Source organism: Anolis carolinensis, chromosome 5, assembly GCF_035594765.1.
Source record: "Anolis carolinensis isolate JA03-04 chromosome 5, rAnoCar3.1.pri, whole genome shotgun sequence".
NCBI classification, from domain to species: Eukaryota; Metazoa; Chordata; class Lepidosauria; order Squamata; family Dactyloidae; genus Anolis; species Anolis carolinensis.
Genome location: NC_085845.1, coordinates 27,723,554 through 27,830,683, shown reverse-complemented (window position 1 = coordinate 27,830,683; position 107,130 = coordinate 27,723,554). Strand labels below are relative to the sequence as shown.

The following is a 107,130-nucleotide window of genomic DNA, read 5'->3' as shown; positions in this document are numbered from 1 at the left end:
CCTGTGGTTTGTAGTTTGTTGAGGCACTAGACTCCATGACTGGGAATTTCAAATGCTTCTCCATAAACTGTTAATGCCGGGATTCCATAGGATGAAAATATGGCAGTCAAAGTCCAATCATTGTGCTATAATGATGTAAATAGTGGGAGAGATAGTCGTTCAGATAGTCTGGACTCAAGACTTACACAACTTTTTAGGGCATGAACAGCATTTTGAATTGTGCTGGAAACAAACTGATGGCTAGAAAAATTATTTTAGCGTGGAAGTTGTATGTTCCTTTGCTAAAACAGCTTCACTTTGAGTCTCAAGCTAAAACCTAAAGTGGATTTACCATCCCAATAACCAAGGGGCCACCAGCCATCACTGGATCACTGACATGGAGTAAAATGATGTTCTAATGAAGTAATAAAAAACACTGTCCCCTCCTTTCTGCCTTTCCCTTTGTACTGGATTTCCCACATGCTCCCATGCAAGGCTTTTACTGACAATGTCATCCTGCCTCAGTCACAGAATTTTAACTCTCCCTTGTATTTTCTAAATTTTTCCACACTTTTTCTATTAAGAAAATTAAATGAGGAAGGAGAGACAACAAATCGATATTACCAGGAGCTAACCATCTAAATGTCTTCTATGGTTAGAGAAAGATAAGAAGTAGTAGAGTGGGCAGCATGAAAAGGTTACAAGCCAAAAATGCTGTTCTGTGAATTCTTGAGAAATGCTGTGGATATGACAGCACAATTACAGACAGTCCCCAAGTTACGAACAAGATAGCTTCTGTAGATTTGTTCTTAAGTTGAATTTATTTGTAAGTCAGAACTGGTACATTTTTAAGTGCAACTCTAGCCTAAAATATATATTTTGTAGCTTTGGATAGCATAGGGAAGGGTGAACATGAACACCCCTGTGGTGTTTGTTTTGCTGTCTGTTCAGGAGATTTTAACATAATTTCTGTCCCTGTGATAAGTGGATTTTGAAAAATGTGGCTTGTTGTGGGAACAATTGGTGAGAAAGCTTCAACTGAGACATCCTTTCCCCATGAAAACTCTTTCAGGAGTGAATTTTCTTTCCAAGGAGTAAATTTCTCTCACTTCCTGTTGTCTCATCCCCGTTCTTAACTATGAGTTGTTTTAAAAGTTGGATGCTTGTAACTCAGAAGTTTGCTCAGAAGTTGTCAGCATATATATATAGAGAGAAAATGAATTATGAAATTTTAAGAAACGTTCAGAATGCAAACCTCTTGAAACAGTAATTGGCTCTTTTGTATTCAATGCAGTGATCATTAGGCTTGTGCACTGATTTCGTTTCTCATATTTCTTCTGGTACCTTCAGTACTTTGGGAGCTCGTAATGATAAGGGCCCTCTTGGTATGAAAACCTGCCCAACATGAAAGCAAGTGGGAGCTGATCTTGCCTCCTCCTCCCCTATTCAGCATCACAGTTGAGTCTTTTTGGATTTCTTTTATTTTCCTAATTCTTTTTATTTAATGAGACTGACTGGGAGTTGGGGACCTGAGGGATGGTGGGTGACGTGCATGTGCGCATTTGGGGGCTTTCACCCTTTTAGCTTCTTTTTCTCCTTCCCTTCCTCTCCTTCAGGAAATACTTCTAAAAAAATTATTATTATTACTAGTAATCCCAGCAAACAAAAAGAGAAGCTTACCTCTCCTCTAGAGTAAAAAGTAGAAACAGCTTTAAGGAAGCAAAACCCCAAGCAGAAAGGAGATTGCAGACTTGCAGCCATTTGAGGGTAGTTCAGGGAGGACAGCTCAACTAAGCTCCAGCCCATCGCTCTTCCTTCCCTGGACCTCCTTAAAATGCCTTGGAAAGCTGCTGTGCTGGAAGATAAGAAAGTGTGCACACCTGCCTCTCCTCTAGAGTAGAATAGCTTTAAGAAGCAGTAAACTCGGTCTCCTCCTCTACAAACAGAAGAGAAAGGATCCAGAAACTTAAGAGTGGTAACGCTGATGCTTTTTAAAATCCAGGTCTTAATGAAGGATGTGGAATGAGAGCCTGTGGGAAGTCTGCCCCATAATGGGCAGGATAGGGTGCTTCCGTAACCCCATTGCTAACATCCAGGCTCCCTTGAAGGGAAGAAAGGAAAGGCTCCCAGGGAAAAGGGGAGCCTTGTAAATTCCCCATTGCTGCCAATGGACCGAAAATATCAGTTTTTTCATATACCGAATGAAAAATCCCATTGGGCAGTACACCCGTTTTTGGAAGGCACTGGAAAACAAATATGGGGAGTTTCTGGTATCCGACAAGCAGAAAAAGATAGCAATTCACCCAAAACGCACAAGCCTAGTGCTCATGGCCCCTGACAAGCTAAGCAAATCAATTAAGTGCTTCCCATAAAGACTACACAGTTTCTTGGTTGTAAGACTGTGACCATAAATACAATTCAGCTGACTTAGGTAATATGTGTTAAGTACAGAAATGCAAATCACTAGGTCAATGAGACTGATCAGGATTTTGGTGTGAATGTTATTTGTTAATATTTATTTATTTTGTTGAAATATTTCTATGCTGCCTCATATCAAAATATCTAAGAGTGGCCTACAAATATCATTAAAGTGGCAACTTTAAAGGTTTTTTAAAAATAAAATACCTAAGCTAAAAGCAGGTTAAGCATAATAATGAGCTAAAACAGACTTAAAAGGTTTAACAAGCTGTTTAAAATTATGTACATCAGGATTGGAGATGAGTGAATGAGGCCCAAAGGCCTTGATGAAAAGCCAAGTTTTCACTTGGCACCTAAATGAAATAAGTGTTGGTGCCAGTCAGGATTTTGCGTAGAGCATAATACTCCCATTTGTAACAACTCCACTGCTGCTGGTTGGTTCCTGGACATACTTCAACATGTTGTTTATGACCTATTAAGCTCTATGTGGCTCAGGTCCAGGCTATCTGATAGACCATGGGTATATTATGCCGTTTGGCAACACTTTAATTGCCATGGCACAATGCTATAGAATCTTGCAGTTTCTAGTTTTACAATGTCTTTAGCCTTCTTTGCCGAAGAATGCTGGTACCTTACCAAACTACAACTTCCATGAAGCCATAGCACTGACGTGTTATCAAACTGCACCCTGGATCTCCCATCCATGAACCCTCTCAAATGAGATCTTTTGGGGAAGCCTTTCCTTTAGTTCCATCACTCGCAGGTTCATCTCGTGGAAATAACAGGATGGGCCTTCTTGATGGAGGCTCCCAAGCGCTGAAACTCCCTTCTGGGGTAGGTTAAATTGGCACCTTCTTTATGATCCTTCCCTAGGCAAGTGTTCCAGTATGAGAATTGATGGGGTAATGGATTTAAGAATTTACAATGTTGTTGTTATTTGTTGTTTTCTGTTTTAGTGGCCATGCTTTTTATTGCTTTTGGTTCTGTGGACAGTTGAATTAAGTTTTAACTTTTGTATTAGGGATACTTTTGCAGTATCTGTTTTAACTTTTGCAAAGCTGCCTTAAGTCCCAGAGCTGGGAACAAAGTTAGATATAAACACCACATGCAACATACAACTTGCTGAAACTTTCATAATAGGATAGGTGCCATGGAGAGATTATTTAAAGTTGAAATTACAGTAGAGTCTCACTTATCCAACACTCACTTATCCAACGTTCTGGATTATCCAACGCATTTTGTAGTCAGTGTTTTCAATACATCGAGATATTTTGGTGCTAAATTCGTAAATACAGTAATTACTACATAGCATTACTGCGTATTAAACTACTTTTTCTGTCAAATTTGTTGTAAAACATGATGTTTGGGTGCTTAATTTGTAAAATCATAACCTAATTTGATGTTTAATAGGCTTTTCCTTAATGCCTCCTTATTAACCAACATATTCGCTTATCCAACATTCTGCTGGCCTGTTTATGTTGGATAAGTGAGACTCTACTGTAAATCCAAAAGCAGATTCACCATCCATCCCTCCACACATGGGAGCTGTTGTGACTGCGCCTTCGGGGATTATGGTTGATGGTGATGGAATTCGAAGAGGAAGAAAAAACCCTCGTGATGAGGGTTCACTGGAGGAGTTGCGCAGGAAGCGACTTAGAGGGCTATATGGGGGATCTTCTGAGGAAGATTCAGATGGGGAGATGGATGCTGAGGAACAGGTGGTGGCTGGGGAAGCGGGCACTGAATGGGCACAGCCACCGGAGATGTCTGGGGATTTGGGGCCTATGGATACTTCTGAACCTGGGGTTTCTGCAGGAGCTGATCCCAATTGGGATGCTTGGAGAAGGGAGGATGGTTCTTTAAGTGTTCATGGGGCTAAGTGTGGGCAGGATGATTGGGACTCCGACAAATTGCTAGGTACTCCAGATCCACAAGCTCTAGCTGTGTGGAGTTCAGACTCTGAGTAGATTTGGGACACCTGGTGTCTGGATGTGAGTGTTTGGTCACCCAGGAGGAAGGGGAATAAAATGGGAATGTTTGGCCACTGCACTTTGCGTGTGGCAAGGTGTTGCTGAGGCGCCATTGGGATCTCTGTGTTTCCATGAAGACTGGACTTGGACTATGATTTGAATCTGCTGATATCACCTAGCTTGGCTCTCGCTGTGTCTTATCGTGGACCTGTTTTGGATGACTGCACCCTCTTCGGACTTTGGATTGAATTTGACCTGGCTTCTGTCAACACCCTCTGACTGACGGCTACTCCCGGCTTCTGACTATTGGTTTGTCTTTCGGAATTTCTGCTGCCTCCTGACCTGACCTTGGATTCCTCTGACGACGGCTATTCATCATCCCTTTGAGGCTTTCGGCTTATCTGCACCGTGGAAGCAGCTTTATTGCTTTTCTAGTTTGTTTATTTTCCAGCAATTAACTCTATTTGTTTTCCAAAGCTGAATTGAAGCGTTATTTAGTTTTTTATTGAATGCCAGCATGGGCTCGTTTTTGAGTTATTATTGTCCAATCTACTCTCGAAACACTGAAAAGTGAAGTGTTTCAAGGATATTTCCTGTGTTTATGTTATTTTCTGGCTTATCTTCGGAATAAACTCTGTTTTGTATGTTAAGTGGCATCTGACCCTTGACAGGAGCCACTAGTTGACTCCATGCAGAGGGGTAGAAGAAATGTAGATAGAATTTAAATCTAGCTAATTATATCAGATAGTAAATTAAAATCTACTATTTTGTTGGAAGGGGAGGAAGTGCTGCAATAGATCAGTACTGCAACCCTCCCTATTTAAGAAATGAAGAAAAGGGAAGGGAGAACATCAGGAGGGGCTATAAGCTCTAATCTGTTCTGTTTATTGTTATTGAGTGTCTTCAAGTGATTTTACAACTTATAAATACCCTAAAATGAACCTATCACAGGATTTTCTTAGCAAAATTTGTTTCAAAGGGGTGTGTCTTTGCCTTCCTTTGAGGCTGAGATAGTGTAATTTCCCTACAGTCACCAGGGTTCAATTTCTCACTCGGCCCTGGAAAACCACTGGGTGACTTTGGGGAATTACCTACTCTCACTGCAGAAAATATCATGCTGGGGTTGCCTTAAAGGTGCCATATGTTTGAAACGACTTTAAGCTCACAACAACAAAATAAGATGGCCAACCGAATCAAGTGTTAAGTGGTGAAACAACACTTACGTAAATCAGATTTTTTTTCCTGCGTCTACTCTAGTTAGGGCTAAAATAAGAATCAGGGTGTTGCCTGCTGAGTCAACACTTACGTAACCTGCATTTATTTTGTGGGTCTACTTTAGTTGGGGCTAACAATAGGATTCATTGTGCCTTCAAGTCAATTCTGGCTAATGGCAACCCTTTCAGGTGGTTTTCTTGGCAAGATTTGTTCAAAGGAGGAGAAGGAATGTGTTGTCCAAGGCTTTCATGGCCAGAATCACTGGGTTGCTGTGAGTTTTCCAGGCTGTATGGCCATGTTTCAGAAGCATTATCTCCTGATGTTTCAGACACATCTATGGCAGGCATCCTGAGGTGGTGGTTGTTATAGTGTTCTCAGCTAATTTCCGTGTTCTCAGATAATATGCTGTGTGTGGGTTGGTTCATCAAGTGCTCTGCTATGGCTGGCTTCTCTAGTTGGCTACACAGAAGAGCCCTTGAAATCCACAAGCATGTGGACAATTTCAACAGAAATGATGAAACCATGAAAATGAACAAAATCTGGATATCAGTATTTAAAAACTGTAAAACCAGGACAGTAAATAAAGAACAACACTCAAAAAACAGGGAAATTTCAGACATAAAACAATCAGGACCAGTTAACACTTCCCAACAAAGGATTCCCCCAGGCAGGAATCAGCCCGGCCTTGAAGCTGTAAGACTTTTCAGTGCTAATCAAGGTGATTAATTGCCACATCCATACCTTCCTCCAACAGACAAGAGTTCTTTTTCCCACCCTGGACCTTCCACTGATATATAAACCTCCCTTGTCTAGATTACAAAATGCCTCACAACCTCTGAGAATGCCTGCCATAAATGTAGGTGAAACGCCAGGAGATAATGCTTCTGGAATATGGCCATACAGCCTAGAAGACTCACAGCAACCTAGAGGTGGAGGAAATTGGGCTTCCAGAGGTCACCAAGTAGGTTTCCATGACTGAATGGGGATTTGAATCCTGGTCTCCCAGGTCCCAGAACAACACTTAGACAAGCACAACAGATGGGAACGGATGTCTCTGGGAAGGAGCCTCTCCCCAACAAATGTACCGTATACATCAAGTCTGTCGTCGTTTGCCTTTCCTCTCCCAAGTCTTTCTCCTGGAAAAGATCACCTAAGAACAACCCAGCACCTAGAGAAAGCATGAAGAAATGGGAGATGGGAAAGAAGATTTCTTGCTTTCCCATCTGATAAAAGAAAGAGGGTCTTCTTGTTCAGCAGAGTCGGAGAGGACACCTTCGGATGCGATCTTCATTGAAAGCAGTGATTCCTAAACTCCAGGACTTCAGCTCCCAGAAGCCTCAGCTGTCTTGACCAGTGTCCAGGGATTCTGGGAGCTGAAGTCCGAAACACCTGGAGAAGCAGTTTGGGAAACGAATCCGAAATACTTGCTAGTCGCATAGGGAAAAGTTTGCAGCCTGTGTTCTTATTTATTTTCATGCGCTCCTTCCCTGGCTCCCCACCCGACAAGGTCAGCAGGGACTCATATCACAATCTAGAGATAATAACCCACAATTCTTATTGTGTGGCTTCACGTCGGCCACCCTTCGTGGAGTTTTCTTGTCCGGAGGTGGTTTGCGTTTGCCCCCTTCCAAAGGCTTTGCCTACAGTCACGCAGAGAGATACGAACCCTAGTCTTAGGGGGCATCTGCACTGTAGAATGAGCACAGTTTGACACCGCTTTAACTGCCATGGCCCATTGCTATAGAATCGTAGGAGTTGTAGTTTGGTGAAGCACAAGCATTATTTGGCAGAGGAGGCAAAAGACACTGTCAAACCAAAACACCCAGGAGCCCATACCATTGAGCCAGGGAAGTTCAAGGGATGCCAAACTGCATTAATTCTACAGTGTCGATCAGGCATGGGCAAACTTGGGCCTTCCAGATGTTTTGGATTTCAATTCCCACCATTCCTAACAGCCTCAGGCCCCTTCCTTTTCCCCCTCAAACGCTTAAGCGGCTGAGGGGGAAAAGGAAAGGGCCTGAGGCTGTTGGGAATGGTGGGAGTTGAAGTCCAAAACCCCTGGGAGGCCCAAGTTTCCCCATGCCTGGTGTAGATGCACTTTTCTTCGTTTCCTTTGAGCTCAACCGGTTTGCAAAACTTTCCCATCCAGAAGTCTGGAGCAGAGCGAGAAAGCCTCCTGCGCTTACAGAGAACTCGGGTATATTCAATCACTTTTATTTTATTTTTAAAGCCCCCAACTTCCCGGAATATCTCCTCTGCAAAGGCAAAACCCAGACGTTCCTAAAAGCTTCTGAAGACGGGGAAAGCCCATCTTAAAGGAGCAATTCCATGTGGGACGGAGGGTGCATCCATACTACAGTGTGATCCCACTTCAGGTGCTATGGCTCAATGCTATGGGAGTTATTGCTTGGTGATGCAACTTACAAAAGGAAAACTCCCTAGATTGAGCTGCTGTGAGTTTTCCGGGATGTATGGCAATGTTCGAGAAGCATTTTCTCCTGACGGTTCGCCTGCATCTATGCCAGGCATCCTCAGAGGTTGTGAGGTCTGTTGGAAACTACTCAAGTGGAGTTTATATATATGTGGAAAGTCCAGGGTGGGAGAAAGAACTCTTGTCTGTTTGAGGCAGGTGTGAATGTTTCAATTAGCCACCTTGATTAGCACTGAACACCCTTTCAGTTTCAGGGACTAGCTGTGCCTGGGGGAATCCTTTGTTGGAAGGTGTTAGCTGGCCCTGATCGTTTCCTGTCAGGAATTCTTCTGCCTGGGGGAATCCTTTGTTGGAAGCTGTTAGCTGGCCCTGATCGTTTCCTGTCAGGAATTCTTCTGCCTGGGGGAATCCTTTGTTGGAAAGTGTTAGCTGGCCCTGATCGTTTCCTGTTAGGAATTCTTCTGCCTGGGGGAATCCTTTGTTGGAAGGTGTTAGCTGGCCCTGATAGTTTCCTGTCAGGAATTCTTCTGGCTGGGGGAATCCTATGTTGCGAGGTGTTAGCTACCCTGATTGTTTTATGTCTGTAATTCCTTTGTTTTCTGAGTGTTGTTCTTTATTTATTGTCCTGATTTTAGAGTTTTTTTTGATACTTGTAGCCAGATTTTGTTCATTTTCTCGGTTTCCTCCTTTCTGTTGAAATTGTCCACATGCTGGTGGATATCAGTGGCTTCTCTGTGGAATCTGACATGGAGTTGGGCCCAAAACACCTGGAGGACCCAAGTTCGCCCATGCCTGTGTTAGAGATTCCCTGGTTGTATGGTAAGAACACTTTTCCTCCTGTTCAGTAGACTGTTGAGCATCGATTCGGGGCAGTTCAAGCGGCGTCAAACTGAGTTAATTCCACGGGGCAGAGGGGCGGTGGAGCGGTGGGGAGTGGGCGCTGGGGAATGAGTCAGCTTCCTTTCGCTGTCACTCGGGGGCGGAGGGAAAACGGACTCCGGCGGGTGGGGTGGGAAAGCTATATAAGCGCGTGGGGCTGAAAGCGGGAGAGGAGAGCCAGGCGGGCGGAGGAGGACGCGTTGCCGGTCGCTCCGTGGCATCGCTCCGTCTTCCTCCTCTCGCTCTCTCTGTCGCTCTCCTCGGGATGCCTTGGACCAGCTCCCTGGAGAAGCCGGGGGCGATCCGTGCCCCCTTTTAGAAGACAGAGAGGCAGACACACTGAGAGGGAAGTTTGCCCGGACAGCCAGCGCGCCCAAAGTTTCGCTGGGACTGGATCTGGTTTGAGTTTGGCAAGGAGAAGAAGGAGAAGAAGAAGAGGCGGAGGAGTGGGAAGGAGGCGGGGAGGGAGGGGAGGGTGGGGGAGAGCCGTCCCTTCTGCCTCCTGGAGCCCCGGCGGCGCTCCTCGGGTGGGCAGGCGCCTTCCTTCCTCGCCTCCTTGCTTCGCAGCCGGGGCTACCACTACTAGGCGAGACCACCGAGGACCAGGAGGCTTCCAGGCGGTGCTTTTGGGGCTCTCCAAGAAGCGCCTCCGGGCCGCCCGCCCACCCGCCTTGGGTCCCGGGGCCGCGGGGAGATGGGCGTGCGGGGCGGGAGCCGGGGGTCCTCCCCGCGCCCCCTCCTCTTCCTGGCCGCGCTGCTGGTGGCGGCGGAGAGCTCCCAGCCGGAGGGCGCCCAGGCCAACGCCATCAAGGCCACCCTCCTGGGCGAGGCGCCCACCCAGGCCACCAACAGGTCCACCCCCTTCCACCAGGGAGGAGCGCCCGGCAGCGGCAAGAAGAGCAAGCTTTTCGGCCCCGGGGGCAAAGGGCTCAAGCACTACCACCGGCAAGGGGAGGTAAGACCCAGGAGCCTTCTCTTCTTCCTTCCCCTTCCTTCCTTCCTTCCTTCCTTCCTTCCTTCCTTCCTTCCTTCCTTCCTTCCTTCCTTCCTTCCTTCCTTTCCTCTTCCACAGCAGCAGAGGAGCGCACACATCCTTCAGGAATGCTGAGAGTTTTCCCCGACCGTATGGCCATGTTCCATAAGCATTTTCTCCTGACGTTTCGCCTCAGAGGTTGTGCGGTATGTTGGAAACTAGGCAAGTGGGGTTTATATACTGTATCTGTGGAATCATAGTTGGAGGATACCTCATGGGCTATCCAGTCCAACCCCCTGTCAAGAAGCAGGAAATCACATTCAAATCACCCCAGACAGATGGCCATTCAGCCTCTACTTAAATATTCCAAAGAAGGAGCCTCCACTCAGGGCTTTAGCCAAGGGGGGGGGGGTAGGGGTTCAACCCCCCCCCCCCGGAAATTTTTCAGGTTTAAAAAAACCTGGTTTATTCATGAATTTTTACTGATTAACCAAATCCCCATGAGTGTCCACTGAAGTTTATCTGTCTTGAGTGTCCACTGAAGTTTATCGATGGAGCCTGATTTCTAAATTATTTTGCGTTTGGCCAAAAAAATTAGTTTCAACACCCACCCACCCCCCCAAACTTTCTTCTGGCGATGGTCCTGCCCCCACTGGATATATATTTGTATTTGGGCAATGCTGCATTTGGTGGTCCCTATGTAGACTTGTCCACTGCTAAGAACATCCAACAAATGCTATGTTGAGCAAAGAACGAGGGGGATCGTTGCACCTCTGCAGGAGTCTACCGTATACCATGCAGCCGTGGACAAGTCTATCTACGGACCACCAAATGCAGCATTGCTCAAGCACGAATCAAGGAACATGAAGGGCACTGGAGACTAACTCAACCAGAGAAGTCAGCCATAGCAGAGCACTTGGTGAACCAACCTGGACACAGCATATTATTTGAGGACACAGAAATGCTGGACCACTCTCACAACCACCATGTCAGACTACACGGAGAAGCCACTGAAATCCACAAGCATATAGACAATTTCAACAGAAAGGAGGAAACCATGAAGATGAACAAAACATAGCCACCAGGATTAAAAGATCTCTAAAATCGAGACAGTGAATAAAGAACAACTTTCAGAAAACAGAGGAACTCCAGACATGAAGCCATCAGGGCCATCAGGGCTTCCCCCAGGCAGGAACCAGCCAGACCTTGAAACTGAATGGCTATTCAATGCTAATCAAGGTAGCCAACTGAAACATTCTCACCTTCCTCAAAAAGACAAGAGTTCTTTCTCCCGCCCTTTCCCCCACAGATATATAAGCCCCACTTGCATAGTTTCCAACACAACCTCTGAGGATGCCTGAGATAGGTGCAGACAAAACGTCAGGAGAAAATGCTTCTGGAACATGGCCATACAACCAGAAAACTCACAGCAACCCAGTGATTCTGGCCATGAAAGCCTTCAACAACTCATCCTTCGGGAAACTAGGGTTGCCTCTACACTAAGGAAATGAATGCAGCTGGACATACATCACGTTAACTGCCATGTTGTACATTCAAGGTCTTTGCCAAAGAGTGCAGGTGCCTCACCAAACTACAGCTCCCAAGATTCTAACACAAGTGTTGTCAGACTGCACAAAGTCAACGATGTAAATGGGCTTCAAATGTAGTGGGTTTTGTTTTCCACTTGGGTTTGGATCAAAATCCATAGATACTTATTAAGTCTAATTCAATACAGTGGCATAGCAAAATAGTGTCCTTGATATAAAATGGCAAAATCATGTCTTGTGGAGTTTTGGGGGGGAGGGATATTTTTGGGGAAATATTATTTTCAAGTTGTGGATCATGGAATCTGTGAGTGGGGATTCTGTGTATATGGAGGGCTGGCAGCATGAATTTTGGAGGGAAGATTTAAGAATCATCTCTTGGGCTCAAGCGGAGTTCCATATTTTTGTCTTTTGGAAGCCTCTGGAAATAGAGGTTGTACCATCCCGGCATTTCCAACTGGCAAATGTGTTCAAGGGTAGTGTTGTGAGCTGATCAGCAAGTTACATACATATACTGAAAAAAGATGCTCAAGTTCTATACGGGAATAATATTTGCTGGCATTTTTACACCATGGTTGTAAATAAGTGCCAGTTGTCACATTGATAAGTAACCTTGTGCCTAGCGTTTGGAACACCTTGCTATTTGTCACACAGAATGTAGTGTGAAGGGAAGGTGTAAAAGTTCTGAAGGAAAGCGCAGTGTTGGCAGTAAATGAAAAATACCCCGGGGAGATCATAGCTAGGGTTTGGTTCCCATCAAGCCTATGATCTGAAGCAGGATTAACTGAAATCAGTGGGACCGATTATTAGAATTGAGGTCTAAATGTGTTTCAGATTAGTGGAACAGTTGCTTCTATCCCCGTTCTGAATTAAGAATGGCAATGGGTGACCCTAGCAACCAAATTCAGAGTACAAGTCCCCCTTCCTGCTTGTTTCAAATACATTTGTAGGGAACAACAAGGAGGAACTGCCTTTGCTCCTTCCTTTCAGTGACTTCCTTTTTGAATGTGTTGTTAACCAGGGATTGAGTGTCTGAACATATGTGTTTCCAGAGACTAGCTGTCTCTTCCCATCTTCAAAAGTCTGCAACTTGAAAGAAGCATCGGAGAACAAGGAAAAAACTTCTGAGAAGTTGGGCAAGGCAATCCTTACTGGTTTCTTGAAATACAGTATTTCTTAAATCTCTGGAATGACAACCTCTATCATCCCCATTGGTCATGAACATGACACAATGATTTGATTATTTTGCTGACCACCAAAGCTGTTCCTGGGAGAAAGACAAAAAGCAAAATACAATTGCATCTTCTGCATCCATTGGTCCAGAAGTAATTTTGGTTAGAAAAATGACGGGTAAACTTTTGCTCATTCAGCACAACAGGGTAAATAAGGGCTTTGCCTCTCCAATAATGCCTCTCAAATTTTATTTCAGTTCCCACATTTTTAGCACTGCTGAGAGTGAAACATTGAAAATTTTTCACGGTGAAAACTTGCATTTACTGTTTGCCTATCTTTGCTCCTTTTCTTTAAATGTCTCAACTGGATTTCCAAATTCTCAATGGATCCTTTAAGATATTACAGTGCTAGACATTTGGGGACTCCATAAAAATTTCATGGGAGAGCAATGCCCTCTCCTAGGTCCAGCTATACCCCTGACTACTTTTGTTGCAATTTACTTTCATCTTTCTGCCTCTCTTTTTTCCTTGTCTTAAGGAAACGAGACAGTCTGAAGATAAACCTCCTTTAACAGGTCTATTTTAGTTGTTCATCTTTTCCTGGCTCCTGTGTTGGGTGGCCATAACAGACCTAAGGACAGGGAAGGGTAACTGATGGAGGAGCTGATAAGTCCGTTGGGAACCTATCCGGTTTGCTTGTCAAGAATGTTTCCTTTTTCTCTTCTCCTCCCTTCTCTGGCTTCTCCAGATTTGATCTGGAAACAGCATTACTCTGGAGTAAGCAGAGATTTGGGTTATTTTCTTTCCATTCTGACTTAAAGTGTTGTGCCTTCCTGAAGGAGTAAAGGGTGAAGGAGACAGTTAGGCATTGTTTGTTCTAAAGATTACAGTATGGACAGAGAGGAAAACAAAGAGAAGATGAAACAAACTCCTGGATTGCCATACACACAGATACAGACTGGTGTGATTCAGCACTTTCATGTGAACAACAACTAGGTAGACAGTGGTGTTGCAAAAGGAAATAACAACATTCAGTCGTCACTGAAAGGCCCTTAGGTTCTCTTCCTCCAGATCCCAAAGAGACGTCTTTCAAAATGCACCAACCACTTGCAAAGCCATTCAGGCTGCTGATTAAGTGACTGGACCGTCAAAGAAAAATACAATAAAATAAAAGCAATTCATAATAATATCTATGTTATAATTTTGAAGCACACACATTCTTAGAACAATAACAAATGATATTTGGAAAGGTGAAACCTACCGGTCCATTGTTTGGCTTTTGAATCCTCTTCCCAGAAGGGTCTCTTTTTTATTCTTGGCACAGTAGTGGAGGCATATTTTGATATGGTACAATGAAATGCATGACATCACAAAATGGAAATTATATGGTGAGATCCTCAAGCAGAAAGGCTTTCAGAAGTCTTAGATCTGAAACTGAGGCTAAATGGAAATAGGAGACAATATTAATTTTCGCTGTGCCCGTGTTGCAATGGTAGTTGGGGGTGCAATAGGACTAATAAGTGTCAATGCTTTTATTCATTATGATTGGCACAAGATAGTATGGATGGTGGTGGTGGTGATGATGATGGGATTTAAACAAAATTTGAAACTACTCAATTTCAAGTCAATGAAACTGTTATCTTTGAGATACTTCAGTGATTCTGTTTCACTGTTGGACAGATAAGCAAAAACAGGTCAAGGAAAATACCTTAGTGGCTGATCCATGAGATATATTATTCTAATAATATGTATTATATTGATGGGGTCCCCACAGTATCTCCATCACACACAGTACAATTAAAGGGACAGTCTTCCTAATCTGTCCCTGACTGACTATCCCCTCTCTTGGTCTTGTTCTCCCACCTTCATGCCTTACACCATGCTGCCTCATGTGGTTGGAATGATGTGTCCTATGGGCAAATGACTTTGGAATACGCAAAGCTGTTATACTGTGTCAGTCTATCGGTGTCTGTTCCAGTATTGTCCTCTCTGTCTATCAGAAGGATGACAAGGTCCCAGTTAGAAGTCTTTTAAAGCACTACAACCTATGATCTTATTATTCAGTAGGATTTTTCCTGTCCTTCTTCATTACTTTTGTGAAGTTTGATCTGAACTGTAACTTACTGTCTTCACTTCTACTTAACATTCTGCTATTCAGTGCTCATAACTCATATTCATGGTTTCAGTTGCTCCCAGCTTGTCTTGTCTACTATAGATTGCAAAGTATCTGAATATGGAGGACATGAGGGCAGTCTAGGGATAATGGGTGCTGTAGTGGGCACCAGGCCAGGATAGGTTGGATTATGTGTTTTTTGTATACTGTGCCTATATAATTTGGATATTATATATCCAGTAGTGGTGGCAGTCATGATAGCCATTATAGTCAAAGTTATACTTTTTGATAAGTCAGAAATTTTGATGCCTTTAGTAAACATTTTTATTTCTTTAGGGAGGACTTAATTTATAGGTAGACATAATTTATAGATATAATTTATAGGCTGTGGGGATAATTTAGACTCCTCACCTCAGACTGATATATTCAAGATGTGTTGGACTACATTGCCCGTAATAATCATCTGACATTCATGCTAGTTATAGATTTTGGGAATTATTCTCCAACTCATCTGGATAACATCAGATTAGGAAAGATCAATTTAGCATACAATCTTAAATCATGCAGTACATAAAAGCTTTTGCTATTAATTTTTGATGTGTGCATTGACACTTAATGTTTTGAGTTATACAATTTTGAAATACATGAAGGCACGGAGGTTGAAAAAAAGAAAAATTATAATATGTAACATGGGAATAAACAGTGATATGGTACACATTTTTTTTCTGGTTAACATGCTATATATGATTTCCACCAGGTTCTTCACAACGATGGTGATTTTGATTGCCCATCTCTAGAATGCATTGTTTTGTGAATGGTTTACTTCAATGGCATTTTCATAGTTTTGGAGGTGTTGATCTGCTAGTTTTCGGAATAGTGGAGTGTTGAGTGCCCTCAAATCATTTCTGACTTATGGTGATTCTAAGATGGCCCAACAATTGTGGTTTATTTTAGCAACATTTATTCATAGGGGGTTTGCTGTTGTCATTCTCTTAGGCAGAGAGAGTAGTACTTGTTCAAAGTCACCAAGTAGGTTTTAATGGCTGACCGGGGAGTCAAAACCTGGTCTTCTGAATCCTAGTGCAAAGCTCAAGCTCCTACACAATGTTGGCTCTCAGTGATTATACATCCTGAATAATCCACACATAGCAAATTCATAATTGTATTGTAAACAAACTTTAATGGGATTAATAGTAATTGGTGTGTTCCAGTTATAAAGGTTTGTTCTGAGGAGTACATTTCTTGTTAAAATAGACCAGCTTCATTTTTTCTTTCTTTCTCCCTGTCTCACCACATCCTTATTTCTTTTATTCTTTGCTTTATAGTATTTTATTTTGTATAATTACAGCTTTCAACAGGAGAAACATTTTAAAATTAATTAAGTAAAAATAACAATAATAATAATAATAACTTTATTTTTATACCCCGCCCCATCTCCCCAAAGGGACTTGGGGCGGCTTACATGGGGCCTAGCCTGATAAAACAATCAAATATCAATGATACAACAATAAAACAATACCAATAAAACCTCAATTATCATTAAAACAATCAATAAAATCGACATAAAGCATACAATATTAAAACAGGAGACTAATTCATAAAACCCAAGGCATTTGTTGTTAAAATAGCAAGGAAAAAATTAGATCCCAAACAAAGTTTGCTTTTAGAAAGTTGCCAAAAGTGATGTGATTGTGTATGAATGGAGTATAGTTGGAATGATTCTGGTTTGTGCCTTAAAATACATCAAGTCTGCATGAAACATCAGTGTACAATGCACATTGAATTAATCTGATGAACTAATTTGCATTCCTAAGTCTTCATTAGTATATTTGGGTGTGTTCAGCAATATTTAGACTGCAATCTGCGACTGATAATTCACCTAAGGATGGGTCACAATTTACAGTGCATTCTATTATCTGTAACAGGTTGCGGTGCTGTTTCATGTATGTGTGTGGTCCATTTCACACCCTGTGCAGCCAGTTTCATATTGTGTATGATCTCGACAGGGAACTATAGCTGACTCCAACTCTCTGGCAAGTATATCTGTATGATCCAGGCATTTTTAGATAGTTCTTTAGCATATTTATAGATTACATTTTAGATTTACACTTTAAAACCTTAGGTGTATTTCTAAAATATAACATGCAATTCATCCTAATAGCAGCAGCAGCAGTAGCAACTCTTTTCTTTTTGGGAAAAGACCTGATTTGTTTGAAAAGACAACTAGCTGACCTAGAGTCTGGGCAAAAATCTTGCATTTTCCAATCTTTTTCCATTGTCCAGCCCTGTCATCCTAACGCTGACAGCCTTTTTCTTTACTTAAATAGTAAATTCACACTGCTGCACCTGTGAACTCGTTCACCTTTTAAATGCTGTTTGCAATTGTCTTTAGCAGCTGTAAAACTTGGCCACGCCACAGCTCTGTCTCAGTGTCATTCCTTTTTTTTCTGTGCACACAATGTGAAATATATTGGCTTACGTGTGCATTTGAGGATATATGCTAAAGAGAGCACATCTGTATATCTAGCTGTTGATCCTCTCCATTTGAGTTCTTTCTCTTTCTTTATAAAAGAAAATATTCCATAAATTTGGAATAAGGAAATGAATATCACCCATAAAAATGCCAAAATATTAAAGCCTGGAGAAAGCTAGCTTGATGTGTTGTTTAAGGCTTTCATGGCCGGAATCACTGGGTTGCTGTGAGTTTTCCGGGCTGTATGACCATGTTCTAGAAGCTTTTGGAACATGGCCATACAGCCCGGAAAACTCACAGCAAAAGTAGCTTGGTTTATAAAGAAATGTTGCTCTCCCGTATTTGCTGTACAAAAGCACACTCAATCACTAACTGGAAAATGTACTTGACAACTGGTCACAGGTCAGTATGCTCCATTACATTGTCAGCAGAGCAGTTTAAAGGATTTAGGACACTCTGTATGGCACACACAGATCTATCTTACATCAGAAAGGATATAGTTCAATGACTCTGGAATGGTTGTGTGGCTGTCACAAGATAGTTGTGTGGCTGTTTCCTTATCCTGCCCAATAGAGAACTGGTTCTGTATGCACAACTAGGTGTGCCTAATTCTGTACTAGACTGAGCCATGAGAGATGGCTGCTGTCTTAACTGAAGCTATTGCAGTCTAATTAGAGACACCGTAGCCATATCTCATAGGGTTACTATATTTATTTCGTCAGGTTCCTTACAGTGAGTCAAAACATATTATTGCATCAATCGAAAGTCGGAGCAAGCCTTGCCAGAGGCAGAGGTTTATGTACAGAGCTAAAATACATTTTAAAGGGCTAGGCTTTTAAAAGACTGTTCATTAAGCCTTCTTTATTATCTTATTTCTGAGATTCTCACTAGGTATACCTTCTAGTAGTTATGATGTCTTGCAAGTTAAATGTGCACTTAACCCCCTGCAAGGAGATAATTCATTTTCTGTGTATCTGTAAAGTTTAATTATTTGACTCTCAGATCATGAATTCTTGCCTTAATGGAAGGAAAGTCAGCTTCCAGCCTTAGCAATAAGGAGGGCATTCTTGGGGAAAGTGCCAATAGTTCCTTTAAAAAAATTATTATATGGCCTCATCTGCATACTTTGGTTGTCAGGTCTCAGGGCAGGGCCTACTAAGGAACTTCATTGATATTCCATTGCCCTGTTTTAGCTATTTGAAAATTGTTACTTTATAACTCTCTTGGTAGTCTTGGACTAAGATTCATATTTTAAGCTTAGGGTTGTTGCAAAGTTATAATGGCTATACCCATCTCTTCCAATGAGTGTCCCTCCCAACACTATGCTTGAAAAATGAGCAAAATATACATTTAATAAAAACTCCTTGGTGTTCTGGGGGAAGGGTAGAGTGGCTTCCCTCTACATATGTATCTTTTATCCTCATTTATGTAGGCCTGGGGTCTGAAAAAGCTTGCTTCCCATCTGAAGGGGTTGTTAGGTATGCAGAATTGATATAACTAGGCAAGAAATACATATTTTATTTCTTCATTCACTAATTTGTGAGGACTTCGTTCTAGTCTTTGGTAGTTTCAATGTCAGTGGAGAATTGAGTCTATTTTGGGATTTTATCCCAACTTTATCCAAGGTATCACACTTTAACCTCCAAACAGTTTCAGCACCTAAGATAGCTTCTTTAAGGTTTGGTCTAAAATAGACAACAAATGCATTGTGCTCTGAATTAAACAGCAAGTAGTAAAAATGATTGCATGAAAGCTGAGTAGATTTCTCTCTCTTTTATTTTGGCCCCTCAGTCGGTTACTCTGTACAGTATTAGAGAGAAATGTATTGAAGTGTTCAGCTTGCAGGCTAGAATCAGGAGATATAGGTCAGTGGGCAACAGTAAGTAAGAAGTTCAATGAGTACCTTATTTCATTGTCTCCATTTACAATTTGATGAATGCCAACCAAAACAAATATTTAGGTAGTAAGGCTCTCAGAAACCTGTGGTTTGACTTGTGACAATCACAAGCCATTCTTTTAACTCACGCCCTGCCATTTCAGCACTGGTGAGAGCTCTGTCTTCCAAAATACCAGAGGACAGGAGGCAAGTTTAGGAGCCTATAGGAAAGGATGTGTCAGAGGCACAGTTGTATCTTCTGTAAAACTCCAGTATCCGCTGCCTCACTCTGTTTAATGTTTTACCCCAAGGCAGGATCAACTGAGATGAAAGGGTCCATAAATATCACTTCCACTGCCTCTGCTTCTCTTACTATGCATACCCATTGGTGCAATAATATATTTTGAAGTGCTCTAACCCTTACAACTGGTGATCATTGCCTCTCATGCTCTGTTTGTTTTACATTATTGAAATCTCCTAGGGAGTAGAAACTTCTCCATGCCACTTATGTAACCATGTGAAACAACATACACACCAATGAGAAGTAGTAACAGCAGCAACAATACTTTTCCACAGCCAGAAGGAAGGAATAGGAGGATGAGTAGCACAATCATGGAAGTACTACATATTGTTAACCTTGGAGTGAAAGGTTATTTGATTTGCTGCCTGTCAAGACTAATATGCAACCCTTTGGTGATAACATTGTTCAGATGCCCTTCATCTTGAATGCTATAGTTGATATAGTTCCATTGGATGTAACTTCGGTGCCTTTCAATTTGTACAGCTTTAGGATATTGACAGTTTTCCTCGTATTGGTGAAAACCACTACAATGTGTGCTGGATCTTTGGTCTTCCTAGCTTAATATACAGGTTAGAGGGAGACTGGCTGAGTAGGTGAAGGAGTAGTCAGTGACTCTTTACAGCATAACAGAGTTCCAACTTACCTAAAGTTGTGAGGCCTTTGTTTCGTGAACCATCACTGATTCTCAGTATAATGAATAGTTATTTTCCTATATCCACATACAATTTTTGGACCAGTTATTAGAGTATGTAGTGGTCTCCTAACTCCAGGGACTTTCTGGATTGTTTAGATCCATTTCAATCTGGTTTCAGAACTAACAACCTTGTCACATTGATGAGGTCATGCAGGACAATTTGGCAACCTCTTTGGTGAATCGGCGGAGCAGCAGGGCAATCCTTGTTCCCTGTGCCCCACCTCGCCTGCAGCGACATTTCCCTATCACACGTGGAGAAGTATCACTGTGTAGCTTCCTCCCGTACTGGCCCCATTGTTCCTAATATGGGAACAATAGAATATGGGAATATGGGAAGCCCTAGTTGATCAACTAAGCCCTGCTGGAAGCCTGTGTGTATCATGTAATGGACGGCTTGGAGCTCCGTGGATCAGCAGGGGTGCAAGTGTCCTATGACACTTGCAGCCACCTCTGTGATAAAGTCCTATGAGACAGAGACAGCTTTGGTCACCTTGGCATAGACCTTGACAGGAGGAGTGCATCTATTGGTGTCTTTCAATACCATCAACCATTGTATCTTTCTGGGTCACCAGAACTAGCTAAGATACAGCCCATGAACATAACAATATGAGGGTAAGATAGGCTGAAAGTATGCATCTGGCCCAAGGTGAACCAGTGAGGATATTTGATGAGATACTTTGGAAACTTCAAGTCACAGCCCAGGTACCTTTAGTCCTTCATTGACTCCTATAGCATACCATTTCTCCAGGCAAGTGGGAACAGACTTGTGTCTGAGCCTTCCACACAGCCATATAACCCAGAATATCAAGGCAGATAATCCACAACATCTGCTTTGAACTGGGTTATTTGAGTCCACACTGCCATATAATCCAGTTTAATGTGGATTTTATACAGCTGTGTGATGTAGCGTACCTGGATTTCAGTAAGGCCTTCGACAAAGTCCCTCACAACCTTCTGGCAAACAAACTAGTAAAATGTGGGCTAGACAAAACTACGGTTAGGTAGATCTGTAATTGGCTAAGCGAACGAACCCAAAGGGTGCTCACCAATGCGTCATCTTCATCTTGGAAAGAAGTCACAAGTGGAGTGCTGCAGGGTTCTGTCCTGGGCCCGGTTCTGTTCAACATCTTTATTAACGACTTAGACGAAGGGTTAGAAGGCACGATCATCAAGTTTGCAGATGACACCAAACTGGGAGGGATAGCCAACATTCCAGAAGAAAGGAGCAGAATTCAAAACGATCTTGACAGACTAGAGAGATGGGCCGAAACTAACAAAATGAAGTTCAACAGGGACAAATGCAAGATACTTCACTTCGGCAGAAAAAATGGAAATCAAAGATACAGAATGGGGGACACCTGGCTAGACAGCAGTACATGTGAAAAAGATCTTGGAGTCCTTGTGGACAACAAGTTAAACATGAGCCAGCAATGTGATGCGGCTGCTAAGAAAGCCAACGGGATTTTGGCCTGCATCAATAGGGGAATAGCGTCTAGATCCAGGGAAGTCATGCTCCCCCTCTACTCTGCCTTGGTCAGACCACACCTGGAATACTGTGTCCAATTTTGGGCACCACAGTTGAAGGGAGATGTTGACAAGCTGGAGAGCGTCCAGAGGAGGGCAACTAAAATGATCAAAGGTCTGGAGAACAAGCCCTATGAGGAGCGGCTTAAAGAACTGGGCATGTTTAGCCTGCAGAAGAGAAGGCTGAGAGGAGACATGATAGCCATGTACAAATATGTGAGGGGAAGTCATAGGGAGGAGGGAGCAAGCTTGTTTTCTGCTGCCCTGCAGACTAGGACATGGAACAATGGCTTCAAACTACAGGAAAGGAGATTCCACCTGAACATCAGGAAGAACTTCCTCACTGTGAGAGCTGTTCGACAGTGGAACTCTCTCCCCCGGGCCGTGGTGGAGGCTCCTTCTTTGGAGGCTTTTAAACAGAGGCTGGATGGCCATCTGTCGGGGGTGCTTTGAATGCGATTTCCTGCTTCTTGGCAGGGGGTTGGACTGGATGGCCCATGAGGTCTCTTCCAACTCTACTATTCTATGATTCTATGATTCTAGGGGCCCCTGACATTCCCAAAATGCCATGGAAATTAACAGTTTCATTGGCAATACATAAAAACCAAACCAAATAAACCTGTGCCCTGTCTAGTCTTTAGACCACTTCAAGCTCCCGCATATGGTTGCGATATGCTGTGGCATAATACGTTCAAAGCAAAGAATGTGTTCAATTGGAATAATGAGGGCATATGGTGGTGAATTGGACACCAAAAACATTAATTATTGATTGATAGGAAATAGGGGGTGATAACTAGAGAGGAATAAAAGTTGACATTAAAAACCTTGGGAGGGGAACGAAATAGGGACAAAGGTCTTTGAGATGTTTGTTACACAATCTGTGACTTTTTATGTGTATCAACTTCTTGATTATTTTAAGTGTTTAAAATCATGTATTCACTCAGTCACTGAGTTCTATGAAAATTATATGGGTGGAGAATTTAAATCCAAACCAGAATGTTTCCATTTGGAAAGATCCTTCCAGTCATTTGCATACCAATTTTTCCTGAGCTGGAGGTTACCATTAAAATGGAAATTGTAACATCCCTCAAACAGTCACTAGATGGTGTTTCATACCAGTGGGCAAATAAAACTGCATGACAGGAAATAATTGACCACAGGATTTTGGGGCATAGCCATAACAGGGCTTTTCAAATACTAAACATGTAACCACAGTATCTTAAATAATTAGTGGTCCAGAGAATACCAACCCTTTAACCATGGGAACTAGGCAAAATTTAATGATGAAAGCCAGAAACAATTATAGTTTTAGATGGTGAGTGTGAACTGTTTGCTATTGCATTTTGCTTTATAAAATATAACTATTTATTATGAAACTTTCTTGTTTATTTTTGGCATCTGTATTGATTTTTCCTCCTGTTTCTCCTTGTTATAATGAGTCCCCCTTTGCTTATTAATATATTAACATGAAAGGGGTGAAAATACCATAATGTATTTTTTTAATCTCTACAATAATAAGTACCAGCCTTTACCCTACTTTAAGTACCAGAATCCTACTTGGCTAAGCCCACTAAGATGAGATGTTATGTGATTGGATGATCTTATAATTTGAACTAGGATGTTGTGGAATGACTGAAGGATTGGTGTGATTATACTTTCTCTTTTTTAAATGAAATTCCATTTTTAGGATGTGATAGGATGGTGGTAGGTTGGTGGTAAAACACAGCAACCTTCATGCGCTAATTTTATGAATTGTGATGGTTTCATGACAATTCCCGAACTCACATGATCACCATTCAAACCACTGAAGTAGGTAGACTCAGTCAGTGTGGCCCAGAGACCATAGAATGATTGGGATTCTTCTCTCCCTTGGGCAGGCAGATCACCACTCATCTAGTCTGGTAGAGAAATAAATTGGGGTTTGTGTTTTTTGCAAAAACATACAAGGTAGTGTTGTCGAACGCTTTCATGGCCGGGATCACAGGGTTGTTGTATGTCTTTCGGGCTGTGTGGCCATGTTCCAGAAGCATCCATACCTCACAACCTCTGAGGATGCCTGCCATAGATGTGGGCAAAACATCAGGAGAGAATGCTTCTGGAACATGGCCACACAGCCCGAAAGACATACAACAACCCCACATACAAGGTAGGTTTACTTACAGATACTAAAAGTTTCATAACACTTCATAGTGAAAAGCTTTGTAGCATGTGATCTTCAAAAATAGAGCAGAAGAACTTCAGATTACAAAATGAAGGACAAAAAAACAGATTAACTGATGTAGGTCAAAAAAGGACATGGCTGAGACCAACAAACAGGAAACATAAATACGCGTACATGCTATACTTAAACTCTTTAGAATCGTGTAAACTACCAAGTACTGAGGCAGGCTAAAATTATAAACTCTGCCATCAGAAAGTTGGAAAGGAAGGCATAGTATGGACCTTTAAAAAGAAACAATGGATCTATAGAATCAAAGACCCGCTAACATGTGCTTAGAACAAAGGAAGAACATTACATCCATCCCAGTGATGGAGTGGTTCTATCCCCATCCATGAACTGGCATGTGCTGAACAAACATTTGAAGACATAGTTCCTTTGACTTTGTTCTCTCCTCTCCTGCCTTATACTTCACTTCACTTCACTTTATTTCTTAATTAGTTGCTCTCTACCAGAGTGCTCCGAGCGACTTACAATTTAAAATATCATTCCACAATATAAAAACATTCAACCTAAAAACATTCAACAGTGACTATTTGGCAAATTAGATCTGATTTACTTAAATGCACAACCAAACAGCCAAGTCTTGAGCGCTTTTACAAAAGGTCACAACTCCGACATTGCTTTAACATATGGAGGCAATGAGTTCCACAGAACTGGAGCATAGGTCGAAAAGGCTCTATGCCTTGTAGCTTCCAGTTGTACCTCCCTAGGGCCCAGTACGTATAGGAGATTTACCTGGATTTATAGGATTGCTGCACACCATTAAGATATTATGAAACTTTATGTGTGTGGAGGTTATGTTCACCAGCCCTTCTGCTTCCATCAATTCCCTTTCTGCTCTTAATTGTGATAATCTGAGTACAGTTGTCTTTGGCCGAATGTGCTTTCAAAACTCACCATGAGTTGATTGGGTTTGGGTGTTAGCGAAGTTTGAACATTATAGTTTTGGAACACACCTCCTAAAATCTATTGCGTGTGCATGGGTGACACGCCTCCAGCCAACAGAATCAAGAAAGACTCAAACACAGGATTGGCATAACAAATGGCCACAACTTGTTTATTGATTACAGGACAAGGGTTGGCTAGCATGCATGGATCCTAGATCGGGCAGCTCACTGCTGACTGATACCGCTATTGACGCCACAGTGCGGACGGAACCAAACCAGGCCAATGTTACCGCTGCACCTCTGGTAACACTGGAAGCTCCCTCCTCCTACCAAGAGCGAGGGGTAAGCAAGCCAGATCCAGGGCCCATGCCACATGCCAACCTGGAGTTGTGACAAAGAACAGTTAACTGAAACCAAAAACATAACGTATATGGGTGGGTGGGAGGTGGAACCAATGTAGGCCTGTTGCTTGCACTGCCCCAGGGCAGCCTTAATTAGGCTGCCCAGGCCACACCTGAGCCTGGCCCTGGCCAATTGGGTGGCGAAGCCTAGCCTGCCACTAATTGGACAGCTGGCCAAGTGGTGGGAACCTTTCCCACTGCCTCCTGAAGAAGCCTCCTGAAGGTGCCATGTTGGGCCAGAGAGCACCCAGAACTGCAATGGCCCTTGCCCAGTAAGTCAGGCAAAGCATTTGGCTATGGGGCATTGCAAAAACAAAACAACTCCTCCAAATTCTGGGGGAAATGGCAAATATCATAGGCACATCCAGCCAGCCTTATCATTAGTTAGACAGTGACAATAAACTCAGATAGAAGATTATAGCCAATAAACTACATCCCTTTAGTGTACAGCAAGTGTCTGCTGGCAGAGTTATATTATGCAACCCTTTTAATGAATACTAACATAGTGCAATATAGGTGGATAAATGGTTAATGTGTGTGGGTGACCACCCACTGTGCAGTTGCAACAAAGGCAATGCAAGAAAGGCAACATATAGATAGATAGATAGATAGATAGAATATAGTATGACTTTTGTATTCCAGTATCTGTGATTTCACTTACCCATGTCCAAAACAAAGTTATCTCTAGGCATTTTCTAGGCCCTTCAGTGTGATTCTATAGTATGCATCCATCAGAAATTGATCACAGAGTTGTGCTGGAGAACCTAGAAATACTACGAAGGTATTCTTTCTGAGCATTTTGTAGGTTTTCCAGCATTATTCTGTAGTATGTTTCAGCCAGATCATAGAGTCACATTGGAGGACATAGAAATGCTAGAGTTCTCTGGTGCTCTCCACCAAAAGTTTGTTTATTTCAACTGGGATCTGCAGTTTCATATTTCCACAGTAAGTCCAGGCATGTATCTACTGCAGATATAGGGGCCATACTATATACTTGGTGTTCTTTAATATGCAACCACTTGTGCAACAGTTTCACATTCACAAATGTGCTTATGTTACAGTTCATCAGATATAATTATTGTGTATCATTAAAAAAAATTAAGCCCACATAGTATAACATTTGTCTGCATATATCAGTAACAGGAGACTAGTCAGTATGTGTGTTCCTGGGGCATTTGTGATAGCAACTCAGCTTTTGGGTGCCTTCACTGTTCTGGGATAGGAAATACTGCACAACTTCCACTAAGCCTGCTTGGCTATTTTGCTGCCTCTTGAGTGATGAAGGACAACATACCAACACCAAGTTTCAGCTAGTTTTTCTGTGTAGAATGGGGTTGGAGATGGCTAATGTCTCTCCAATCAGGGAGCAGATTTTTTTCAGATCGTCCATTTCAATGAATAGACAGTGAGGATATTACATGATATGCATAGTCCTATAAGCGCTTTCACTTATATGTTTTCTGAACATCTGCATAAGGATTTGATATTAAGTTATTTGTTTGAATGCCTTAAGTAAATTTACTAAAGGAATGACATGGGAGTGGTAGATGCTAAACTAACTAAATAGGATGCTAAACTCTTCCCTTCAGTTACAGCTGCAATGAACTCTGCTCCTGGAATCTGTTATTATCCCCTGGAGGGGAGTTTCAATGTATAAAATAGCTATGGTAACGTCAGTGACACTGTACTAAAAAGTCAGTATCTAGATCACAGTGAACCACTGTGACCTTCAAATTGTTCTTGGACTAGGAATGGAAAGGATATTTATCAATATTTAAATTAATGACAAAGTAAAGGATTTCCAATGCACCCATGCTTTCTGGATGTGTCAAGAATCTGAGTTTGATGGGATATTCAGATGTTAGGAGTTCACTCTGTAGAAAAGTAAGAGAAAAAAGAGTGAGCTGTGCAGGATTCTCTGTTCAGGAAGCTTGGGGAGGGGTACCAAAATCCTCACATTTTTTACAAGTTCCTAGCATGAATTATTTATTCTTCTTGGCAAAAATGAATAATTATGAAGATTTACTTTCTTGCTCTGGACCTTAATCTCCACAATCCCTCATCATTCGCTGTGTGGGCTAGGATTATTAGCAAATTTATATTCCTTTCAAATATAAAAATTGGTGTTTTCAGGTGTCATGAAAGCCAGCTGAAGAAAATCATAGGTGATAAGCTTTACAATTCAGGATTTATTCTGTGAGAAAATTCTCATGAAGTTAGGGATTATATCTCTAAGAGAAAATTGCATTTTTGTGCAGAAAGCAATGTTTCTGTACACAATAAAATATTTTCTGCTCAAAAAACAATTTTGTGCAGAGCCTAATTTCCGTGTGCACAAATGTTATTTTCTGTTTAAAAAATGCTCTGATTTTCTTTTACAGAACACGTTTTGGCAACTTTCTTGCAGCAAGGAAAAAATGATAAATGTATTCATTCTTGTCTGCAAGTAGGAAACTTATGAAGACTGACCTCCCCAAGAGATGTAAAGGACCAGTATAGCTGAATGTATGTATTCAAGAGTAGGATGAAATCTTTTGTGTGAATACTTTTCAGAAGCAGATTTGTTTTAGAATGAACAATGATTTTTTTCTAAAGAGTTGTACTTCTTTACAAATGGAGTGAATATTGAAATGATGATGCCATACATGTCTCTGTTTTATTGGAGCAGAAAGACACAATTCAAACCAGACGAAGGTCACTCAAAGGGATTTTGCCCCCATTTGGTATTCCATGTATCTGGCAAAGCATTACATGTCATGCAAGCATGGACTTTGGTTGCCATGTGGGCATCTTTACATGGATAACAAATGTCTCTACTTCATTATAGTGGAAAGGGGATTTTTTCCCCTCCTGCTTTTGCAGCCTAGTTCCCAACCGTGCCCTCTTGAATTTTTAGATTCAAGGATTAGTTTCTTCTGCTCTAATAGCAACATAGTGGGCAGATGATATATGTGCTAAAGTGGTCCGATATTGGTAGTCAAAGAAGGTGGTAGCCCAGCTGAAAGTTGAGAGCTGGACTTCATCCAAAGTTTGGGAAATGTACTTTTGTGGGCTATTTCCCATAAATCCCCAACCAGCATGGCTGTAACTTCAAGCTGATATCTGTTTGAAGCACAGATGGGCAATCTATGGCTGATAGGCCACAGACTATAGAAAGCATTGTTATTGCAGCATCAGGAACTAGCCTACCATGTCTATTTAATTACTTACCCTTTTGGCTAGTTACTATAAGTTTATATTGATCTTTTTGTTTACTGTTTTGATTTGGTTTGTTTCATTTCTGTTGTTTATTATGGTGTTGAATATTTGTCATCTTTTGTTGGAAATCGCCCAGAGTCCCCCCGGGGAGATAGGGTGGGTTATAAATAAAGTTTTATTATTATAAGTTGAGCATTACATTTCCTAAGGTGTGAAATGCAAGCTTGATTTACATGAAGATGCGGGTGATGCAGAGGTAACGCATAACCTAGTCATGACCTGCATATAAACTCATGATCCTCAACTGTATACTGAAGAAACACAGGTTCACGGGGATAAGATTATCTTTTGAATAAAAACATGTAGCAGAAAGAGAGACAATATGTGTCTTGGGGAAGAACTGTAACTGATATGTGAGACTGATATAGAGTTTTAAGTAAGTTAGGTAGGATGGCTCTCCAAGGAGACAAACAATCCTGAATGTACTGCAATATCAATTCATAAATACATCCACAAGTAAGCTGGCTGATTTCATTACATTGCTGTTGTAGGATAATATTATTAGTTATGTGTGAACATATGGAAGGAGGCCTTCAGGTGTATACATATCCCAGATGTCTTGCAACAAAAAAGCACCCTCCCAACACACACTTTTGGCACAAATATTTATTTAGTGTGTTGGAAGCTGTTCAGCCAGTCAATATGCAAATGCTAGGCTGTGTGATTTTGGTAACCAATTGGATCGCCCTCCAGGTTTTGCTCCACAGATAGATGACATAGAACAGTTTATTATCCACTTATGGACTGAACTCCCTTTCGTCTTACAGTTTTTGGGGAATGTGTGCCAATAAGACATAAAACAGTAGAGATCAGGATGTGGTCATGAAGGAGCTAGGGAGTCCATTTGCAACAAATGTTATTTAGAGAGAAATAGTTCAGTTAGTCTAGCAGTATTTGAGAAAGTCTTTTCTGGGTTATATTTAAGATACATGTTTATATGGGAAACTTTTTTTTTCCTGAAATGGCTTCTATTGTTATCCAGGAGGAGGAACAAAGCAAACCTGGCCACTGGCGTTCCTTTCTCCAATTCCCAGAGCAAAACGTCGTGATGCATTTTACCTCATGTGCATCTTGTTAATAGGCTAATGTGTTCACTGAAGTACAACAGCTGTCTGTCAAACATTAAGTTCAAAATTCATTGTATATTAAAATGTTCATTGGAAAGACTGCTTCTTAGCTTAGTAAAAACATTTCTGCCATTGTTTGAATTAACATAGCACTTCCAAAGAAGTCCTTGTAAAATTTGAGGCTTTTTTTTTTCTATTTCCAGGAACTTCCCTAACAAGGAAATGGCTATTTAAGCAGAAGAATCCTCTTGATATTATAATAATTTTTCTCCTTAGGGGATCCTCAACATAGCAGCTGTAACAAATTGAAAGTGAACTTTAGTCTTAGTTTTCAAAGAAGTTGTCTATAGCAGTCTCCTGCAGCATAAAAAGGAGAAAGGGAAGCGAGTAGAAAGGAAGGAAGGAAGGGCAATACCTTTTAAATATTATTTTATATGATCTTTCAAGGATATAAATTCACTTTATTGGATGCAGTACCAAGTGGTATTAAAGCCTCAGGTATAAAGCATTAAGTTATCACTTTGTGGGAGTGGGATAGACTATAATATGATCCAGAAAGATGCAAATCGTGTCACTTGTCCTAAATTTTCAAAGGACTGGGCAAATGATAAAGGTCGTTCAGATCATTACAGCCGTCAGTCTATGTCAGTAGTTCTCAACCAGTGGGTCCCCAGATGTTTTGGCCTACAACTCCCAGAAATCCCAGCCAGTTTACCAGCTAAGTTGCTGTGAGTCTTTTGGGCTGTATAGCCATGTTTCAGAAGTTTTCACTCCAGATGTTTCACTCACATCTGTGGCAGGCATCCTCAGAGGTTGTGAGGAAGAAATAGCAGGTGGAAGAGGGCAGCCATATGGGTATGGGAGATTCACAAGGGTCCTTCGGCATTATTTTCCTGAAAAGAAAACCACCTGTGGGAGAGCTCCCATCTCTCTTCTATCTCTACTTCATTTTCCTTCCCCAAAGTGTGGGGTGACATTAATCTTTTATGAACAAATGACAAAATGAATGCAATGTTCATGAATAGATTACAAAACATAAAAATAAATGCAGCCTTTTAAAACACAATTTTGCATGTGTGTGAAGTTCTAAATAGTCTGTAATGCTCCTTTCCCTTTCCTTTGATACATATCATTCTCATTATAACTCAGGAGTAACAAAGCTCAATAATCTAATCTCAGTTCCACCATATATGTCTTATGACTGTTTGCTTATAGTTTACAAATATACACTAAAGACCTTATTATCTTAACACTGGGATTCACCATGCATTGTGGCAAATCCATGGGGTCCTGGCGGGGGGCACGGAGAACCCATTGCCCCATTATCTGCATCACCTGACTTACCCTTGGCCCCATCCCATGAGGGAAGCATTCGCTGCCCGGGTTCCCCTCATTGTTGTTGCAAATTGTTGCCCCTTCCTCTCCCCTTTTGCCATGAAGCCCTGCCGGAAGTAGATGTACATTGTACACAGGGAGAGGAACCAGTGTACAACGGACAAATTAGCTCGTATGATGAGGTCATAACAGTGAGCATGCTTTCACAAGATCTCTAGATCATTGCAACTTTCCTTTCATTGTAAAACTACAACACTCAGCATTTGCTATAAACCAACTAATGTGTATGTTTCCTTTGGTGTTTCAACTATGCAATGAAATGAAACTCTTTCCCACTTAGTATAACTTGGTGCTGAATTATTCAAATGTCCTGAGTAATTTATATATAGAAACTACAGTCTTTTGGTCACATGATCTAGAGAATTGCTAAATTGAGGCCTTGAGCCATACAGTTTGATCTGAAAGGCAATTGCTGTGTAGGATGCATTTCATCTGCATGAAGTATCCTTTTCACTAACACCTCCTAATCCTTTATTCCTACATTGATCTAATGCTTTCTATATAAAACTGGACAGGGATGCAAGGATGTTACAAGCCAAGTTGCGGCTTTTCTTTTGCTTTAATGAATCCCTTCCTGGCTCTCCTAATGTTAAAAAGACAAACTGGTGCCTCATATGTTCTCCAGCTGGAAGAGCGGTGCCAATTCAGACAGGCAGCGCTCTGCGTCTGTTTTGATTTTAGCCTTCCAGAAGCTTTGGCACCGGGTTGTTCTCCAGAGAAGCATCTACGTGGTTTCCCGTTGACCAGCAATACAGTGCTAGTGGTAGAAGCAGTGTGTGCGGTGGAACTCCCTGATCTGAGATCAATCAAATCTTCTGAATATATAAGATGCTGATTTACAATGGCCAACTTTCTGGTTTTGATTTCCTCTCTTTTGCTGCATAGTATCTCTATGGCTCACTTTTCAGCAGTCAATATTTGATAGAGAGGGCAAAGGGCTAGCAATAAAAAGACAGAATTCTGGAATATCATTTCTATTGAAAACTACTGTAGAATCAGTCTGGTATAATAATAATATATAGATATTTGAATCTCACACACTTAGTGGTACAGGGGGTCCCAAAATTATCCCAGTGCTTCCTCCACAGATTGAAAACTGCTATTTTCAACATAATGACTCCCAAACACTGTGATTTGTAACTCTGATTTGTTACATGCAATGTTTTTACATCCTGCAGCTAAAACATACAAGATGATGTTTCCTTCATAATGGCAGGCAGCAGTCCAGCAAAGAGAAAGCTGGCCCTCACATGAGATGTCAAAAGATCCTGGAAATTCTACTTTGTGTTCTTAACCAAAGTCCATGGAGGGAAGGTATACTATATTGTGGCAGCAAGGCACATTTATCTGTAAAGAGAACGTGTTATACTTGCTTCCAAATGAAGGAATGTGCCAATTCTTCCTCCTTCTCTCTTTCACTCTTGTAACTATTGTTGTTCTTAGAGAGAGAGAGTGTGTTCATAATGACACCATAATTTTCTCAACTCCCAGTACCTGCTCAAATAACATACCACACTTGTTATCTCATCTCCATTCAGAGGCATATTTCCTCTAATGCTTTTGACTTACAAGTATACTGGTGAAGGAAGATATCTTCTGGCTTATGAGAATATATATATTCTAGCAGAATGATTTTACTGCTGTTCATTACAAAGCTTTGATATATTGCTATTGTGTGCCTTATAATCATTTCCCAACTTACAGCGACCCTAAGACAACCTGTCATGGGAATATATTGGCAAAGTTTGTTTAGTGAGGGCTTGTCTTTGCCTTCATTTGTGGCTGAGAGAGTACCTTGCTCAAATTCACCCAGTGGGATTCCATGACTGAGCAGGAATGTGTAGTCCAGTGCTCTACACCACATTGGATCTCTTGATTTATTGTATTCAAACAGAAATGGGAAGAACAAATGATGGCTGATGTGTCCTGTTAGAGACTTACAAAAGTAGAGTTACACCATCTTAAAACATTTTGTCACTGTGGAAGTCAACATTTTCTTCCAATCTTGAACAACAACCAGAATCCCTCTAGGACTTACCTGCATCCATTTAGCCAATGTGGTGTAGTGGTTTGTGTGTTGGACTATTACTTCCGAAACTAGGGTTCAGTTTCCCATTCGGCCATGTAAACCCATTAAATGACATCTCCCAGCCTCTCTCAGCCCCAGAGGAAGGCAAAAGCAAACAAATATTGCCATGAAAATCTCATGTTAGGGTTGCCATAAGTCAGAAGGTACTTGAACACATGATACCAACAATAGAAACTATGTCAACAGTTATGTTAGTGAGTGGAGGTCCTGGTGGAGGATATCATCAGGACCTCCATGGGCAGATGCTTCTCCAATATCCTTCTCTGCAATTCTTCACCAGCCAGGCAATGGTCATGAATACCCCATCTGGAGGAGATAAGAGAAGAAAGCTAATATAATTCCAAATCTGTTGAACTTTAAAATCCATCTATAGAAGCAGGATCTCAGCCTATTGGTTGACACTTGCTTTATCCCTTTTGCTCTTATATATATCACACAAGATGAATGTTGATGAATGGTTTATGTATTTTCAGTTCTAACATGTAAATCCTTGTTTGTGATTACTCATTTGTATGAGATTATTCAAGGGTTCAAAATGATATAATCAAAATATTCAAATATGTTTGGGAAAAAATGTTTTTTGAGTGCTGGGAAAGAAAATTCTTCTAGTTAGAATATTTGCAGTTTAGGATTTACTCTGCACAAAACTCATACAGTTGTTTTGTATAGAAAGAATCATTTTCTTTGCAGGAAACAACATTTTCTGCACATAAAATAATATTTTTGCATATAGATATCATTTCTTAATAGAAAATGCTGTTTTGTGCACAGATGTGAATTTTGCACAGAATAAACCCTAAAATGTAAATAGGCTTCAAAAATAGTATATTTTCAATGATATTAGTAAGTGCATCCCAAATTCATAGCCATTTTAAAATGCCTGATGCTAAGTAATGAAAATATTGCTCATCATCCTTTTGGTTAGTTGCAATTAGAGTAAACCTGATAGGTCAGTTGTTGACTCCTGAGTCATCACTTGTGTAAATTCAGTTGATTTAATGGTCTACTCTAGTTAAAATTAGCAATCGGATTTAGGCTCTTCAAAAAAAATGGTTATAAGTGAATCCAAACCCTTCATTTAAGCAAAACCAACACATGGCCCTCAAAACATTTTCTGTGGATCTCAATCTAACAGCTTTTCCAGCTTTTCCTTTGCTCAGCAAAAAGAACAGGTAATGTATTACTCCTGGAAGCTTGCAGGAATGGCTATTCAACTTTTTAATATATCAATAATACCATCTTCCATCATTTTTATTTTTGCTTTTCAGCAGTCTGATCAGACTTTTGAGATCCCAGGGCAGAAAACTGACATTCAGACACACCAATTGGCAGATCTGCTTGCTTTTGGCTTGAGAAATCCATCAATAACTATGTCAACAATCTCATAATCTAATGATTCAAAGTATCATTAAATGAAAAACAATAATAAATTGGAAACCTGCCAGCTATAAGACAGTGAATCGGATAAAAGAATTGATCCACCAAAAATTGATCCACCGAAGTTTAATTTAAAAGGGAAAACTCTGCTTAGTTCTAAAAGGATAGTAACAAAGGTGAATCCATGTGGACCTTTTGTTGGAGAGAGATCCACAGCCCATGCACATTTATATAGGTATAGAAATCTTCCATAACTCATGTACAAAATATCCAATTTAAAAACCTCAAAACAAAAATGGAAACTAAAGCTTTCTTATGACAGAGGTAACTATAATATGTCAACACGCATTTATATTACTAGACTTCATTGCTATTTTGAGATGCAGGAATGTAACTGTGTATAAGAAGTCAGGGAAGTGGAAGGAATCCAGGGGGAAAATCTCTCATTTGTCTTTTTCTATGTACACAAATTTTTGAAATGACTTTGCTCTTTGCATGCATATTGGCTGGAAAATCAGATCTTAAAGTAAAACTGATTGTCAGATGAATGTACATCTGAATAAACATTTGAGGTCCCTGGTTTCTTCTCCTTTCTTTTTTCTAAAGGTTATATATTTACCTTGGAAACATTTTGGTATGCACGCCAAGAAAACTGATTAGAATTGCAAGCACTTAGTCCTCTAGCAAATGCAGAGTATTGTTGCCTGTCTTCCTCTGGTGAAAAAACTAAGGGAAGTATTATGAAATTTAGCAATAGTGATCAAGATGTGCCCAGCTTAACATGGAATTAGATTCTCCTATTATCTCTATAGCTGCTGTAAAATTGTTTACATGTTAGTATACCATCCAACAAAATCTGAGATGCAGGCATAGAAAGTTTATTTGTGATCATTTATTTCTTGGAATCCCCCACCCTCAAAGAAACCAAGTTTCCCAATTCCCGGGAAACATAGTCAGGAAGAATAACACAAAACTCAGAAATCAATGCTAATCAAGGTGATCAGTTGCAACATTTACAATTGCTTCAAACAGACAAGAGTTCTTTCTCCCACCATGGACACAGATATATAAATTCCATTTGCTCAGTTTTCAACAAACCTCACAACTTCTGAGGATACTTGCCACAGATGTGGGTGAAATGTCAGGAGAAAATGCTTCTGGAACCTGTCTATTAAAAAGGTAAAGGTTTCCCCTGACGTTAAGTCCAGTCGTGACCGACTCTGGGGGTTGGTGCTCATCTCCATCTGTAAGCCGAAGAGCCGGCGTTGTCCATAGACACCTCCAAGGTCATGTGGCCGGCATGAGTGCATGGAGTGCCGTTACCTTCCTGCTGGAGCGGTACCTATTGATCTACTCACATTTGCATGTTTTCGAACTGCTAGGTTGGCAGGAGAACCTGGCTATACAGCCTGGAAAACTCACAGCAACTCAGAAATTATTTCTTTGTTTTTTTCATCTAGCATGATCAATGTACAATGCAGTTTGTACAGTTTTCACCTAGTATTCACACATCCCAAATTGTGTCATAAAACTATTTTGCACACAAATAAATGTGATCTTTTAAAGCACAAAATATTGTGCACACACCTTTGTGCACAATGCCCAGCTATTTTGCATAATACACTAGAGTCTCGCTTATCCAACCTTTGCTTATCCAACGTTCTGTATTATCCAACACAGTCTGCCTTTTGGTAGTCAGTGTTTTTGTAGTCAATGTTTTCAATACATTGCAATTTTTGGTGCTAAATTCATAAATACAGTACTTACTACATAACATTACTGTGTATTGAACTGCTTTTTCTGTCAATTTGTTGTAAAACATAATGTCTTGGTGCTTAATTTGTAAAATCATAACATAATTTGACGTTTAATAGGCTTTTCTTTAATCCTTCCTTATTATCCAACATTTTCACTTATCCAACGTTCTGCTGGCCCGTTTATGTTGGATAAGCAGGACTCTAATGTACCCCCTTCCAATTTGTGCAAAACCCACATTTCTTTCAATATAAACATTTTCCACATCAAAAACATGTGTGCTTCTGAAAATGTCCATAAAAAACATGACGTTTGCACCACCTCCGCTGTTTTTTTTTTGTTTTTTTTTTGCAAAACCCTAGTGTAATAGATTTTCAAACACTTCTGGGTGTCTGAATTTTAGGTAGAAACTGTGTAGGAATATTATTTTTCTTCCACAATGCACATAATGCAAGTACAACACAGTTTTATATTTAGACCTTTATTCAGAAATGAATTTGATGCGGTCATGGGATGGCGGGTATTTCCCCTGAAATTTCTAATGAAATTGCTGAATGCTGGGAGTGATATCCCCACTTGCCACTCAACATTTTTCCACTGCTGTTTTTCCATTGCTATGAGTAGCAAGAAATGAGGGTACTCAGTGACAGGCTTGCTGATGGTTGAGAAAATCTTTCATCTCTCTCAGTCCAAGTGGAAATGCTGCTGGGGTGGTATTTCAGTGCTGTGAACAGAAGCACTGAAACAGTGTTTTTTTCTTCTTCTATCACCTAGTTGTTCAGATGGGTAGTGTGGAAAAGGAGTGAATGGGGGAGCATGCTGGCAGTGTCAAGGGCATCATGTAGCCTTTGGGCCATGGGTTGAGCGCTTCAACAGATTACATATGTAGTGTTTGTTCATAGGTTTTTTTTTAGACCATAGAAAGGCTAGGGTATGTGGCCAAATAGTAGCATCCTTCTGCCACCATTCTTATTGCATGTAGGTGTTGCGAGAATGGGATCTGAGATGCTTCAATGGTGTGATGAAAATTCATTTATTTCTTTATGGTGTCAGAGTTTGGAGATTACATTCTGTGTATTACAAGGAAAATAAAAGAGGGGAGGTGTATGAAATAATTATTTAGTTTTCAGTAGAGATAAGAATGTCCAGAAACAAATGTGGAAAAATAGATGGTGAGCAACCCGCCACACATTTTTTTCCAAAGCCTTTTATCACTGGGAAAAATAGGGGGGAAAACCAATGGATTATAGAATACTTTTACAATCGAACACATAAACAAGGTGTGCACATTATGGTATTTCAAAAATGAATTCTAAAAACTGTAGTTGTCAGCATCCATACTATTTGGGAGTTGAGTTCTATAAAGTTAGATCTGCAAGCTCTTCCTGTTTGTCCAAATCTCTGCTTGAGGTTCCTTATGATTTGAACTAAATGATTTGAACTAAATGGAGGAGACAGGAAAATATTTAGTGAAGGGGGTGGGATGGGGGTGTTCCTGCCTTGAAGTCAAGAAGCTGGACCGAATGGACTGAGTTCCAGGAATAGTATTCCAGGTTTTTCCTTTGTGTTTCGCTTAAAACGTCTAGAGCAAGCAAGCATGCAGGAAGTTTAAGAATGCTAATAAAAAGTTACTATGGATTTGAAGTAGACCTTTGTCCACTTTGATGTTGAATCAGAAAGGTCTGGCTTCCTATGCCGGTTGGAAGCAATTCCCTCCCACAGCTGCAGTTTCCTGTTACAAGTTGTGATTTAATAAATATATTTAATAATCATATATACTGTGTATATATATAAATATATATATATCTTTATGCCCTTCTCATCCCAGCTGGAGTCACGATAAATGCATATGTTTATTTAAAAGAAAAAAGGAAAAAAATAAAAAAATATTCAGCATTCCCTCCAGAATCCTTCTCCCTCAGCCTCCCAGCTGCAGACTTGCAAACCTGTGGCATTTCTCTTCCCCATTTTTAATTACGGAAATACATTATTGATAAACCTACACTCTTCAAGCCTCTCTTTTTCTCTCTCCCAAGACAGTTGTGTTGCTTCCCTGCACTGCTTGTAAGTGCTTCTAAAAGGGGCTGATTCTGAGCCATTGTTGAAAAGATTTAAAATTCCTTAATAAGATGCCACAAGGGATGGATTTTGGAATGGACAGAAATTTAGAAACATAGCCCCCGGAGCAAGAGCAAAAATAATGGTGTTGCAAACTGTAACAATTGTGGCAAAAGCCACATCTTCAGTGTCCTTTGATGATCATAACTCATGGTTTCTATCAAGTGCATGAACACATCCCTCCTACATCGCTTTGAATAATGCTGAGCTTTGGCTTCTTCTCTGCCGTAATACAAAGAATGTGGGCATGCTGACTGCCCCCAGTATTTGTCTCTATGTGGGGAACGTTCTGCTATACTGTCTTGTGTTATGGATCTATCCCCTGCTGTATAAGCTAAAGGCAAACTTTTTGTAGATCAGAGCATAAAACATTACGTTTTTAAAATTACCATATATATTCAAGTATAAGCCAACCTGAATATAAGCCGAGGCACCTAATTTTACCACCAAAAAACTGGGAAAACATTGACTCCAGTATAAGCCGAGATACCAATAAAATTACATTAATTGAGGCATCAGTAGTTTAAATGTTTTTGAATCTTTACATCAAACTGTAATTTAAGATATGACTGTTCAACGCTGATTAAATCATTATTTTCATCTTCTTCAGTGTAAATGTGCTTATGTACCCTTTTAATAATAATAGAGTGAAATAATAAATGTAATAATAGTAATAATAAATGTAATAATAAATAGAGTGAAATAATAAATGTATTAATAATAATAAAAATAGAGTAAAATAAATTTTAAAGTAACAACAATAATAGAGTAAAATAATAAATGTAACAATACCAATAATAATAGAGAAAAATAATAAATATACCACATATACTTGAATATAAGCCGACCTGAATATAAGCCCACCAGGACCCTCACCCGAGTATAAGCCGAGGCTTTTTTCAGTCCTAAAAAAGGGCTGAAAAACTAGGCTTATACTCGAGTATATATAGTACCAAGTATTTTTCCTTACCTTATGAATACATTATGAGTAATTCGTTTGTTACTTATTGCATTAAGAAAGCCAATTTGTTGTCACCTCCTGGCAATTATTTCATAGAGTCATAGAATCATAGAGTTGGAAGAGACCTCATGGGCCATCCAGTCCAACCCCCTGTGAATAAGCAGGAAAATTCAAAGCACCCCTGACAGATGGCCGTCCAATCTCTGTTTAAAAACCTCCAAAGAAGGAGGCTCCATGACACTCCGGGGCAGAGAGTTCCACTGCTGAGCAACTCTCCCCCAATGTGACAAGGAATTAAAACATACTTATGCCCATTGGCTGCAATTGTTTCTTTCTTTCTGGAATCTTCCTCCTGACCAACAGCCAATGGTCCATTGGGCCAAGGATCATCACTTTGGGTCCTTCCACACAGTCATATAACTCAGAATATCAAGGCAGATAATCCACAATATCAGCCTTGAACTTGATTATCTGATTCCACTGCCATATAATCCAGTTCAATATGGATTTTATACAGCTGTTTAGAAGGGGCCCTTGAATAGCATTTATTCTAAGTGAGTTACCCTGGTATTGTAAAGGATTAAAAAAAAAACTGGGGACCATCCAGTGAAATCCACAAGAGAAAGAAAAGATGGACCTTAAGATGCTCTAAAGATGGTGGCTGGAATATAGCCTTGCAGTTACAGATTTATAACCTAGGATTGTGAGTCTATGGTTGGTTTGTGTTTACTGTGTATTCATAATTGTGGCTCTATTGAATTATATGAGTTATAGACCTCCAAGTTGACCTATCCTGAACAGCCCTACTCAGATCTTACAGATTTAGGGACACAGCTTCCTTGATTGCATCGATTCATCTGGAATGTGGGCTTCTTCTTTTCCTGCTATCTTCTATCTTACTAAGTATTATTGTGAGTCATGCCTTCTCAGGTTATGGTACGAATGACAACCTCAGTTTAGTGATCTTGTCTTCCAGAGAAAGTTCAGGCCTAATTTGCTGTAGGGCCCATTTATTTCTTTTTAGCATGGTGTCTACAGATCTCTTCTCCAGCACCTCATCTCAAATGAATTGAGTTATATGTAACAAGTTAATTTCAAGCTCTGTCAATATGTTTTTAATGAATGGGTGCTTAATAATTATTTTTGTGACCCATGGATATATTTTTATGCTGGGAAAAGCATATGAAAGATGTTTATGTATTTGAATTCAAGAACTTGCAGTAATAACACATTAAGAAACAAATATGAAATACTAATTAAAATGTAACCCTATTCAATTAAATGTTTTAAAACATAACAAATGTTCAAACTACTGCTGGCTTAAGACAAATTTCCAAAAACAGAACTAGATCTACAAAATAGCAGTTTTGGAACAAGTACTTCTGATTGCACCAGAAGACAGGTTTTAGATGCTACCACAGTGTAGTAGCAAAGTTGACCGTTGTTTAGTTATGTTTCCATTTTAACTGATATCAGAACTATCTGGATTTGGTGCCTTTGCAAACATATTACTAATGTTCTATATGTTTTAATCCAGTCTCATTTAAATATTAATATTAACACCAGAGTCAGCATGTGTCATGATTTGAGTCTAAGGTTCAATTCTTTTCTTGGCCATGGAAACCCAGTGGATGTTCTTGGGCAAGTCACACACAGACTTTGCTGCAGAAAACCCCATTATAGGTTCGCCTTAGGATTGGCATAAGTCTGAAACATCTTGATGGCACATAACAACAAGAAACAGCAGTACTATGTTTCATTTTTTCCTTCAATGAACTCAAACCTGTGGTCATGGCATCCCCACAGTCTTCTCACAAAAACCAGTGACATAGGTCAGTTTGAGAGAAAGTGAGTGGACCTAATTTTCCCAAGGCATTTCATGCTCAGTGGGAACTTGAATTTGGATTTCTTGAAGCTCTTTCCATCACAGTATTACACTACTTTGGTTCTTACACATTTTTAAACTAAAAAATATATCCACTTTTAAAATATTAATAGTTTTTAAACTGTATAAATGAAAAATGTTCACGTGTATGTTATTTTAGTGGGTGAACTGAAGAGATGTGTATAGACACATTTACACACATATTAATAATATATTAATAAAAACATATTAATAAAATGTTACAAATAATGGTATATATTTTACATGGGCCTGCTTATTGTATATACTCTTGGATAAGTCTAGAAGTTTTAGTTAAAAGTCAGCCTAAACAACCCAGGTTTACTTACGGTATATATGAGTCAATAAACTCACTGTATTTAATTCTTATGAAAATAGAAACCATCTCTGAGCAGAAACAAAGGCGAGAGTTTATTAATCCCAGGAGAACCTGGAAAAAGCACTGACCCTCTCTATTCTTTCCACTGTGGTGCCATTTTGGACCTTTGTGAATTCCTTTGTGGGGAAAATGGCGGTGGCAGTGACTGCTAGGAATGGGTGGCTAGTGTGGTTTCCTCCTCTCTGAGGAATGACCCCCTACTTATCCATGGCTCATATTGAAATCCATACTTTTGACCTGCAAATGTGCTCTTGACTTGTAGATGAGGTCAGCTGATACATGATTATATATTATAACTATGAACACTGTGATGTCTCCTGGCCTAATGTCCAAGCACTTTTACCAGGCAGCAGCTGCTCCAAAAATGGAGGTCTACTCAGCAGATATTTAGTGTGTGGAAGGATTCTGATTCTACTCTCCTCCCACCAGTCTGGAAGGCTTCAACCAAGACTTGTGACAGGAGACCTGTTTCTGTTTGTTGTTGCCTCATTCTTTGGCTTGAGAGACTATAAACATCATCTTGTTTGCTGTTTATTGGTCCCAAAGAAGTCACAAGCATGGTTGGTGGAGACGAGGGAGAGGGCCTTCTCGGTAGGGCCCCCCAGCTTTGGAATGCTTTCCCCAGGGAGATTAGGTAGACCCCCCACCCTATCCTCCTTCCAGAGAGAACTGAAGACTTGGATGTTTAGACAAGCCTTTGAGAATGTCCATCCCAATGGTCTGCAATTATGATACAGCACAACACTTTTATCCCATTCCCTTGTTCCTTAGCTACAACTTCCACAATCCTTTCCCTTTCTTCTTGTTTACAGTTGGCCATGTTTTGACAACAGATGACACTATAGGTTATTGATACTGTTCTGAGTTCAAATTGTTGTTTTATATACTATGGTTTTATTTTGTATTGTACTGTGTGTTTATTTTATGTGTTGTTTTAGACACCTTGTGCCATATGTAAGCCACCCCATGCCCCTTCGGGAAGATGGAGGCGGGGTATAAAAATAAAGTTGTTGTTGTTGTTATTATTATTATTATTATTATTATTATTATTATTATTATTATTATTATTATATTTTATGACACAGCAAACAAGATAGACATGCTGGATTTCGTGTTACAAAATCACAAGTTGAACACTTCCCAAGTGTCTAGGACTGTGTGATGTATTTTCGGATGATGAGCGCAGATCCCAGGCGGGTGGCCTTTTGCAATTGTTTTATTATTATTATTATTATTATTATTATTATTATTATTATTATTATTATTATTATTTGGTGCTCGTGAACAATTGTGGCAGTGAGTTTTAAAATTCTTTCCCCTCACTTGCACATTTTCCTAGAATCTGCTAGGGGGAGCTCATGCTGAACTACTCGGGAGAACACAGTCTGAGAAAGCAAACCAAAAGGTGACCATATTTCTAAAGAGATAAGGATTTTTGTTTCTAAACAAGTTGTTTGGATAAGAAGTGTTTTGAGGGTAGCAAAAAAATAAATATTAATGATCATTATGATGAGGATGGAGGCACTGTGTCTGTGTTATGATGGCAGATTTCCTGAGTGATCAAAAGGTTGGTTGATTTTATGACTCATTTTCCCAGGAACTCAAGACAATATAGGAACTAATGAATACAGTAGACCCTTGGTATCTACTGATGTTTGGCTCCAGAAGCTACCATGGATACCAAAATCCATGGATGCTGCGGTTCGGTTATATACAACAACATAGTAAAATGGTGCCTGTTATATAAAAGGCAAAATCCAAGTTTGCTTTTTTGTTTTAAAAAAATGTTTTTAGATTTGTGTATACAAATTTGTGGATATGCAGAGACGACTATATTCCATAATAAAAACAAATAGAAGCATATCGAATACAAAAATAATACATACAATCTGCATTAAAACCCAACTAATAAATCACAAACTGAATATCCTACATGGCAAGGGTTTGGACTGGATAGCCTGTGTGATAAGTAAGTGATAAGTAATGGACTCATATAAAACTTTCTAGAAGTTTTCCAGAAGAGAATTTTTAAAAGACAGAATACAGTTTGAGCAAAAGGTCTTTTTATTGCTCCCAAAGAAGTGACAATATATAGGCTTCATTTTGCTAGCATATTATTAAAATTCTACCATTTCCCCAAAATGGGATTCATATCCAGCATGATGGTGCCATAATTGAAAAGGTCATACTTTGATCTCTCACTGACCTAACTTCCTTTGGAGACATTATAGAATGGGGCGGAAGAGTGGAAGGCCAGTTGTCTAATCCACTGCAGGTATTTCTCTCTTTAATGTCTTCTGCTTCATCCTCTTTGGTTTTCTGGTTCTGGGTTTGTAAAGAAAAAAGAAGCCATTGGACTATAGTTGCATATGGCTAGGGTGCAAACAATTGCAGACTTGCCATGCAACAGTGATGGTGCATCTAATCATTTCATTGAAAACCCAAAGAACCATGTTTCATGGTTGGTTACATCTGGTAATTTCTGTTTATTGTATTTATCCTATCAGTGTTGCAGTTTAGAGATAGAAATTTCCTCCTCACTCCTCCTCTCCCTTCCTTATGGCACAGATAGGGGACATATTGGTGGTCCTGCATCTAAATAACAATTGTGCTCATGTAAATCTGCATTAAATTTATAAGAGAAGTTTTCAATCCAAAAGTAACTCACCCAATAGAAATCTCTGTGCAGATTTCTGCAGTATGTTAAATTGATGGCATGAGAAGTCTCCATAGTAAAGACCATATCCTTCCACATAACTATTAATTACATAGTAAATCCCATTGTCATTCCCAACTAGGAAAGACTTGCTGAATTAATGGGAAGTTGGTAAATCAACATTTGTAAGTTCTATTCATCCAATGGGTTTGTTATAATTGGACATAGACTTTTGCATCCTAGACCTGAGAGCCAAGGTGGGGTAGTGGTTTGAGTATTGACTGGGATTTTTGGAGATCAGGTTTGAATCCCTGCTCAGTCATAGAAATCCTCACTGAAAACCTTCTCCCAAGGTGAAATTGCACACATTATTTTAGGCAAACTTAGATTATCTGATGGTTCTCATCTCACGATGCTTCTCCCATACTGTCTTCAAGTGAGGGGTTCGGTTCCCAAAGGAAAACCGCGCTTTCCATTTTCTTTGTAGTTGATTTTGGTCAGGCTTCACCCATTTCCAGGCACATCATCACCATTTTCTTTGTTGTGGGATGGGGAAATCGCCTTTCATTGTGAGTTCCCGTTATGTTCCCGTCTTTGTAGTCAGAATGACATGTACTTGTGGGCGTCTCCAGTCGGTACCTTTTTTCTCTTCCTTTATACTTCCACCCATCATTATACATAGGACTAAATCAAACTGTTGGTCTCAAGTAGACAGGAAACTGGTAAGTCAACACTTACACGTGCTTCTTCATTCAGTGGGGCTACACTACTTGGAGCAAGCAATTGAATTTAGACCAGAAATTGCAGGCATGTCAACTGAAAATTAATACTTGCTGACCATCTGGTCTCCATGGCCTAACAAATCAGTCTGTCTGTCTGTCAGTAAACTGGAATTGCCCATTAGCCTGAAAACATTTTCCGCCAACAGTTTTGTACCAAAGGCAACATGTAAATAAATAATAATTGCTGACGCTGAAACAGGATAAAAAAGTCTGCATATTGCCCAACATTGGCAAAGCCATTCCATCCTTTCAAAAAAGTTTAATGAAATGGTCTTTCATTTGAAAATTGGATCCAGACCTTTTGCTTGCTGTGAGGTCTGGAAGAGCCGTGTCCAATTCGGGGACAGCCTTTGCAAAGAGCGGTTGCCTCAAGGTGAGACACCATGTTCTATGCAAGAAAAACCATAGCCCTGGAAAAAATAAAAACAATTTGTTTGTGAGCGCCTATCAGAACCTTAACAAAAGTTGTGGCATTGGGGGGGGGGGGAGGGGGAGATGACTGTTTTCCAGCTAGTTCAGAATTATATAATTCAGGACAGATTTATTTGGCCACAGAAGCTTTTGAAATCAACTGTTTCATTTCTTTGAAGAATGGTGGGAGAGTTATCATGTTCTGGGTACAACAAAGAGAGAGAAAAGGAGAGTAAGCATACAGTGAGATTTTCATGAAATCAGATGTTCCATTTGCTCTCTTCCCCCATTTCAGTTTCCTTTGCTACTGCAATTTGTCTTAAATCTGATGTTGATGATAAAAAACATTTGCCTCCAACATGATGCTTTTAAAGTGATTTCTTGGCATCTCCTCAAGTGTACTGCAAGGAGAGAAAATGGAGTCTGTCCCCAGTGACTGTAAAAGTGTAGCCAGTTGATGATAATGGGTATGATTAGTCAAAACTAGGCAGTTTTAACTCCCATTGATGTCGATCAGAAAGTTAAATGTGTGCTCTCCCCTTGAAATCAACTGGGCTTACAATAACATAAGCATAAAGCTGAAGCGGTCTGGCAGGATGGCAAATCCCATCTGTCCTAAGCACCGGTGAGCAATTCTGGGAAATCATACTAACAACATCTGGAGGATTGTATTTTTCTCACCCTTGATTTAGCACAGCACACTACTTTGTTGCTGTAAGAGATCCAAAGCAAAGACAGTGTCCTAGCAGATGGTCGTTCAGCTTCTGCTTAAAGGCTTTCAACAATGGACAGCCCCCTTTTCTTTCTTTTGGTGATCCTTCTTTGTCCAAGTATGATGGCCTTCCAAGTTATTGGAACATGCCTGTGCATTATTTTTTTAAATGTGTGGAGGTTGGTGCACAGCCGATCAACACACAGTCTTCACAGAGTGAGGTGCACATCCAGTGGCATGGTTAACACGATGACGGTGGCTTCTCAATCTGTTGCATTTTTCTTCTGCCTTTATAGCCATTGTAATATGCACCATGTTATCTTCCGCCTGATCTGCTGTTGAGGTTTTCGGATTGTGCTTGGTCCGGAACCTCCCCTGTGGCCCCTCCTGGGAGTGCATGACTTACGGCCGCAAGTTCATTGGAACACGCAATTCCCCTCACCACGACAAGATGACAATCCATCCGGGTGGGGGGGGGGCTGCCCCATAACATAAACAACACAGTTGTATATCCACTTGCCTGGGAATAAGGTCCCCTGCAAAAAGATGACAGCCATGATTTCACATTGAGGTTGTGTAGCTTCAATCTGAACACATGGAGTTACATGTAAATTTTACTAGACAACCCTTAGCTTGAAAAGCAAAGTTGTGCAAACCAATGTTGAACTGAATCTTGGATGCTTACAACATGGGCATGGCCATACATCACATTCACATGTGCATCTATGGTCATGGTGACACTATCTCTGATACTGTATCAGCTACTAGTAAAATATATTTACTATATACTTGTGTATAAATTCAAAAGTTTTAATCAAAATATTGGCCCTATATTTTATTCATGGGTCAATATAAGTATTGTACATTAATTCTTATACATAAAAAGGAACTTAGTCTGTCCTAGGAGAACCTGAGAGAAGCACTACTTTCTTCACCATTGCACCACTTCTGGCATTTTTAATGCCTGTGTGTAAAAATGGCAGTGGCTTCTCTTTCCCCTCTTCATAGAATGACCCATGTCATATCAAAACCTTAATTATGTCCCCAAAATTTCCCCTTGGTTTGTAAATGGCATTAAATTACCCACAAATATATATGATAGTTAAGAACAAGCAGTCCCCAAGTTACGAACAAGATACGTTCTGTAGGTCTCATACTAAGTTGGATTTGTATAGTGTAACTCCAGTCAAAAATAAAGATTTTTTTTTAGCTTTGGATAGCATAGGGAAGGGTTAACACTCCTGTGGTGTTTGTTTTGCTGTCTGTGTCCCTGTGCAGAAGATTTCACCTCACTTTCTGTCCCTGTGATAGTTGGATTTTGAAAAAAAAAATGGCTTGTTATGGGAACAAGGATTGGTAAGAAAGCTTCAGTTGAGACACCTTTTCCCCATAACTTTCAGAAGTGAATTTCCCTTCCTAGGGGTAATTTCTCTCACTTTCTGATGTCTCACTCCCATTCTTAACTATGAGTCATTTGTAAGTCAGATGTTTGTAACTAGAGAACTGTCTGTATATATTACTTAACTATGTAAGTTAAATATATATACAATCCAAAACCAAAAGTGAATCTTTGGCCACTTAAAATTTTTACAATATTGTCCACATTCTTGACAGTTCACGTTGTTTCTGGGGCAGACAATTGGTGCCTGCATGTATCAACATGCCCACCCTTAGTTTGGGGGACTCAGGACAAGTGTGTTGTATATAGCCCTGGTCTTCAATAGGGAGAAACAGCTGGGACATCCAGGGAAACAGCTGGAAACAGCTGGGAACCTACCAACACAGTCCCCAGCAGCTGCTGCCTAAAGCACTCACCTCATCCTGTCTTCCGTTATAGCCCTGTTCTTCTATGATTAATCATATGAAATGTTGAACAAAACCAGCTGAACCAAATCTTTACAAATTATTTAAGCCAAAAAGCTATGATCATGCCATGCGTGTTTATATCCTCTATCCACATTTAATGATGGATGATCTGCAGATCCAATCGAAGGGTTGTAATTTACTATAATCCCTTGTTATTCCAAAACTCAAATATTTGTTGGAACTGTGGCTTTCCATTTTACAATACTTGACTGGGAAAATGCATTCTGAAAATACATAGAGCTGGGGGCGGGGGGGACTTAAATGTTTTTGTTTTGTTTTACAAAAATATCTCTCAGAAATTCTGGTCAATGAAGTCGACTGGACTTTTAATTATTATTATTATTTTGCCATAACAGGTCTGGATTGTTTTGGTTTTGATAGGTGTAGAGCTTTTCAGTCAAAAAGGAATATAGTCTTAGCATAAAGTTACAGTAGTGGAGCCTCCGGTGGCCTAGGGGATAAAAGCCTTGTGACTTAAAGGTTGGGTTGCTGACCTGAAGGCTGCCAGGTTCGAATCCCACCCGGGGAGAGCACGGATGAGCTCCCTCTATCAGCTCCAGCTCCATGCGGAGACATGAGAGAAGCCTGCCAAAAGGGTGGTAAACATCAAAACATCTGGGCGTCCCCTGGGCAATGTCCTTGTAGACGGCCAATTCTCTCACTCCAGAAGCAACTCCGGTTGCTCCTGACACGAAAATAAATAAATAAATAAATAAATAAATAAAGGTACAGTATTCCAAAATCAATGATTAGCGATAAGCTGTAACATTTTAGTGCTGTAAAGAAGAATTATTCTCAGACTTCTTTGATCAGAACAAGGAAGAGGGCCTTTTCGGTGGCTGATCCCAGACTTTGTGAATCTGTCCCTCAACAGATCACAATGACCCTTTCCTTGTTTCTCTGCCAACAACTCAAAACATTTTTATGCTGTCAAACCTTTAGACAGGGACCAGGATGGGCTTTAAAATGATGTGCTGTGGTGTTTTTGGATCTATGTAGCCATTTAGGAGCTCCCGATGGTGCAGTGGATTAAACTGCTGAGCTGCTGAACTTGCTGACCGAAAGGTTGGCGATTTGAATCTGGGGAGTGGGATGAGCTCCCGCTGTTAGCCCCAGCTCCTGCCAACCTAGCAGTTCGAAAACATGCAAATGTGAGTAGATCAATAGGTACCGCTCTGGCAGGAAGGTAACAGCGCTCCATGCAGTCATGCTGGCTACATGACCTTGGAGGGTCTGCAGTCAATGCTGGCTCTTCGGCTTGGAAACTGAGATGAGCACCAACCCCCAGAGTCGGATATGACTTGACTTAATGTCAGGGGAAAACCTTTTCCTTTACCTACTAGCCATTTTATGGCTTTAACTTTTTTAATTGCTTAGATGTCTTTAAAGTATTCTTCATTGATGTTTCTGTATAGTTTTTACTCTGTTTTGTTTTTAACATGTAAGCTTGAGTCCCATTATTGGGAAAAGGCTAGATATTAATGAATAAAATAATGAGGTATAGAACAAGCATGATATATAGTTGTAATGCATTAATGGCATCCCAATTGGGGTAATGCATCGGTATATATGAATGTACCTTAAAGATGTACTAGTAAATTAAGACCTAGATGGGTGTGCTGGCCTGGGATTTTGATAATTCTGTTCTATCTGATAGCATAGCCTGATAGATCACACCCTGATATATCTCAGTGAATTTTTGGAGAGAGTAAAGTTGAAATGAGAGAGCCAGCATGATACAGTGGTTTCAGCATTAAACTACAATTCTGGAGGTCAGAGCTTGACTCTCCACTTGGCCATGGAAATCCATTAGGTGATCTTGGACAAGTTATTCTTTCAGCCTCAGAAAACCTCATGTCACAGTGCCTATACATTTACACACACACATATGCACACACACTCACAACCAGAATATAGAATGTGTAGCTCTTTCTATGTTCATGAGCAATTACTTTTATCATCACCAGGGGAGGTGGAGTCCAAAAACATCTGGAAGGCTACAGGTTCCTTGCTCCTATATGTACCACTGCTTATATTTACCCAGTTGACTTAAATTATTTAATGGGCATTCTACATGTGAAGGCCTTGAATAGAATATAGGCATATCTCAGTTAACAAAGCCTTTGATAAAGAAGTTCCTTTATTTATTATGGGATGGTGAAGAAGGGTCTGGAGTGTGCCCGTTTGCAATAGTATATACAAAGTAAACAATGCATCCCATCCTTCTAGTTGATGCTGTTACAGCTGCCTCCAGAATCTCATTATTGAACATTTGATGAAAAACCACGAAATAACAAGATCATAAACAGAAAATTAGGTTTAACAAGGGTAATTTATTTTGATCTATTTAAGTGGGTGCCTAGGGAAGAGCAAAGAAAAGGGAGGAGTAACTTGATGTGGGAATAGCTGAGGCCAGGTGTCAACATGCAACCATCTCCTCAGCCTTCCTCTGCCAAAACACTTGATACTGAGGGCAATCAAAAGGTATGGTTTTCTCACACTGGCAAGACATTAACTGGAATGCCAACTTAGGGCACCAAACTCTTATATTCACCCCATCTCCAAACCTGTTTGTGACAACCTATTTAACAACACCATCGTTAAGGAATTATTCCAAGTCTCACAAATACAGTATGGGGTTGGCCCAAAAAAAGTAAAAGGAATATTGATGCTAGGCTGCTTTAATCTTGGCCCTTATTCATAGTCCACCAAATAACCCCTTCTCTGCAGTGCCCGTCACTCCATAGTCTTGGGATCATAGTGTGAACAACAAAAGATACAAAAACCCCACATTGACACATATGCCTGCATTACCAGCTAACCTCAATATGATTATTTAAAAAAAATAAAAACAGCCATAATTTTGGCCTCTAAAATAGAAATTATAAGGAAAGTAGATGGCGATGAAAGAAAAAGTAATCCCTGAATGCATTTTGGAATAAGCTTTTAAGTGGTCTCTCAAGCTGGTTCAAAATGTTTTGATTATTTATGCAAGCCTTACCTGACTTGTTTGTTTTTTTCACATGTGTGCATTGTTAGTTTTCAAGAAAAAAAAAGCTTGCTGAAACATGTTCAACTGTTCTTCTTTTTTGTGGTATAGGAACCTATCCCTATTCTTTCCATATGATCTCTGCCTCTGGTACCAAATTTTCTGTTAAGTAATGCCCAGGAACACATCTGCTTTGTTAACTATGGTATACTTGTCCTATTAACAATCTCCGAACCATTCCTTGGTGTTGTGGGAGGACCCATGGGAAGATTTTTCTTTCTAGGAAGGTGATGGAAAAGGGTTGGCAGATGATGTTTTAAATTAAAACCTCATTTTTGTGCTGGCATATGACTAAATGATTTAGTCATTGAATAAATAGTTTCAAATGTGGTATTTTAAGCATTTTGTTTGAATTGGGATTGTGCCATTTTGTTATTGTGCACGCTGCTTTGAAGGTTTGGTTGAAAAACAGACTATGTATCTCTAAGACAAATAGGCATATCCTCCAACTGTCCCAATTTGGTAGTGATACTGCTGATTATTTCTCTGTCATCCCACTTATTATCCGCTTTCAACACGTCTGCTTCTGTTCCCTCCTCCCACTTTCCCCCTTTGTCTTCAGCTTTAACTGCTATAAACTGAGTTTAAAGTATTTTGTGCATTTGTACAGAATCACCATCTGTTCCTGTTTGTTTCATTCTTAAGGCCCCATTTTCATTTTCAAGCGCCTCTCCTGAAAAAGGGTGCCTTTCTGAATGAGCTTTTTTGTCCAAGGTTTTTTTTTTTAAAAAGAATATTTTTGCCCCATTGGTGGCAAAGTGGCAGTGGCTGCCAGGGCCTACAGCCGGGTGCCGAGCACCTCTTACTCAGCATTCAGCCGACCAAATGGTTACCATTCCCACTTTCCTTTCATTTCATTGATATTTCCATACCAGAGGGGGGTGTACCATTTCGTGCCTTCCGAATGAACAGAACGATACAAAAACACAAATTAAATTGTTGAAACGGTAACTGGGCCCATGACTAGTACTCAGTTCACTCCGCAGAGAGAAAAAGATAAGAGGGGGTAGAGTCGTGTCTTTCTTTGTAGGCTCAAGCAAAAGTCAACTTCTGCAATCTCTCCTATCTTGTGAGTTCTTTTTCATTAATATTTTTTGCCAGGGTACAATATTCCATGTCGCTTGACTGCATGTATTCCAATTTTCTTTTGTGAAATAATAATTTTTAAATCCATGAAGGATGAAGAGCTGGACCAAGATATTTCATAGGGCAAGAAGGTACCTGCTGTCTCTCCCATGTACAGAAGCTGGCTGGATAGGCAGCTACAGCTTACTCTGGCCCTAGCAATAGGATAGTATCCTACAACGCAGATGAAGGCTGCAGGATAATCTAACAAGCACAAGCTATGCATACTTTTCTCTGTCGCCCAATGAAAGGAAACAAACTTGTGGTCTAAGAACAGTGTCACCAGACCTCCCCATCCCCTCAGTCCTCAAACCACAGAATTTGGAATGGACATGCTGGCTGGGGTATTATGGGAGCTGAATATTATTATTTTAAAGTAATTCCAAACTGCTCCAGTCAAAATGGTGCTTTTGCACACAGCCACATTTGGTAAGCTCCTTTCTATTCCTTTCAAATAAAACCCATTGCTCTTCAGTCAACTCGAAGAGGAACCAAAGGACTTTGGAGGATATTCTTCTGAAAGGATGTTGAGAATGGATGTTTCTTTTGCTAGTTCAAGTTAGCATGGGGCATAGAAGGAAGCCCTGACCTTTAACAAGGCCACTTAAATGCCCTATTGCCAGCTAGCTAGTTTTCTCCTGTCTCACCTACTTAAATGTTCAAAAAGGCTTTTTATGTAGAGAATGTGCTCTGGATCATACTTGTGCCTGAGACCTCCTGACAGCTTTCAGAGATTGCTGGTGACTCCCAGAAGATATGTAATTCTAGAAACAGCAGCCTGATGCTAAACATCCCCACCTGTTCTCCATTATCTTCCTTCAAAAGAAAACAATGTTTGGCTAAAGTTACAAACTAATGGAACCCATTTTCACTAAATAGGTACGTTTGGTCATATGTAATTTGGTAGCTCATAAAAGAAAGAAAAATACATAGAAAATGGCTTCGAACAGAGAGGAGGAAATGAAATATTTTTTCCTAGGGCTGTGATCATCATTCCGTTTACCTGGAAGAAAAATCATACTAAAGTCAATAGGAATTCCAAATGCATGTGCTTGCAATGATGATGAAATTAAATTTAACCTGCATTTAATATGTAGAGCAGTGACGGAAGAATGAACTAATCCAGGCCAGGAGTCACAGTGCTGGTTTTAAACTGTACATACTTTCATATTCTAATGATTGAGAGTTTGTGTCTCTCTCTCGTTTCCCCATCTACTACACACACACAGTGCCTTTACTTGCATGTATCATGAACATTTTCTGCAAATGTAGTGAGCAAGGGCTTGTCCTGTATCAGAGTGATATGAGAAATCCCAAATTACATATTTGAAAGGAGGTGACCACTACGCTCCCTCCAGACTGATCCCTAAGCATTTCACCAGTATGTAGCAGTCAGGACTTACATTGCAAATTCATAGAGGCAATTTTCTGGAATTGTGGCTGATTTAATGCCAAATGGCAGAGTAGAATTTTCATTTTTTCATGGCTGGATTGCCAGTACAAGTTGTGCATATTGGTGTGTATATGAGAATTTTTTTTGTTTCTCATTAGATTTGAAGTCTTGTAGAAGACCTTTCCTGGACCTCAGGACCTGGTCTCTTAAGATTTAAGTAGGCCTTATTCAGGCCAGCCTCAGACATCCCATACGGATTCCAGAAATCCTGACAGCTCTATGTGGAAAACATACAAAGGACACAGCTCCATGACTGTTGGATCATGCTCCAGCTCAGGTGCATGAATTATGTAACTTTCCATATGTTGCTGAACAGGAAATCCCAAAAGCACTGCCCAGCATCAACAATGGTTTACAATGCTTAGGACTTACAATCCAGTAACATCTGAAGCCTATGTGCTTGGATAAAACATACATTTCTATTCATGAAGTCAGATTCACCGTATGGCATTTTCATCCATAAAGATTGGTTGCAGGTTTTAGAAAGGCATTAAGGTAGATGGCACTGGGTCTGATTCAATATAAGGATAGTTATCCAGGCTTAGAATGGAGTTGCTTTCCCTTTCACCTTAGCACATGCCTACTCATCTACATGTCATCATGAGAAACTAGGTGAAAAGAAGACAAAAAGTGAGCACATATGGTTGATGTTGTTATTTGCTATCAAGTCACCTTTGACTTATGGTGACCATATTGATGAGAGAGCTCTAAAGGCCCAAGTCATCAATTGTACATCAATATCCTTCAACTGTCCTGATTTGGCAGGGACAATTCCAGAGTAATCCTCTGTTGTCCCATTTTTACAGCTATTTGTAAAATGTCCTAGTTACTCTCTCCTCCTTGTCCTTTACCCCTTTGTCCTCAGCGGTCTTCAGTTGCTGCAAATTGAGCTAAAAACAGTTTGCATTTAAGTTGGGGCCAGGATAGCAGGAGGAGAAAAAAGAAGGGGCAGAATCTTGCTCTTCCCTATAGCTTTAGACAATAGTAAACTGCTACAGAGTTTCCTATTTTGAGTGACCTTTTCCATGTTGGCTAAGATCTTGATGAGAAGAAACAGGCTCATGTTTTTACCTGTAATTTGTTGGAGGATGTGCATTAAACAGAGCTTGGAAAAGTTGTTTTTTTGGGCTATTTCTACTAGATTCTTGCCATAGTCCCCTCAATAATAGCATTCCCAGTCTCTGGACATTGTAATCTGTAATATTTTATAGTCCATTGTATAAGCAGCCATGAGTGTGCTTTACGTGAACCATTAAAAACTGATTAACTATCCAACAGAAGCCAACACAAGTGGTCACATTAGGTACAGAGCGTGACTTCTTAGCCTTTTCCAGCACTAAGTAAATTAATCTCTTAGTTTTGACTTTGGCAGGGGGAGGTCTTTTGTTGGTCAGTTCCAACATTTCCATTCATTTGCATTATTTTCATCCCACTGGGAGAGATAATAAGTACTGGACTGAACACACAGAATAAATTATTTTGCAGAGTTTCTGCAAGTATTGAACTGCTCTGAATAGCTTACAGTTATTCAGGGGAAAAAGAGCAGCTCTAAATGGATTCTCATTAAAACCACTGTTTGCTGTTTTTCTCTTGAGCTTCTCCAAAGCTATTCTTAAACTATATTTGATATTGCTGATATGGACACTACTGTGCATTCCTCAATTAATATGTAGCCTACAAAAAAATTTCAGTGTCCACATGTGTAGTGTACAGAATACAATGAGGTGGAGGGGGATTTAAAACAGGAAATGTATTTACATTAGTTGTCTTGCAGTAATGGATATAGAATGAAGAGCTGCAATTTTGCTGAACCACATATGGGATACCCCTTTATGGCAACAGGGTAACAGGGGAGCTATTCCAGGGAAACATGCTGTTATTGAACCCTGTTGGCTACCAACCCTTGGTCAGTTTCCAGAACAGAAAAAAAATGGTTTAGGAATGCATCTACACTTACCCAAATAATTCAGGTTACTGTGCTCCAGAGCTGTCCCAATGCTGCAAGGGGCCATCCATTGATCTTTTGGTGTACAAATGGAGGCCAGGCCAAAATCGTACTAAGCCCATTGTTGGCCAAAAGCAGCTTCCTCACAAAGTCTTACTGGCAACATTGTTTCTGATGAGGTCCCTCCAAGGGGCCCAGCCATGAGACCAGCGGAAGTAACATTACTGGTGACTATAGCAGGGAACTACTTCTACTTAGAAACATAGAGATGAGTCTGTTGAGTGTGGACAACGTCTCTAAACCACAAAAACACTGGGATTATAACAGAGCTTCCCGAAAGCTCTGGAGTAAAATCCATTTCCCCTTGTTATGAATTAACATCTGGAAGCAATGCTTCTGCTGCAAGACCAACCATACATCATGTTGCAGCAGTTGCAAGGTGAGTCCACTTAATTTGACTCATGTAGAATGCGTAAATCCATATATGGTCCCTGGCATACTGGAGGAGGGGAGGAATGCCCTGCTGGTTCCAACATCAGATAACTGAAGAAGCACTGCTCAAAGCCATCGTATGGTGAATTCTTACTATATAAACAATGACACATTTTAGCATTTTTTGCTCCTGGACTCAATTGATTTTCTATTTTGTCTTAACTCCACCCACTGTTCAAAACACCTTATTTGCAAGACAGAAATGAAAGACAAGATGTCACCTCCCCCCCCTCTCCAAACACACACACCATTCCAGACTGGCAGTTTTATTTCTCCACTATAACTTTTTTTTCATGTCAAGAGTGACTTGAGAAACTGCAAGTTGCTTCTGGTGTGAGAGAATTGGCAATCTGCAAGGACGTTGCCCAGGAGACACTTGAATGTTTGATGTTTTACCATCTTTGTGGGAGGCTTCTTTCATGTTCCTTGCATGGGGAGCTGGATCTGACAGAGGTAGCTCACCTGCTCTTCCTGGATTCAAACCACTGACCTGTCAGTCAGCAGTCCTGCTGGCACAAGGTTTTAACCCATTGCACCACCAAGGGCTCCTCCGCTATAACTAAGGGTAGCAGACTACCATAGAGAGTGTAAATTAAGCCACGTTGCACATCGTTATCTCATAATTTCTTCTCTAGGACTCAGCATCTACTGTCAAGATACACTCCCACACACACATACACACAGATGCACACTGTGCAGAATGGAAGGTCGAGCCTTAAAGAGACTATATGACATTTGTTGCCTTAGCCTACCTGTGTACCTTTGTATAAGGTGGCTCTCAGCTAGTTTATCAAAAAAGCAAAGGTGAATAATGCCCATGGGTTCAAAGCAATCAGAGTTTCACACTGTGCAACACATACAATATGAGACAGATGTCTTACACTATAACAAATCATAACTAATGAATCATGACATCTGACACTCAGTGCCGAAGAAGGATTTATGGACGTGCTTCTCCGCAGCAGCAGTTTCCTGCATTAGGAAGAAGTTTGACTTTGTAGCAGCCATTGCCCTTCCTATGAGTATCCCAAGGGTATAAAACTTGGAATTAACAGTGTTTGGAGGGAAGCTATCAGCTGTAGTTATGCCTTGGGCACTGTAAGTGAGAAGTCGATGCTTCTCTGGGGTTTACATTCCACAACAGTTTTCAGAACCGGCAAGAGAGTTCATAAGCAGTTGCATCAAATGTTGTGAATTTATACTTCTTTTTATATTGCCAGATTACTAATCTCTGTAGGAAGACACAGAAATTTAGTCCTAGCTTTCTCCATCATATAGTTAGGACAGTATTTCTTAAAATTACATTTAATATCTTACATTTAAGTCTTAGTATCATTCCTGCTTTCAATAGCTTTACAGAGCATGTGAATAACAAGTTGCTTCTGTATAACAATGTTTGCATGAAAATAATGGAGATGTATGTAACATTATTACAGAATATAAAAGGTGTAAACTTCCACACAAGACTGGAATGTGAACTGGTAGATATATTATATTTTGTTTTCAATGTTATGCAAAATTCCCAATTTCAGCATATGCTGAATACAAACCACTTCGAAATGATAATATTACTATGGATGAGAGTCTGCATAAAAAGCAACACATCTGCATTAAAATCCTGTTTACATATATGTCGATTCATAATCAATGTAGTTTTTTTGAGTGAAGAAACACACAAATAATGTGCCTAATTTTTATCACTGATGATATTTTTTTGTAAAATCAGCCTTCCACATTCATGAGTTTAACTTTTCTGGATTTACTTTTTCACAATTTTTATTAAAATGATCTGTCTAGGAATCTTTAGGTCCTTCAATGCATAGAGTTGCATAGAAAGACCGAGAGACTTCTCAACATAATACTTCCCTAGAAATTCATAGGTCCTCTAGTCTGATTCTTTGGAAATCTTCCAGCAGATGTTGACCATAGAGCTATGTTAGAAGATCCAGAGAGTCATCGGCTGGATCTAGACTGCCATATAATGCACTTTGGAACTGCATTATATGGTCACTGTAGACCAGTGGTTCTCAATTTACCATCTGTTGGGATTTCTGGGAGTTGAAGGCCAAAACATCTAGGGACCACTGTTGTAGAGAACCACTGTTGTAGACCCATATAATGCAGCTTAACTGCACTGAACTACATTATATGGGTCTATACTGACCATATAGTCAGTTCCAAACTGCATTCTTTGACAGTGTAGGTCTAGCCTTAGAGGGCTATCCTCTCAGGAATTTTTTTTAATTATTATTCATGGTTGTGCTTTTAACCATTTTAAAATAGTGCTTTTTTTGGTAAAATAATATTTTAACTTAATTATAGTAAATCTACTTGGGCCCAATCCTGGGAGAAGGACTGTGTATAAAAGCAAGCAAACAAATAAACATTAAGCATGTTTTTGTTTAGGTTCTGGCTTGTAAAAAAAAAAAGACAAAAGAACAGGAAGGAAAAGGAGAATTTTTTTTTCAAGAAGGTAATGCTATCTGATGGGGAAGATATTGTTTTCTAAAAGTTTTAGGTTAGTAAACATCACATGTGAATGAAATTGCACCACAACAACCTGTCTTTGGTTAAACAAACTACAACAAAAGCAATGTCAAGTTCTTACAGGCAGCTTTATTTGAGCAATGAAGCATACAACAGAATGAATGGACAGTTGGGCCACCCACTTGACAAGAAGGTTGACCAGTGTGAATTTCTTCCTCTTCTTTTAAAAAGTCAAATTTTAATGGATATTTATTCTACAAAGAAGTAGACTTTAGTTTCATGTTGTGCCAAACCCAGAGTGAAATGAAAAGAAGTGATTTAACGCTAACTAGTTTCCAAAGCATCCAAAAGAAAGAAGAGGCTTCTACATGAAACATGCACAGAATATTGTTTCAAGAAAGTCAGAATGCCAAAACTGACCAAAAAACCTTTGTAAAACAGAGCAAAACACAAGCTTAAGTATATTGAGAGAATCATTGCACTGGGGATAAGAATGCGTAACTTGTTACAGGCAAACATTTATGCATTTTAATTTACTGAATGTGTTTTAAACATCTGCACCAGGTATGGAGAATGTAAGGTTTTCCAGATGTTGTTGGCCTTCAGTTCTCATCATTCCTCATTAATAGCTATGTTAACTTGGGCTGATGAGAGTTGCAATCCAATATCTGGAGGGCCACACATTCCTCAAAACTGCTGTAGGTGTGGATGGAACAATGATGTCTTAAGAGGAGTAATTAAAAGACCAAAATAACATGCCACTTTAAAAGAAAGTGCTTAGCAAAATACAATAATAATAGCAGCAGAAGTGGCAGCAGTAATAGTAGAGCTGTAGCATTATGAAGAGGATGACGACATCAAAAACAGCAGCCATGGCATAGAACAGTGTAAAGAAGATCTGAATGTTCCAAAATCCCCAATCACTTAGCACTTTGAAGACTAAATCCAAGAACTTGAAAAGCAACCCTAAAGGATCGGGTAGGCTTTTCATTTACAGTAACTATATTACAGATCACGAGACTATTATTTATGTGAGAAGGATTGACCTGGAAAAGCAAAACACATTGACAATCTCTAAAAGCCTACTGCAGATGGTGTCAAAATTAGAGATACCATTTTGCTTAATTCTTAATGTGCAACTCACAGAAGATTGAAATTTATTTATTGTCAAGTGTTTAAGCACATGACTCTTAATTCCTGGTTTTCTAAATTGCCCATCAAAGGCATCGACAAATTGTCATTGTTATTAATGACAATAACAGTTAATTGACAATTTGTCAATGACTTTGATGTGCCATTTAGAAAACCAGGAATTAAAAGTCCTGTGCTTAAAGTTTACTTAAACATATGGTGATCCTAAGAATGAGCGGGCCCAGATCCCATTGTTCTGTTGTCAACAGCTCTGCTAAGAATGACCCATAGTCTTCCATGAGCTATACAATAAAAGGCTTTGCTGTAATAGATAAAGCACTGACTTTCAACCTTATGGAGTAAATCATGTTGATTAGTCCCAGCTTGACCCGTTTGATCAGCTGTGGGATAATGAGTGAACATATAGATAAATCCAATTGATTTAATGGCTGTATTTTAAATCAGGAGTAACAAAATGATTTAGGCCACGTGAAATGGTTACATTTGGGAACTTTGATTACACTACTATGAACTGAATAGAGCAACTACACAATGGCCCAATAGACAATATAACGGCATATGTATGACACTAATAGGACACTTGTACTTTAAATTTGTTATCATTTATTTGTTTTACAAATTAAGACTGTTTTGACATGCATTTTATTGTTCTTATTTGCACTGAAACTTTCCTCCAGGTGTGTGGAAGTATGAGGTTGGGCTTTTACCTAAGGCATCCAAATGATGCCTCAGGTAAAAGTGAATTAATTTGGGACAAAGCAGGTAAACTCTGCTTTGTCCCAAATTAATTTGATACCCTATTATATCCAGGCCTTCCTGAAAGGCCTGGGTCTAATGGGGTATGGGGCCTATGGGGACTGGCCTACAGAACTGCTTCCACATTCTCAGTCAGTCCCTACAGCCCACTTTGGTTCTTCACCCTTAAAATAAAATAAAAACTTACCAGGCCTCCTCTCCAGCAGGCCTCCTGACACAGAAATGATATGCCAGGAGACATGGTGGAGGAGGAAATGGCTTGGGGCCATTTTATTATATTTTAAGGGCTTGCGGGGGGGGGGGGGGTTGAGGTGACCCTGTGCCAGCATAGTAGTTATTGCTCTGGCATGGGGACACCCCTGGGAAAGCCTGGGTTTTTCTTAGTGCGGCAACCTAAACCCACGACAAAGCGGGTTTCTTAAATCCACATCATCGTGGGTTTCAGCCCTGTCTGGAAGTGCCTTTAGTTTTCTGAGAGGTGATATAGATTAAGGGTTGTGGAGGTTCTTTATACTTGTACTGTTCTTCCTTACAAGGGAATATACTGTTCAAAAACAGGAAGGTCCCAACTTTGGGACATTTGATAAAAAACCAGCCAGAGATTACATTAGAAAAGGGCTGGCAGACAGGGGTGGGAAGGAGATGAAAGACAAGTGAGACAAAAAAAAAAACAAAAACAAAACCCTGGATGGAGAACAAAGTGTAAGAACAAACTTTGTCTTTAAAGGAGCCTTTGGTGAGGCACTTAGAGATGACATAAAATCAAGTGATAAAGTCTTCTTGTCACAGTGGATGTTTTCTCATGGCTTGATTAATGTTCGTTAATACAAGTGCTGGTGACTGTTGGTGGTAGTGAAGCTTTTGACAACAGGCATAGCATAGACAATTTGGGCAACGCCAAAAAGAAAGAAAGAAAAAGAAAGATTTGGCAGCTCTACAGAGCTGCAGAGATTTTTAAAAAACATTTTAATACAAAAAGTTCTAGAGTTAAGGGCATGGCATTTGATCTTTACAGATTAGAAAATTTTGTGAGTGATCTGAAACAAAGAGAAGTGGATTTAGGGATGGTGATAGACTATTCCTTTGGGCAGATAATAGGGCATATGAATTGAGTTTCAAAGTTATTTGTCAAATGTTGGCTTGGTCAGGTTAGAATCAGTCAAATTATGACAAGACAGGTCAAGGCAGGATGTTTCAGGTTACATATAGGTAATTCAGTTCCAGTCAGATAGGTCAAGTCACAGGCTGAAGGAAATCACTGACCAACAAGTGCAGTTGAAGAAAGTCTGCATACTATCGGCACGCCCACAGTAGTTTCTAGCGAGGATCAATGAGAATCTCAGATTAGCTAAACTCTCATATCAAAGAACTGCAATAATATGGAGGGCTTGTCAGGGCTTCAAGAGACTTAGGGCAGTTCTACACAGAAACTATAATGTAGTTCAACACTAGCCCAAGGGCAGCATGTCCATAAAATGCACACACCCCAATGCATGCTGCAGCACACCTCAAGCCAAAAACAGTGTGCTTAAAAAACTCACCAGAAAGTCCAAAACAAGCCAGATAATCAGCTGATCAAAGTGTGTCCCAGAGAGAGCTTGAAACTGGGATATACTCAGATCATCTGCAGCACATCAGCACATCTCATTGGACTGGTCAAGAAAAAAAAAACCTCTGCCTTTTCCAATGGCTATGCCACTGATACGAAGGTTCCTGGGTCTAGTTGATATTCTCTGTCAGAGGATACTGTGTCCACCAGTCCAGCCTTCAATGAGTTCCTGGGGGTATTTATGTAGGTGCTGCAGAATGAATCCAGTTTATTTTACTCCACTGGATTATAGTGTCTGTGTAGAATCAGCCTCAATCACTCAGAACTGATGTCTGCAAGTCATCAAGGATCAGTCACATGTTCCTGTATGGCTGTGATTCTGAATGGACTACTGGGGAGGCCTTTCCTATGTTTATTATGGGAAAGCAGCATTCTCAGGCTAAGATGGCCCTGTGAAGTGGCCTGTGATGTGACCTTTCTACAGGCTAATCCACACGTTGAGACTTGCTGGAAAAGTATGGCTGGCTGAGGATCCAGAGGCTGTAGGTTCATATCTCCAATGGGACATGAGTTACTTACTATCATTATACCATTATATCTCACCTGATTTTGGATGCTAAGTAGGGTTGAACCTGACTATTGTTAGATTGTATCTCCAAGGAGGGCTGAGGAGGAATCCTGCCTAAAACTTGGAAAAGTGCAGCCAGTGAAAATTGACAATACTGAACTGGAAGAACCAATAGTTTGAATCAACAATAGACAACTTCTTATGTAGGAAACACCACAGCTTATTAATTTTCAGCAACCCATTACATAAATTCACCCCTGATGTGAGGAGTATAAATAAACATAATTATAATTTTCTCTGGTTTTTGTCTTTTGGAATTGCAATTGGGTCACAGTAATGGACATGGGCGTCCAAGTAATTATCATATACTGCTAATAAGAGTTAGACTAACCACAATGATTTCCATTTGGTTGCAAAACCACAAATGAAGTATGTTATTTCCATATATCCAAAACAGGAAATAACTGCATTTTATCAGGAGCAATGTAGCCTTGTGAGAGGAATAAATGTCCACTAGAGACAAAACTGAGATCACCAGAGTCATTTTCACTTGTTACTTTTACTTAATCAACATTTTAACTCTGGTCTCTAGAGCCCCTTAAGCACCACCTGCTCTTCCTTTTAATAAGACACTAATTCATTATTACTCTCTTTAAAATCCCTTTAAGCAAACTAACCATTAAGTTATATCCAACACAACGGTTATGGACACTACTAAAGAGAAAGAGAAAAACCAAACCAAAATATAAGATTTGTTGTCACCGATTGTGATGGCTGATGTGTTCTGGAAGATGCAGTCCAAAACAGTATCATTTCCAAGGTCTTGCCTGTGTGTTCTTGTGAAGCCTCAGGACAATTTACCACAAAAAGTAAATACTTGCACACTCCTAACTATCTACTTCCTGCTCAACTGACACATTTTAATCCATTGGAACTGAACTAGAGTTGGTCCTCCAAATTTGTGTTAACTTTTGTGGACTTTATTATTCATGGATTTCATTAAAATGTTTTCTCTAGGAATCTCTAGGTCTACAGAAAAGTCATCCAAAAGCTGAACATAGAGTCATATTAGAGAACCTAGAGATTCCAAGATGTGACTTTTCTAGGAATCTTTAGGTTCTCCAGTGCAGTCTATGGACAGCCTTCAGGGGTGTGCTGAAGGACCTAGGAATTATCTTGGGTTAGAAATGCATTTTTTAAAAATTCCCCTTTCTCTCTCCTTCACTGGGGTCCTGTGCTCCTAACTCCAGCAAAAGTGGGGAGCTGGCTGTAGTTTCACTTGAAAGACTGATACTGATCATGGAGTCGCATAAGCCATCTCACTACATTCTTTATTCAGATGTTATAATGTGTGAAGATGGAGGGGATGCCATCTGGGTGTCCTTTCAGAGTACAAATTATAGTGCTATATTCCACTTTAAGAGCCATGGCAACATCCTGTGAAGGACTAGGGTTTGTAGTTTGAGGAAAATGTGCAACACTTTAACTGAGGATTCTAAGAACTTCTCCCCAAAGGCAATTTCAAGGATTTCATGGGATGTTGTCAAAACAATAAGTGCATATAATACTATCATTATATAAGGTGTATGGGCCCTTGATCTTTGACCTCTTTTAGGATTGAACTGGACTATTTGAAGGGAGGCTGTAATCACAGTCAGATAAAAGTGACAGCAGTCCATTCCATAGGACATGGTAATAAACATTTGATTATGGATTTCATAGAATTCTGAACAATGTAAATGACTGTCATTGTGTTCAGTTGATGCAATGGCCTTTGTTCTTTGGTTTTTCCAGGGCTTGTCTACAGAAATGGGAAAGAATCTGTTTGACGTGGCATGTTTCCAGTTCTAATTAGCCCTGCAGTGATCCCATTAACACCCACCACACAATGCATTGGGATCATCATAACTAGCTACACTTTTCCCTCTGCAAACCCACCTTGCATTTTCAACCCTTCACGATCATACCTGCAAATAAGTGTGCACTAATAATGAGATACGGATGTGATTATTCACATGCATGACTTTCTTTGAAAAAATAAAATAAAATTCAACCTGGGAAAGAACCACTTCCAACCACCCACTAACTACTCTTTATAAATACACAGTGAAGTCCAGATTTTCTATTAAATTTCAGTATAAAAGGCAAGGATTTTTTTAAAAAAAAAATGAATTAAAATCCAAAGAAATGTATTGCAAATGAATAATCATGTATATTGCATGTCCGATTTGAGCCTCTACAAATGATTAGACTTTTTTTTAGTCCATGTAAATAAGCTCCCAATTAGGACTGGCTCAGAACCTTTTGCTGCCATATATAGTGTCCCCACGTTCAAATCAGTGTGCACAGTAATCAAAGTCAGCCAACTTACATAAGAAACAGAATATCTCACAAGCTCATCCTTGATAGTGAAATACAATAAATTAAATAACAAACAAGGTCATTCCCTTCCACAACATACCAAACCTAATGCCAAAGGCATCTATCGTATTCTGCCTAATGGTAAAGCCAACCCTGTTTTAAATTCAACCCAGAAAGACTGGTGTTGAAGTTTAAAAATAGCCACACTTATATCCTTCCACACGTACATCTTATTTAGGTGAGGTTTTTTAACATTCTAATTCCTGACTAGGTATGGGAAAATATGTAGGTTTCACCTTCTCGCACATTCAAATTTTGGAAACCTCACATTCTTTCCATTATAACGGAAGAGATTTTTGAATTCTGGCAAGTTATTGAAAATTAAATAGAACAAAAATGTTCCCCATTGCACGAGCAAAATTTAATAGGTACAGCTTCTGCCACTAAGAAAGGACTACATTGTGCCTGCCTGCCATCTGATTGATAAAAGTGCAATGTCACTCAGAAAGCGAAAAAATGGCAATCCCCATTCAGCACTAATAGGGCTGAATGCAAAAGGAATGAAATGCAGGCTTTAGAAATTTTAAATAATAAATACTTATGAAAATACATTTATATGGAACTTTCACTTATCTTAAGCCACGGTGAACCCTTTCCACAATCCACATATATTCAATAGAGTTAAATCATGTAATTCTACCTTCAATTTACAGTATGGGGTTAAATCTTATAATTAATTTACAGTATGTGGTGCCCCCCACAACTGAAAAACATCTTTGCTTTTAGCATGTTGCAAACATTCCCAATGTTTCAATAGCAACAAAACATTTTAAACTATAGGGAGATATCAAATAAAGGCTTTTCAGAGTCTCTTGAGAGTGTTTCTCTCATTCTGTGCCATGGCATGTACTTCTTGGACTGTTCCTTAAGGAATATGGTGTGCCAGCCAAGTCATGAGGAGCCTGGCCATAAAAAGCAGTCCAAAAATAGTATCTTAAGTTGTGCTTGTAATACCAAGGGCTTTGAATGAACCATAAAGGTACCCAAGGGAAATTATAAAGTCATAAGGAAAAGCCAGAAGTTCTGGATGCAAGCAACAGTCGGTCTGGAGTGAAATGAACCAATCTATTTTCCATTTTCAAATACTTGCAGTAACAGCACTTGGATCTGTTGGAAAAGATCTTTATGGAGCTCAAAAGCTTAGATGTTCCCACTAGCAGGACTTGTAACAGAACTGGTTTCCCAACACATCTGTCTCACAAATATCTATTTCAGCAGGACTTTTATCTTTCCATAAATATTTCCAAAACATTTCTGCCAAGTGATCTGACAGAAAAGAAAGATAGGTCTCCTGGAACATTCTTCCACTCTCAGTATTGATTATATAGCAGTAACAGTTTTTAACTAATCCCAAGAGATTTCACTGCCACCCAACACAATTTCCACATGCAATGGCTGACCAGAGTAACAGCTTAACCATTCTTCAGCAGCAATGATAGGACAGCCTATCCACCTAAAGACAGAAAGCTATCTGAATGAAAAGTTGAAAGAAAACAAACCTCTGTTCCCTACAGAAGGCAAGCTGCATTGCCCATTCTTCCTGAATTCTACTGCCTGAGATAAAGACCTCAGCCTCTCTAATGGCAGGCTATGAAAATGGAAAAACTATTCAGAAAATGTCAAAAACACATTTCTTGAGAGTTGGGAAACCCTGAAAAGGATGGTCCTGGATTTATGAGAATTTTTGCAATTTGAGATTTGTTGTGCACAAAATTCATACACTCTCTCAAAGTGGAAAGAAAATTGCAAAAATACCCATTTTGTTTTCAAGGCTGAAATTAGCAAAGAATTATATACCTATGGTAGTGTCAGTTCTTCTTGAAGAAAATGTTAGTATCTTGGAGACACAGAATGAGACATAGAACAGAACTGTACACAGAGATGAGTTTTATTCAGGCACTATATCTGGCTTACACCAACATGAGGAACATGTAGGTTAGAAGTATTTCTTTAAGCTTTTACCACCCACTAAGCCAGTGGTTCTCAAACCTGTGGGTCCTAGGTGTTTTGTCCTACAACTCCAAGATATCCCAGCCAGTTTACTAGCTGTTAGGATTTCTGGCAGTTGAAGGCCAAAACATCTGGGGACCCACATGTTGAGAACCACTGCAAAAATATATAGGACTGATACCAGGAATTGGCCAAATTTGTGGGCCCCAATGACTTTCAGGTTCCAATCTGTGCAAAAAATTCTCCAGAAGCCAACCCCCCCCCCCCAAAAAAAACCCTTGATTGAGGTCAATTCTGTAATAGGGATCTAGCACAAGAAGGATGGCAAGATGCAGAGGTGAGATCTACCATCTCATTACCCTTCCCTTTCCCTAAATGGAGAAAGAAAAACAGCCCTCCCTCCTTCCTGAGATTTCTTTTCCAGCATGAGTGGTGTTCAGCATCAATGTTGGAGTGTCTGAAGAAGGCGAGGTACTTGAGAGAAATGCTAGTGGCAGTTGATATGCCTGAAATATACAGATCCTCTCTTTCTCTTTAGTTCTTCCTAAATATGTTTCCTCTATGCATTTTTAAAATAGAAAAAGAAAAGATTTGTTTGTTACTGGTGCCTAATTTTATCCACAAGTTATGGCAAAAGCCATAATTTTGGCCCTTGACATATACATGAAGCTAACTTAGACTTGAGTATGTGAACCTAGCAGATGTAAACAGGATAACTCCTGATAATTTATGATCAGGTTAAAAAATGAGAAATGGAAAACTGCCCCTCATATGATATGTAATTTGGATAGATGGCCTGTGATTTATGGGCTGTCTTCTTCTGCCACATGCTGATAGCAAGACACTTCATAAGATACTCTAAATATGTATCTCAGAAATTAATTTGATCCCAGTAGTTTTGGATGCTGGGGGTGGGAGCAGCTGGCTCTCTTAAATTTAGCATATACAGGCAGATTATTGGAATATGAATCAAATTCAACCCTGTTTGTGGGGGAGGGTGAGAGAAGAAAGAAGATAAGGAAGAAAAGAATTTAAAGCCATGAAGTGACACACAAAATGGAAAATTGAGACTCTTTTTCTGATATTCTTTCTGTCTCATACAAGGATTTTTTTGTAAAAGAAAACCCCTACAAGTTCGAAAACTCAACTTCTTGCCATTATTTAATCATATTGTATCACACACTCCATTTTGTACATTTTCACATGGTCCTACTGAGTATCTTTTACATACCCCAGTAGTATTTCCTGTTCTCCTCAAATTAAGATGTGCCCTACTGGGAATCTCAAAAGTAAGAAGTTTCCCATTCCAAGTTCCCTAGATCAAAGCGGCAGCCATAAATTCAGATAAGTGTTTCAGCTTTATCATGTGTTGCCAGAACATGGTTCCTTGGTGGAGAGGAAGATTTATGTGACAATATAAAGATGCATTTCTATCTACAGATAAAGGAGAGGGTAGATGCTGGTGCTTAACTGATTATGAACAGAGAAAGTTCCATTCTAGTCAAAGGAAGAGCTTTTAAACATTAAGCTGTGAATGCGAAGTTCTCACAGCTTGTCATGGGAAAAGATTGCTTCCCTTTTATGATTTGTCTTCACAAGATAGCTCCCACAAATCATTCAGCTGGAAAAAATGGTCAAATAGAAAATATTTATAATCAGCACCAGACCAAACTGAACTGCCACCGGAGACATGACAAAAAATACCACCCCTTGCCATTAGCACCATATGCCACCTGACTCACCATGTATGATTGGGTGTTATAAAAAGGCAAAAGATTTAAAGTTTTATGGACTTCAGTATAGATTTATGTTTTGCTTTTTGGAACAAGTTGCACATGGAACTTTACACCACATGAGTCAAACTACCTTGGCAAGCTGTGAGCAATGTGGACTTTCCTATGGTATTTGCTGTTCAGGTAGTAGAAGGTCTGGGGTCATCCATGAGGTACCTAGAGAACTAATTAGATGTGCAACATAGCTTGTAATCTAGGGAGAGATTGGTTGAAATCCTGTTAGTGACATGAACAGACATAGGCATGTGGTGTGGGGGAGCTTGTCACAATTCCATTGTCATGGATCAGTCACTACCTGGTCAGATTTAGACTCACTGGGAATCCAAACCTCTGCAGGCGTGGGGTACTTATTAAGATGGTCCGCCTCAGGGGGCTTAGGGATCCAGATGGATTCTTGATGACTCTTAGGGATTTTCCTGTCACCTTGGCAGGCAATTCTGTCGAAGCTTTGGCTGACCTCTTAAAGGGGGAAATGGCCAGGGTATTGGACACAATCACTCCTGGATGTGTTTAATTCTATATTAATGTTTGCAATTTTTATATATTTTAAATTGTGTACTTATGCTTTTATGTCAAGCTGCTTTGAGTCCCCTTTGGGGAGCTAAAGTGGGGTATAAATAAATATAATAAATATAATAATCATAATAATAGGTTGCATTGTGCATACATCGTGATTTTTTGTAGTTTGGACAATGCACAACCGTTCAATGTATTCAAAGTCGAGTGTGTGGGACCACTGCAAATTACACAGAGTAGCATGTGAATACACATTTGCTTGTATATATTGCTTTTGTGCATTGCAATTGCACACAGGTTTTCAGGCATTGTGTTGCACTGTACATGATTATTTATTGTATTGTTTAATTGTATTATGATATGTTGTTTTTATATTTTGCTATATTGTACTGGGTCTGGGCATGGCCCCATGTAAGCCGCCCCGAGTCCCCATTGGGGAGATGGTGGCGGGGTATAAATAAAGTTTTATTATTATTATTATTAACCAAGATGACCATCAATCCAGGATAACCATCTGTTTCATAAGGTGGTTGTGTAACTCAGCCACTGGATATTTACACCACACTGAAGCAATACTTTTCTCAGTAAAGGTGCCCTTTCATCACATAAAATGAAACACTGGCTTTTGAAGAAAACAGCTTAATGATATAAAATTGTTCCCTTTTTTTAGCCATTGCCTTTTTCTAGGGAACATGATACTTTTCTGAATTTACATGATAAAGATTAACTAGAACCCTAGTAACATGTGTATTGAAAGTCTTGATTTAATTAATATGAGATAACTTCATAGATATTTGCTTATGTAATTGAAAAGATAATTTAATAAACACTAATCAGATGCAGCAGTGTTTAAGAACTGCAACTATCAAGCATCCAACAAGGTTTTTTATGGTTGTTCAGGAAATATCAACTTTATTACCACTTACGGTGTTGAAAGTATATATTTGGGTGCACAGATAAATGTGTATGTCAAAAGTAATGGAGAAGGACTTTATCTGGTGTTTAATGTTCTTCATGAAACACCGTGCCTTGTCAATATGATGAAAGCACTATAAGCAATTCACCGTTTAAGTTTTTAGCTTAGTTTTTCTTCCATGTATGTATAAGTAGGAGTAGAAAATAAATGTATTTTGTGTGCAATTCCCTGTAGAAATATCCATTTCCTAGCTCCTGAGATTGCCAATAGAATGAAGTTCATCTTGACTTGGCAATATATACTTTTCTGGGGCATATATTTTGGACATTTTTACATTTTTTTCAGGCTTGTGACTTGGGAATGTGTATTATTGCTGTGCTTGTGATGTGTCCTAGGCCAGGTCAATACAGGCCAAATAATGTGTACTCACTTCTCAGCTGCTATGGTGAATCCACACAATGATTGGCTGAATTTGCAAGGGAAGTGTAGCATCCAACCAATGCAATTCAAGAGGAAATACATTCAGGAAGTTCCATAATGAGCCTGGGGTTTCAGACATGTGGTCAGCTGGATCCATCTGGATCCAGCTTAGTCCACTGTCTTATGTCCAACAGTCCCAATGGCTCCTTGGCCTGATTGACTATGTGGATGTCTATAGGTGATGCTCCTGGGCTGCATTGGGTCCGCTCCCATGATAATCAAGTAAGTGTAGACATGACTCTAGAGAGGAAAATACATCCTCTACAATGGCTGTTTGTCATTTTTGATGGTATTGCTAGCTGCAATCAAACAAAATAGAAGCTTCCATATTCTTCCACATAGTCATGCCAGTGAAGAAGGGGGAACATGGAAGCTCAAATTTTACTGGACCTCACTGTCATGACCTAAAAGAAATGTTGAGTACAAAATATGAACTGAGTTAATGTCTGAGGTGTGATTTTCATCTTTAAAGCATAATCCACAGGACACGACAGTAAGAAAAGCTAAACATCAATTTTACATTGGAACCAGGCATGTAGCCAGGGGTGGGTGGGTGGGGGGCTTCAGGGGCTTCAGACCCCCCCCCCCAATTCTCAAAGTGGTCCACGAGAAGGACTTACTGGTATTATTTAAACTGTTATGTTTATTCATATCATGATCTGATCACCATGCTCAATATATCCCATATGCATGGGGTATTGGGATAACGATACAAAAGGTTTGTTAGGGTAGATCATCTCTCACTCAGACTCAGCCCCGCTGAATCAAAATCCTGGCTACGGGCCTGATTAGAACACTAAAGGACACCGAGAACTTTTAAGAATACATATTGTCAGCATCCTGGACAAGGATCCACCTGCTTCTGAATTGCTTCCTGGTCCAATTTACGTTTTCATTTCTCAGATTAATCTTCTGATATATGGAGTACTTTTGTGTTATTGTTTTTGGTACAAATATCATTTTGGAAAGTTGGGTTGGTGTGTGTGTGTGTGTTTTTTTAAAGATAGTTACTTTAAAGTAAAGTAGAACCATTATTTTCATTTTAAGAGTAATTAATTTCAATTTCATTTAATTTAAACCTAAACAGAAATCACCACTGTTTGTACATTTCTTTGTTTCGTCCATCTCTTTCACTTCATCTGCAACAGAAAACAATCAAATAATCCCCATTCCTTATCTTTCTCCTTCTCCAGGCTTATCCTTGCACCAATGACAAGGAATGTGAAGTTGGGAAATATTGCCATAGTCCTCATCAAGCGATATCTGCCTGCATGATTTGTAGGAGAAAAAAGAAACGTTGCCACAGAGATGGAATGTGCTGCCCTGGAAACCGCTGCAATAATGGTATCCACATTACTTATATGCATTGTATCACATTTAGATGGCAAAATCTGTTTCCATGGTCCTCAAAGTAGTAACATTGTGGTTTCTTTTAAATAAGAGGAATGCTTTAGAATGGGTGGTCTTATCGTGTAAATTTACAGCAGAGATGACAAGAGAGAGGGAAGATTTGGTCCACTAAAACATGAGCGTGAACACCAAGACATGTGTAGCCAAAATTATATCTTTGCAGGTAAGAGGACATCAAAAAACACCCATCCAGAAGGGGAGCTGATGGACAGGTGGATGCAAGAAGAGACCAGCAGTATTACTGATGCAATAAAAATGTCACTATTAACAAGTCCTTTAATCACTTTCATGCTGTGTGATAATTTTTCATAAGGGAATCCCAAACTTTTTCCTACCAATCATTCATAGGGATTAAAGTGTTTTTCCTATGTTTGATAATGATCATTCAAGCAGCAATTTCCCAAAGTTCATATTAAAAGCCATCCAGCTACACCAAAGGACATTGTTATGAGGTGTTGACAAGCAGGATGCTGAAGGACTCTATGGGCTCTTCCAAACAGGGCTCAGTTCCTGGGCCCTGTCTGATTTTTACCTGAGGCGTCCAAATGATGCCTCAGCTAAAAGTGATGTAATTCTTTGATACTCAATTAGACCCAGACCTTCCTGGGATCCTGTGGGGACTGACACCTGGGTAGTCCTGGTTCTACCACGGGGGCTGTCCCCACACCCATCGCACTTCTTCAGGCTTCCAAAAGACCTGAAGAAGCAAGGAGGGTGGCTATCCCCCCTTGAAAGACTTAAAAATAAAATAAAACTTACCTGATCACCATTAGGCCTCTCTGCAGGCCGCCTGGAACATACCTAGGTGTGTGTGTGTGGGGGGGGGGGAGGCAGTAACTATTGTTTTCAGGATGGCATGGGGACAACCAATGGGCAAAGCCCGATTTTCCCCTGGTGTGTGGAAACCCGCAATGAAGTGGGATTGATTTATGTCTGGAAGCACCTTATGTCTAGCCTTTTCCAGGCCATGAACTGTGGTTCTCCAACCAAAAGCTGGGACCCCTGCAGAGGACTTTAGAGTACAGCTACTTGTTGGCAGGAAAGGGCTGGATCTGCCATCTTTCAGCCCATTAATTTCCAGTGTTGGAGAACTGCATTCCTTGGTAGGACTGGCTGAAATTGTGGTTTTCAGGAGCATCATTTTATGTGCACGGAATAGCTTCCAAACTTCAAGCGGCTTTCAAAAATGGCACAGTTTTTGCAGTCCTTCTCAGTGAAGACAAGATATGAACAATGTTATTCATAGTTACCCATGAAAATGAAGTTTATGAAGATTTACATCCTCAATGTGTTGTCAAAGATTTACATTCTCACTTTTGAATAAATTTATATAGGATTGTTTTGCAAAAAATATGAGCTGGGAAAACCATGATTCATTTCAAACTTTGTCTTAGCTACAAGCAGTCAAAGTTATCATAGACAAACCTAATTCATTGCAGATGCAATTTAGGAAGAATAATATTGCCCCAGCTTACATGGGTGGGGGAAGCTTGACTAAAATGTCAAATACTGTATCAAATAGTCTGTTAACAATTCATTTTATTGAGTGAATGAAAAGGCCTTTTCTTATTAGCGACTATATGTGTGCGTGTATGTGTGTGTGTGTGTGTGTGTGTATCTATATATATTTCATATTTTGCCATATTGTGATTCATTCTGATTCACTGTATTTGTTGATCTAGGTATTTGTATACCAGTGACTGAGAGTATTCTCACACCCCATATCCCAGCCCTGGAGGTACCTCGCAACAAGAAAAATAATCACTATCCTACCAAAGACTTGGGCTGGCAGAATCTAGGGAAAGGACAAACGAAGCTAACACATTTGAAAGGTAGGAATGCATTCCAGCCTGTTGTGGTATTCTTAAAATGGAATGCTATGAAATGCTTTACACCACTGCCATTGTAGAAGACAGCTAATGCACCAGAGTGTCTCATGAATTACGTATTGACTCTGTGGTAGTTGAAATTGTTGTTGTGTGCCTTCAAGTCATTACCAACATTTGGCAACCCTATCATGGGGTTTCCTGGGGCTGAGAGTATGCAACTCATCCAAGATCACCCAGTGGATTTTCATGAGCAGGGAGCTGAATCTTGGTCTCAAGAAATTCAATCCAACTCTCAAACTACGTTCTTGGCCTTGTTCAGATGTTTTTTTTCTGTATGCTACTAAAAAGGGAGCTGGAATATGTTCAGAGAAAAGCACCAATATGGTAACAGATCTGGAAACTAAGCCCTCTGAGAGCTTACTTAAGAAAGCTTGGTATGTTTAGCTTGAAGAATAGAAGAATGAGTGGTGATATAATAGCCATAATTAAATACCTGAATGGATGTAATGAAGAAAATGGAGTGGGCTTGTTCTCCTGTTCCAGAATCTACAGCAGAAATCAATTAATTCAAATCACAAGAAAATAAACAAGGAAGAACTTGTTGACTAGCGGTGCTTTTTAACGGTGAAATATATTGTCTCAGTGAGTGGTGGATTCTCCATTAGAAAAGGGCTAGATGGGCATTTTACAAGCTTTCTTTAGTTGTATATTCCTGTGTGATAAGATATTGGATTAGATAATTCTTATAGTAACTATTTCCTCCTCTTGTTAGTTTTTAATTGAGTTTAATCTATCTTTATGTCTTATTGTTGCTGCTGCTCTGAGTGCCATTTTAAAAAGAAAGTTCTGATAGGCAATAAATAAATCTATATTAACTAAAACACTGTGGTTGTTTTTCTTAGGTCATGAAGGAGACCCCTGCTTAAGGTCTTCTGACTGCAGTGAGGGATTCTGCTGTGCCCGTCACTTCTGGACCAAAATTTGTAAGCCTGTGTTGCACCAGGGAGAAGTGTGCACTAAGCAGCGCAAGAAAGGGTCCCATGGCTTGGAGATTTTCCAGCGCTGTGACTGTGCCAAAGGGCTAAATTGCAAAATCTGGAAAGATGCCACCTATTCTTCAAAAGCAAGACTTCATGTGTGCCAGAAGATCTGATGGTGATTTTGGAGACTACCAGGCCATCAAGATCCTGGCTCAATAAGAACTGGCTCCTGTAAATAAGAACTGGATGGGCCAAATATCCACTGTGACACAAAGAAGCGTCATCCCAAAGAACGGTCTTTTCTGCCCTGAAAATGATGGCAGCTGATATTCCTTGGTGACTTGGTATCATTCTGCCAGCAGTGCCAATTGTTTTTGGGAAAGCTTCTAATAATGAACAGTTATGGCCTTGTGACTTCTCCACATTAGTTGTGGTCAGATTCTCCTATGACAGTTGTAAAATAATGCTATAGAATTTATTTGCAATACAAAGCAGTGCTTTGCAGAAGGACTGTGCTATCTACACATTGTTGAATGCAGATCAACTAAAATAATTCCTATTAAACTGAAGCTGTTAGAGATAAAAAGTTAGTGTGCATATATCTACCCTGTTACCCTTTAACAATCCAAGGCTGTCAGTTGAAAGAGACATACTTTATTGATTAAGTGCTATATTTTGCAAGATGAAGTTGATGTGGGAAAGTATCAGATGCATAGCAATCCCACACACCCTGCAACCAAGAATGGCATTGACTTCGACCGAGGCATGGAGCAGAGATGATGGTCTAGTTTCAAATACTAATATAAATACATATTTGGAGTACAACACCCATATCATTTCCTCTTCAGTTACCATGGTCAATGACTTCTGTATCTGAGCACACAGGGGACTTAACAAATAAGGCAAACTATCCATGGATTTATCCAGAAAAGAATGGTATGCTGAGCTGCTAGTTGTACATACTGAGAGTTTGTATTGTGGACACTTTTGCTTTACTTCTAAAGAAAGCATATGGGATCCAATGACTGTATATTGCTAAATAACAATGTCAAAATAAATTTAAAAACAGGGTGTTTAGTACTGCTCTTCTGTGGTTTGGATGGAGAGAAAATGGAATGAACAGAGAAGATATCAGGATTAATCTGGAGTTGTGTTAGTAAATCTTACCACAGGATAAACCATAACAACCTGGAACTGGTGAATACATGACCTTATTTCAAATACATCTTAGGAATTTTTATGGTATCACATGCTCTCATTGATTTTAGTGGTTTACTGTTACCACAACATATTAATAGACTGACAAAAATGAATGATGCCTATTATCTAGCTCTTTTTCTTCCTAGCAGCACCTCTGCATTTTTTTCTTACTATATTTACTTATTTTCAAATGTGTTACTTGTTTTTAAGAAATTGAAGAGTTTCATTACTGTCCAAGCAATATGGTTGAATGGAAGTAAGAATGGTTATCTTTCTTTGTTTAATGTTTGTGCCACTCTGAGCATGGGTTCAGACTATGGCTTTTCCTCCTGCCACAGTGTGCCAACCACAATCCTAGTTTCATGTAGAAATTAAGCCTCAAAACCAGTTTATCAAACCTAGCATGCATAATTTCCTGGCCTTCCAAAGATATCTCACAACAACGTCCTGAAAAAAAAATAGTGTAATTTTAATAAATATCTGTAAGTCAAAATCACCCTCTTTTTTTTTTTTTTTTTGAAACCATATCTGGCATAAGGGAGAACAAGCAAGTCCTTTCCAGACAGCTAATGATGATCTTGTCTTACTCTACAAATAGAAAAATAGTTTTGAATTATTAAAGCATAGCATCTGCAAAAAAGGAGACAGGGAACTGTAGTTTGCTGAGGTTGCTGAGATTTTTCTATGTCTACATTATGGGGATCCTGCATGGAATTCAAGGAAAACTATGCATATAAAAATGCATAATACTAACATATCTAGTTCCTTGATCTCAGATGAGATTTTTTTTATACCAACAAATGCTAATATGAGTCATATCATTAAGGATAGTATACATGATATACCCTGTTTCCCCGAAAATAAGACATCCCCGAAAAATAAGACCTAGTAGAAGTTTTGCTGAATTGCTTAATATAAGGCCTCCCCCGAAAGTAAGACCTAGCAAAGTTTTTGTTTGGAAGCAGGCCCAGCACCTGCCAAACAGAACACCAGAGCATGCAGGATTGGTAAATGTACATACCAGTTGTACATGGAAATAATGGTAGTAACAAGAAATTCTTGATAGGATTCAGAGTTTGTCTGGTTATGCTGGTTTGTGATGACAACTACTGTACAGTATATAATAAATGTTCATTTTTTAGTTCAACAATAAATGTGAATTCTTCTTCTTGGAAAAATAAGACATCCCCTGAAAATAAGACCTAGCACATCTTTGGGAGCAAAAATTAATATAAGACACTGTCTTATTGTCGGGGAAACACGGTAGTGGAGCAGGATCTATGAAGGTTTTTTAAATGAAGGACAACCTGGGGAGATATTAGAGAAACAGTAGGGCAAGAAATGCTGTATCTTTTCCCATTAGTAATCCCAAAATAATTTCAATGTATTGTTGCTTCCAAGGCAGTTCCGGAAATGAGTTAACTTACATCTGGAATGCTATGGCAGGAATGCACATGAAGAAGAAATTAATTCCTTTATATATAAATACTGTACAAGCACTCATTTTAAATAAGAAACCCATGTTACACCTCCCTCTTCCATCTTAAATTGTAACCACTTAGTGCCAATCCTGGTGAAAAAGCTGACCCGAAACTGTCAAATCTTCATTTGTTAATACTGTTTGTAGGCACAGCATATTTTGTCCCCAAATGGCCTCATACCAGTAGATGAGGGCAGAAGCAGACTAGGTATCTTTTATCTCTGACTTGTTTGACAGATTAATACACTTGGTTTATTTTAGTGCCATGAAAACAACGACTAAGGCACATCTACACTGACACTATACTGCAGCTTAGGAAGAATTTGAAAAGAACCTGTTTCACTTGTCTGAGTGATTAGGTTGACAGATCCAGAATTAATTTGAACACAGAACCTGGCCTGACACCACTGGGCTAATTTTTTCCCTATTTTCAGTTGAAATGCACTCGAGTGCTTCAGATGCATATGGCATGGAAAGAAAAAAGGAAATGGCAGTTAAAAGTGGATGTAATCAATTAACCTTCCCTTGGGGCACTTTTCGTCATCCCTATTCTGCCTTCTATAATGTGCTTCAGCAGGGACAAGTATCTTCAAAGCATTGGCAGAAATGATTTGGACCTGGATCTGGGATACACTGGAATCTGCTATGGCACATTATTAGTCTTAACTCTGACTTTCTGGCAACTTTTAAAATGCAGCAAGCATTGATAGCATTTTGGCCATAGTGGTTTCAAGTTGTCTCAAAGACACATTATGATGTCAGTGTAGATGGGGCCTAAGACTGAAAAGGTGCACAGTTTCAGTAAGGCGTTTTCATGGATGCCCAACTGTATTTAAACCTGTTATGTTGCCTCTGTGAGACTACAGGAAGAAATCTCCCACCTATTCAGCATAGATAGAAGTTACAAAATGAAGCTCCCCACTGATTTAAATGTTATCTGATAGCTTCTGCATATCCTTTCTCTTGTCTTCCTGAAACAAGTATTTGAAGTAATTTATTTACAGGAAATGTTTAATAAGATGTATTTTCTTATAGAAGATATTTCATACAGAAAGCTTTGTAGCACACTATACTTGCTAACTTGTTGACTTTGTAATTTAGAAAGAAGTGTACAATAAGATTAAATATATTAAAGTGTCCATTTTTTCCACATTTCTCCTTGTATTCTATGTTCATTTCCATATACATAAAGAGTGAGGAGGAAGAGAGAGTTATACAGCAAGAGTGATTAATCTCCTTCATGTATTTATATCCCACTGTCTTCCCAGTATATGACTCAAGATGGTTTACAAAGGTTTAAATAACTATAGAAAAGGTAAAAATGTAAACCGAGCAATACAATTTTCAGCCACTTAAAAACACAACCATTAAAAAGAAAACAACAAATTAATGCCTGTTGCCTATTTAATTTTCTTTACCATGCTAGATACTTTAATTTTGTGACAGTTGTTTACATTGACATTATTGTCTACCTCCCTGAGATCTTAGATATAAAGCGGTAAAATAAACACATAAATAAGATTCTGATCAGGTCAGATAGCAAAGCTTCAGCATCAATGCAGTCTTCTATCTCTTTTTCCCCTACAGCCATATCTTTTGCAACTATTTGTTTAATTGGGAAATTTCAGGATACATGGATATTTCAAAACCTTGTCCACAGTTTTTATACATTTTCTCATGGACAACATAGCTTTTTTGGTTTTGTCTTTAAAATGTCTTTATTCTCGCTTAAATAATTGAACTTATAACCTCTATTGTAAAGGAAAAATAGAGGACTTGGGTTCCTGTAGTCGTTACAACAGACTCCTAACCCTCTTGTGGTTAATATATTTTCTATCCAAATACTAAGTGCTTTGTGAATAATGACCACCCAACAGAGTACAAGAATCTTATGTGAAAAGTCATTTCCGTGTAGGAAATTGCACAAATCCCGCATGTAGATCACCACATGTGATGATCATATGCACACATGTCTACTGCAGTGTGTGTACACAGTGATTTACAAACATGTAAAACATGATGATCTTCTTGAGGGAATTTATACAACTTCCCAGGTGATTTTTGTGATGCGTGAACTGGCCCAAAGCCACTACCCGAAATGCTATTAATCGCTTACTACAAACAAGTTCACACTCTCTATACATCTAAGATTTTAATTCAAATATATGTATATTTACTTTACATTCCAACCATGTAAGAATACATAAGGTTGTAGGATATGCAAACAAGAATACATAAGATTGCCAGAAATTATCACTGAAATTACTCATAATGAAGGCCACAATTGTTTCCACTTCACAGAAGATATATGTTGAAAAAACAATTTACTGCAAAAGTAATTTCTCAAATACATTATTTTCCACTAGAATAATTTGGTTTTATGTTGAACAGATCTAAAGAGGACCTGGCTGCATATCTGCCCCTTCTGCAAATTCTATTACAAGTATCCCTACTTATTTGGCAGGTAAGGGAACAGAGTACTGGCAAAACATGGAAACCCCTGAAATGCAGAATCCATATATTATAAGCATAAATATTGTGTTATCAGCACAAGTACATGTATAAATACTGAACAGTATTATAAGCACAAATATGGTATTAAGAGACACTCTGCAGAAGCATGATCGTGGAAGACTGAAAATTAGCAAGTTTGTGTAATTGCATAATTTAAAAGAGGTGCAATATTGAAGATGCTTAATGCAGTATTTACCTGAGATCAATGATACCACGACTGTAGTAGAATAGCAGGTTCATGTTATAAAGTCTGAAGACAGATGCTAGTGGCTTCTTTGCAATATCTACATTCTCCCTGAAAAATTCTGCCTATATAGTATATTCATGTATGAGTCTAGAAATTATAGTCAGCAAATCAACCCAAAAAACCCTTATCTAAAGCACCAGTGTGAGTACTGTATTTTAACTCATGGGGGGGGGAGGGGGAAGAATCACCCCCTTCTTTAAGTAGAATGTCAAAAGGCAGGAATGTAGTCTATCCCATGAGAATCTACAAGCATAGACCTTTCCACTCTTTCTACCTTGGCATTGCTTATGACTTTTTTGAATGCCTGACAATGGCCAAGGGTGGTGGATCCCTAAGGTGGCATTAGTGCTTTCTTTCTTCATGAAATAACCCTTTACTTATCCACAGGTCATATCAAAATCCAAAATTTTGGCTCCGAAATCTCCCTTCAACCCCCCTACTTGGGGTTGACTTGTACATGAGTATATATGATAGATCCTCTAACCCAGTGGTTCCCAACCTGTGGGTTTTGGCCTACAACTCCCAGAAATCCCAGCCAGTTTACCTGCTGTTAGGATTTCTGGGAGTTGAAGGCCTAAATATTTGGGGACCCACAGGTTGAGAACTACTGCTGTAATCCCATCACCGCTGAAACTCAGCACTATGTCCAAGAGTAGATCCATCAATTTGTATTGAGCTTAACCATGTGAAAATCAAAGTTGGGAGAGATGTTAACTGCAAGAGTTCCAGACTAAGCAGAAGTAACTGAGTTTAACACAATCTTCTATATCTCTTACACAAACTGGAAGGGTTTTTAAAGTCACTTTTTCAAGATTCAGTCTTACATCCACCTGCAGTTGTCTTCCTGATTCAGTCTCTCTCTGTTATTTATTCCAATTCATTGTTTTTGCAGTGGCTTAGACTCTTGATTCATATTGCACTCATCTTGTGTTTTTTTTAAAAGTCCTGGACTGGACAATTCAAATGTCATCATCATAATGGTACGTGTCAGGAAGCCAATACAAAAAAGGGCTCCTATCCAATGTTTCAAATCGAATCCACATTTTCCAAACCTGATTCAGGTTTCTTTCTGGTTTCTGGTTTCATGAAACAACTCCCAGCAATGACAGGACTGCAACATAATCCTGTCTAATCAAAAACCTGCAAGAAGAAGTGTATCAAAATGATGGAAACAAAATGGGCCTAGAGAGAAACATTTACTAGATGTTCTCTTGGATTACAGAATACAGACAATTTGGCCTGAGCATCAAACACTCCTGGACCTAAACACATTGGCTTCAGTCCAAAGAGAAAAGAACAGTGTCCAGAAATAGGCTACTGTGCATTGATCTCTCCTGGAGCATATGCAACAGGCTACTGTGGGCTGAGAGAGACACTGACCCACATCCATCATAATAGTGCTTTATCTTTTCTATACTACTTCAGAGTATTCAGGTGGCAGATGTGAACTAAACATACCTCTCTGTTTCCATAGTTTTGAAACCAACACTTTGTACTTTGCCTGGAATCTAATTGGCAACTAGTGCAGTGACCGTAGTATAGGTGTAATATGCTCACTTCTAGATGTTCCTGTAACTAGTCTGTCTGCCGTGTTTATAATTAACTGGAATTTCCAAATTTGGTACAGAGGTAACCCAAAGTAAAACACAGTGCAGAAGTCCAACTAAGTTATCCATTGTGCCTCTCTGTATTCTCACAGCTTGAGACATTATATTGAGCTTTTAGCTAAAAAAAAATCACCAGCTGTGGATGGCCACAGCTGCAGACTCCACTGTCCCAAAGGTGTCATTTGTGGTTGTTTGCCATACATTTTGGCCCCACTCAGTTTAAAAGGCCTGGCATCAGTGGAGTGCTTTGAGGATCAAGCTGTTGCCGAATTCTTAACAGCCTCCATTCCCACCACATGACACCAGATGCATTTAATGTAGCTGGGAGTCTAAAATGCTCCTAAAGTGCTGCTGTAATTTAAATTACATTTGCTGGACCAGGCAAGGTGGATATGCTGTAGATGGGACTTCCAGCTTACATATTTTAAAAGAAATGATCCATGACAGTCATATGTTAAAGATGGTTTGGAATATCACTCTTATGGCCATTGTCTGGAAAATGTAAGCAATCCACTGCAAACTCTGTTGAAGACAGTCCAAGAGGTTGGGAATGAAATGGCTGTCAGCTGAGAAAGGGTGAAGACAGGTGCAATCTTGACCTGCCAGCTGTGCAAGGAAGAAGAGTTGTGCTTGCAAAGGAGAACACATTTTTATCCATTAAGATGTGGAAAAAGTAATAGAGTGGTTTATAAAAAGAATGGGTGGCTTTTCACTAAGATTGTTCTGGTTTGAATCCAGCCTTAGTCAAAGGGACTACGATTTATTTCTGGTGATGTGATAGCAAATTTTCAATATATAGAACGTTCAGCACAGGGCTCATTTTCTAGAAAAATAAAATACAATTCTTAGCATAAAGTAGTTTCAGTCCAAACAGCAGAATTGTGTTTTATTCCTGAAGGCAAATTTGGAATGGAAAGCAAGGACCAGAATAAAATAAACTTGCATACCCCATTGTGGGAACATAAGAGAAGCCTCCCAGCAGGATGGTAACACATCTGGGCGTCCCCTGGGCAACATCTTTATAGAAGGCCAATTCTTTCACACCAGAAACGACTTGCAGTATGTTCTCAATTCACTTCTGACATGATAAAAAAAATTGATTGGGCCTCAACCCAGAATTATGGGTAAATAACATATAGATAAGCCCCACTGATTCAATAAGTTTACTTTAGTTAAAACTAATAGGAATTAGGTTCTAATTTTTTAGGAATTCAGATATAGAGAGAAAATTAACTGCATTTATGTCCCATAGAAATTAATGGCATGTATGAACACAATTGATTTTTCCTGTTGATTTCAATAGAACGTTAGCATCAGTAGTGAAGGTTTAAATAGTTCTATTGCGTTTAAATGACTAGATTTTTGTCTTGAGGAAGATCCTACTTTGATGTAGGATGAGATAGAGCTTGGAAAAGTTACTTTCTTGGGCTAACCTCCCACAGTTAATATAAGAAATGGTCAGGCTGTTGGGGAAAATAACAGGAATGCAGTCTAGCAAAAAATAATAATTAAATTATGGGACAATATTTACGAAAACTAGAAGATATTGGCCTCGAAAGGAGAGAGATGGAACACACAGCATCCCAAATCAAAACTGAAAACCAGGTTCTCACAAACAGAACATTTATCACTCTGCAGAATGGAATAATTTCATTTATGGCCACTACAACACAGTCCGCAAGGAAATGTGATGAATAATCTGAGACATTCTGTTTTACAGACCTGTTGACTTGACACTATGGGGAACACTGAGCCCACTATAATATCTCTTCAGAAATTGCGCACCTGCATATTCTTAGACAGACAGGGCTATTCTGTGACTTTAACTTAATATCTTGTCTTTCAATATTTTCTTGCCTTTGCTTGCCAATATTTGTTATTGCTCCTTAATTGTTATAAGCATTCCCACAGTTGCATATTTTTCTTTGCTATTATAAACCCCTCAATAAACAATTATTTGTAACACAAGATTACACTGAATATTACATAATTTAAAACATGGTATTTAGGTATGTCATGTAAAAATCAAAGGCGACTTGATTAATGATCAGACTACCTGCTTCCTGAATCTGCCATCTGAATTGGAAAGAGAATTTGACAATAAATTAGATGCAGACGTGCTGTAGAAGGTTTTTGTGTTTTCCACTATATCATGTTGTAGATTGAAACTCCGAATATCTGAAAAATGCAACTCTCTGCAACATGTGTAGAAACACAGATGAACTTGTATACACTACCTACACTTTCCCATGAAGGAAAGTTTGGATGAAGGGATGCCACAGCCTTTGACCAGTACCTGAAAAACCAAGAACTGTTTTTCAGGAACTGGTCAAAGGCTTTGGCATTCCTTCACCCAAGTTTTCCTAAGCTGGGCATGTTTCTTCTCTCACTTAGTTTTGGCCTCCATTGGATAGGGTTGAACATTCATTATCCAGAATTGCACAATCTGAAATATTCCAAAATTCAAAATTGTCCACTGAGATAGCGAAACCTTTGCTTTCTGATGGTTCAATGTATACAAACTTTGTTCCATGCACAAATTTATTTAAAATGTTGTATAAAAGTATCTTTGGGCTATGTCTGTAAGATGTATATGAAAGATAAATGAATTTCATGCTGAGATATGGGTCCCTTCTCCAAGATATCTCATTTATGTACATATATGCAAATACAGGTATTCTAAAATTTGGGCAACAAATCAGAAATCCAAAACACTTTTCATTTCAATTATTTTGAGTATGTACGTAAGTTATATTCATTTAGCATTTCAGATATGTTTATATGTTGTACATATTTAGCTCTCTTCATGAATATCTGATGCATATCCTGCAATTCTTAGGCCCCTTCCATACTGTCCTATATGCCAGGATCTGATCCCAGATTATTTTGCAGTGTAGACTCATATAATCCATAAAATAATCTGGGAACAGATCCTGGGATATAGGACAGTGTAGATGCAGCCTTAAAGACAACACCTCTCTATGACTCTATAAACCCACCAGCAAATCTATACCTTCAATTTATGGTGGACAACAGTCATACTAGAGGACCTAGCGATTCATTGGGAGATGTTCTTTCAGATTAAAAAAGTCGCATTTTTATTTGTGGTTTTTGCATTTTCTTGTGGGTTCTGAGTCTTTCGCTTCTGCAAATGTGGAGGCCTGACAGTATTATAGTGATAGTGCTGGTTATTATGCTACATATGTTTCCATCATTTCCTCATTTAGAACAACCAATTGTTTTCACAGTTTTGTGTATATCATTAGGAAAGTGCCAATGGTCCTTTCTCAACACAAAGTAATATATTAAATTTTCTTTACCAAGTTTCTACTAGATCAGCCAAAGTACACCATTCTCATTGGAAATAGCATGATAGTGTTTGGAGGAAGCATACCTATTCAATCTTGCTCTCAGAACATTTTATTAAGGCAAAAGCTTTGACATAAGCAAATGATGCCAACATTCTTTAGAAGTTTCATCTGTATGAACAATTGGGTGTTCTTATTTCTTAACGTCTATGTTATCTGGTTCTTTCTCATATTACCATAAGAATCTCTTCCCTGTACTATTACCTGCAACTGCCACAGATCTAGCCAGTTTTTTTTGTATTTTTGGTTATGTTGCAGAACTTCCCTTGATTTTGGCCCTCTGCAGTTCTTGATCAAGAGCTCCCTTAAGGATCTACATCTAGATAGCTGTTTAACTTCTGTCCACAGCATTTCACATTCATTAGTCAAGTCCTGGATCATGGCCATTGGAATATGAATTTTTCAAAATGTACAGTTCCTCCCATATTTTCCTCACCCTCCACATCTGGAAGACAGATAATAACTCCCCCAGCGTCTTGCTTCCCCTTATTTCTACATTAATTTCATTATGAGGTTAAGCTGATAGCTTATTCCTGGCAAACGACTTGAAGAAAGCTAAATGGGATTCATTTGATTCATTATGAGGTGCTTACTCACAGAAGGACTTGTGGCAGTTTAAGTGACCACAATATGGCTTCTGGGTGGCACATTCTCAGATTGGTCAAAGAGCAAATTGTGTTGCCAAGCTCTTAAACATACCTTGAATTTCCTTTACAATTGATAGCTTTGGTCATTTCCAGTCTAAATAAGTCAGTCCTGTGACAGCCTGAATTACCTGTAAAATAGTTGCTGGCCAATTTTTTGTCGTTGCAAACTTCCATTACTAAAGCCCACTAAATCCCTAGGTTTCCTAGCCTCCAGCTGCATTGCCATAAATAAGGTTCTTGCACTCCTGAGGAGCTCAACTGTTAAACTCATCTGTAGGTGCATTGTGCCTTCAACTCATCACTGTTATTTCACCAGAGTCCATCTCTTCTTCATTTCAGATTATCTCAAGTTTCTTCTCCCAAGGGAGGCATAACACTTCCATCTCTAACTCCCATTTTCTAGGGAGGATGCTTGGAGACCAGCACTTATAAAAAGAAGGAAGGCAGCCAGCGAAAACTTCCAGCCAATCTACAGCTTCTCCCCCCTGTCAGTAGCAAAGTTGAGAGATTGTTGTCTTGGTTGAAGTGTTTGTTTAACATTCTCTCAGCAGCAGACCTTTCCGAAGGCTTCTTTCACATTCCCAGGCTGTTCATCACACAGGATTGCCACATATGTACAAAGCGTAACACATGTTGTTTCATTTTAAAGGTCTTTCTCAAAGACGTTTGTCTTTCTCTTGGTGAAATCCGTCTTCCTTCCATGATGAAATTTACAGCAACTCTACATTTGGGTCACAGGTCACATCAAAACCTTAAAAACAGAAGTGGACAAGTTCAGCAGGCCCAAGTATCAATTTTATGCCACTCTGGATCTTGCTGTTGTTCAAACACAACTTGCTAGTTAAGTTTTCCTAAAGCAAATTTTCCTACTAAAATTGGGAGTTTATAGCAGAATTATGCTCTCCAAAGCCTCCAAAAACATGCTCCCTGAATGCTTTCAAGTATAAATAAAAATATATAGTCAAACTGAGATTCCCCCCCCCCCCAAAAAAATGGGTCAACTTTTCCATGGTTTTTTTTTTGTGTCAGGAGCAACTGGAGTTGTTTCTGGAGTGAGAGAATTGGCCGTCCGCAAGGACGTTGCCCAGGGGACGCCCAGATGTTTTGATGTTTTACCATCCTTGTGGGAGGCTTCTCTCATGTCCCCGCATGGAGCTGGAGCTGATAGAGGGAGCTCATCCACACTCTCCCAGGTGGGATTCGAACCTGGAAGCCTTCAGGTCAGCAACCCAACCTTCGAGTCATAAGGCTTTTATCCCCTAGGCCACAGGAGGCTCCTTTCATGGGTTGATGTATGTATTGGGCTTTTTCTCAATTGGAAAAGGAACCATCTCTGAGCGCAGGGGCTAAAGGAGAGTGTTCAGTCTGCCCCAGAAGAACCTAAAAGAAACACTGGACTCCTTTACCACCTCATCGTACTTCTGGTGGCTGGTGCTCCACTTTGCTGTGGGTTGTGGAGGATCTGACACCCCACGCCCCGCATCACCCAGATCCAAGTGAGGACGATCACATGCAGGTGAAGCATTAGCATGCATGAAGCTCTCTCATGTTGCCCTCCCTTTCACATGCGCTGGCTCCACCCTCTTTCACCTACAGAGCTGACATGGCACCATGTGATGGTAGCCGGCTGGCTCTGTGGATGTCCTGGGCTAAAATTGGCACATGCTGCCAATTTTAGTCCATGTGATTAGGTTGCTCCTCTCTTTGCCATGGCACCACTTCTAGCCTTTTTTAAAAAATTCTGGGATGGGAAAACGGAAGTGGCAGTCAGAGGTGGCTGGCCCGTTGAGGCAGCACTAGCAGAATAGCTCCCAACTTATCCACGAGTCATATCAAAATCCTAAATTTTGCCCCTCAAATCTCTCATTTTGCTTTCAAGAAATTAAAATCTGATTGAATTTCTTTATAATCATTTCCTCACAATAATACTCTCCATTCCCCACCAAATGCACAGTTTTATATTGAGCCCAACTTTCTGAGTCACCTGAGCATCAGTGGAGAATGAGCAGTTTCACTGTGGTAGGTATTTATTTATTTATTTGTTAAAATGTTTATATCTGTCCTTACATCATAGGATCTCAGGGCAGCACCTAACCGTCAGCAATGTACAGTGTTCCCTTACTACTTCGCAGTTCACTTTTCGCGGATTCGCTGTTTCGCGGTTTTTCAATAAACTCTAAAAGACTACAATAAATCTTAAAAAATTACAATTTACAGCCTAAGGAAGGGAGGAAGGAGAAGCCAAAGGGAGAGAAAAGGAGCCCAAGTGGCAACGGGAGGAAAAGGAGGTGATTTATCAACACACGATTGGTTGATAAAGACTTAAAATAGTCTATAACTACTAAAATAATGTATAAATATTAAAATAAATATGGCGTCCCTACTTCGCGGATTTTCACTTATTGTGAGTGGTCCTGGAACCTAACCCCAGCGATAAGTGAGGGAACACTGTAAACAATTTAGAGCTTAAAACAAGTCAAACTATTTTAATCTTTAATCTTTTGATAAAATAATTTATCAAATGGTTTAGTAGGTTTTCCAAAGATTGGAAACCATTTCTTTCACAAGAACGAGAATAAGAGATAAGCAGATATTAATCATGGGATCTGAGAATTACCTGTAGTACTTTAGATTGAAAAGTAGAAGTGTGAAGCATTATGATTACAGGGGATATACAATTTATTATCATATATACCATTGGTAGGGACATTGGAAGTCAGCTTTTAACTCATAGAATCATAGAATCGTAGAGTTGGAAGAGACCTCATGGGCCATCTAGTCCAACCCCCTGCAAGAAGCAGGAAAATCTCATTCAAAGCACCCCCAACAGATGGCCATCCAGCCTCTGCTTAAAAGCCTCCAAAGAAGGAGCCTCCACCACAGTCCGGGGCAGAGAGTTCCACTGCTGAACAGCTCTCACAGTGAGGAAGTTCTTCATGCACATTTTCCCTGTAATCTGTGTAAACTCTTTTTTTTTTTAGAGCTAGTTTGTAGTTCACAGTTTATACTATAGTAGTTGGTTCTATGCAATGCATATATGCATTGCATTGTGTTTTTTCTGTTGTATGTAGATTTTAGTGAAAAACAGAAAGGATTTATACAGTGCATTTATCTGGGAGAAAATTGCTTGTGTTTTTAATTCTTCCATGCTATGTCCTTCAAAAATAAAAGTGCATTCTTGGTTATTATTAAATGAACAATAACATTTTCAACAACACTGAAAAAAGTATACAATTAAAATCATTTTAAATTTCAAGAATGAATGTTACAACCCAGGATGGGAGCTTCGGTCATGTTATCATATTTAACAATTCAGAGAGCTTGCAACACTTGAGCTAATTATATTCAGATCCAAATTATGATGGTTGGGTTTTAATCACCAATGTTATCATGGCTAATTTGATTATTTTGCTGGTTCCCGTTTACATGACACAGTGTTCATGATCCATGAACAGTGGTGCAGTGAAGGGTCAAAGCCCTATTGATTGGCTGGGACTATGACATCATCTGCTAGCCCACCTGGACTCCCCTGTTGCCTATTAGTTCAGTTTTCAATCCCACAATAACGGGAAGGGAAATGGATTTTTCTAAACTATGATGTATTGTTGTGAGCTATGTCTTTTGTAATCCAAAGTATGTGGGGATGGCTCAACAAAAGACCTGCTCATAGTAGAGACAAATAGTGCTAGAATTAGTTTTTAATTCAGATAGCCTCCTGCACCTTTAGATGTCTTTGGGGGAGTTGCAGCAAATATCGAATACAGGGTTGCGACTGTCTTTGCAAGTTTCATTTGTATCTGGTTTTCTACAACCCAGAAAGAGGTACCAAATTAGCATCACATATTTTAGATACTCTCAGCCTTCAGTATATCATAATATTTAGTCTTCTTAAAAGCAACTTTCTATGCATTGCAAAAAACACGGCAATGCATTTGTTGTGTTACCAAGATAGAAGTGAAAATGTACAAGGCAGCTGAAAAGTAAGCAATGTGGAACAATCAAAGCTACAAGTATATACAGTAATAAACTTTAAAAATAAAATAAAATACATTTTATTTTTAGTACACCCAAGGGGACTCAGGGGGACTTCCAAAGTAAAAATGGCAAATATTCAATGCCTGTACAAAACGTAATTGACAATTCACAGACAATTAAACTTAAATCAATCAAAAATATTGTATAAAACTTTTTTCATGTCAGGAGCGACTTGAGAAACTGCAAGTCACTTCTGGTGTGAGAGAATTGGCTGTCTGCAAGGACACTACCCAGGGAACACCCAGATGTTTTGATGTTTTACCATCCTGTGGGAGGCTTCTCTCATGTCCCCACATGGGGAACTAGAGCTGACAGACGGAAGCTCACCCTGTTCCCAGATTCAAACTGCTGACCTTTTGGTCAGCAGCCCTGCCAGCACAGGGGTTTAACCCATTGTGTCACTGGGGGCTCCGTATAAAACATATAATATAAAACATATCAAAAGACAAAATTGCACAGATTGATACATATCAATGTATAGGTCTTTATAATTTAGAATTATTTGTTGCCAGCAACATCTCAAAGTAGTATAGGTAGGAAAACAAACAAGCAAAATGAGTGAAATGCATTTGAAAAATATCACTCTGAAACACTCATTGGAAGTTTATTGAATTGTTTCGAAGTCTTGATGGCTGGGTTTGATCTTGAATTTAACTTTATGAAAATTTACTATTTGGCCACTAGAGGTCGCCCATTTTTCTTCAAGCATTCCATTACATCATTCAAGAGAGACACACGTTAAGTACAAAATTAGGTATAGTTTGAAACTTCTGTTAAGAATGTCAATTGCTGTAACTTCTCAGTGAGCTCAGTGAGTAAATTACTAGCAACACTTTTCTGAATAGTGATAACAGAGTTGTGAATATGCTAATTATAATGCAGAAACAAAATTATCAATGTTTGTACTGCCAAATCTTCTTGATCCTCTCAATGTTCACATGGAATATGTGAACAGAGAATCAATGCACCAAATGGTAAAAGTGAGAAAATTTGGGTTAATCTATGTTAAATGTGCTGTACAGAGCTGTGACTCGTTTTCCTTAATTATCATTGCACGATGAAGGACCACTCGTGTGAAAAGGGAAGTTCATTACTTCTTTCTGCAGAGATAATTTGAATAAAAGTCCTTCCCACTGAGACATGGCTAAAAGCTTTCAGGAAATATTTCCATTGTTGTGTGCCTTCAAGTCATTTCTGACTTATGACAACTCTAGATAAACCCATCATGGGGGTTTCTTGGCAAGATTTGTTCAAAGAGGGTTTGCCTTTTCTTTCTTCTGGGGTTGTGAAACCGTGACATGCCCAAGACCACTCAATGGCTGTCGATGGTAAAGTGGGGATTTGAACCTTGGTCTCACATAATAGTAATCCAGTACTCAAACCACTACACTATAGTGGCTCTCTTTGGTACCATGCATTATTCTAATGTATAGTTTATGCAATAGGAAAATAAAATATGCCATAGAAGATTTTTGCCCAGTTGCAATATGAGATTTTGAGGTCATTTCTTGAATAAACAAGAACAAGAATGAGACACTTTAAAAATGAAATTAGTTCTGTTGCTTTTCAGTTTTCACATCTCTATTTGAATAGCAGATTATTAAGACCAAGTATCTTTTTCATCTGTGGCCAGGGAGGGCACGTGCTTAAAGGTAAGTATTGTCAGGTGCATCTCCTTTTGCAACCAGGCTGCAGGATTCACTGGCACCCAGAACATACTATTTTTCATTATCATTTTTGTAATACTACAGCTAGACACTGGATAAGAAATTTGGAGCATGTCAAGAGTTCTCTGTGCATCTGAAGTGCCTAATGCAAATTGAAGCACTCTTGCTAGTGTCTGAACGCACATCTTTGCAATTCACTAGCAGAGTTTCATTGCATTCCTGCAACTTAGCCTGCAGATTTGCAAAGTTATGAAACTTTGACTGTGAAGTAAGATCTTGGCCAATGATTGTTCCAGGGAGATAAATAAATTCTGTCCAGTCTTTTTGGAATTGTTCTCCCCTAAAGAAAAATATCTGACGTTTTATGATAGGCCTTCCATAAGTCAGAGCTGACTTGAAGGCACACAGAAACAACAAGCCAGCTCAGCACAAACATAAAAGAGCACTGCTCAGTTTTACACTCCTTGTTCCCCAAATTCATTGTCATCTCTGAAAACAACTGGAATAGGCCAACAACAATAGAATATTGTGAATAAAAGGGGGAAATTGCACTCAGTGCTAGATCCTTTGCAGTTCAACAATTATCTACATTGCTTCAAATATGTATTTTACATACATCTCAACATACAAATTGAAAGTTAAGCAAAGGTTTAAGTGTTGTCAGCCTTGACTAGATGTGTCTTATTAAATCAATTGCATTTTTCTAGATGTTGGCTCACCAAGCAATGATTAAACAGATCTACTCTAGAACTAACCAAGCAGGGTAGGTAGTTAGTCCATTATCTGAAGAGTGCCAAGTATTAAAATGAAAATGATTTTAAAAAACCTGAGGGTTGTGTTGAAACACATTTTCCTTATACTGGCATTTACTGAGTAAGTAATAAGAAACATCTGAATCCACTGTGGAGCCATGAAGACACTTTACACAAAGAAGTGTAAAGCATTTCTTTGTCTCTGAAGCATCATCTCATTCTGGGCTCATTCTCTGGATGAGAACTGACCTGAGGCCTCTTGGGATGTTTTGTTTTGTTCTGTTTCCTGAAATGTTGGCCGTCCAACAAACTGCTATAAAACAAAGTAGGCAATGAATACTATGAAGCCTGGCCAATAGGTCCAGCAAAAGGGCCTCTTCTGACTTGGTGACCTTTGCTTTGCTTTGCTTTGAAATGACTTCTTCTTTGCCTCTCTGGACATCTTCAAGAAGAGGTTGGGAAGTCATCAAGGGGCAGGGCTATCTTATGACTCTGGATTTTCTTCCAGTAATTTTAAAATAAAAATACAACGTCAGAAGATCAAATCAAAATCAAGGAATTGACAAATATAAATCATGTAAAGAAAGTAAAATATTTAGGGATACAACTAATGCTGGACAACCATTACCTGGTAAATAATAATTATGATAATATTTGGGCCACTATAAGGGATGATCTAACCAGGTGATCAAAACAAGAATTACAATGGGCCATATAGTGTCAATAAAAATGTATATTCTCCCCAAAATGATATATTTATTTCAAAATATACCAATTTTACTAAATGTCAACTACATTTACTAAATGTCTACAAATTGGAATCCACAACATGCGACTGTGGAGAAGAGCAAACTACAGACCACCTACTGCAATGCATTCTGTGCCCTGCTACATGCACAATGGAGGACCTTCTAACAGCAGCACCAGAGGCACTCCAAGTGGCCAGCTTAAAAAAAAAATCTCTATGTTTGCAAATCCATTACAACTTGTACCCTTGGTTTGCTTCTGACATGAGAAATAAATAACTACTTTAAAATGAGAACAAGGATTTTTAAAGTTTAGCTGGAATGGGGAAAAAACATGAATAAAATTAAAGTATCTACATGATACAAAAGCAAGAGGGGGATTTGCACCCCCAAATTTGAATCTATGTTACGAAGCAGCAGCCCTATCTTGAGTTAAAGAGTAAATCACCTTAGAAAAAAAAACTACTAATGCTGGAAGGATGTGACCTGAAATTTGGGTGGCATGCCTATTCAGTATACAGAAAAAATGGACACTAATTTTTGAGGAAAAAAACATGACGAAAATAATTGTTTTAGAGTATGGATTAAACAAAGTTTTAAATATATTCTGAATTGAACATATGCAGGAAGCATTCCACAAATTACAATACAAATATGCATCCTGGCTGACATACAAAAACTTACTGAAAACAGGCAATAATAAGAAACTATTAAAATCCTTATCGGAACTCCAAAGTGATAGGCACGCCATCTCTTGGTTCCAATATTTTCAAATCCGTCAGAGATGGCAAGATGATTCAAAAAGCAGATACAGAATTAGATCTGTAACAGCAAAGAAAAGACAAAGTGATTGCTAGGATCTACAAAGTATTATTTAAAACATCAAACAGAGGAAGATCAAGTAAAAGACCACATGATTAAATGGGCACAAAATATTGAACATAATATTGAAATGAGTACATGGGAATACATGTGAAAAAGAGGGTTAAAGTTCAGCTGCAACTATGGCTTCCACAAGAATTTGTATAAGATAATGTATTGTTGGTATATGGTGCCAGAATAACTAGCTACAATCCAACCCAAGAGAAAGAATATTTGTTGAAAATGTAATGCAGGGGTTGGCTCCTTTTACCACATGTGGTGTCTATGCCCACAAACTAAAAATATTGGACAAAAATACACAAAATAATGGAAAATAAACATCAAAACAATTTTAGTTTCCAAAATCTTAGGTCTCATTCACAAACATATTTCAAAAGAATATAAGAGAGTTTTCCAATACATGATATCAGCAGCCAGGATATTATTTGCTAAATATTGGAGACAATGGACAACACCAACAGTGGAAGAATGGAAAACAAAGATCATGGAACTCTGAAATGGACAAGCTGTCCAGACAGCTATAGAATCATGATGTAAATACTTTCCAAAAAAAAAGAAAAAAAGATTGGGAACCGTCAACTGTCCACTTAGAAAATCTAAAAATACCGATAGCTGGACAACAATTGATGGAAAGTATCTTTCAACATTATTGAGAACACAAGGTGGAGTTGCCTCTATTCACGAACATCAAGTTTTCTATCTTCTTTTCTAATCTTCTTTTCTTTGTAAATAGAACAATATATTAAAAATAAATCATCAACCTATCTATTTATCAATCAATCTATCTATCTATGGTCAAGATGGCAAGCAAGGCTTTGGACATGAAGCATTTTTGCTCTAATGGAATTCTTCTTAAGTCCAGAGAATACTCCCAAACGCACACAATGTGCTTTTTCTTCTATGCTAGAGCATAAAAGTTAAACACTGTTCAGATGTCATGGCATTACCAATTTGTTCAAAAAGCAAGCATATAATGGCTGACAATCATTAATATATCTTATGCTCTGTTGTACCCATCCTAAAGGATTATTTTAACTTTCGCCAATATTTTTGATGTTCTTTGCTAAATCTCTGCTTCCCAAAGCCCCAGATTTATAGAAATATATACATTGTGTACAGAGCCAGTGCAGAAATATGCAGAACTAAGTCCCACTGAATTCAAAGGAACCTACTCTCAAGTAAGTGTGTATATTATTGCAGCTTTCTATAATTGAACTGCCTAATATGAACATGAACTGGTACCACAGAGACTGTGCAGTTAATTGGATGATTCAATTTGGCAAAATACCTTCTGTGGATTTCCTCCCATAATGAGCAGATTCCCCATTCTCCTCATATGTAATAAACTATGAGCAATGAAAGAAACCATCCCATGCCAGAAAACACAGATGTGCTGGGCTCCGTGCATGGATTCTCAATACGGAATCCATTGAATATGTGAGCTATGAACAGGTACCACACCCATCAATGTTTGATGAAGGCTATGCCTACCCTGAAAGCAACATTATAATGTGGTGGACCTTCACAATATTGGGGTAGAATGTATTTTCAAACTATAAAAATCAACAAACAAACCGGGTGAAGATGCAATAAAAGTCATTATGTGAATACACAATAGTAAGTGCACACTTCCCCCCAAGAAGCACAGTCATGTAAAAGGCGGTCCATATTGGTCTTCCAATAGCCATCCTTGTTTACTGAAATGACATACACAAGTCCCTGTTCAATATGTTCAAATCAAGATGTTCAAGGTTCTCTCACCATCTCAGGTCAGAAGAGACGTTCTACTCCAATTATTCCAATTCACACACTACTTTCACACATAGAGAATAATAGCCAGCTCCCCAAGCCACTTATCGTGTTTCCCCGAAAATAAGACAGTGTCTTATATTAATTTTTGCTCCCAAAGATGCTCTAGGTCTTATTTTCAGGGGATGTCTTATTTTTCCATGAAGAAGAATTCATATTTATTGTTGAACAAAAAAATGAACATTTATTATATACTGTACAGCATAACCAGACAAACTGTGAATCCTATTTCTTGTTACTACCAATATTTCCATGTACAACACTTTATGGTACGTACATTTACGGATCCTGCATGCTCTGGTGTTCTGTTCAGCGGGCATGCTTCCAAACAAAAACTTTGCTAGGTCTTACTTTCGGGGGAGGCCTTATATTTAGCAATTCAGCAAAACCTCTACTAGGTCTTATTTTTTGGGGATGTCTTATTTTAGGGGAAACAGGGTAATATAGAGTATGGTTTCTAGACCTTTTACCATTTTATTCATGCTCCTTTGAACATGTTCCAGCACAGCGGTATCCTTTTTGAATTGTGGTGCCCAGAACTAGAAATTGTATTTCAGGAAAGGTCTGATCAAAGCATAACCTCTCGCTGAATAATGTGTTGTCGAAGGCTTTCATGGCCAGGATCACAGGGTTGTTGTATGTATTCTGGGCTGTATGGCCATGTTCTAGAAGTATTCTCTCCAACCTCTGAGGATGCCTGCCATAGATGTGGGCGAAACGTCAGGAGAGAATACTTCTAGAACATGGCTATACAGCCCGGAATACATACAACAACCCTCTTGCTGAACATCTCGTGAACTATGGTAGAACTCTAAGGTTCAAAAAAATTCTAGTTAAGAAACCCTGGTATAGAGTAATGATAGTTTCAGAAAATGACCACCACTGTTCTCCACAGAACCTGTGAGTTTCCAAGTTCCTAGGTCTGAGAGGTCCATCCTCAGATACATGCATTTATAGGTGGGATGACCTGAGAAACTGCCAGGGTTGTTGTACCAGCCAGCTCTAGAAAGTGTACTCCATGGCAGCAGCTCTCCAAGGTGGTAGGACCCTCTTGAGATTAGTAGAGTGGCATATTTGAGGCTCTTGGTATTCTACCACCTCGGGTAGTTGCTTCATGGCATCCAATGACTATGGCTATTAATAGAGCAACCATACATATCTGGTCAGAAATAAGCTACGTTGAATTCAGTGGGCTCTCCTCACCTTCTTCCATAAGTGTTATAGGAACTTCTGCAGCTCTACAGCTTCAGGGCAATATGGAGGTGCTGTGGATTCTTAATAACACTTGAATACCAAGATAATTTCAGTAGCTCAGATTTCAGCATAACTTGGTGCTTTTAAGAACAGAAGTTTCAATGGTTTGAATAAAACTGAAGTGTGACGGTCTTGATCATAAACTGTTTTTGTGTTTCCTAGGACAACTAGGACAACATTTTCTGCACCACCATAGCAACATAAACATATTATAATGTAAATACATTTGCTGTGTAACAAATAAAGAAATAAAGTAAACTTGAATACAGTACCACAAACAATAACCAAGAATAACAGTTCACATTTAACAGTTCACATTTAACACATATGTTCCAGAAGCACATTCAATGTAGTGTAATCTGTTATCATGGGCAGGACCTCTAAATTATATATATATATATATATATATATATATATATAGAGAGAGAGAGAGAGAGAGAGAGAGAGAGAGAGAGTTCCTTCAAATACTTATAGACATTTCCTTCTATCATTACAAAGTTCAAATTGAATGTCTGCTGCTATCATCTAGGGAATGTAATGCAGGTGAAACTGTAGACTTGTTAGTGCCCTGGTATAGACTCTATACCTTTAAAAACATTATACCAAGAACAACGTTAGGCTGTCAGATATGCATTCCAAAAAGGGAAAATATGAGTCTGGAAATGCAGTTAAATCTGATTGTCTTACTTCTTTTGAATGAATGCCTCATGCAATCTGAAATACCACTTGATTCTCATGAATAAGAAACAATTCCACCACAAATCCCTTGAACATGTCTTGGGACCTTATCACACGAGGACCCTCTCCTGCTGAAATTGCATTGTTTTCAAAAGTGTTATGCAATCAAAACTGCTGTCTTCCTTGTTGTACTTTCAGAATCTGACATTGCAGATTTTGTTCACACAAAAACCTTATTGCAGTGATCCTAGACTCATATAGTTGGAAGAGATCACAAGGGCCATCTAGTCCACTCCTCTGATGTGCAATGATATTTCTAAATCCTTATTTGGCAATGGCCATCACCCAGTACTGTTCATTTTCATTGTGTGACATATACACATACACATGTACAGAGAGAAACAGAACCCCCTCCCCCGAAATATACATGAAAACAGTCTTAACATTAAAAAGGTCTTATGTACAGTGGATTCCTAATTAGGATAGATCAGAATTTCCTAACTTTAACAATGGCCAGGAAAGAAAAGTGAGCAGCTCCTGATCTATCTTTTCGATCCATCCCTGACTTTCATGTGGCAGCAGCTATTATGTCTGAAGGAAGAAATAGCAAGTAAGGGGCAGAAGGCTAATGAAATAAAAGCTTTTTGAAGCTGAAACAATCTATTGTCCTTCCTCCTTAAATTTTGAGGTATGCATAAATGTCTCTGTGTATGTTTATACATATGAATGCAAGAGAGAGAGAGAATGAAGGCATTAGCACACCATAGTGTTGTAGCAACAGAGATACTCTGGAATGGAGCTTGAGAAGAAGAAGGCAGAATGAGGAGCATTGAGCAAAGTTTTGGCTTTTCTGTAAACACCAAATTATTTGGGAGGGAGGGTGGAATTATGCAGTCATTTTTTTCTTAGAAATAATAATAATAATAATAATAATAATAATAATAATAATAATAATAATAATAATAAGGTTTGGATCATTGATGTTGCCATCCCAGGTGACAGTCGCCTTGACGAAAAACAACAGGAAAAACTCAGCCGCTATCAGGACCTCAAGATTGAACTTCAAAGACTCTGGCAGAAACCAGTGCAGGTGGTCCCGGTGGTGATGGGCACACTGGGTGCCGTGCCAAAAGATCTCAGCCGGCATTTGGAAACTATAGACATTGACAAAATTACGATCTGCCAGCTGCAAAAGGCCACCCTACTGGGATCTGCATGCATCATCCGAAAATACATCACACAGTCCTAGACACTTGGGAAGTGTTCGACTTGTGATTTTGTGATATGAAATCCTGCATATCTATTTTGTTTGCTGTGTCATACAATATAATAACAATAGTGTATTTATAACATGCCCTATCTCCCTGATGGGACTCAGGGCAGTTTCCAACAAAATAAACACAATGGCAAATATTCAATGCCAGAACAACAAATGACAGATCAAAGCAATAGGTAAAAACAGACTCAATAAAAATTAGACAATAGCAATTTAAATAAACAGACATGTTACATCACAAACATTTACAACTTAACAAGCATTTAAAATTCTTAATAATTACACTAAAAGTATTGACGCCAAGATGATGTACAACTTCCAGTAAGCAAAGATAGGTGTCCAACAAGCAGATGAGGTATGTATAAAGATGTATTAATCTTCCTCCTCTCTGTAAGCTAGTATACATAGGTGGGTTTTTAGCAGCTTTTTAAAGGAGAAGCGCAAGAGTGCCAATTTTAGTTCTTTAGGGAGGGAGTTCCAGAGGCAGGGAGCGATTACGGAGAAGGCCTCCCCCCTCTCGTTCCCACCAACCATGCTTGAAATGGGGGTGGGATTGAGAACAGGGCCTCCTCAGCAGACCGCAGTGCCTGTGGTGGTTTATATACAGAGATACGGTTTTGCAAATAGTCTGAGCCTGAACCGTTAGGGCTTTATGGGTAATAACCAGCACTTTGTATTTAGCCTGGAAGTAGACCGGAAGCCAGTGGAGCTGCCGTAACATGAGAATTGTCCACACCCTGTACGGCGCTCCAGTTAGTAACCTGGCTGTTGATCTCTGAACCATTTGTACTTTCTGAAATATCTTCAAAAGCAGCCCCATGTAAAGAGTGTTGCAGTAGTCCAAGAGGGATGTAACTAAGGCATGTACTACTGTGGCCAGATCTGGCATTTCAAGGTATGGGCACAGCTGGGGCACAAGTTTTTATTGTGCAAAGGCACTCCTGGCCACCTCTGACACCTTTTTTTTAGTCTTAAATTTAATCTATCCCACTTAGAAAAAAATTACTTTGAGATTGTTTTAAAGATTATATGACTTTTCAGGCACATTTATTGTTATATGCATGGTGACATGCACATTTTCCTTGGTTTATTGTTCATTTGTTTATTAAAATTATTTATCCACCACCTTTTGGCATAAAAGACAAGACAGTTTACAAGATAAATTATTTAACTGAGAACACTTCTAAAAATAAAGAACAATATAGCATAAGGACAATAAATCTGGCACTAAAGGTTACTACTACCTGTTTGAGCCTAAATTTTATTTCATGTTAAGTCAAATTACAAGTGATAAAGCTGGTGGGATGGAAAAACACAATCCTTCCTAAATTCTTTATTAAGTGAGACAAGTTCAAGACAATTTCAAATTTAAGGTAGGTTTTTGTCCTGCCTAGGAGTTGTTCAGACTTGTCTAAATAACCACAGTCTTTGGCTCACACCATTTTAATAAGACCCGGGTGTATTAAGTCAGATTACATGACACATGTTAAGGTTCATGTTTGATATCAAATTAAGTATCTGGATGATTTATGGGAAAGACTTCACCTCCTCCCCCCCCCCATGAGTTTTAATACTAATCTTCAACTAGATCTTCCAACACTTTTTGAATTTAAACCTTCCCAACTCAAAACTGTCAATGTTGTTTTTAATTTCACATGAGACTGATACCCGGCCACGCATCTGTTATTATTCCCTTGACTTCCCTCTCTGGGAGAAAGCATGAGCCCAGTGTATATCAATGTGATTACTGGAGGCTGTTAAATTCCTACAGTTAAAAAAAGAAGAAAAATGACTTTCCTCTGTCTCATAGCAGGATTTGATTACACTATTACTCTATGCATTAATGTGCTATTTGGCTATAAAGGGAATTGCTAAAGAGTTCCTTTTAAAATTCTCTATACATTCCTTGAATATATGAAGACACATTATTAGTTTTTGCTCCAAAGAACAGGCAATTCAATTCATATTAACATCAACAAAACTTCACCTAGGTTCTGTTTTGTTGACAGCAGTGTAACTTCCACCTACCAGCCTTGCCCTTATGTAAGGTTGTTTTACTGAAGGAAGTCCAGTTGAGTTGCATACAATCTATTCATTCCTGGGCTTTGTTATTTTAAAGTGGAAACATTCATTTTAAAAAGCCATCTGTGGAAATCTAATATTTCCACATTTCAACATGCTTGGTAATTTCTGAGCATTTACTATTCCTTTCAGATTTTACTCGCTATCTCTTTGTACTTTATGCCACTTCCCCAGTGAACAGAAAACAGGTGTAGGGTTTTCATCTCCTTCATTCCAGGGGCTTTCTCCTGCAATTGTGCCAGAGGCCCTTTTGGGGCTTGTATAGGATGTTTTATTTTATGGACTTCCTTGCAACACACACCCCTACCTATAATGAATATACAATCAGCTCTAAAATCCACTGAAAAATGTTTCTGGGTTCAACATATGCATTTCCAGACATACATCTGGATGTTTGGACTCATCCAAACCCCAATGAAAGGAATGGATCCTCTTCTAATATAAAATGCAGCACACATTCCCAATGAAGTGCACTAGGATAGACATAGTTGTTCTACACATCACTAAGGACCCAACTAGGCATGATACCCTGCATGTCCTTTCCAATCATAGTTAAGAAGAATTATATATTCATACACATACACACAAATCACATTGTTTGGCCTCTGAGGAAGGTAAAGGCAAATACCCTCTGAACAAATCTTTCCAAGGAATCCCCATGATAGGGTTGTCTTCAGGTCAACATATGGTAAATCAGAAATGATTTGAAGGCACACAGCAACCTGCCTCCATGCATTTCAAGACTGAATGTAACTCTGCAGTCTCTTTTGTCCTTTCTATTCACTTCGGGTGCATATGCCCTCCTGCAGTAATGCATAAGTAGCCACCTTTGATTCTAGCAATCTTCTCAGTAGCTGTTTCCAAGATCTGGAATTTCTTTTCGATGGAGGTTAGAAAGGTTCCTTCTTTGCTACCCTTCTGATAGTAGGCAAAGACTTTCTTGTTCTTATTAGAAATGCAGTATTTGAAAAATTGCTTCTTAAAGGAAGCAATGAGGAATTTTACCTATGCTTTTCTTGCTGCAAGAACATTTTTCTAAAATGCACAGGTTTTGAAAACTATTTGCAATTTCAGACTGATTCTGGACAAAAGTTGCATATAGTATTTTTATGCAGAAAACGTTTTTGACATGGAAGTATGTTTTTCTGTGCAAAACAAACACATGCAAATGTTGTGTAGGGCAGAGATTGAATGGCAAAAATCCTCATCAGTCAAGGATTCATGATAGAATTTCTTGAAAGTAAAGTAATATATTTTGCAACCATTTTCTGGATATTTCTGAATATTCTTCTTATTTTCTAATTGTTTGTAAAAGATGGGCTTTTAATAAGATGGTAAACTTTCCAATTTTTTCCATTTTTCTTTTTAAATAATTTAATGTTACTGGAGTTTAATTACATATTCATTGTGATTGTATGCATATTTTTATCTATATCATCCTTGTTTGAATTTGACTTTTAGTTTAGGGGAAGATTAATTGCCTTATACTTTGTTATAATATTGTTGTTTTTATTCTGTTTTATGGTATTGTTTTATATATCACAGTGTGTTATTTTAATTATGTTGATCGGGTTCATCCCCATGTAAACCACCCTGAGTCCCTTCAGGGGAGATGGAAGTGGGGTACAAAAATAAAGTTGTTGTTGTTGTTGTTGTTGTTGTTGTTGTTGTTGTTATTTACAGTGAATAAATACATTTTCCATTCCATAATTTATCAAACAGTGAGATATCCATTGACGTTACTGTATATGTCCACTCCAGCACCGTGCCTTGCACATGCTCAATAGTTTCCTCAATAGTTTCCTGGAAAGGCACATTATAATAATGTCAATTTTCTCCTGTATAAAGTCCTATTACAATGATGTCACTTTTAGTACCACCATGAAACTTACAGGATTATTTTAAACTCAAAAATAAAATATATCTTTGAAATCTAATTATGGTATTAAACAAAAATCAGCTAGACCACAGTTACCTTAAATTGTGGTTGTCATTAAATAATATGACTTCTGGTCCTGGCATATCAGAGAGTTCTGTTGGAGGACCTAGAACTTCTGAGAGGGGTATAATCTCTAGGAATTTCCAGTGTCCTCCAATGCAACTGTATAGTAACTTCCAGGGGAAACATACCATAAAAATGCCCAAAGGTCCGAGTAAATTTTAGAGGCACCCTTTCCTTCCAGACATCAGTAAATGAAACCACAGAATGAAGTGGCATCTTTATTCTTAGACTGAAATTTCTTCATCATAATTTGGATGTTGACATCATAGTTCAGAAATGGCACATTTCAAAATCCTTACCCGTTCTGTGGCCTTTGTTAAGTATTTGGGAAACTGCTAGCTGGCTAGAAGATGTCTGGTCCTTAAGGTATATAAATATTATCAAAACTATTTCAGTAAACAATGCTAAGAAAAGTCTTTATTCTTTGTTAATTTCCTGTTTAAAATATGCCAATCACCTTCTAAAGGAGTAGAAACAATACCATTTAGCAAAACATTAATAACAAGAAGCAAATGGTATCAAGTAAACATTCTTTGACAAAAAGAATTGCTGTGAAAATTAATTTCACTGAGTATTTGGCTAATAAGCATGAACAAAAACGCATTCAAAGAAAAAGATGATGGTTTCTGTAAATATATAAGAGAGAAATTGTAATTAAACTTTATAGTGATTGATTGTTTGACTAGGTTTTTTCAATGTCATTTTATTCTTATGTGTAAACTCACAGAAACAGAAAGAAAATATAAAGAGTTGCTATCATCATTTCCCTAGCCAAAATAACAATTGCTTTAGTAGATTTATGTAGAGGGTTTCATCTGGGTTGATGGATGATAAAATAGCACCAGCTAAAAGTAGTGAATGCCTAGAGGAGGTAATAAGCTTGATAAGGATAAACAAACTGAAACTGAACCTAGACAAAATGGAAGTCCTTACTGCTAAGAATTCTAACTTAGGATTGGGAGTGTGTCAACAGTTCTTGGTTGGGGTTACACCACTTCTGAAAGACTGTGCTTGCAGCTTGGTAGTACTTCTGGATCTATTGTTCCAAATGAAAATGAAAATCCATAAATATAAAAATGGTCAGGAGACCTTACTTTAACTTTGATTGGTATGCCAACTGTGCTTCTTCTTAAAGCTGTAGAACTTAAAAATGGTAATGGTAACCTCAAGGCTGGACATCTACATTTCGCTGAAAAGTGTGCCAATTTAATTTGAGTAGTTCAGGTGGTTAAGGGTTTTAATTGGTCAATTTTTAATAAGAATTGATCAAATTCATAATTATTGGGATCTGAAGTCCAAAACATCTGGAGGAGCACAGTTTGAGAAAATCTGTTCTTGACCAATCACATCCTTTCAATAAAATACAGTTGAAGCACATATCCATGAGGGATGTGCTCCAGGGCTTAGTATAGAAATGTGAAACTGGATAATAATGAACCCTATTGAAATGAGTAACATGCAGTGGAAGTATACCACAAAATCATGCTGATAGCCAAGAAAATGTGTACAGAGAACACATCTCTAACATTTCCAGGTCCTCCAATGCAACTCTATGGTCTTCTTCCTGTGAAAGCATGCCATATAATCACACTGGAGGACCTAGAAAATAAATAGAGAGAAAATTTCTCTAGCATTTCTAGATCCTCCAGTGCAACTATATGGTCATCTTCCAGCAGAATGATACTTTCTTGAGAATCTAGAAAATATATATAGAGAACTTTTTTTTTACTTTTTTTACAGTAGATATGGGGGTTATACTCTACCTCTAGGCTTGTTGAGACAATAAAATAGCATGAGCAATAGAGTCATGTGAAGAGGAAGAAGAATTTGGCCTTGAGATCATTAGAAGAAAGACAGAATAAATATGTTACTAAATATATGGATAAATATAATTTATAACAAAACTATTTTGCATTAGGTAAAATTCCCACTATACAAATACTTGTTGTACAGTCCAAGAACAAGATAGACAGAACAGAGATGTACTTAATTTGGGGGGGGGGGGGTTTCTTTCACCAAGAGAAAGAAAAGTTCCACTGCTGGAATTCGTTCACATCTCTCTGTAAAACAGACCTGAATAAATAATATTTACCACCAACCAAATTCCCTTTAGAGCAATATTCCAGTAACTATATTAACCTTTATTCCTTAGCAGGAGAATATTCAAGGATAACTGTCTTGCATATTGATCTCACAGAGCCAAAGAATTACAGATAACATTTTATCTGTGCAGAAAATGACGTACATTCCATTAATCTACCGCCCAAGATCTAATCTTCAGTGAGGCATTTTTAACCATTGTATTTTAATGAAACACATTTGCAATCTTGTTTTAATGAAACACATTGTGCCATGAAATAAAATGGAAGGGTTACATTCTTCCTTTTGTGATATCACAAGTTTTTCATCACCCACATGCATAAGAGAAAAAGAAAGGAGGGAGGGAGAAATGCAAACAAGAAGAAAAATAGGGAAGTAGTAAAACCATCTGGACTTCTAAATGTAGGTCTCATCCTGCTTTCATTTCCTCTAGTTAACCATAGGTCACTTTATATCTCCCTAGATGAAAAATTAAGAGAAACAGGTCTTATCCTTTTCAATCAGGGCTTAATTTTAAATACAGCATTAGAGCCTGGGTTGTGAGTGACTAGAAGTAATTTCATACCATTGCTCTTTGAGCAAATATTAATGGTTGTTGAACAATGTTAGGATAAAGGAATTTAGAGACATTTCACACTCACTCAAATCCCTTTGCATCCCCAGTGTCAAATTCAGAATGGAGTTAAAGGCGTAAAATCTTTGCTCAAGGCTTTCAGAAATTGTTATATACTCATCCATCTCACTCCACCTTCCTGAGCTGTAAAGACAGGCCCATCATTAGAGTGAAGTTCATTCATTTAGGTGGCAGATGCCAAAGCTAGCAGACAACAGTAGGTAGGTGTGCTGAATTCATTTTGGATGCTACATATTCAACTGCACCTTCAATACGGTTTGCTCTTTGTCAGTGTGATGAGTCATGGAGGACACTCCCTTGCAACTAGATCCAGCTATCTTAACTTCTGTATGAGAAATGGGAAGGATATCATCTTATTCTTTGCCTTAGGAAGCAAGATGTTTTCCTGCTTACTTACTTGTTTCCCACAGAAGAGGAGGAATGGTTAGAAGAAAAGACCATATCCATATCTAGAGAAGGATCTATGTCTATTTAAAATAATTATATTTAGTCTGTCTTTGCTTGGGCTTAGTGAATGGATGGACTGCTGATTCTTTTCCTTTGTATTGATCCCCCTTTTTTCCAACTTGTTTCTGTTTCTCATTCACAGGTTCACTAGGTGCAGCTGATAGAAGCAATACAATCCCTCTTCGTCTTGTATTAGTCTGCACTTTCATCAGCACCTTGGGATTTGAATACTGGAAAGAGGGTGTTAAAAAAATAGTCACACCTGCCTTACTCAAATGGATTTTCCATCAATGCATAAAAGGTTTACTCCAAAACTATGCACCATTTGAAAGCAAGTAGGTTTACAAATAGCTTCTTCCAGTTCATGCCCAGTAAGAAGAGTTGAACAATAAATGCACCTTTCTACTAAAGTTTGTCCTCTCTTTTCAGCCTGGATGTCATTTCCCTGTATTTACATTATTTCTATTTAACATAACAATGAAATACATTTGTAAATATTTACAGCACAAGCCCCAATTTGGGAAAGTGGATGAACTTGCTCACCATATGTCCTATTTATGGGGGGATACAGCTGCTCAGGGATGCTCTATTAGTTTGTAAGCCACTGAAACATCCATGGATCATTAGCACAGGGCCTTTTAATTCGATTTCCATTTAAGACTGAAGTCTGGGATCTGAAAACTCCCCAAGCCAGTACTATTGCATTTAAACCAGAGGGACTTAATCGACTAAACTGCAAGGCTAAGGTAGTTTACAGCCTGTGTTAAGCTAGTTTGTCCTAAGTGCAATTCTGTATTTCTCAAAATCAGCAGAAAACATCCCACTGATATTAATGGAGCAGGATTGTAGCTTCTGGCTTTTACATTTTCCCTTAATGCATCATTTGGGACTTCTTTTTCCTTGCTACAATATCCTCTGTTACACCAATGCATTTTTTTCCTCCTTAAAATATGTAAAATCGACAGTGGAAAAGTAAGCCTGATGTACATTAAAATGTAAAAGAATAAATCCACTGGAAAAATCTGGAAATCA

At 39.1% G+C, this 107,130-nt stretch overlaps 1 protein-coding gene across 1 annotated transcript; it reads left to right on the top strand.

Annotated features, from left to right (window-relative positions):
- Window positions 1-9,069: 9,069 nt before the first annotated feature.
- On the top strand, window positions 9,070-78,503 carry dkk2 (dickkopf WNT signaling pathway inhibitor 2). Its single transcript, XM_008119358.3, has 4 exons — window positions 9,070-9,847; window positions 71,646-71,796; window positions 73,545-73,694; window positions 74,594-78,503. The coding sequence occupies exons 1-4, from the start codon at window positions 9,587-9,589 to the stop codon at window positions 74,842-74,844; spliced, it is 813 nt and encodes a 270-aa protein (XP_008117565.1). The 5' UTR covers window positions 9,070-9,586; the 3' UTR covers window positions 74,845-78,503.
- The last annotated feature ends 28,627 nt before the right edge of the window (window positions 78,504-107,130 follow it).

Bases quoted from the DNA above. Each gene is read 5' to 3' on its own strand.
- dkk2 (XM_008119358.3), top strand. From the start codon at position 9,587: ATGGGCGTGCGGGGCGGGAGCCGGGGGTCCTCCCCGCGCCCCCTCCTC. The intron at 71,797-73,544 runs GTATCCACATTA...TTGTTGATCTAG, and splicing joins TGGAAACCGCTGCAATAATG to GTATTTGTATACCAGTGACT. The intron at 73,695-74,593 runs GTAGGAATGCAT...TGTTTTTCTTAG, and splicing joins GAAGCTAACACATTTGAAAG to GTCATGAAGGAGACCCCTGC.